This window comes from Podarcis melisellensis (assembly GCF_964234715.1).
Source record: "Podarcis melisellensis genome assembly, chromosome: 9".
Lineage (NCBI taxonomy): Eukaryota > Metazoa > Chordata > Lepidosauria > Squamata > Lacertidae > Podarcis > Podarcis melisellensis.
This window is the reverse complement of record NC_138541.1, coordinates 24,384,662-24,528,840: the sequence shown is the minus strand read 5'-3', so window position 1 is coordinate 24,528,840 and position 144,179 is coordinate 24,384,662. Positions and strand designations below refer to the sequence as shown.

At 43.1% G+C, this 144,179-nt stretch overlaps 1 protein-coding gene across 1 annotated transcript; it reads left to right on the top strand.

Annotated features, from left to right (window-relative positions):
* Window positions 1-65,306: 65,306 nt before the first annotated feature.
* ELOVL6 (ELOVL fatty acid elongase 6) lies at window positions 65,307-143,399 on the top strand. The gene is made up of 4 exons (XM_081925416.1): window positions 65,307-65,646; window positions 125,870-126,001; window positions 130,663-130,814; window positions 138,920-143,399. Exons 1-4 carry the CDS (start codon window positions 65,558-65,560, stop codon window positions 139,342-139,344), a joined length of 798 nt encoding a protein of 265 aa, XP_081781542.1. The 5' UTR covers window positions 65,307-65,557; the 3' UTR covers window positions 139,345-143,399.
* The last annotated feature ends 780 nt before the right edge of the window (window positions 143,400-144,179 follow it).

The following is a 144,179-nucleotide window of genomic DNA, read 5'->3' as shown; positions in this document are numbered from 1 at the left end:
GAGTCGAGAAGGAGATAACAAATTTGTCAAAAGATTTAAGTGTTGCAGGAAACGTGTGCAGTTCAGCTCTCTTAAGCTCTGCTTGTTTGCACCCTCTTTTAACTTGTGTTTAGCCTCTTTTTCACTTTCTGTTTTGAGACTATATTTATAATGCTGTATAATCAAGAGGTGCAGTTTATACAAGGAGCAATGGACCAAATATAGAAACCAAAACACAAGCCACTCAGGCAGACAACCCAAGTTATCAGTATGTACAGTGGCGGGTGGCAGGGTGGGGCAGAACCATGGAGACAGCCTTCCTTCATCATAGCTGTCAACTTTCCCCTTTTTTAAAGGGAAATTCCCTTATTTCGAATAGGATTCTTCTCAAGAAAAGGGAAAAGTTGACAGCTATGTCCTACATTGGTGTCATTGCAGCTTGCCTGGATGATGCAGGGAAGGGTCATGACAAAGTCAGGGCTACGTGGATATACAGGTGGAGCATCCACATAGCCCTGACCTCACCTCCATCCTGCCCCACTGCTTCATTCAGGTAAGCTGCAGTCAGGCCAATGACAGGTTGTCACAGCATACCTGCTATGGAGTTCATAGCTACAGGAAAACAGAGGTAAATGACACTGGAGAAACCACATCCATCAGAAAGATACAACGCAAGTGCAGAAAACACACTGCCACTGCCGCCACCACCAATGAACTGAAACAACTGGTCCACTCAGGGTCTTCCTTCCATCAGTAGAAGGGAACCAGCATTACATGCTAGCCAAATACACAGACAGTGAGAGCATGAATGCTGCACGCATGAGAGCAGGGCTAGCCCACACGGCCCCACAAGCTCTGCATTCATTTCTATCAATACATTGGGGATCATTTTTAACCCTTTAAGTTTGTGTGGATGGGAGTGAATCTTTGTGAAGTTTGCTTCTGTATTGTTATGAGTTTTTGGGGTGCTGGGCCCCCCTTCTAATTTCTAGATGTTAGAATTTATTCAGTGCTTGGAGTATTGAAGTGAACTGCTAAGCGCTGGATTTAGTGAAGTGCTAAAATACAGGCCAAACCAGCTTGGGAGAAGACCATCAAGGAGAACAAAAGAAATGTAATGGCCAAGTCGTTAAGCAAACAAAGACAGGGATCTGCACCATTAGCCAAGGCTCTGTACCAGATGGCAGAGAGGTGGGCCCTCTCCTTCAGCAGAGCTGAGTTTCAGCAATGCAGTTCAGCTTTATGGAAGCAGGAGGAAAAGTTAGTTTTCAAGTGGCATCTAGCTGGAGAAGAAGGTATCAGAGCAATGGGGGCTAGCAGTCTAAATCCAAGGTGGCAGCTGTGGGAGAAGCTGGACCTTCTTGGAGTGTAGTGCTGGAATCCCCTCCATCATAGGCTCAGGTTGTATATATGTGGAAACAAACCATATATCATAAAGACACTACAGTCTCTACTTTGCCTCATTTACAAAGGAAACACAAGCGCTGGGTAAGCTCCTGGACCCCTGGAATCCTGCACCGCACAGCAGAGATTGGGGTGGTGCGTGACAATATTTTACTTTTAACAACTGGATGTTGTTCATCGTAATATTTTTCGCGGGGGGGAAACTACTTCTCAGTACACACCTGTACCCCTACTCAGTTACAGGGTTTTTTTGAAACAAAAAAAATTCCTTCCAGTAGCACCTTAAAGACCAACTAAGTTAGTTCTTGGTATGAGCTTGGTATGTGCATGCACACGAAAGCTCATACCAAGAACTAACTTAGTTGGTCTTTAAGGTGCTACTGGAAGGATTTTATTTTTTTTTTTTGACTATGGCAGACCAACAGGGTTTTTTTGGTGGCAGCGACATGAATTGGAACATGGTGGTTTTGCACAGGTTTTCTATTTTCAAGTCAAATGCTGATGGCGATGACTAACATCTCCTGTAATGTTTGCTTTTTTTGCATTTGCAAACATTAGTTGCCACAAAATGAGCTAGTTTCCAACACTGGGAATTGAACAGGGAAAGTTTGTACTAGGAACAGCAGAAATATAAGAGGTGTGTGCTTTTGTGTGTGTGCTTTTAAATAGCTTGAATTTAACCAAAGTCAGTGAGTTCCATTGTGTGGTGCAGATTTTCACATCTGCAAATCTATGACACTGTCATGGGCACAGACCACAAACCCATTTCACAGAGGCAAAATGGGAAAAGCTCAAATGAAAACCTACTCCCCCACCAAATATAAAACAGATAAAAAAGAGACAATCTCACCTTCTTCACAAAAAAATAAGCATGTGTCAGGGAACTGCCATCGGAGAGTCAGGTGGTGGAAGGGCTCAAGGAGGCTAGGAGACCTTCGGATGCGGAGGAAGGAACCAGTAGGGGGAGAGGGAGAGTTCCTGCAGAAACTCAGTCGGAGGAAGGGCTCCAAGATGTTTCCAGTGAGAACAGCGGGGAGGGCTCAGGACCTCCGCTAGGGACACCCACCCCGCGCAGGAAACTGTCACACAGAGAATCCAGAAGAAGAGTTTCCGTCAAGGAACTCTTATGTTGGCGTAAATTCCAGAAGCGCCCACTGACGGATTCTGCCAACGATTGAGGTAGCCATGCACCCATGGCTCCACGGACTGGGAGAGTTTAGGAACTGATGGTAAAGCTTGGAGGGCTTAAACGCTTACTCACGAGCAGCCCCCTTTTCCCATTACAGCATGCAACTGAACACTCCCCTAAAACTAGTTTAAAACATGGGAGAAGCAAAGAACTTTGGCAGGTGTTTTGAAGATGCTGTGATACCCATGGATGTCATGGATGTCCAGGGCTAGTCAGAAATGGAAGTTTTGAACCCAGTGTCTCCTATTTTCACATCAGTTAGTGAGATTTGAGTGATATCTGAGCAGACTTTACAAGGGCAGAGACTCACAGCAGGTACAAGGTGGTCTTTCCTCCATTCACATTCAGCTTCTACCGAGTATGGATTTGGCCACAGGCCCTGTTGTCTTTTTCTACTTGGCAACCCACAAATAATTCAATGTTATGCCTCAAACAGGATCCAAATTGGCAGATGGCGCTGCGGCCTCATTTTAGCAAACAGACAAGTTCTTGGTACAGTCGGCCGATCATTTGGCTCCCAGCCACTGCCACCTTCCGCAGGGTGTCTGTCTCCAAACTGGGCCAACTCTCATTCTGTAGCACAGCAGTCAAAATTAGGAGGCATACCATGTGCATCAGGCAGCAAAATGCTCTTTTGAAACACTCTGGAAAAAGCTCTAAGCTCAAGGAAACTGATGATGCCGCAGTTCATCTGGATGACCCACAGGTCATTTAATAGGTGCATTATCTTCTGTCATGCTGCTCTAGTACTTACGTTATCAGATTAGAATTATGTGCCGTGTGCAGGGAAGGACTGTGATAGCTAGATGTTTTTTAACAGCAGGAAAGGAAACGTTGCAATGGATCAGAAATCCATAACAAGTGTTAGCGTCTTACTTTTTGGAAGAGCTCCCATCCCTAGGCATAAATATTAGTCTTTGAGAATATTTTATTTGAGTCAGCTGTTCAGGGTCTTGTTAGACCAGTGGTTTGCAAACCTTTTATTAGGGACCCTTCTATAAATATTGTTACAAGCACCCAAATCTCCACGCAGTGAAACATTTCAAGCATGCCAGCACATTCCTTGTGTTTGGTATCCTTAGAAAGAGGGTCAAAGGAGATGGCAATGTCTTTGTGATATATGGTTTTATTTATGCATATATTTAGGCTGAGCGTAGGGTGGAAGGGCTCACAGCTCATATTTAGGCTGAGCGTAGGGTGGAAGGGCTCATAGAACAAGATCTGTTCCAGCAGATCTTGTTGCCCTATTAAGTTTCTAGGAGGATCCGAAAAACCATAGCTTTGAATTCCAAACAGAGAGCAAGGAAACCTCTATGTCTCTTCCCAACCCAGGTCTGTTTTTACACTCACTGATGACAGTCAGTAGACAAGGGAAGGCCTCACTCCAGCCAGTAGACCAGGGAAGGCCTGTCCCCTTTAGTCCCTGGAAGCATCTCCAGCTAGTTTCCAACCCGTTAGTCCACACTTTCGTCATGCAAAATATACTTTACAGACTTGCTAGAGTCATGAACTTAACCAAGACACTGTTTTGACCACTTGAGCCACCCCTCTTTCTACAGAATCCCACCTCAGAAATATAAAACTGCAGACTTGGAGGAGACCCAAATACAACACTAGGTATTGTCACCTCAGAGCTCTTGGTTCCTCTTCTTGATCTCACGGACCATAAAATGGCAGCACTGACATGGTTATGTATTAAACTAAATGAAAGGCCACCCTAGGCTCTTTGGGGGGAAAGGCGGGATCTCAATTTGATAAATAAACAATGTCAGGCATTTCATACAATCATGCAGTGCATCATTAAACTCTGAACTTCGCTCCCACGCGAGGCAGTGATGGCCACCAATCTAAAAAGGTAAAGGGACCCCTGACCATTAGGTCCAGTCGTGGCCGACTCTGGGGTTGCGGCGCTCATCTCGTTTTATTGGCCAAGGGAGCCGGCGTACAGCTTCCGGGTCATGTGGCCAACATGACTAAGCTGCTTCTGGCAAACCAGAGCAGCGCACGGAAACATCGTTTGCCTTCCCACTGGAGCAGTACCTATCTATCTACTTGCACTTTGACGTGCTTTCAAACTGCTAGGTTGGCTGGAGCAAGGGACCGAACAACGGGAGCTCACCCCGTTGCAGGGATTCGAACCACTGACCTTCTGATCGGCAAGTCCTAGGCTCTGTTTAACCCACTGCGCCACCCGCGTCCCAGACCACCATGCTAGATGGCTTTAAAAGCGGATTGAGCAAATTCATGGGTGATAAGGTTATTGATGACTACTAGCCATGATGCCTGTGCTCTGCCTCCAAAGTTGAAGGCAGCAATGCTTCTGAACACCAGCTCTCCCCAAGAAGGGAGAGTGCTGTTGTGCTTGAATCCCACTTGTGGGTTTCCCACAGGCATCTGGTTGGCCACTGTGAGAATAGGATGCTGGACTATATGGGCCACTGGCCTGATCCATCAGGCTATTATTATGCTCCTATGTCTCATTATAAGGCAGCTTCCCATGTTCTCTCCCCCAACCCCCACCGCATGTGCCCTGCACATTTGTTCTAGGGGTTCCCCTAGCCCTCTGGAGCAGATTTGTTGAGGGTGCAGGGAATATGCAGGGGAAGGAGAAAGGGACAAGTCCCCTTGCCCAAGCAGAAATCCTTACATTGACAGGATACATTAACTGGATACCACCCCTAGGAAGATAAATCTCCATCAAACTATCTTCAGCTTCCAACAATGATAACGAAAGCTCAAACCAATGTCTGTCCCTGGCACCCCCCTGACATAGTACCATGTCTGTCTGTAAGCCATGGTTACTGGTTTCCTGTGAATGCTCCCACTTGATGTATCTCTGCTAGTGAGCAAAAGCAACAAACCAAAGCTATCTTATACTGAGTCTGGCCACTGGTCCACCTACAGTAGCTCAGTATTGTCTACACTGCCTGGCAGTGGCTGTCCTGGGTTTCAGACATGGGTCTGTCTTAGCCGTAACTGAAGATGCTGAGTCTCTGCATGCAACAGAGATGCTCTAATACTGAGCCTTGACCATTCCCCAAGAAGCTAGCCCACCCAGCTCTCATATGTGTTTGCCAGCGTTTCATGCACCAAAGAGTGTTTATGGTCCAACCCTGCAGTCAAATGGCCTCTTACATTCTTTTTTTTTTTTACTCAAGTGCCTTCATATTGTGACATTTTAAAAGTAATACTCAATGATAGCATTAATCAGTACATGAACTAGCAGGCGTGAATGGACTTGGACCTGACACTGAAGTTGTACTTAGTATCCCTAAAAAGATAACAAATGCCATCAAAGTCCCCAAAGATTTAATCTCTTCTGCAATTCACAGTGGGACATAAACTCTGATAAAGAGGGTGAGGTTTATTGCTCCGTATAAAGTCTTGATCGTGCACACTGTTTAATTGATGAGATGATAAGATAGCTGAAAATCTTGAAATTGCTCCGAATTGAAACTGCTTCAAGGAAGAGACAGTCAAGAAAGATAGTCCTGAGTTTCGATGAAGATTTTTTTTGTGAGCACCATGCTCATCAGAAATTTAGGATTCTGAGAATCTCAGCATTCATTGAAAACATTTAGCTAGAGACACACAAAGAGGACTGAAAGAGGTCTACTAGAGCTTTTTCTTTGTATATGCTGTCATAGATCTGGAATACCAGAGTCTGTTAGAGAATGGTAGAAATTAATAAACAGTAGTATTAGATAATATTTGGGATATGAAGGGGAAATACAAGCTTCAGAAATGAGCCAGACAAGAAATTCCTGGACTAGTAGTTTATGCAAACCAGTCTGGCCAGGCTAGCTAAGCCCAGAACTGTTGAGAAACAATGAGGAGCACGGCAGTGGGATACTAAGAGCCATTTGCAATGCAAAAAGCTATCCTTCCTCCCTGCTCGGAGGAGTGGACAGAGACAGGATATTTGGGAGATTGTGATGGTGACAGGGATGTGATGCTACAGGAAAATGTGTTGGTCTAACCACATCTGGAGGGCCATGGATTCTTCATCCATGCTATACAGAGCAGAAGTCCCCCCTAGTGAGGGCACCTCAAGTTATCTGGTTATCTGGGATTCTGTGAAGCACATTGAAGACAAATGTGCAGAGCTCTGATCATCGACATCTTCAGGTCACATTGGAGTTACATCCTATAGACCGTAAGCCTCTTAGGCCAGAGTTCCTGGTAAGGGTTGCTAACTCCTGCCCTGGAATAGAAAAAAGGATTCCAGTGTAGCAATATTGCTATTGATTGGGTTGGTGTTGAGAAGAGGAATGAGCCTGGTGGGGCTAAGGGAAACAGTGGCCACAGGAGAACAGGGTACCCAAGGATATAAGAGCAGGTTGTGGGGAAGTGAAAGTTAGGATGCAGGGGCAATGAGCAAAGACATCAAGAAGACCAGAAACATAAGAGGACAACAGTTGATAAGATACATAGGATGTTCCAGAATTTGTTGGCTGGGCTGGCATTAGTATCTGCTATCCCTGACAGATGCTTAGACCATAACATGCTGGTAGGGCCCACTGCCAATAACTGTGCTGGGAACCTCTTTTTTTAAATCGGACAGTCAGTCGAAGCAGTGCCATGTTGCTGCGTCTAGTCAGTATTCTGATTTCTCACGATGCCCAAGACTGATGCTACATTGTGGGAAATTAAAGTGGCAAATCGACCCAGGAACATGGCACTGCTTAGGGTGTGCAGATTCCGCCCACTGCCACCAGGTAAGAAAACAAAAACATATGAAGAGCTCTGATGGATGAGACTAAAAGCTCATTTAATCTAGCATACATACAACACAGCTAGGGCCAATGAATTGAATAGTCTTGCTGCATGATTCAGATTCCAATTTCAATCTTCATCTATCCACCCTACCCTAAGGTTCTGTCTGGAGTGGGGCCCCATCTGAGCTCATGTAGATAAGTGCCTTATACCAAGTCAGCCTAATGAACCCTTTAAAATAGATTACACACACATGCACACATACCCTTTTATATATTTCTTTAACTTTAAGTACCTTTTCATTGCTTCAGCTTGAAATAAGAAACAGCTTGATACTTTAATCAGAAAAGTAAGCAGATCTTCCAAAAGGAATGGAACCGTATGTTCCCCGACAATAGTGCCAACACCTGAAAATCAGTGATGGAAATGCCTGTCCTTTGAGACGGGATTTGCTGCAGAGGTGCAGAATGGCAGTTTTATTTCCTTGCAAAAGTGCAGATTGCTCTGAACAGGCAGAATGAAAGCATAAAGCAATTGATTATAATGGGGCCACGGCAATTTCTGGATCTCCAGTTGTTTAGAAAATGAGCTACCAAAGAAGAGCTTTAGGCAGGAAGTGCTGAGTCACTAAAGGATAGTGATGGTTAAAAAATTTTATAAAAGCACAATGCCATGAATCGTCAAAAGAAAAAATGTAGTTAGCGAAACTCAAGGAAGTCAATGAGAAATGCATAGGCAAGACTAGCCCACTATGAGCAGCGCAGGATGCACACCTATAGTACCAATTCAGTGAGGCCTTTTCTGGGTGCACAATGCATGGAACATCAGGCAGGCAGGCAAGAAGGAAGGAAGGGAGGGGAGTTTCAAAAAGAAATTGATTCTCACAATACGCATTTACATATGATATGAGATATTGAAATAAAAAAAGGAAGCAATACTTATTTCATTACCAGGGTCATTAACTTCTGCCTAGCAACAGCTCCTCATTTCCCAAACTGTGATGTGGCTCAAGTTAGTACTGTCAGAAAAAAACAATTCCAACTAAAGGTGGCCCTTTGTGCAGTTGGGTCCATCTACATGTCATGTTTTATAAGCCTTTTCCTGAGCAACCTTAACGACTAGGGATCTTCCAGCTCCGCAGTCAACTTTGCAGTCCACCCTTGGTGTCCCAGCAATAGCTCTACTACATTCAAAGCTTGGGAAGGAGGCAGAACAATGTAAGGTGTTGTGAGAGGGGGCAATCTTAATTTTATCATGCTCCTTCATAGTAGAGACAATGGGAAGGGACCAGCTTAAGCCAGGTCCTGCCCTGACATGGAATGGGGGATTATGATCCAGTGCGGTTGTGTTCCTCCTTGGAAAGGGCTATAGCTCTGTGGTACAGCATCTGTTTGTGGGCAGCCTTGGCATCTGGGAGAGATCCTTGCCTGAAAACTTTGAAAACTGCTGCCAACACGGAGCAAGATGTACCAATGAGACAGACTCAGTATAAGATAGCTTCCTATGTCCATATTTCCGAGGTCTTGTAGGTGAAGAAAAGCAATGCAGGGAAATGTTTTAGTTCAGTAATAAGAACACTACTCGTATTAGCCTCATTTGCACATCACAGAAGGCCATGGTTTATTGTGAATATGTGGGTTGCTCCCACTTGGTTCCTCTCTGCCAGGGAGGAAGAGCAACAAGCTAGATGGGCCAATGAAACTGATTCAGTATAATAGGATTGACCTATTTTCAAAAGTGAAAATGCGGACACAAAAGTTTCTGAGCAAAATCTTCACAACAAATGAAGCTTTTGAGCTATTTCAGATGCATACCTTTTTTCAATGCATTCTCTATTTTCAATGGAACTGCAGCAGATATGTACTTCAGTTTACCGTAACAACCCTCAGCCACTTCCTTAATGTTATTTCATCTCTCTCTCCCCCCCACCCAGTCTCTTGCAGGTTTCTGTTATCTTTGCAGCAGGCCACATTCTGTCCACTCCATTTGGAAAATCAGCATCTATGGGCAAATCCCTGTGACGTCTCCATGACCTTGGCAGTAGGACGATAACCATTTACAGCCTTCCAAATTATAGTCATAATACTGGGTTGCTATAGCAATGAAGGATGAGTTAGAAGGAGTGTTGAATCACTTTGCTCCGAGACTGTAGCTGTCTTGATCAGGATTGCTTATATTCCCTTTGTTAAGGCCATTGAACTTCTCGGTGCCCCAAGATTATTATTTTTAATTTCAACTAGACAGCTTGACAGTTGCACTGCTGAACGTTTTCAAACCCACAACTAATGTAATAGGGGGGTGGTCCTCATCCTTATGGGGGACACAGGTGGCGCTGTGGGTTAAAGCCTCAGAGCCTAGGACTTGCTGATCGAAAGGTCGGCGGTTCGAATCCCTGCTGCGGGGTGCGCTCCCACTGCTCGGTCCCAGCGCCTGCCAACCTAGCAGTTCGAAAGCACCTCCGGGTGCAAGTAGATAAATAGGGACCGCTTACCAGCGGGAAGGTAAACGGCGTTTCCGTGTGCAGCTCTGGCTCACCAGAGCAGCGATGTCACGCTGGCCACGTGACCTGGAAGTGTCTCCGGACAGCGCTGGCCCCTGGCCTCTTGAGTGAGATGGGCGCACAACCCCAGAGTCTGTCAAGACTGGCCCGTATGGGCAGGGGTACCTTTACCTTTACCTTTACTTCATCCTTATAGAAGCCAGAATCTCTGCAAGTGCAGCTGGAGCTATCAACAACTCACACCTAACATAAGAAACCATCCTATACCAAATCAGAGCATTGGCTCACCTGGTTCAGTGCTGTCTATACCACAAGTGGGGAATCTTTTGCAATTCAAGGGTCCCCATTCTCTTGTGGGTGGTAGTTGGAGTAAGAGATAAAAAGTGGATGGAGCAACAGACACAACACTTGCTTTTGTACAACAGACATTCCAACCACGCAAAAGTCAGAGCTTTCTGCATCCCCACAAACATCCATTCATAGAATCACAGACTCATTCATTATAATAGTTCAAGGATGCTTTCCAGCCAGGCAGAAGCGCTCAAGGAGCAGGGAGAGCAGCAGGGCCAGTGAGAGGTAGATTTTTGGGGAGGATTAATAGTCTAGAGCAAGCATCCCCAACCTGTGGCCCTCCAGATGTTTTGGCCTACAACTCCCATGATCCCTAGCTAACAGGACCAGTGGTCAGGGATGATGGGAATTGTAGTCCAAAACATCTGGAGGGCTGAAGGTTAGGGATGCCTGGTCTAGAGCAGGCCTGGGGGAAGCTTGGCCCTTTGGATATTGATGAACTACAACTCCCATCATCTGTTTTTGTTGGCCAAGATGTCTGGGATTGGTGGTAGCAGGAGTCCAACAGCATTTGGACGGCCAAAGGTTCCCCAGCCCTGGTCAAGAGAGGCCTGGACATCTGCATCCATCCCTTCACCTGAAGTTCCCCACTTCTGATATGCATTGACTGAGTACAGCTCTCCTGGGTTTCAGGCATGGGTCCTTCTCAGCCCAGGAAATGAACTTGGAACCTTGGTGCTGGCAAAACAATTTCTAGCACAGAGCAGAGCCTGTGACCCACCAAGTCAAATGCAGGCCACCATGGCTTGATAGATGGCTGATACGTTCTCCACCATCATGTTTCTGCAGCCCCAAGTAAGCAGCAAAATGAGGAGCTTTAGAAGTCCCTGTGAGATCATCCTTCATGGTTACTGTACAGTACGGGCAGATTTAGAAGAATGTGACTGGTGTGATCACACTGGGTGCTGAGCAAGCGCCACAGGGGATGCAGCAACACAGTCCACCAATGGTGCTTGGGTTTCTGGGCTCACAAATTCTGCAGACTATTCCCTTACATGTAAATTTAGCACAGATAGTGGGGAACAGTAAGAATATCAACCCACTTTTGCCACATATACATAGCAATCTATAGCCCTCTTCAGGTATCCACCAGCAACTGGGGCAGGTGCATACTAGCCCTGCTGTCAGCATCCCTGTCCTTGCTGGCTTTCGCCTCAGGGCTTGACACTTTGGGCAGGAAGGTCTGAAAGGAGGATCTTTCCTTGTCCAGCTGAAAACGCTTACAATCTTCCACACAGGAAGGAACTTGTATGAACTTGATTCTTGCTCATTTGAGAGATTCTAAGCATGTTCAGCAGAACAGACCATCCCCTTCAGTGTGTGAGGGTTGAGGGAAGGAACTGGCAGAAACATGAATATTAATCACCGGGCTAAATGAATGCCACCCTGCTTTTCCTCCACACGTATTGAAAATGTACAGTTCTAACACCTGAACAGAGTTTCTGTTCCAGCTGCAATAAACCGGATCAGTGATTCCCAAAGTGGACAGTACCGCCCCCTGGTGAGCAGTGGGTGTACCTTGCAGTGGTGCTAAGAGGCAAGGAGGTGCTGGAGGTGGGGCCTTTGGAGGGTGATGATTGCTTATTTATAACTGACTAGGCTAGAGCCTAGAGTGAAACTCCTTTCTCACTTGGTGTTTAAAGTTTTACTGTTCTTATCACTTTCAAAGCTATTGCGTTTGGACATTGTAGTGCCAATTCTGAGTTGTCACAAGATAGCCAAGTACTGATTTTCTTAAGAATTAGTTATCATGAATGTTTGGTAAGACCGCTCACCTTCCCTAGGGGCAGTCAGAGTTGCAGGAGGGCACCTAGGACCTCCCTGTGATCTGGCTGTGGGTGGAGGGATGCTGCCCACGTCACTGGGACGCCCCAGCCAACCAATCAGGTTAGCCGGGGGGGGGGGTAGCTGCTTGCCATTTAAACTGCAACGTGGCTGGGGGAGGCCTCCATTCACCTCCTTGTTGGATCTCCCAGCCCACCCGCCCTCTTTTTATGCGTTGCTTGACTTTGGCCTTGCTATGGACTAACGTCGGCCATCTTATTGTTGGGGCCAGGTAGGAATTTTTTCCACTTGGCAAATTGGCACCAGCCATTTGGTTTTCGCCTACCTTGTAGGCAACTTTGTAAGGTTAGGCATTGGGTAAGCCTTGTCATGGGTGGGGAGGTTGTTGTCTCTGCCTGTCCCTCCTTGCTAGGGGTATCCTGTTAAAGGGATCCAGGGGTGTGGATCCTGTCCAAAGCCTGGGCTAGGGCCATGCCATGACCTCATCGGGGACCCTGGGGGTATATCATAGGGCACCCCCTACCAGTGTTTGACCCTTAAGAGTCTTCCTGCGGACGTGCAGGAGTCAGGATATAGTCTGGTTTCACCCAATGCCTAAGCCAAACCGCTCAAATCTGGAACCAATAAAGTTGTAGCCTAATTTATCCCATTAACCCAAAATATTGGTGTCTGTGTGTTTACTATCTAAGTGGGGCCCAGGGGCTGGGGCCTCGCCACGGCGGAGCCCGTTGTAGCTTTAAGCAATATGGTTTATCCATCTATTTACACTTTCAGACTGGATGGAGGGAGTCCAGATCCTACAGCATGGTCATATCGAGAGGGGCTTGTTGCCCACAGCAGGGCAGTCATGGAGTCCAAGGCATCTTTCCCAGGCAGCCTGTCCTAGATGGATCCCACTCTTTCGTCTTCCTTCTTCTTCCCAGAACACCCTGCTAAAAATTCTCTTTTCCTGTCACCTCACACCCAGTTACACTGGGAACCATCCAAATCCCCAGTCTCTGTTCACACCTCAGGGCAAGGAGGGGAGGCCAGTTCTCTTGCATTGCCAATGGCTCTCAATGGCCCTGCATTGCTTCTTAATGGTCCTAGCTTGGCCAGGTTCTTTTTGCATAGGCTAGTTCAGGAACTCCTCTGCAGCTTGAATTTCTTCCTTCATATCCCAAATAATCAAAATCCTCCCATTTATTAATTTCTAGGGTTTAGGGGTTGCACCCCCAAATCTTTAACAATACTTTTCGCTATAAATTTCCTTCACCCCTACATTTTCATTGGTAAAAATGTATGGGAACCTCAGGCCCAGTGGTCAGTGATTGCGGCCTTCCGTCTCTAGCCACACCCTTTCTCCTCAGGCCACCCACCTCACCAGTTGTTATGTACTGAGTTGAATAGGATCCAAATTGCAGCAGTCTGATTGGTCCTAGAACAATAGGAATCAGAATGCAGCAGTCTGATTGGTCATAGAACAATGGGATTCAGAATTCAGCAGTCTGATTGGTCCTAGAACAATAGCATGCAGGATGCAGCAGTCTGATTGGTCCACAGGAGCCACCCAATCCAACTCCAGGTGGAAGTGAATCCGCAACCTGATTGGCCTACAGGAGAATCTCGGATTTAGCCAATCACATGGGGCCCATTGTGTAAATAATGTATATAAAGCAGACATTTCGGGGGGAACTTGCATTCCTCACTACTTTGAGCTGAATGAAGAGCATGAAATCCACACTCGACTCCGTGTATATTTCACCAGTCATCTTCCATGGCCTTCCCAAGTGTTTTTGTTTGGCTGGAACACATGCTCTTGAGCAGCAATAATGCATCTTGCTTGCCTGCGTGTATGGAGGATGGAGGATGTGTGCAAACCTGTCATGTTTGTGTAGCTGGAATGTAGCCTTCTGAACAAACGTAAGAGTACCATCCGTTGCTCTAGTCTTTGCCTCTGCCCCTCACCATCACATGGCCCTTGAAAGGGTGCAAATGAGGGTATGTAGCCCCTAAGCTGAAAAAGTTTCTGCATCCCTGGCTGGAAGGTTTATAGCTAAAAATAAAAAGCACAATGTTTTTCCCTACCCAACAACCATGTTGTTCCCTCCCCTTTGCTGAGCAAGGTCATCATTGGTATTTTGTGGTTTGTCTACCTCTGATGTTAGAGCTCTGGGTGCTATAATTAAACATAAGTATTCTCTCATGAATATTAAAGAAACTGACTTCCTTCAGTGTTTCCTGGCATTTGCATAATTATAATCTCTGCAATGCCTGTCAGATTTGAGCTGTCAAGTCTGTTTACACTGCAGTGGGAAACTATTTACTGGGACGTACAAATGTAACATTTGCATTTGTAACAGCTTGAACTCTATTATGGTAAAAAGATTCATTTCCTGGGTGTCGTTTTTTGAAGTCAGATGTATTCAGATTTGGCCTTTTCCACATCCCATCAACAAACAGACATCTGTATTTCCTCCTGGTCTTTCATTCGGTTGCCGACTCTTTGGGGAAGGGCTGCAGCTCAACAGTAGAGTGCACAGTTTGGAGGCAGAAGGTCCCAGGTTTGATCCTTGGTCTCTCCTGGTAGGGCTGGGAATGTCCTTTGTCTGAAAGCCTGGAGAACCACTACCAGTCAACACTGGCAATACAGACTCACTATCATGTAGCTTCTTATGTTCTTGTTATCAAGATCAACCTTGCCCAGCATGTTGCTTTCCAGATGATCACACTCTAATCATCAGGGCCAGTGGCCATGCTGTCTGCGATGGATGGAAGTTGTAGTCCCAAACATCTGCAGAGCACCATGTTGTGGGAAGGCTGTTCCAGCAAATATTTTACTCTCGGCATAATTTATGTAAATTGTTAAAGGAAGCCCCAGGCCACCAACAGCCATGCTCACCACAAAACACGTAGGAAGGCTCCCATACACAAAGTCATAACCTTGGTCCATCTAGCTCATTTTTGTCAGCACTGACAAGTAGCTGCTCTCCAGGGTTTTAGGCATGGGTCCTTCCAGCCCTAAATGGGGATGCTGAGGACTGAATGCATGTGCTCTACTACTAATCTGCATCCCTCCAAGCTGGCAAAGTTACAAGTAGCATTCTTTAAGAAGAGAAATGTTTTTGGGACTCAAATTTCTGTACTATTTTGTGCATGATAGAAAATGAAGCATTTTTATTTTTCCTTAAGACCTACGTTTTGATGTTTTTACAATCCTTGTTATTTTTTTAAGCAGGGGCAGGAAAAGATCAACAATTTTAAAAAATGAATCAGGTGGATCCAGGAAAACATGGGTCAGAAGGAGAATGCAGAATAATAACCACACTTTTCAAGGTATAATACCCTTTCTGCTTATAATGTCATTTTTTCACTTTGACTACCAGGGAAGGCCCCTTAAATCTGTTGTAGTTTATATCTCTCCCTCTTGCACAACTCTCATTCATGTCAGTGGCTCTTTGAAGATGAAGCAGCAGCAGCAGTTATTGATAGATCATGTGCTGATAACTCTTTGAGAGGCTTGTTATGTTTTGGAGGGTGAGAGGTTTGTGTAAGATGGTGGGGCTTCAGCCAGAGGTAGACTGCAGGCAGTTGTGGGTGAGGCAGCTAGCACAGAATAGGACCATCATACAGTAAATAATTAAACTACTTTCTGATTGTAAAATCAATGAAACATTATACTGATGAAATCTGCTGTCTGTCTTTACTGGTGCAACTGAGGGAACACCACAGACCATGCTTGTGTATGGGCATGTTCTTTGTGGGTAGAAAAACAGCTGCCATTCAAGCAAGTTCCATCACGCTCGGCAGAACACCAGGTTCAAATAGCACCCTTCAGCATCCTTCCGTACCTTCTGTACTCAAGAAGGCTGTACCCATGCCAGAGCTTAATTTAAGACAGGGATCATCAGAGCTGAGCCATGGACTTATGAACTGAGCCCTGGAACCTGTTTTTACTGTGCCAACTTGTAACGCGTGAAGTAAGAAGAAGAGGTTGCGTCTGAACAGGTGCATATATACCTCCCCAATAAGTAACCACAGTGCATCCCAATTCGCACAGCTGGCTCTAAAGGATGGACCTGTTGAAGCTTGATCTGCCACCCACAGGGAAAAGAAGGAATTAGGCAGAGGTATCCTAGCAGTTCGAAAGCACATCAAAGTGCAAGTAGATAAATAGGTACCACTCCGGCGGGAAGGCAAACGGCATATCCGTGCGCTGCTCTGGTTCACCAGAAGGAGCTTAGTCATGCTGGCCACATGACCTGGAAGCTGTAGGCCGGCTCCCTCGGTCAATAAAGCAAGATGAGCACCACAACCCCAGAGTTGGTCACGACTGGATCTAATGGTCAGGGGTCCCTTTACCTTTATGGTGCTTTCAAACAACCTGTTTGTTAAGCGTTCATTGGATTTACTTGCGAGGAGAGCAGACAACATTCTCTGATTTGTTCTCATTTGTTTGTGGGGAGGTTAGATGGTGTTGCATCGAAGCAAACATTGTCCCAGCCTTTCCAGTGCATTTTCCTTATCACAAAAAAGTCCCATTTTGGGGGGAGCAGGTCTGTTGTGCAGGACCTCTCAATCCACTAGCATTGCACAACCTGATTTTCCCACTATGTGACTGAATCCAACGCAGGAACAGCGACAGTCTGCAACTGCCCTGGAGAGATTAAAATAACTAGGCATTTTTGTTTGGTTCATAATGATATTTGCTTTTGTAGAAACACCAAATTCATTATGTAAACTCTCTCATTAAAATCTCGTTCAGTTCCCCGTGCGTTTGATGAAGATACACCCCATTTGTTACTCATATTCACATCTGTTTCAGTTTGTTGTTCTATTTGTTTTAAAAGTTAAATAAATGGAGCACTGGCTTTGATTTCTGTTCCTGGCAGCCTCCATTTTTTCTCCAGCCCAGATAACCTGGACATCATAATTGTTCTGGGGCACTGAGGGGAAGGGAGAATGGTGCACACACCAGACACACAGCAGCTGTAATTTGTGTGTGTGTGGTTGATAACCCACCTCCATCTAAAAGTCCCAGCATAGCATGATTTCTGGGCACCTGCAGAGTGGTGGGGGTGGACAGAAACCGAAGCATTCTCTGAAGTTGGCTCTCCTGCTGCCTCGGCTTTTACCAGGAAAGTAAATCCCCTTGCATCCTGAATGGTGTGAATGAATAAAGGGAGTCTTGACTGGGAGTCCCATTCATTCCTATTCATACTTCTGTGCATTCATCTCAGTAGGAATGAAAATAAGACCAAATGGTCCTCTCGTCCATTCATGCACAGCCCTATAAAGAATCTCTCCCCTTCCATCTATATGATGTCTCTTCAATGAAAATGGCTAGTTGTGAAGCAGATTGGGGACAGTAACTGGAATGGCTCATTTCTCTCAAAATAAATAAATGGTTTCTCATAAGCTGCGACAAACTGATGGATCCAAAAGGGATTTCGCCCATATTCAGTTAATAATACGAGAAAACTTTCTTTAGACCTTTTGATGATTTGAGGTTTATCATTTTACATTTGTTTAATATCGTACTTTGCTTCAGAGATTGTCAAAAAGTGACTCAGAAATTCCTGAAAAACAGAAACAAATGGATAATATCCACATAGGATCGATCTCTTACAAAAATGTTTGACTGCATTTTCTGTTTTAGTTAGTTTAGTTAGTTAATTGTTTATATAGCTTCAAATTTCTACAAAAAGCTCTAGGTGATTTATAATTCTAAAAGAAAATGATTTTTAAAGCCAATTCCTTATATGTTAAGTTTCTTGTTTCAGTATTTTTTAAAAAAATCTTGTTAACTCAGTAAGTATCCCAACTGTGAAGTCCTGCATCAAAGATACACCTAACCAGAACATCCAACTGGTAGGACACATGTTTTCTTTTATGAAATGTAATGGCATTCCCTCTACTACCCACCACACTAACTAACTAACTAACTAACTAACTAACTAACTAACTAAATAAATAAATAAATAAATAAAATAAAAATGTGCCTTTTTTATATCATGCCTTATACCCCCCTTTTGTTAACAATGCGTTGCCCAGTCCCAACAAGGCTTACTTATACAGTGGTACCTCGGTTTACGAACTTTATCCGTTCCAGAAGTTTATTCTTGAACCGAAACTGTTCCTAAACTGAGGCGCGCTTTCCCTAATGAGGCCTCCCGCCGCCAGTGCCCTTCCACCATTCGGCTTCCGTTCTTAGACCGAGGTAAAGTTCTCAAACTGGGACAGTATTTCCAGTTTTGCGGAGTTTGTAAACCGAATCATCCTTAAACAGGACTGTTCTTAAACTGAGGTACCACTGCAATCATTACCATCTATTTTACAATGTGTTTAAGGATTGCAGTGGTTTTCTTCAGAGCATAAGGCTATATAAATCTGGCCACGAGGGGGCAGATTCATCCAAAAAAGAAAGAAAGAAAAAGAACACTGTCCATCATATGGGAGAAACTTAGGAAACAACAAACTAGTGATGTTGTGCGTAACATGAATAATCTCATTTTTATCATCGTGTCTGAAAAGCTTAACTATTCATTGTGTGCAGTTTTTAAAAATTATCTTCAGAAGCCATGCAATTCCCCCTCTCTAGCACTAGGGTGTTTATTTCGTAGATTGCTATTATGAGGGGATGGAGATCTGGCGTCTTATTCTTTGATGATGGACCAGGAGCATCACAAGAACACAAATATAGGTAAAGGTTTATCATTTTATATTTGTTTTACAAAGCATTTCAAAGAACTCCATGGTGTACACACACACACACACAGAGAGAGAGAGAGAGAGAGAGAGAGAGAGAGAGAGAGAGAGAGAGAGAGATTTTCTCCACCCATCCAAGTTAGAACCATTTCAAGTTATTACATGCAGTACTGTGCATGTCTAGCCCACAGAGCCTAGGGCTTGCCAATCACAAGGTCGGCGGTTTGAATCCCCGCGACGGGGTGAGCTCCCGTTGCTTGGTCCCTGCTCTGCCAATAGTTCGAAAGCACGTCAAAGTGCAAGTAGATAAATTGGTACCACTCCGGCGGGAAGGTAAATGGCATTTCCGTGCACTGCTCTGGTTCGCAAGAAGCGGCATAGTCATGCTGGCCACATGACCCGGAAGCTGTACGCAGGCTCCTTCGGCCAATAAAGTGAGATGAGCACCGCAACCCCAGAGTCTTCTGCAACTAGACCTGATGATCAGGGGTCCCTTTACCTTTACCTTTACTGTCATTTTACAGCTGGGGGGAACGGACAAATTTGTTAATGCACACCAGCTGCAATGTAATTTTGCCAGTGTCTAGTGGTTGTGTCAAACTAAGTTGTACTCAGAGTAGACCAACTGAAATCAATAGACTCAAGTTAATCATGTTCCTTAATTTTAATGGGTCTACTCTGAGGCTGCACACACACACCATACATTTAAAGCTGGCATAGCCAAACTCAGCCCTCCAGATGTTTTGGGACTACAACTCCCATCATCCATGACCACTGGTCCTGTTAGCTAGAGATGATGGGAGTTGTAGTCCCAAAACATCTGGAGGGCCGAGTTTGCCTATGCCTGATTTAAAGTGTATTTCCCCTTCCCAAAGAATTCTGGGATCTGTAGTTTCTTTAGGGAACTGTAGCTCTGGAAGGAGTAAAGTACAGTTCTTGCTTTTGGGGGGAATTTGCTTTAAATTTGTGGTATATACACAGCCCAAGACTAACTTAGGAGACAACCTTAAGAGATGGCAATGATGATCATGTTGCAGAATGACGTCAGAGGAACTCTTTGCAACTAGAAACCTACCTTTAAGAAAGTAGCTACATAACATATATGTAACACAGCAGTAGCCCCCTGGTGGAGCTAAAAAGCACAGAACAGAAAATCCTCCGTTGTCATTTCTGTGGCTTAGTTCTCTTTCTTTTGTTATCTCCCAAGTAATGTGCTTCTTGTTGGGCCACAAATGTTGCAAATGTAGCACAAGCTCGAAACAATCACCTTACAAGAAATACAATCTTTGCTTTTTGTTTCTCAAATAATGGTCATAATTCTACTGAGTGGACTGAAGATCTTGTACATACCATGCAGGGCAGAAAAGCTGTCACTGCAACAATTACAGCGCAAGAGAACATATTGTCCTATAGGAAAATTAAGAAATGTCACTGATGAAAAATGTAGCTCCTAAAGAAAAAGTCCTTCTTTTAAGGAGAGGTGAAAAAAAGCAAAAATAGAATTCCAGAGCACAGCAAGATTTCCAGTTTTTCTGTGATGTTCATCAAACTTGAAACAGCTCACGCATTAATTAATTTAACCTCACATCACCCCTGAGAAATAGGGTGTATCAAGAGCGTGTTGCACTTGTAGCAATGAAACCTTACCCCAGGCAGAAGAGAGGGTGAGGCTGTGTTGTGCACAGCTGGAGACTAGAGAGCCAGTGTGGTGTAGTGGTTAAGAGCGGTGGACTCGTAATCTGGGGAACCGGGTTCGCTTCCCCGCTCCTCCACATGCCGCTACTGGGTGACCGTGGGCTAGTCACACTTCTCTGAAGTCTCTCAGTCCCACTCACCTCAGAGTGTTTGTTGTGGGGGAGGAAGGGAAAGGAGAATGTTAGCCACTTTGAGACTCCTTCGGGTAGTGATAAAGTGGGATATCAAATCCAAACTACTACTACTACTATTCTTCTTCTTCTTCTTCTTCTTCTTCTTCTTCTTCTTCTTCTTCTTCTTCTTCTTCTTCTCATACATGCATGATCCACGGATGGAGGAGAAAGCCATTCAGTCTGCATTTTGGGGCAAACCAACCCAATTTTCCAGTCCTAGTCTTGTATGCAAATCAGAACATAACTATTTAATCAAAATGTACACATCTCCAAAATTTTGCAATGCAGTTTCAATCACAAAACTGCAGAAAGCCTGACATTTTATGGAGGTGGAATGTCCACAAAATGCATATTTTAGGGGAATACACACTGAAAAGCAGCTAAAGAGCACCCTTGCAGTCTTCTTCTTCTTTGGCTATCACTCGTAGCAGAGTAAGATTGTCTTCCATGAACACGATCTTAACAATGAGTCCGTAAGTGATGTAGAGGCCAATTCTGGATCCACATGTCCTTCCACAATGGGGACATAGGTTTCTGGGTGGGAGTTGATCACGGTGAGGGTTTGCCAAATGTGTCTTCCTTTTAGCTCATTTTTTTCCCCTTTTTGCCCTGAATTCGTGCTTCTTCAAAGTCCACAACACCTTTGGTAAAGGCTGTTCTCCAGTTGGAGTGTGCACAGGCCTGTGTTTCCCAGTTATGTGCTTCTGTTAACTTTTTTTAGATATGCCTTGAGAGCGTCTTTGAACTTCTTTTGTTGTCCACCAGTATTTTGTTTTCCATTCTTGAGCTGGGAATAGAGTGGTTGCTTTGGAAGGTGGTAATCAGGCATCCAAACAACATGACCAGTCCAACGAAGTTGATGTTGAAGAATCATTGCCTTGACAACCCATGGCAAGGGTGACCAGGTACTTTTTCTGTACTTGAACTGATAGCTCAGATTTAAAAGTACTCATGCAAATGTTAATCATCATTATTTTAATGATTTTTTTGTAACAAAAGTAACAGGGGGGAGTGAGAAAAACAGAGAGGGGAAAGGGAGGTGGAAATATCAGCTCATATTAATGCAATAACCACCTATACATCCAGCTTGATCTAAATAACTACGTAAATTAACATAAGCTTACCCAAATGCTCAAGTACATGATACTGAGGTTTAAGAGAAATGTGTTCAAATGTAGGAGCAGTGAGGTCCTCAGACTATTGTGTGATAGATGGTGGGTGTTTATGCTTCCAGGATTTACATATAAATTTATTGGGTACCATATGGGCTCATAAAATCCAATGTGATGGGTTCTTTGGTCTGAGTCTTGGACAGATTTCATTTCTCATAAGAGCATAGAGAACTGCCTTATACTGAGACAGACCATTGGTCCATCAAGCTCAGTATTGTCTACACTGATTGGCCAGTGGCTCTCCATGTTTTCAGAAGGAGACTCTCCTAGTCCTACCAGATGTTGAGGTTTGGACCTGGGAACTTCTGCATGCAAAGCAGTTGCTCTGTCCGGGTCTCCTCTGACTCAGAAGACTGGACCATGTCACTTTTGAATTCCTATTTTATAAGGCTGTATTACTGTTTTCATAATACTGATTTATTACTTTTGTATCCTACTTAGAGCTTTCAGAATAGTAAGCCAAGCCCAGAAATGCTTTAAAATAAATAAATAAGGCCAGAGTTATGTTGTTATTATTAGCATTATTAACGTCATCGTGGTCGTCATCCTCATTTAATGGTAACTAGTAATCTTTGTAAAAATAGCCCCTAAACTGGAACATCTTATGCAAGAGTTTGCATCATCCTTGTTATCTTTCTTATTAATTGGAACTGACAAGCCCATATTGTTCAGTGAGGTGTTCAGAATGCAGGCATCTTGCCAGTCTTAGTATCCTACCAGAGAACCATAAGAAGACCAGCCAGGAAAACAGGGAGGCGGGAGGCGGGGAGCAGGCAGAAGATGTGCTCTTTCATTTACTGCTCTCAGGTCAGGTCATTCAATTCAGTACAACTTTGCAGCCGTCACTCATGAAGCAAAGCAGCCATCTCCTATTGATATGCCCCAGATTGCCCTGGAAACAATTTCTGAGATGGTGCAAATGGGCCACTTGTAACAGAGCAAGCTCACAGTTGCAGGAAAAAAGGGGGATTTTCCAAAATGCTATAGCCATTTGTAGCAGCCTGAGCCTGCAACGATAAAAGAAAAAAGTCTCTTCAAGATGTATGATGATGATGATGATGATGACTATGGTGACTATTATTATTATTCTAGCTAAATAGATCTATTAGTGCTGGACTTTTGGCTTCACAAGAACCTCACTTCCCTCTCCCTGTGTGTGCCTGGGCACCTTTTCCCAAACTTGTTCTGGAGGTTCCTCAACTCTCCCCCCCCCCAAGCAGATATGGGAAGGGAATGGGGAAAGAGCAGGTGAAGGAAAGGAAGGGAAAATTGCATTGCACAAGAGAAAATCCTTGCGCTACTGGATCTGCTTAGTTGGATCCTGTCCATTATTATTTATTTCATTTATGAATTACTTCCCACAAGGCATTTTTCAATACTTTATAATAAAGCATATATAAAACAGGAACATATATAAAAACAGTTAAAACAATTAGAAAACATTTTTTTTTAAACACACACACATTTTTATTTATAAAAAGAGTTTAAAACTCAGCACATACATAAAATTTATTTATTGGCCCTCTTCCATTCCATTACCAAATCCAGCCACTGGTTCAGCACTTGTTCAGAGATGCAATGAATTATCAGCACTTGTTAAGCCTCACCTGTCTGAGGTAGCAAAGATGGTGCTCAGACTTTAAAACCAGACTTGGAGCAGGCAGCCTTTCAGATAGAGCATTCCTTCAAATAAAGGACTGTCCTTTGACAGCCCTTCAAGCAGAGAGTTGTTCTCTAGAAAATCAGGCAACAAAGAAGCCTTGTCTCCTGCTGCTTCCCAAACTCCCCCTACTGTGATACTACGTAGAAAGAAGAAATATGAATTTAGACGTTGCACCTTTCACATAGTGAACAATATCCCCATTGCTAATCTGCCCAATGACCATGGCTTTGCCATCCATGTGTTTGGCTGGCATGTGAATTAACTCTAGGAGCATATCAATGAACACATGCAGGACTTGCCGATCAGAAGGTCGCAGTTCGAATCCCCGCGACAGGGTGAGCTCCCGTTGCTCGGTCCCTGCTCCTGCCAACCTAGCAGTTCGAAAGCACGTCAAAGTGCAAGTAGATAAATAGGTACCACTCTGGCAGGAAGGTAAACAGCGTTTCCGCGCGCTGCTCTGGTTCGCCAGAAGCGGCTTAGTCATGCTGGCCACATGACCCGGAAGCTGTACGCTGGCTTCCTCAGCAAATAAAGCGAGATGAGCACCGCAACCCCAGAGTCAGCCATGAACGGACCTAATGGCCAGGGGTCCCTTTACCTATGACATGGTGTTTATGACATTGTTTTTTGTTTTTATTGTTAAGTCACTTTGAGATGTTTTATAGGATGTGATTGGAAGGAAATAAAATAAAATAAAATGTATGAACAAGAGGCCTACATCTGTGTGACCAGGTGAAATATGGGAGGTTGTCAGCTGTGGCAACATGATCCACTTTTTGTTCAATAGAATATTGTCATGCTGCCAACTTTCCTCTAATAGCACTTGTGTGCATTGCAAAGAAGGATTGATTCTTGATGGGAAAGGACAGTTTTCCCTTGCTCTTTTAGAAAATCAGTTTCCTTGACATTCAGCATAGACCAGCAGCCAGCAAGGGAGAAAGTTGTCATCTGCAGCAAGTCTTGTGAAATGGGCAGTTACCCAACGGAACAGTTATTATCACCTCCAATTTTGCACAGGCCACTAAGCAGCCAAAGGAAGTCACTAGGGATGATTTCTTCATGTACTCTGCTTTGGATAATACCCATGGATCTGTCACGTAGCTTAATGCTCTGCCCAGCCAAAATAAACTTCGTGGCAACTACCGCTTGGAATGCTTCTCACCACATAAGAGAAAGGAAGCAAACTTTCCAGCTGAAGAATTCCGCAGTAGTTTATATGCTCACTATGTAAAAAACAACATTGTTGTATTCCTGGTGGGATTGATTGCATTTAAATTCAAACCTCGATCCTATAATTCGGGTCCTTTTCCATTTTTGCCTGCCATCTGGGGAATAGAGAGAGGGCCACCGTGAGGATGCTGAATTAAATGGGGCACTACTTACATTCTTATGAACTAGGCCTGTGTCCATAGAGGAAAATCTGGAGGCTCAGTTGAGAACATTAAAATTTCAAAGAGTTCATAGCCAGTGAGCTAGCAGATCCAATTCAAGGTGTTTGTACTAACGTATAAAGCCTTAAATGGCTTGAGACCCAAGTTCCTAAAAGACTGCCTTTCCCAGTATCACATTGAACTCTACAAGTGACAGGTGAAGCCTTGTTGGTGGCGCCTCCACAGGAAGCTATATGCCAACCCATGACAGGACCGTTTTAGTGGTGGTTCCTCAGTTGTAGAAATGCCCTCCCTAGTGAGGTGAACCTACTGACTTTCAGGAGTGATTTGAAAACATTTACCCTGACATTTGGTGACTGAAACATACTGTTCCTGGCAACCACAAGATCACCAGATGGAATAATGCTTTTAACTGAAATTGCTTTTAGAATGTTTTGACTGTTTTAAAATGTATCTGTTTTGTTTCTGTTTTAAATTGCACATCCATTTGCCACCCTGGACTATTTTGGTGGAGGTGGGATATAAAATAAATAAATAAATTGCAAATTACCAATTCATTTGCAGGTGGGATTTGTTGTGCTCAGAGACCAGATCCACACATAATGCTAAGCTATACCATGGCTTAGTCCTGGATAGTGTTACAGTAGTAGAACTGGGCCATGGACTTCTCTGGGAACATGAAACATTTGCTCATTTCCACTAAACCATGGTTTGGCTTAGCGTTCTGTGGAAACTGAACCAGAGTAAATTGCAGGCTTCAGAATATTGGAACAGGAGACTGGACCAGATTTCAAAGAAGTGATTTTGAATGTTATTGACTACTTAATCAGGGGGAGATATAAGTACATGAGAAGAGCCCTGCTGGATCCTGAATTTGTCAAATCCTCTTTTAATGCAGTTCAAAACTATCCCCTTTTAAAACAAGGCAAGCTCTGTTTCAGATATACGCTGGTCTTTATGAACAGAAACAAAGGAGAAAATATTTGGATTTCCAACTGAACAAGCACAGTTTAGTTTGTAGAATGGACACAGTTGGAGGCAGGTGAGGAGGAGAAGCCACATAGATAAGGACAGATCTCCCAGAACATTCTGTCTCCAGGAATTGAATCGCATCGTGATCAAAGGGCTAGGTTTGAATAATTTGCTTCTCATGCACTTTCCAGAACAAAGACCATCTCTGTCTGAATATTTAACCTTTGGCAGTTACAAGCTCGGCATTTTCTATATACAGAAACAGCTATGTTTCCTCCCCTCCATAAACATCATACAGGGCAAAGAGGCATTGGGTGAGATAATGGGATCAGTGTGGCATGTCCCCAAATTCAATGCCCAATGAGGCCTCTAGAAGATCATAGCTGTCAACTTTTCCCTTTTCTTGCGAGGAATCCTATTCGGAATAAGGGAATTTCCCTTAAAAAATGGACAACGTTGACAGCTATGCTCTAGATTGAAAAGAACATGTTCAGGGGCTGCCACTGTGAGGCATCTATAACATATGAAAGCTACACCAATAAGATGAACAACAACTGGTTTTATTTCTTGGCTTCTGTTGTGCAGTTTTTAGTCTGGCATCCATCTTGGAACCACAGAATTCGAGCTTGCAGAATTCCACCTTTACTCAAGAAACACTGCTGCCTTTTGGTCACTAGGTGGCAGCCACACAAACACATCTGCAGACGCCTGCACTACAATGGAGGAGGTACAGTCCATTGTCAGACACCAGCACTGTGGCCCCTGCTATTCTTTTAATTCTTCACCTTTCCTAGCCAAGCAGGTGAGCAGTGACAAAAGCAAGGAAAGAGCATAAGAGCTCAAGGAGGAGACCTGTTCAGCCAAAAGCCCAACACACTCAGCAGGGCGGCACCAAAAGACGGGCCTCCCAATTTTCATCAGGGGATTGTTGGAGGGGCACAGGTGACGCTGTGGGTTAAACCACAGAGCCTAGGTTTTGCCGATCAGAAGGTCGGTGGTTCGAATCCCCACGACGGGGTGAGCTCCCGTTGCTCGGTCCCTGCTCCTGCCAACCTAGCAGTTCCAAAGCACGTCAAAGTGCAAGTAGATAAATAGGTACCATTCCGGCAGGAAGGTAAACGGCGCTTCCATGCGCTGCTCTGGTTCGCCAGAAGTGGCTTAGTCATGCTGGCCACATGACCTGGAAGCTGTACGCCGGCTCCCTCGGCCAATAAAGCAAGATGAGCGCCGCAACCCCAGAGTCGGCCATGACTGGACCTAATGGCCAGGGGTCCCTTTACCTTTACCTTTACCTTTTACCTTTACCTTTACCAGAGAGCATTCTTGATCAAGGGCCCTCCACAATCTGGACACGGGGACATGTTGTCATCTAACAACAACAACAAGCAGAGCAATAAGCCTGCATGAAATTTCTCTGCACCCAAATAACAGTGACAGCAAAATTGGGAGAGCACCTGTAGCCACCAGTTTCAATGCCAGATTAAGAGAGAGCAAAGGAGGACATGTGCCCCTAGCAGCAGATTGGGAGACAGTGGGCAGCAAGCAGCACCCCGCTCTGACCTTTGTGGGTGACAAAGTGGTAGTCCAGCAAAGCAAATTCTCTGCCTCTGAGTGTAGACCTTTCTCACCAATCCTAAGTCAAGTCTTCTATATCCTGTGCCTCCCTCCCCAAGGCATACTGCTAGGGACTGTAGATTTCACCCTAAGCCTGAGTCACCTTCCCACTTCCCCATCTATCATTATGGGCTGGGCCCATTGCAATTCCTTTTAGCATCAGTTCAATAGACGATGTATGAAGCTTCCCCACTCTGCAGCAGCAGCAGCACCTTTTGCCCTGTTGTCGACTTGAAAGTACTAGCCTCCCTGTAGGAGAAATACGAAAACAAAAACTGAAAAACCCCTGATGACATGAACAACTCACATCTGTGTCAATTTGTAGAAGCATAAAATCCTTCAGAATAAATCAAGAGTGGAATACTCTTAGCTGACAGCTCAGTCAAGCTTGCTAGATGGGTAGTTATATTGATTCCCCAGCAGTTACAAATAATGCTGTTTAAAGATCTCCGAAGTGCATCTGTCAAGTCTGAAAGAAAATCACAGATATATTTCAATTGAAGGGTCTTACACCTGAGCATGCATCCCCCCCCTACTTTTCAGTCTCCTTAAAAGGTAAAGGTAAAGGACCCCTGACAGTTAAGTCCAGTCGTGAACGACTCTGGGGTTGTGGCGCTCATCTCGCTTTACTGGCCGAGGGAGCAGACGTTTGTCTACAGACAGTTTTTCCGGGTCATGTGGCCAGCATGATTAAGCTGCTTCTGGTGAACCAGAGCAGCGCACGGAAACACCTTTTACCTTCCCCCCGGAGCAGTACCTATTTATCTACCTGTACTTTGACATGCTTTCAAACTGCTCAGTTGGCAAGAGCTGGGACCGAGCAATGGGAGCTCACTCTGTCGTGGGGATTCAAACCACCAACCTTCTGATGAGCAAGCCGTAGGCTCAGTGGTTTAGACCATAGCGCCACCCGCATCCCTTTCAGTCTCCTTAGCTCTTTGCAATTCTGAATCCACTCAACAGCTTTTGTACCAACAAAAACAATCTTCTTTAATATAAATATATGTATAAAATCAAGGAGAGAGAGAAAAAAATAAATTTGTTTAGACATTGTCAGGAAAAGTGCCCATTGGAGTGAAAAGTTGTTTTATTAGGCTTTCTTGACTGTGTGTAATTATGGAGTACTAGAAAATGAATAAAGATGAAAATGTGGGACGAATAAATCACACTGTGTGTATTTTGGGCCTGTAATGAGTTATTAAATTTCTTGAAGGTTCTAAAGCCAAGGCAGAGGCTACATCCAGACATTCCCATGCCCTGCTGCCTTCTCCCAGGAAACCTCAATCTTTACTGCTGGATTGGAACAAACATCAATCAAGTTTTCCCCAGATTATCATTTGCTCCAATTTAATACTAAAGAGCAGGTTTTCCTGGGGAAAGCATGGGGCAAGAGAAAAACCAATCAGACCCATGCTTTGTAGGCATGGGACAAGCAGAAGTCTGTGATTTGCAGACATTTAACTTTGTCTACAAGCTGGGGATAGTCACATGTTACTCAACAAATGTATAGTCTCTGTACACAATAGAAGAGCTGCACAAATGAACAAGCATACGCTTTCACACAGTGTGCAGAGACCATTTGACAAGAATACATTGCCTAGTAAATTATGACCTTGTAAGAATTCCCATGCTGTGTCAAACCAAAGTCTTGTTTAGTTCATCAGTCTGCTTCCATTTTTCTTTTCTTTTTAAAAGTTGCATCCCTCTGAAACACTGCAGACCTGCCTCCCGCAAATTGGTGCCTTCCAGATGGCTTGGACTACAACTCTTCATCTGATGGGATTTGTATTCTAAAAGATCTGGATGGACCAACTTGGAGGAGAGCCTGATGTAGACATACAGGGCTGAATCCAGAGGAAGTTATGGGCCAATCCTAAAAGGGAGAGAGAGTTAGGAAGCCGATCATTCACCAGTTCCAAAGCCTTCTTGGTTTGTTGTGACCAGGAACTCAGTGCAATCATGGTTCCTGATCACAGCAAGACTGGTAAGTATGTTCAGGGCTCGCTGCTGAAACATGGCATGATTGGTGATGGAGTAAGTGGGTTCTGCCTCCCATATATTTGCACGTTAATGGTACCTGAAGGGACTTTAGCCACCTGTAGATCCTCTTGTTGACATTTTTTTCTTCTGCTTGATGCCTTTGATCCTCACAGAACTGACTCTGAAAGCTCCATTTTTCAGACCATTGACCCGGCAAAGGCTTGGAAGAGTCAACAATTCCCTGATCTGTGAAAGTATTCATACTTCGGGCCACCCATGCATGGCATTATGCAAGGGCTTGGTGGTTTCCAAGTGATAAGAGAAGGGTGGCATGTTACAGGGTGGAGGAGGGGAAGCGCAAGGAGATGAATAGAAGAATTGTCATCTGTGTGAACACAGAAGAGCATTTGTCCTCTAGCTGTTAAGGACACCCCCAATCAAAATTCGGATATAACAAACGACTGCTTTATCTCATCACTTAAACGCTTTCTTTGGGTCATGGCAAGGCCAAACCTCATTTGCTTTAAAAAAAGGAAAAGGAAAAAGAATCCTAGAAACCTTCAATTTGCTCAAATTGTTTTATTTTTCACTATCTTTTAGCCGCTGTTGGTTTAAAAATCAGAAAGGGGCAATGAGCAGCGCCATGTTAAGATCACAATAAAACCAACATCTATACCATGATTTAAAGTAAATTCAGAGCATACAAATTAAGAATAAGCCTGTATTGATCACCAGTGAAGGCTTGGAAGAATAAATGAGTTGAGACAATAGGGAACCTTCCCCGGATCCCAGCCAGAGTTTGAAATGGTCGCCGTTGTCAGTGGTAACAAAGACAATGAACACAGCCTTGGAACAAAGGGGTGGTAAGAGGAACAATCAGCTTACCACCATGATGTAGGAAAATTCACTGATCCACGATTTAAGGAAGTTGCACAAGGAAATGGAAAGCTCTCTTTGCTTTTATTATTAATATTTTGTTTTTGTTTTTGTTGTTGCTTTAATAGGAATACAGTCGTATCTCGGAAGTCGAATGGAATCCGTTCTGGAAGTCCGTTTGACTTCCAAAATGTTCGAAAACCAAGGCACGGCTTCTGATTGGGAACCCGCAGAACCCACATTGGACATTTGGGTTCCAAAGAACGTTTGCAAACCAGAACACTCACTTCCAAGTTTGTGGTGTTTGGGAGCCAAAACGTTCGAGTCACAAGGCGTTTGACTTCCGAGTTACGACTGCCCTCCTGGCCAATGAAAGATAGGTCTAGAAAAATAATGAATAAGTAAATAATAATTACTCCCCGCCTCTAGTTTTCCAATAATTGTATGCACTTTTAAGGTGTGTGGAGATTCGCAACACAGTGTCGATATAAGATCACAGTGCCTTGAGCTGCATTTCAAGTTTTACAGAACTTGTTCTCTAAACTGAAAGAGAAAAGAGAATAAAAGGGAGGACAGGAAAATATATTGCTAATGGCATGCTTACCAGTGCCAGCTCCAGGTTTCAGGAGTTGAGTGTCCCTCATCCCTGCGTAGGTTCCCCGCTTCCTCTAGGGATGTGGAGGAATTTGTTACATTCACGTTTTAAAGTGAACTCCCCCAATTTGCATTTCTCAGACTAGGAGAAAATTGGTTCCGTTCACCTACCTAATTCACTCTTCTCAAAACAAGGCACTAACCAAAACGGCCCTATCCTTTAAAAACCACACTTCTTGGCATTTTGTGATGCAGTTCTCCAGCCATAAATGTGTACAAAGATACATCTATTAGGGGAAATGTGCACTGAAATGCAAATATGGGTGAAAATAGCATACAAAAATGCATTATGTTAAGGAACATTCATTGCATGCACATATGTATATGTATGTGTATGTGGCAAAATCATGCATAAACATGTTCACAAAAATACTAGTGAATTTTCTTGAGGACTTTAAAAACAAACAAACCACCAACTGGTGCATACTTGGAGTGAACTGAATTTTAAGGCTGGGAAAATGAGAAACTGAATTTGATGAATCCATCCATCTCTACCCCAGACCTAGAGATTTGCAAATGGCTTCTAATGTCTCATCAGAGAAGATGCTCCCTGTGCCAATCCCATTAGTGTCAGCAGATACACAACTTCAGATGAAATATGGGGAAATCAAGCCCAATTTCTTTTTTTGGTTTTATTTCTCTTTTCTGACTCACCGTTAACAAGGGACTTTTGAAGTTTTGGCATGGAAGGAAATAGTCCCATTAACTAAAACTGACAAAAGGAGCGGGTGTGCATTCACTTGGGGGTATGACTCAACCTTCTGCCTTCTTAACAGCTGCTGTAATATGATTTGAGAAGTGGAGATGATCAGAAACATACAGAAAATTGTGTTCTTTTTTTTTCCCCTAGTGAAGATTAAATACAGGAAAATATTGCAGCTGCATACAGTCTGTTCAGTTCTAAAAGAAATAACCCAGAACAAATAAGAGGCAAACAATGTGGAAATGCTAATCCAACCAGTCTTCTTGGACTTGCTCCTTTTGATCAGATTTCCCCCCCTAGACTCCATATGAAAATATAAGAAGGGCCTGCTGAATCGACACATCTAGACTGAATTTACATGGCAGTTTATTCTATTTTCATGACTTTCCCCTAAAGTTCCACATAATATTTGAGCTTTCACATGATGCAAAAAGCCACTTCTGGAACTACAGTGAAATCTATTTGTTTCTTTATTGTTGCATTTGCAGCCCATTATTTTTTCCAGGAGCTCAAGGAGGCACACATGGTTCCCCTCTAATTCCCACAACAACCCTTTGAGGTAGGATAGGCTGAGAGGCAGTGACTCCGCCTCCCTCTTACCTTGGAAGGTCTTCCTCCCTTCTAATTTTAACCCAGAGAATTTCTAAAACTGACTTCCAGTTGGCACAAGTGGAACCTGCCACACTTGTAAGTTTCCATCTTATTTCTTACAAACGAGCATTAGTGGGTGTGTACGTTAATGAACAACACAGCCCCTTGGTGCCTTTTTTTACACTGCGATTGAATCAGCATACAGACTGGTGTACAATGCTAAACTGTAAGGAGATATAAAAAGGAACACATTGAAAATCCTTAGTAAAGTGCACACATGGTGTTCTGGATGGGCAGAATTTTGTGCACATTCATACTCAATATCCAGTCTAACTGATAGGTGTGATTTGCCTCCCAGAATAAGCTTTTAGACAAATGGCAGCTTTCATTGCTCTAAGGAGGGAGCCACTTTGAATAACAGGGAATAACTGGGTTCTCAGCTACAGTAGTGCAGACTGGAGAAACTTCCCCCACAATTAAAGGGCTGAGCTGTCATCATTCAGAAGGAAGACGTTCCTGTAGAAACTCTTAGATTCTTGCTGTAATTTTAGCACCTTTGCTGTCAAAGCGAGATTTCCACTTAACAGCTTTTCTCCCTCTCAATGGATATAATGAATTGTTCAACTCCGATTCTGTGAGCTAACAATTTTTCTCTTGATATTCAGCTGTGATGTGCATTTTTCTCCAGCTTTGGATGGCTTATGCAGGGGGATCTAGGTTATTATCTGGTCTACAGTTTAGGTATTTATAGACTGTGTCCATCTCTTTTTCTACTTCTAGATGGAAGAGTTCTACAACTGAATATTATGTAAGTTCCCTTAAAATTCTGGTTGTTGTATATGAGCAAAGCCAAAGAAACCCACATCTTTCCCCGGTGAGACTTATTACTGCCTTCTACTTCTGACTTTCTGCTTAATATTAGCTGATCTTTTGTGTCTCTTTTGTAACCTCATTATACACAGCTTAAAAGCTATGTTGTTAAGCGGTATATATAAACTGTTGAAATAAAATAGAGCTTTAGGAAAAGTAGGGGAAAGGTAAAAGTCTTAGAAGTGTAAATACGGGTACTTAAATGCCTACAATCTAGATATGCTAAAATCTGACTCATTCAACAACTGCTGTCCACACCCAACTTATGTGATGCTTGCTTAGATTTCTCGTGCATTCTGATTCTTGGTTTTTCTCTCGGGTACTCCCAGGAATTTCCACGGCTCTCATTGGTTCCCACAGATGTCCTGAAGGACTCATAGAGGGATTATAGGAAAGAAACCGCTGTACCTGCTACATATTATAATGCACTTTATATGTGTAGCCATTTGAACAGGTGTTCTGTGCATAATATTCTCCATCTTTCCCACTAGGTGGCCTTGCAGAATCATTCAGCACCTCAGTAGCTCATCTACTGTATACTGTACCAGGCATTTCCAACTCCCAAGAGTCTGCGATTTACTCCCAGTATTTAAAAAATTGTCATTGGAGGGAGAAGGAGTGTGCATGGGGTGGCTGGATTGCCCAGAGTTATTGAGCTCTTCAGGGAAGGATTGCACAGAGGGTTTTTTGCTTTCCCCCATAACTTTTCGTACACAATAAGGATCCCGCGATCTACCAGGATCAGCCAGGGATCTACTGGTAGATTGCAATCTACTGGTTGGACATCCCTGCTGTATACAATAGACCTTGACCACATACAAACATAAGAATAGCCTGTTGGATCAGGCCAACGGCCCATCTAGTAACCTCACCTCAAAAAGGATATTGTTTCCGTACACCCATCTACAGCCCATGTCTTTAGCGCCTGCATGGGCTGGGTGTCGGGTGCACCTTCTCTGACTTTCAGATCACAGGAACGTAGGAACAGCAACACAGCATTCCCGATGAATAGGTCCTGGTGCAGTGGACTCACATTTGCTCATGTGAGCACCTCAAATGCAGCAGAGCAATGGAAGCAAAGCTGTGGAGGTTTTGTTGCATACCTAATTTATTTCTTCTAATTAACCAAATAAAAGAACATAACTGTGGCGTTCGTATGGAGCCCCCAGTCGTCTCACAGACTATTGACCTGTGCACCACTAATCCGCTGCCACCAACCAGATCCTCCCCAGTAAATCACTTCGTCTCAGTCAGGTTCTCAAGTTAACCAAGAAGAGTGTAGTTTATTTCAGACACAAACAAACTTTAACTGCATTCCAAACGTTGTTACTCCTTACCTTCTTAATCTTATTTTATCCTGTCTCTATCTCTTCTACCGCCCCTCACACAAGAACAAACTGTACTAACTGCCTCTCTATTTCCAACTGCCTGCCAACTGCTTTCCCAACCAACCAACCAACCCACTAAAACCAACCAACTACCCACCAACAACTAACTCAAACCTCGGGCTAAGCCCTTTTATAAACAGGTGGGCTCTACCTCCGGCTTTCCTACTGGTCTACATTTTTAACCCTTTCTCGTTCCCTGTAAACGAATGGGCAACTGCCACAATAACAAACATGTACAAGAGAAACAGCTCTCTCATACTGCCATCTTGTCTCTAGACAGATCAAAGGAAAAGCCACACAGTACTAGAGACGGTTAAGTCCAGTCAAAGGCAACTATGGGGTGTGGCACTCATCTCACTTTTCAGGCCAAGGGAGCCGGTGTTTGTCCACAGACAGCTTTCTGGGTCATGTGGCCAGCATAGCTAAACTGGTTCCAGCGCAAGGGAACACCGTGACAGAACCAGAGCACACGGGCTATCAATGGCTACTAGCCGTGATGGCTATGCTCTGTCTCCACAGCTGGAGGCAGCAATCCTTCTGAATACCAGTTGCTGGAAAGCATGGGAGGGGAGAATGCTCCTGTGCTCATCTTTCTGCTCCCTGGTTTCTCACAGCCATCTCACCAGCCACTGTGAGAACAGGATGCTGGACTAGATGGGCCATCAGGTATTACTCTGCTTGGAGCATTGCATGATATAATGAAACAAAAGGGTTAAAGATTAAAGAAAAGTAGGGAGAAGATAAAAGTCCTAGAAGTAGAAAAGATGATTGTTTTAAAAAATGGAAAACGGACCTAACAAAGTTTATATGGCAAGGCAAAAAGCCACGGATGAAACATAAATTATTAACCAACATAAAAGAGCAGGGAGGTTTTGGACTCCCAGACCTGGGACTATATTACGATGCAGCATGCTTTACTTGGATCAAGGATTGGATCAAATTGGATAACAGTGACATTTTGGATTTGGAGGGATGGAACAACAGATATGGTTGGCATGCCTATCTAATTTATAACAAAGTGGCAGTCCATAAAGAATTTCTAAGCCACGTAATTAGAAATGCACTATACAAGGTCTGGATGAGACATAGAAGGTTGTTAGAACCAAAAACCCCATGGTGGGTCTCACCGCTAGAAGTAATATCGATTAAAAAGAAAAATACTATAGGAAGAATGGCAACTTACCAGCAGCTCCTAAAGGAAGAACAGGGCCAATTAAAACTAAGACCATACGATGAGGTGACCCAATACTGTACCACATGGTTACAATATCACCAAATTGCACAAATATTCAACCAGGATAAAGTAATAGGATTTGAAAAAGAAGAATCAAAATTACAAAAAGTATTATTACAAAACTCAAAAAAATATATATCCAAAATGTATAATTTATTATTAGAATGGGAATTAAAGGATGAAGAAGTAAAAGAAGTTATGATTAAATGGGCATGTGATATAGGATATGTAATTCGGCTGGACCAATGCGAGAAATTATGGAAATATGATATTAAATTCACGGCATGTTATACAATAAGAGAAAATTTTATGAAAACGGTGTACCAGTGGTACTTAACTCCGGTAAAATTGGCTAAAATTTACAAATTAAAATCGAATACCTGTTGGAGATGTAAAAAAGAAATAGAAACAATGTTTCACATGTGGTGGGAATGCCGACCTATTAAACAATTCTGGAATGAAATCTATGAAGAACTCAAAAAGATGTTTAAAATATCTTTTAGTAAAAAACCGGAGGCATTCCTTTTAGGTTTAATTACAAATGATATCCCTGAAAATCAAAGGAAAGTATTCCTTTATGCAAAAACAGCTGCCAGGATGCTTATAGCTAAAAACTGGAAAGGCAGAAAAATTCCATCAGTGAAAGATTGGCAAATTAAATTTTGTGAATACATAAATCTGGCAAGACTCACAGCTTACATAAGGGGACAATCGGACCAGAAATTATTAAAAGAATGGGGTTGTGCTAAAGAGTATATGAAAAAACATTGTTCTGGAGTTAGTATATTGGTATGTAATGAATGATGCTTTACAGGGTTAAAGAATAAGAAAAATGGTGTAAAAAAGCACAAAGATGGAAGTAATCTAATTAGACACAACAATACAGTAAGAGTAAATTTTTTTGAGGTCTTAGAACAAAGGAAGGAAGTCAATTTGTGTTTATGTATGTAATGATATGGTTTTGTTCTGTAGGTGTGTGCTTTTTTGTTTTTGTTTAGTTTAGTTTTGTTTCCTTTGCTTTTTTTTCCTTTTCCTTTTCTGCTTTTTTTTTTCTATATGTTCCCGGGATTTTTGTCTGTATAGTATTATTTTGGATTCAATGTTTGTAATTTTTGTTATGATTCTGCATTGAAAATAAAAAAATTCAATAAAAAATAATAAAAAATAAAAGTCCTGGAAGTAGAAATATGATGTGCTAAATCTAGATATTTAATCTAGATATGCTAAAATCTGACTCATTAACTCTTCACTAACTGCTGTCCACACCCAACGTATGTGATGCTTGCTTAGATTTCTCCGTCATTTTGGTTCTTGGCTTTTCTCCCAGGAGTACTATACTCCAAATATGGTTGCACCAAAGATTTGTATTACAGCATTATGATATTGGCAGTTTTATTTTCAGTTCATTTTCTAATGATCCCTAGCATGGAATTTGCCTTTTTCACAGCTGCCACACTGGGTCAACATGCTCATTGAGCTACCGTATTTTTACGTGTATAACATGCCCCCCCTTGTATAAGACGCCCCATATTTTGGGGGACTCAAAATTAATAAAATGGAGGGAGATTACCCACAGATGTTGAGCTTGGGAGGGGTTAACAAAAATTGCTCACGCACATCACATAGGCCTTAAATCATCTGCCCGCTCTCAGCCAGCAGCCGCCAATCACCAGCCCAATTGCCAAAGCACCAGCCAATCAACAGCAGCCCTTGTCACTGCCACCAATCAACTGCACAATCATCGCTGAAAATCTCCTGCTCACAGCAACAATCACCCATCCCCACTCTGCACTACTCATGTATAAGACGACCCCCAATTTTAGAGATTATTTTATCAGAAATTAACATAGTCTTATACACAGAAAAGTACGGTATCTACTATGACCCCAAGGTCTCTCTTCTGGTCTGTCAGTTGAGCCCGGTCTTGGCCGGGGAGGACGGGGTATAAATACAATTACACTTTACACTTGCTTACATTGAATTGCATTTGCCATTTGCTTACATTGAATTGCATTTGCCATTTTACTACCCATTCACTCAGTTTGGAGAGGTCTTTTTGAAGCTCTCTGCAATCTCTATTTGTTTTTAACAACCCTGAACAATTTAGTGTCATCAGCAAACCTGGCCACTTCACTGCTCAGTCCTGACTCTAGATCATTTATCAACAAGTTAAAGAGCACAGGTCCGAATATCAATCCTTGTGGGACTCCATTTTCTACTTCTGTCCATGGAGCATTTTGATCAGGGGACAATAGCACGTCCCCAGTACTAACTTACTATTGGGGCCCTGTATCGCTACTCACAATGATTCTGTGGAGGAGTCAGCCCCTTGTGAGATTTCTAGCTTGCTGAACTCATTACTGTCTTTGACGTACAGAATGACACCATCTTGGGTACATCCTTCTTTGTCCTTTCTATAGCATTTATATCCTAAGATAACCATGTCCTGCTGGCTCTCTCTGTCCCATCAGGTTTCCATTATGCTCATTATATCAATAATCCCATCTCGACTCTGATGCTTCTAACATTGGCATATAAAAATTTGTATGCCATTTCTCTGTTCAAGTGCCTTTGGCACTCACATTTTGACTTGCAGTTCTTTGGTCTCTCTGCGTTGCTATCTTGCGCCCCTGTACTTACAATGCCCAGTTCTCTGCAACTTTTGAATGTTTGAATGTTGATTGATTTTATCATCTACATCCTGGGAGTGCATTCATACTGAACCAGAGCCTCCTCAGCTTCTGTTGGCTTTCTCCCCATAGTCAGTTTAAAAGCTGCTCTGCAACCTTTGTGAATTCAAGTGCCAGCAGTTTGGTTCCATCCTAGTTCAATTGGAGTCCATCCCTTACCTGCCCCAGAATGTTCCCCAGTGCCTAACAAATTCAAACCCCTTCTCCCAACACCATCGCCTCATCCACACATTGAGCCCACAAAGCAGCGCCTCTCTTGCTGGCCCTGAGTGTAGAACCAGTAGCATTTCAGAGGAAGTTGTCTCGCGGATCCTGGCTTTTGGCATCCTACCCAGCAGCCTAAATTTGGCATCCAGGACCTCATGACTACATTTCCCCATGTCATTGGTGCCACCATGTACCACAACCACTGACACCTCCCCAGCATTATCTACCAGCCTACCGAGGCAACAGCCACAATCCTCATGCCAGGCAGGCAGTTCATCCTGTGGTCTGTATGCCTATCACACACCCACAATTTAATTGCCCACTACTATGATCCCACTGCCCACTAGAAAGGTATCCTCAGCATGTGAGGATACACTATCAACCGCCAATGAATGGGTACCTTCTAAGGGAATAGAAGGTGATGCTATCCTTTCTCAAGACCTTCATTCTCCCTGTCATTGTGGGAAAGATATCCAGCTATCACAACCACCACTGACTTTTCCTCTCTAACACTTCCAGTTCTGCCAGGAGCTCGTTGCACTTCTGACATGCTCACAACTTCTGCCCCAAGGAGAGACATATGGCAGAGGGAGCTGGGAGTGTTTTCCTAGTAGTGTAAGACCAATGACATCCTTATTTTGATCCCCTAATTTGCTAAGTAGTAACAAACTCTAATTTCACGTATTTGCAATATGTTGTTGCTGGTTATTAAGAAACATTACCACATACAGATTACAACAGACCTCTCAAGTGTTCGGACAGGGAGCATCTAAGCTTTAAAGCCAATCAAAAATCCCTTTGCATTGCCTCCCTTCCATGAGGGTGGTTGCTACAGTAGCCTTCTCTGATTGCCAAGTGATATTTTAAAAATGTTGGATGGACATCTTAACACAAATGGGACAAATTGGTCCCTCCCTTTGATGCAGGAGCTTTTCTCTAGGCAGGATGGAAGACTGGCAGATGTTGGGGAACTATTGGGAGAAGTATTTAGGACATTATCTGTTAATCACAGTAACTTATATATTTGGATCCAGAGCCAGCTTGTGTGAAGTTCTGTTTGTGCACTCTCCTTTATAGTTATAAAAGCAGCAGTGTAAAGTCTACCCAGTGTAAAGTCTATGGATTAAGAGATATAGAATAAAATATATCATACGTTAATTGTTGGAAAATTATTATTTCTACTACTAATAAATTATTATCACTATGTTAATTATTAGGAAAGAAGAAAGGAGGCACATTGTTTCAATTGGCTCTGGAGACTGTAGAAATGTGGCTGAACAGTGTTGCTCTAAGAGCAGTTGGAGGGAGGGAGGAGATTCAGTTAGACCACTTATAAACTGAGGATTTAAGGAAACGTGGGAAATCCTTGGAATATGATGAAAGGACTAGTCCATTTATAAATTGCAAGAAGGTCCGTGTCTTAAAGGGAAAGTAACAAGGGCATTAGCTATTGTAAGGCAGCATTTTGTCCTGTTTTATATAATCTGCTTGGTTTGGTCAATTTTCTGCAGAATGCTATTAAGCTGTTGCTCTTATTTAAAATACATTATTGCTCAACAACCAGCAGTGCAAGGTGAAAATTGTTGATCATCCCCATAACTACAATGTGGGAAAAGAATTGGCCATGCCACACTGAATAAGCAATGATGTATTTTAAATACATCACCCTTTGGCTGCTATAACTGTGAGCATGGCAGGATGTTTAAAAGAAGTAACTTAAAGCATGAGTAGGCAACTTCTTCAACCTCAAAAGATTTCATAGAATCATAGAGTTTGGTTTCATCTGCAAATTTGATGAGCATCCCCGCAATTCCTTCATCCAAGTCATTTATAAATACAGTGGTACCTCGGGTTACATACGCTTCAGGTTACAGACTTCTCTAAGAAATAGTGCTTCATGTTAAGAACTTTGCTTCAGGATGAGAACAGAAATCGTGCTCCGGCGGTGCAGCAGCAGCAGCGGGAGGAGGCCCCATTAGCTAAAGTGGTGCTTCAGGTTAAGAACAGTTTCACGCTAAGTATGAACCTCCGGAACAAATTAAGTACTTAGCTCGAGGTACCACTGTATGTTAAACAACAACGGGCCCAGCACAGAACCCTGTGGCACCCCACTTGTCTCTTTTTTCCAGGATGATGAGGAACTCTTTGGGTTTGATCAGTCAACCAGCTACAAATCTACCTAACAGTTACCTCGTTCAACCCACATTTTACCAGTTTCCATGAGAGAATATCATGGGGGACTCCGCCAAAACCCTTACTGAAATCAAGATACACTATGTCCACAGCATTTCCCTGATCCACCAAGTTTGTTTTTGAATGTTTGCTCTAGAAAGGCATCATCAAAGTCTTCAGTCTGGCTTCAGTCTATAGCAGACCCTCACAGTAAGGTCACTGTTCCCTTGTCCTACAATTTTTACCCATATGGTCTCTTCACCAGTCTATATCTCTGTCTATAGCATTATTATTATTATTATTATTATTATTATTATTATTATTATTATTATTATTATTATTATTATTTCTATACAGTTCTTCATCTGAGGATCACAGGACAGTTTACAGTATAAAAACACAAAAATATATAACATAGTAACAAACATGGATATAGCCAAGGGGTGGCAGGGGCAGCAGCTGCTCCCCCAAATCAATAAAATTCAATATAAATTTATAGCAAACTGAGGTTCTAACCCCCCCCCCCAACAAAAGGCCTGCCCCTGTAACAAAAATCCTGGCTATGCCCACGGTAACAAACAAATACAACAGCCCCCTCAATAATCTATCTGACGACATCTGCAAGCTGATCTATGCTATGCTTTAGAACATAAAAATGTCAAAGAGTTCAAAGTTTCTAGGGCAAAAATGTGCAAGCTGATGGAAAAATGTGATTCATTTCTGCTCCAGTTAGAATTTGCTTGTGCTAATTGTTGAAGCGATGCATCTCTATAATGTGAACAATGGATTTAGGTAATTGCCTTGTTAGTTCTATTTCCTTCCTCCCCAGCCTGGAACTATGGGGATAGAAAACCTAGCATTAGCTGTGGAAATGTATGCAGCTGGATTTGTTACTAAATAAGTACCTTTGAAGCTCAGAAGGGCTGCTGTCCACATGGCGTAAAACTAGTGATTCAAGCTACCACTGTTTGCTTGGTAAAGGTGGGCCCATTAGGGCTACTGGTGCACAGCCCTCCCAGTGAAAATTACAAGCATTCTTTTTAATACCCTCAAAATCTCAAAACCACTCACTCTTTCCTGTCCCCGTTTTATACTTCTATTCGAACTCACAGAAGCTCTGCAAACATTTCTGTCAATCTGTTGTTCTCTGGCCAATCAGCAATCTTTACCACTCAGCTGATCCTAATTCAAAAGTACAGCTATGGCAAAAAAGGTCCCTCCTATATGGTTCTAAGCAGAAAAAACATGTGACTGATCAGACGACCTGAAATCTATCCCCTCATGGAATGAATGCTCTGTCTCTTGTTATGAGGCCTGTCCAGCAAAGCCACTATTGCATATATTTCAGGATTGCCTCAACCAACAGCATATGTGCCACACCAGCCAAGGTTTTACTCTTCCTGTTAAGTTGTGGGCGAACATGTCAGATGACACAGCGATTCTTTAAACAGCTCTTCTTTATTCAGATGCCAGAACAGAACTAGGCTGAGGAGCTCAGTCAGCCTGCTTATTATAGAGCTCCAGAACAATGCAACTGTTGCCATTTTCTACAGTATCCCCCTGCTGGCCCAGGGTGAGAACTTCAGTACATAACACCCCTCCCCACCAAGATAAGGCGTTAGTTACAATTGTAATGGTTTCCTTATATACAGCACGACGCGTAATGGTTCAATTAGGCACAAAAGCATATCGGTTACATTTCTCATACTTAGACTAACAGTGATCCATGTCCAACAACATAGTCCTTTAAATAAGTTGGGCGCTTGGAAACTCTGTCAGACCGCCGGGGACTGATAGCCAAGTCCGGGGGGCCACACAATTCTTGCTGAGGCTGTGGTGCGACCCTAGGTGGCATTGAAACCAAATCCCCTGGATCTGCTGCTGTGGGTGGAGCCTCCACAAGTGGAGTGATCTGAGCCTGTGGTAAGTCTAGCAGACCCTCTGAAGTGGCTTGGTTCAGCTCCACGCTGGCAGTTTGCGAGGGAGGTGTAGGTGGAGCCTCGCTATCTGTAAGTGTCTCTTCCGGAGCCACGAGCGCATTTGGGGGCACCACGGTAGTGTCCATCGATCCCATCCTCGTTGCCAGTGTTAAGTTGTGGGCAAACATGTCAGATGACACAGCGATTCTTTAAACAGCTCTTCTTTATTCCGATGCCAGAACAGAACTAGGCTGAGGAGCTCAGTCAGCCTGCTTATATAGGGCTCCAGAACAATGCAACTGTTGCCATTTTCTAAAACTATCCAATCACTGAACATCACTTTTCGATCCTTCATTTGCATAACTATCTACAGTATCCCCCTGCTGGCCCAGGATGAGAACTTCAGTACACAACACTTCCCATAGCCACAGCTTTGGATTTAAGCAGAAACCAAGCGTGGCTCTATCTCTTTAGCTTTTGTTTGCTTCTAGCTTGTAACTCACACAAAACTCTGCTCTGGTTTTTGTCCTTCTAACTACCAGCCAAGCGAGGGAGAGAAAGAGGTCTCCATTTATTTGCCCTCTGGGGATAACTTTTATCTTCTTTATCTGAAAATGCAAAAATTATTAAACTTGCTTTGGCGCTTCTTTTGAATGTGTGTTAAGCAGTCTCTGGTACTTTTAAAACAGTCACTTCAAGGACTTTATGGATGACACAGTAGTTTATAAATATAAATAAAAGTAAGGCTAAACCAAACTACCTTTAATAAACCTCGCATCATGCAGGATTGCTAGATGACCACTTTAGCTATGTAATTCTTATTTCTGAGATCCTGTATAAAAGGGGTCATACTTTCACTTTCTGAGAGATAGTAAAGGTATCACCCCCTTTATACAGGATTTTAGGAATTTTGCTACCATTAACAACGGCCTCAAACCTTAAAGGAGAATGGAATGTGGCTGCTTTTAGTTTATACCATTATAACTGAGATCAGGATCTGCCTATCATTCTTCATTCGCCATTACACTCCCCATTAATATTTTTTATTGGGTGATTAATCATGTGGCGTCATGAGGTGCAGAAAGTTATCAAGCTCTAAACTGCAAATTAAATTTTTCATAAGCGGATTTTACTTAGTCCACAATCATAGATGGATTTCATAATAAAACCCAAAAGTTCTTGCATAAATTGACATGAAAGGACGGCGAGATAGATGGTTTTTCTGCATCAGTGGTCTATCGTGCACTAATGCTTGTTTCATATGAGTTTAGCACATCTCTCACTTGCAGCATTTACCCTATGCCCAGACAGAAATTTGTACAAACTAGGCATTTTGGCCCTCATCCAGCTCCAGTTATGGGCACCTAGTCATGCAGAACAACTATAAGCCCCAGATGGAAACACAAATTCCCAGCTACATCAAATTCCCAGCTAGTTCAAAGGACTCTAGATAAATGCTGTGCTGTGTATGAGTGCTGGATGTGCTGCTGAAAACATGCCAGTTCTGTATACAGAAACTTTCTTCTGCTTGCACATTTCCCTTGCTAGATTGGGGCACTTGTTTCCGAAAAGAATGGTGTAGCACAATGAAGGTGTTCCTGCTATAGGATTCAGGACAATGAAATGTAGAGAATATTTCCAGGACTTGGTTTATTGTAGCAGAGTCATTGAGGTGGATCTCTTTTTACCTTCTTTGATCCTTATATTCTTTTCTAGGTACTAGCAGCCAGTGGGAGTCTTTCTGTTTTTATTTTAGAAAATGGGAGTTAGGGGAGATGATCAAAAATGCTTAAGAAATAGGGGCACAGAATATACATAGGGTTTATGGTTGTGTACACACCTTACATTTAAAGCACATGTGTACACACCTTACATTTAAAGGACATTTAAAGCATATTTTCTCCTCCTAGAGAATCCTGGGAACTGCAGTATGTCAAGGTTACTGGGAATTGTAGCTCCATAAAGGCTAAACTACAGTTTCCATGAATCTTTGGGAGAGAGAAATGTGTGTTAAATGCATGGTGTGTACACAGCCTAAGGATTTATGAGAAGTATCCAGAGTTCCCAAGAGTCACTCATGGGACATTGTTGAGGTTGGGAGGCAGTTTTTTTGCCAGTCCCTCTTTTCCCTGAGGCCCTCTGTGCCAATTGAAAAGCCAGTTTGGAAGGTTTGGGGGACACTCTGTAATGATGTGGGAGGAGATATGAGGAGTGGCATAGAAACTTACCGGTACCTCTTTCTGCTTCCACAAGCAGAAACTTCTGCTGGATCTCAGTGCCTTCCAAAAACTGAAGGCGTGTTTTCACTCTCAGAAGAGACACTCTGGATGTAACCCAATATATTGTGTTAGTTATGTAAATAAGATTAATGATATTAAAATTAATGAGGACTGTAAGGGAAATATACTGTTGGCCGGGGTTAAGTCAATATTGACACTGAACAAAGCAGGAAGATTATTGCTATCCTATTTTACCAATACAAGAATTTTCAAAATACTGCTATCTCTCATGACATTGCCTAATCCACCGTTAAAGCCATCTAAAGCCCTCTCAGTTTAGTGCTTAGAGTTCTGGACTAGGATCTGGGAAACTAGGGTTCAAATCACCACTCACCCATGAAGCTCACTGGGTGACCTTGGGCCAGTCACAGTCTCTCTCAGCCTAACCTACCTCACAGGTTGTTGTGAAGATAAAAAATGGGGAAAGAAGGGAACGATGTACACCACCTTCCTGGCAGGAAAGGCAAGATATAAACATAACAATAAATAACATAAATAACATTTGCCTGAAGGCATGAGGGTAAATGTCAAGGCTCTGTCAAGGCTTTGGGAAAGCTATTCCTCCCCTGGTTGCAGCAAGAGCAGAGAAAACAAGGTAGAGTCCTTTTTTAATGAGTTTTACTGAATCCTAATAGCAAGAGACAAAAGAATGCAACCAGCCTCAACAATGACGTTGCTCCAAACTGGGCTCCTCCTTCCTAGCAACAGCATCTTCCCCTACGGTGGCCACTCATGGTCAAATGTCTTTGAGTCCTTTGTTCCTGTGCTCTTAACGAACGCCGCATTCTGGGAGAAGGGGGATCAGAAATACTTTCCAGTGACAATGTGTCATCTAGCTGCCCTGCTGCAGTCCACCCCCCTTTTTCTAACACTTCCCAACTCTTCTGTTTGTCTCTCTCTGAGCTGTGACTTTCCTTAAACCCCTCAACCCCTGTTGTAAATCAAAGATGTCTCCTTGCAGCATCAGGAGAAGGGAAGGGGATGATCTCCACCATCCCTCCTCCTCCACCTCACCCTCTTGAGTTCAGTCCCTGATATTTGCAGAGAATCATGGTGTGCATACAAGCCCCATCCCATGGCTCCCATCTGCTCAGACCTTCTTGCTCCGATCAATGTTTCTAAAGAGGGTTTCTAATTGCATTCAATCTGGATCTAGTTAGGAACCTCGGTGCAACCAGAAGCCCTGCAGTATCAAGGAGGCTCATTACCACATTCAGACCTTTCTTTGAGTGCCTCATGTTCAGGGAAGGAGATGCATCCAAAGTTCATGGGAGGTTGAGATAGTACACTTAAGCTCAGCCACCTATACACATTTGGAGTTCAAGTACGGTAATCAGGTGAAGGGTTGAAGTCTGTGACCATAACCCCATCCTACTGAGGCTTCCAAGTAACAGTGACGGATTTAGGGTGGTGCAAGCAATTTCCACAAGCAAGGTGCCAATTTTTGTCCTTGCTCAAGGTTCCATATTACAAAAGTCTGCCCCTGCCAAATAGCTGTTAAGATAATAATTGTTCGCACAGAGCATATGATAGCCTCATAGTTACAAAGGAATTATGATGAAAGGTTTAAGTCAGACTAGCTCTAATCCAAAGGGTTGCAGATATCTCAGCATATGAAACTTGGTGAAAGAGAACCATGGGCCACTACTGTATACCCAGCCAGATGGGCAAGGTATAAATAATGAAGTTATCATCATCATCATCATCAGTGAGAATCTAGGCACAGCAGTGGATCACAGAGCACTTCATAGCTGTGCAATGAATTATTGGCCTTAAAAACAAATCTGTGATGTTCCCCACAAGTAAAATTGTGTGGTTTTCATTCTTCTGCCAAACCATGCATACATAGTGGGCTAAGTTGATAATAGCACTGACTGACCCAGCACAATGATCTACTCTTCCTGGATCCACACATATCATCTCCATGACAAGCTCCTATTCACTTGGGTGATCCTAGCTTTGATATTTGGCCTGAATGCTCTGAGGTATTTTCACAGGAGTGAAGAATGTGATTCATAGAACTAGCCAGAACTGCTGTTGACATTCAGATTCCTGTTGGTTTGAAATGAACAAATATGGTACTTTGATAGGTCAGGTAGTGATAATGTGTTATATGACTGTCCATAAATAATGACCACAAGGAAACATAACAGTGACATCTTGAATTAAATGGCTGCAATCCTGCAAACACACTGAATTAAATGGCTGCAAACACACTAAGGAGAAGGCCCAGTGATCAGTGCATCTTGAGAGAGCATCAGCACATATCGAGGAAGTATTTTCTTCTGTTTCTAATCTATATGTAATGATTTCTGATAGAAATGCACTTGCTTGGCAGAATATCACTCACCTAAATAGAGGTAGTTTTCTCCCCACATGGTGGACCTACATGGTAAATAAAGCACAATTCTGTTTAAACGGGAATGGCAGATTACATCAATAAATTGAAAACAAAACAGCATAATTTTAAATTTTCACAGCACTCGGGAAATATAAAATGTTCCATCTCTAGCTCAGTTTCTGTCAATACCCTTGTGAATCTTTTTGCACATCTTAGTAAATGGTATTGTTTGAAAGCCGAAGGAATATTTCACCCAAAGTACTTAGGCAGAATTGTTGCAGTCCATGCACACTTATCTGGGAGAAAGCCCCATTGAATATGGCAGGGTAAACGTCTGGTGTTACTGCCAGCACTATATAAAAAACATGATGGAATACTAGAACGTTGGAACACCATTGTTAGCAGATAAAATAGCTGTGTTGCATGAAATACAGGCATGGAAGAATCTGTCCATTTTGGCAGGGATGGTAGAAGAGCAGAGCAGTACTCCTCATTTCACCTCAACCAACAAAATGGGACACACCACCCCTGCTACCCTGAATCTGTTGGTCTATAACACTGTCCAGCTGCAAATACTGTTTTCCTTGCAGATATTGATAATATGGATTCATTCCAATCTGGATTCAGGCCTAGTTTCAGAATTGAATGGGTCACAGTGATCCTTCATTAACAGACAATGTAAGTGCAGCAACCACCCATGGCACCTCCATCTAATCCATATTTATCTTCAATTTGTTTGCCTACACCCAGTCCATACACCTCCAGACATCAATTCAAGAACTTTCCTTCTGACACTAATGAAACAGGAAAACAGAGCTGGGTGTCATCAGTACATTGTTAGAATTTGACCCCAAATCACCTGATGACTGTTCCCAGTATTGGCAACAAAACATTACCAAATTGAGCCCATTAGGCAGAATTGCATAGAAACTGGGGCACATTTATTATTTCTTAGCATTCTTTATTAAATTCCTATACCACCCTTCAACCGAAGATCACGGGGCAGTTTACAATATAAAAACACAAAAATACAGAGCATAACAACAAACAAAAACAATACTCACATGCAGTTTAAAAGGCCATAGATTGATTAATTAGCCAAAGGCCTGGGAGAAGAGGAATGTTTTTGCCTCACACTAAACTGTCGAGACAGTTGCAAATGTGTTGCAGACATGTGGCAATCAAAACTGAATAAAAAGAGAAAGTGAGAGGAGCCAAAATTGGCAGATCCTTCTGAAGAGGGCTAGGGTCACATGCATCGAAAAGTCAAAGCTCTGGGTTTTTGCTCTCCCGGCACTAAATTGTATAGATTTATTCGAAATGTAGAAAGCAGTACCTGACCAGAATTTCCTTTTATGTTCCACTCTCTACAGCTTCCAGATGGTGCAGCAGAACTAATGAATCTGTGCTTCAGCACTGCCTAGTGCCAAAGCAGGTGCCTCAAAGTGGAGGAACAGCTTTTTGCCTGCTATTCATCACTTTCTCCAGAATTAGTACAGTGCATGAACCAAGAGAACAGCAACAAAAAACTTTTGTCCTCATACCTTTCTCCTCACTTCCCTCCATTCCTCTCTTAAGGAGGGACAGCCAGCCCATTGCTCATTTCAGCAATGTGTTTACATTTGCACTTCTCTTCCACGTTCCTCTCATTCATTGCTCACTCACCCTTGAAAGGGCAAGTGAACAGGCAGCAGCGGCAAGGAGGACAAGCAGCAGTGCATGGGCTCCCTGTTGGGAACTTGGCGTGTGCCCAGCAATGCTGGGGTCTGGCGCGGACACTGTGTCCATCAGACGCAGATTCAAGGGCTGCTGGGTTGTGTGCAGGAATGGGCAGATCTGTCTGTTTCTGTTTCTTTCAGTTTCTCCTTTTTCCTTCTTGAGGTCAGTTATCCAGGTTTATACATTAGTTTGCTTTAAAAAGCAAACTGCAAGATCTCATGAAAATACATCAGCATTTTAGTACAATTTTCTCCTAAGATACACCTCTATCTACGCAATATCCCCCCCATATACATATATTTGCAAATAATGTTTCCAACTAAAATGCATTTATTTTCACTAATATATGCATTTTTATGGACACTTTGCACCAGTATATGCATTTTTACAGACATTACCTGGCTGGAGCACTGCATTGCAAGTGCATATTTTGTTTCAGAAAGTGCAGATTAGGTAACTTTGCCTTTAAACCAGTGTGATGTAGTGGTTAGTGTCAGACTAGGCCCTGAGAGAAACCAGGGTTGTAGTCCTCACTCGACTATGAAGCTCACAGTCTATCAGTCACCCTCAGCCTGCCCTACCACACAAGGTTGTTGTGAGGATAAAATACTTTATAATAACAAAACATATAATTGTTAATTTTAAAAAAATCCATGTGTGACCCTCAATAAAGTAGCAGCAACAGCTCAATAAAAGTCAACATCATCATAGTCTATCAAATGCCTGGGGAAAGAGTAAAGGTTTTAGCAGATGTTTGTGATGGCTCCAGTTGGAGCTCACTGGGGAGACCATTCCATAAACAGGGAGCCACAACTGAAAAGGCCCTGGTGAGCACTGGTGAGTTATGAGTTCCTGAAGGGCCCTTGTGGAACTACCAGGTGCACCGAGTGCTTCTTTTCCACCAGGCTTATGAAGATCAGCCTTGAGTTATAATACTTGTGACAGATGGAGAAGCAGACGGAGAAGCATATGGAGTGTACTGCAGTCATGGAAAAACTTACTTGTCATCAGCATGTGCTGCAGGGAACCACAGAGCTTGAGGATTGTGTGGATGTTGGGTGGACCTTTACGACGTATCTTAAGAGTCGCCCCTATCTCAATATAGTCCCTGCAAAGTATGAATTCCTTTGGCAGTACCTTTAACTAGTATTTCCCCCCATTTATCTTCCTCACCCATTATTTACCTAGTCTGTCTATTTTTTCAAATATTCTTTTCCTTATAATTAGATGTCAATGCTCTTTGAATTATACACACACAGAGAGAGACAGAGAGAAAGAGGGAGGGAGGGGGAGAGAGAGAGAGAGAGAGAGAGAGAGAGAGAGAGAGAGAGAGAGAGAGAGAGAGAGTATTATAAAATGAGAGAGTGGGGTCCTGCCCCTGCCCCACCACATAAGATAATGCAGAGGATGGATATTGATAAGTGTTAGTGGAACTTCCATGATGTTGGTGACGCCGTGGTCTAAACCACTGAACCTCTTGGGCTTCCTGATCAGAAGGTTGGCGGTTCGAATCCCCATGATGGGGTGAGCTCCCGTTGTTAGGTCCCAGCCTAGAAGTCTGAAAGCAGGTCAGTGCAAGTAGATAAACAGGTACTGCTGTGGTAGGAAGGTAAACGGCATTTCCGTGTGCTCTGGTTTCACGGTGTTCCGTTGTGCCAGAAGTGGTTTAGTCATGCTGGCCACATGACCTGGAAAGCTGTCTGCAGACAAACGCCAGCTCCCTCGACCTGAAAACAAGATGAATGCCGCACCCCATAGTTGCCTTTAACTGGACTTAACCATCCATGGGTCCTTTACCTTTATCTTTAGTTTTTGTTGTTGTTGTTTAGTCGTGTCTGACTCTTCATGACCCCATGGACCAGAGCACGCCAGGCACTCCTGTCGTCCACTGCCTCCCACAGTTTGGTCAAATTCATATTAGTAGCTTTGAGAACACTGTTCAACCATCTCGTCCTCTGTCGTCCCCTTCTCCTTGTGCCCTCCATCTTTCCCAACATCAGGGTCTTTTCCAGGGAGTCTTCTCTTCTCATGAGGTGGCCAAAGTATTGGAGCCTCAGCTTCACAATCTGTCCTTCCAGTGAGCACTCAGGGCTGATTTCCTTAAGAATGGATAGGTTTGATCTTCTTGCAGTCCATGGGACTCTAGTAGAACTTCCTTTTCCCTACCATAGGGGGAGTGAATATGTGTGTAGTACAAAAGAGGTGCAGTGTGCAGCCTTTGGGTGGGGATTCCTAACCTTGATGTGTACTGCTGTGTGTGCCTTCCCTTTTCTAGGTCTTTAAGAAGCCAACTAATACGGGTACCCCAAGACCTAATCACATGGAGGACTGAGTGGAAAGGATGTGCACATATTCTGGAGGACCCAGATCTGCTGAATAAACATGAGGGACACCCCAATGGTTTATATCAACAAAGCATAGCCATTGTATGCTTGCTCTTTTCTCGCCCTTTGTGACTTGGCCTATGTGAGGTCACTTTTCCAGGCAAAATAGAGACACTTACCTAAGAGGATTATAAACAGGGAGTTACGAATAAAGATGTGGTTTGTTACTAATCATACAGAGGTTAATGCTGGCCACATTACTCCTACTGTATTATAGTGATGATGAACACTGTTGTTACTACCAATTATAATTGTTAAGTATTGAGAGCACTAGGCACTGCAAAAACCTTTAAAGAATGAAACAGACCATGCCTGCAGGCTTACATTGCAGTTTAGGCTTGGATCTACTACTGCTACTATTTATTAATTAAATTTATATAGCACCCTTCATCCAAATATCTCCAGGCAGTTCACAAGGTAAAATACAATATAAAGGCACAAAATAAACAAATACTTCAATCTCTGTATGTTCCATCTAACCTTAGACTTTGGTTTAAGAATGAACGGCGGTGGGTGGCAACCCAAAGTCATACTGGACTATTTCTCAATAAGTCATACACAGAATAGACCTTAGCTGGAATCAATGGCCTTGGAGTTAGACCCAGGTCTACTCTGAGCAGGACTTAGTCAAGTATAACACCCTCTGGGGAGATGTAATACAAAATATATGCATTGAAATGCTGCCATTTTTGGGAATTCAGGTAGTATTTACAAAATTTCCATGAACTCTGAATGTTGACTATTGAATGACCTATGTGAATCAAAAGAGATTAACCAACAGTGCTAATTCTATATCTTTATATCACATTTATTTAATAACAATATTTATAAGTCCCATTAACAAAACGTTCTCTGGGTATAAGTAATACAGATTTGAGAAATGGTAAGAAAGGAGGGTCCTTCTTGCAGGTCCTTCAGGTCCTTTCTATCTTCATCTGTGAGATCAGTGAGATCAGTATGCTGGACAGCATGAGCCACTGGCCTGATCCAGCAAGGCTCTTATGCTCATAAAGCTCAAAAATAAAGCATAAATATGAAATCTAAAACCAACTAGAAAAAGAAAAAGAGTTTGGATTTGATATCCCGCTTTATCACTACCCAAAGGAGTCTCAAAGCGGCTAACATTCTCCTTTCCCTTCTTCCCCAACAACAAACACTCTGTGAGGTGAGTGGGGCTGAGAGACTTCAGAGAAGTGTGAGTAGCCCAAGGTCACCCAGCAGCTGCATGTGGAGGAACGGAGACGCGAACCCGGTTCCCCAGATTACGAGTCTACCGCTCTTAACCACTACACCACACTGGCTCTCAGAAACAGCAGAAGTTCTCAGTATGGAGTTATCCGACCCCCAAGCCATCTGAAGGTAGCCCAGTATAGGAATTTTTTTTTAATGTTTAATGTTTTAATATGTTTTTATATATGTTGGAAGCTGCCCCAAGTGGCTGGAACAACCCAGTTAGATGGGTGGGGTATGCATAGTAAAATTATTATGATTATGATTACTACTACTATTGAATAGGAGGTACCTATTTTCATTGGAGAAATGTTGGAGGGTGTGTACTACTTGAAAAGCAAACATGCTGAAGAGTCTGGGGAAAACATCTTCACCCAGTGCCAGAAAGGACCACCATGCAGATGCTAGCCAAGGTACCACTGTAATCTCAAAACAAACAGTAATAATCACAACATTAATTGGGGGAAGCAACACCCAAAACATTCTAATCCACTTGAATGGTGAAACTTCTACTTTAATCTTCAAGTGAATTAGGAAAGCTGATTCACTGTTGATGAGAACCTAGTTTGACTGCATAGTGAACGTAGTGAAACCAGCATGGGACAGGAGAGAATGACACTTTAACTCTGTGTGGGCATCCAAGCTTTGTATCTTGAGCAGCTCACCCAGTGTTTGGAGAGAGAGAAAAGACGCTGAGAATGCTCAAAGGCCCAGTTCTCATTATTATTGGTCTGATATTCCTTAACTACTTGTTTAGGCATGCAGGTAAGAGTCTAGAGACACATGTAAAACTGGAGATGCTAAGCTCTGGAAATTGCACTTGCCATATTGTCATCATTGATGTAAATGACGCCTGAAAATTTTGCTTAAGGGGAAGCAGGTTCTACCAGTTCAAAGCATGCCTTATGCACAGATCAGATGTGTTGGTTGCCTGGAACATCACAAAAACAGTCTAGATTTGCCTTATAGCAAATCAAATTATATTTTTATTTTTATTATTATTTTATTATTATTATTATTATTATTATTATCATCATCATCATTATTAAAATTTCAATACCAACCTTCATCCAAAAATCACGGAGTGGTTTGCAAGATAAAAAAAAACAAAAATACATATCATAATAACAACAAAAACAATTTGGCCATCTTGCCCACTCATTTCTGATTGCTCAGATTGGCAGGGAACATCCAGGTTCTCAAGGACAGATTTTCCCCAGCACCTTCTATCTCAGAAGAGGCTGGTAGGATTACCTAGTGGGGCACTAAGAGGCAAGGGGGCACTGAAGGTGAAAATGACAAGAGATCACTGGATGAAGTTCCTCAATTTTGCTGAAGTAGTTAAACTATTTAGTCTTAATGGGATTTTGAATAAATATGCAATTAATTGCAACTATTTTGAATTTCATTATGTTATTATCTTCCTTAGTGGGTTGTGCAAACCACTATTCTGAATATAGTAATGCTTTTTATAGGGTAGAGCATACTGTGGATGAGTTTATAGAACCAAGGAGATGATGGCCTGGAAAAGTTTGGGAACCCCTGTTCTGATTCTTCTAAGACGAGATGTCAAGGATTAAACCTTGGTCTTTCTGCAAAGAGCTCTAAGCTGTTGTTGCTGTCTCATACAAACAGCAGTTCAAGAGGACTAAAAAGAGAGTTTTGTTAACCCATCGGAATAGATGGGAAGCAGCAAAACTGGAAAGGAAATCTGCACTCACTGAATAGGCAGAAATACGTGCCATTTGAAGAGCAAAGGCCTGAGGGAATCTGGAAGACCCTCATGCAAGCTCCTCTTCAATTTGTATCTGTTCTGTGCACACTGTAAACACCTCTTGGGTAGATATATTTGATGAAGGGATGGGGGAACCTTCAAGCCTAGATAATTCCTGATGTGTGTATGTGTGAGGTTTTGCAGGGGGTTCTGCATCTGTTAGAAACAAGACAGTGAGTGTCTAAGAAACAGCGAAGAAATCTGATTCAGAAAAGAAAGCCTGCATTTATTACAGAGCAAATGTTTTGGAATACAGTACGTAGACAGTAATCACACATACCACTCCGTTGAGAATGTATGACTCTGCATGTTCTTTTATTTTATTTTTGGTTCCATTTCAAATAAAGCTGAATTTCAAAAGCTATATATTTTATTCATTGTTGTATCACAATCCTATACATTAGAAGAGTTGTTGTTTTGTGATACACCCTACATTTTGCATGTAGAATATCCCAAGTCCAGTGCCCTGTATCCCAGGTCCACCTCTCTTACCTCTCCCAGGTAAGGTTGGCAGAGACCACAGTCTGAAATCCTGGACAGCCACAGCCAGTCGGTGTAAACAATACTGAGCTGGGTGGACCAATAGCATCACTCCTTGTAAGGCAGCTTCCTGTTTCATTTGAAGTTCACTGCTTTGAGTGGGATTTACTAGCTAGTGTATCTAGTATTGCAGTCTACATTTGCTTACTAAGAATTCCAATAAATCTGTGGGATTTCTCTTTAAAAAGGGCCTTCTCGGTGGTTGTTCCCAGGCCCTGGAATGTCCTCCCTGGAGAACATAGACTGGTTTCCACCTTGTTGTCCTTCAACTGGCAGGTGTGAAGACCTTCTTGTTCCTACAGATTTTTTGGGGGGGAAATGACTGCTTTTAATTAAAGTGCTGTTGCTGTGCTGTTTATATTGTAATTACTGGTATGTTTTAAACAGATTATATATATGTCTGTAGTTTTAGTTCTATCAGTGTTTAGTTTTTTTTAATGATTGGGTTTTTTTCTGTGGTTTTTTTTTAGCGATTCTAGTTTTTAACAGTAAGCCACCATGAGTCCTATGAGGGGAAAAGGCAGTATACTGTATAAATAAACTAATAATGCTAACACTAATACTACTAATAATAATGTTTTGGGCCAGGCCGTTATTGTGACAAAGAAAGCTTGAAGTGACGGAAATGCAACAGTAAACTACATTTAACATACTAGTTAAACTGGAATGATAGGATCTACAGTGGTTCAGCTGCATTTAGGAAACTGGCTTAAAGCCAAGCAATCTTGTTCAACTGGTTTGAGGATTTGCAACCTTAGCCTATGGAAGCTGCACACTTGTAATGAGAAAGTAATATACTGTTGCATGCCACCCCAATCTCAAAGCAGTGTGAGATTCCAGAGCTTCCAGGCGCTTAGCCTTCAGCGTGAGGGACAACGGAGACTGTGGTGTCTTTATGGTATATAGTCAATTTACACATACAGTGGTACCTCGGGTTACATACGCTTCAGGTTACAGACTCCGCTAACCCAGAAATAGTACCTCGGGTTAAGAACTTTGCTTCAGGATGAGAACAGAAATCATGCTCCGGCGGCACAGCAGCAGCAGGAGGCCCCATTAGCTAAAGTGGTGCTTCAGGTTAAGAATAGTTTCAGGTTAAGAACGGACCTCCGGAACGAATTAAGTACTTAACCTGAGGTATCACTGTATATACAACCTGAGCCTATGATGGATTGGCTCACAACACCAACACCCAAGAGGGTCTTGCTTCTCCCTAGGCCACAGCCTTGGATTCCAACAGAAATCGGGCATAGCTGTGTCTCCCAGCAGCCCAGCCTGCACGCTTCCAGCTTCTAGCTCACATAACTCCACTCTGTCCTTTGTCTTTCTAACTACGTACCAGCAAGGTGAGAGGGAGACATCCTTTGTTATCTGCCACAGAGCCACTTCCTTTGTTACCTTAATGGCCGGTACACAGAGGGCCATTACCTCACCAAGAAAATAGCCTGGATATTCCATGTATTGAATCCAACCTGAAGGGGGCTCAAGCATATATCCTACCCCACAAAAAAAAACCACACAATACTAACATTAGCTAATCACCAAAGTGAGATGAAACATCTTGCCCATGATAGGGCGAGATAGGGCTGGCTATTGGCCAGAAAAGAAACCTAGCCAGCCAGGTCTGTGCTCTTTCTACTTTGATATGGATTTGCTATGCATATATCAACATGTGAAGCTCTGCATGTCATGAAGGGAAAGCGCCATCGCCTTTGGCAGAAGTACGATGTACATGTGTCAGCTTTCTTTAAAGCGATTTTCCTCGGGGGTGTATGGGTGGGTAGTAAGGATGAGTAGTTAAAGCTGCAAGACTAAAATGCAAACGCCTTTGGAAATCTATCCCACTGGAATGCTGCTGTTGTTGTTCAGCTGGTGGCGATCTGGCGCTGGTAGTCTCACCTGCAAAAAAGATATTTATTTACTTAAGCCGCCGCACATCGGATGATTGGCCAAGGACACGCCTACAGCCCGTGGGCCGGCATAATGGCGAAGCGCCCCCCCCCCCCCCAGCCGCGCAGCTCTCCCTCTTGCTCCGCGCTCTGCCTCTTTCGCGGGCATTCGGCTGGGCGTGACGTCATTTCATTCATACCGCCAGTTTGCAGAACAATCTAGACCCTGGGCTCGTTCGAAGTGAGACAAAGGTGAGGGGGAAGCTGGACCGCCCAACTTCTCTCGCCGGTTTATAAATGCCTCGAAACCGGTTGCTTGAGTTCGGCGCGCGCCCCTGAGCTAAGTCGGTCCCCCTGCAGCGGATTATTTTTTAAAAAATAAAAATAAAAAATCGCTTCCACTTACTCATGTTTCGGCACTGTGGATTCAGTGCATCGCATATATTTCATATAGAAATGTTTAAAAAGTCTCTATCCACACACCCCTTGCCAGCTCTCGGTGGTGCAGTCCATTGTGACATTCCGCTAGGAAACCTGTCGGCTTCGCCAACTGCAGACCACGAGAGCGCTCCTGGGTCTTAAAGCACGCGAAGTGTAGTTTGCTAAGATTTCGTCTTATCTAGGGAAGGAAAGTGCGTTCCTCGAACCTAACAGTGAAAGCTTTCCTCAGTTGCCTCTGAGGAAGATATTGGAACGGTAAACTTGGTTGCTTCGCTGAATTGCTGAGAGACAGTATGGTGTAGTGGTTAGAGTGTCAGATTAGGACCTGGGGGAGAGCAGGATTCTAGTGCCAACTTGGCCACGAAGCTCACTCCGTGACTTTGAGCCAGGCAGTCACTCAGCCAAACCTACCTCACAGGGTTGTTGCCAGGATAAAATGTCACTATGGGGTGGGGGGAGAACTATAAACACCACCTTAAGCTTCTTTGATGAAAAATAGGGTGTAAAAGAATTAAGTGACTAAGCTGCAATTTGAATCCATTAGCTGGGAGTAAACATATATCTTAGTATTCTGCATAGCTATTCAAAGGCAAATTCCACTGAGGTCAATTGGGCTTACTCCTAGGAAGTTGGGCATGTGATTGCTCTTTCGCTCTCCCATTCACATCAATTAAAATACCTAACTTTTGAAAGAGGGAAGGCCAAAAGGAGGGCAAACTGTGTAGATGGACATGTAAAAAATAAATCACTGTCCATTGTTATTTATTTAAGGCATTTATACTGCATAATCATTAGCATTTCTAAGCAGTGTATATAAAAATAAACCATACAGAGAAGAAAACAATAAATGTTCAGCATAAAACCAAACATAAGCTGGAGCATTACCTTAAAATGTCTGTGCCATGTGCCTGAAGTTCAGCAAGCAGAGTGCCTGTCTGATCTCAGGAGGGAATTCCACAGACATGTTCCCATAACACTGAATACATGTCTTCTAGTTGTTACAAGATGTGCATGGGGGACCCACATACAGAGAGCAAGGTGCTTAAGAGGTTGGTGGCAGTCCAGCTTCAGGAATGCTTGGAAGAGACTGAATATATCTAAATCCATTTCAGTCTGGCTTCAGGCCTGGTCATGGCACTGGAACTGCCTTGGTTGCCCTGGTTGATGACATTTACTGGGAGAGAGATGGGGGCAGTTAAGCCCCACTCTTTCTTCTTGACCTCTTTCAATACATTAACCATTATCCTTCTGGTGCAGCTCAAGGAGTTGTAGGTACCTCACTTCAGTGTTTCCTCTTAGCTCCACGGCCATTTCCATAAAGTTGGTATGGGAAATCACTCACTGTTCAGTGCCACAAGAGCTTGCCATCTTCTCCCACATGCTATTTAACTTGTATATGAAGCCTCTGGGAAGTCATCAGGAACGTCACCAATATGCAGATGACACCCAGCTCTATCTGTCCCTCTGGCTTACAGGTGTTTGGTGGCAGTGATGGGCTGGATGTGGACCAGGAAATTGAAATTGAATCCTAATAGACAGAGGAGTTATGTGTTCCAAGTTCTCAAATCCAGGAGGTGAGAAGATGGCCTGTTGTAGACAGGGTTGCACTCCCCTGGAAGGGGCAGGTTTATCATTTGGGGGTATTCCTGGATCCAGTATTGTCACTTGAGATCCAGGTTCATGGTCCTTTCTGTATCCCAGCACAGAACCTTCAATCAGTCAACCAAGGTTATCTGTGTCCCAAAACCAAATCAAAAGTGACAGAAAAGGATCAAAATATCCTCCTCCAAGAATCTCTGGAGCTGGCTTGCCACAATATGCTCCAATATATTCCTCAAGTAGACCATTTGTCTAAAGTTAATAGGGTTAGCCAAATCATATGTGGGCTTTTTAAAGAGAAACAATGTCATCTAACCACAATCCTCTTCAGGTTTATGGGAACCACCTTCTCCATTGTGTAGGCATTTACTACCCTCCTGGTCCAGTTGCTTAGTCTTCTTGTAGCAAATATAATCCAGGAATAGGTAAAGATCAAGAGTGCTAGTTGTGGCTCTCACCCCTTCAAGAGTCTTGTCCATGTCCTCTGATTGCAGAAACTGGAAGGCAGAACAGAACACGAAAAGAACAAATGGAACCAGGACAAGTGGATTAGAGCCTTTCTCAATTAGGTGTAATCCAGATGTTTTGAATGACATCAGCCCCAGCCCACACATATGATTTAATACGTATTTAAGCTATGCCCAATAATCTGATTATCATTTGCGATAAACACAAATCAGAAGGTGTATCACATTAAGAGTCAAATCAGGATGAGCTGGACATGCCTAAAGAAATATTAAGAAAACACCAATATTTATGCATGGAACAGTGCTATTCAGCCATCAAATGCCTGACTAAACAGGATGTTTTCAAAGTTATCCTGATAATAATGATGGAGACAGGTGCACCTCACTAGGGAGCACATTACACAACCAGGGATCCACCACTGGGGCCTTCTCAACTCAGGCCCTGCCAACTGTGCAGTCCCTTGTAGCAGCAGCACAAACGAGGCCTCACTTGCTGAACACAGGGCCCAAAGTGGTTGGGAAAGGTGTTCTTTTGGGTATTTGGGTCCTAAGCCTTTTAGGGTTTTATTTTTTTTTTTATTAAATGTTTATTAGCATTTTCAATAATAAAACAAAAACAAAAACAAACAAAAAATAACAAACATACAAAAATAAAAACACATAAAATTTCAATTTCTTGTTTTCTTTTACCTTATTTCTCAGACCTCCTCACACCTCCCCTTCTTGTATTCCAATTTAAATTGTTAGCTCAGCAAATCCTTATAGCCTTTTAGGGTTTTATATGCTAGTACTAGCACCTTGATTTGGGCCCAGTAGTTCACTGGAAGACAGGACATTGCTCTCAGGACTGGTGTCACAGGGTTGCCCACACACAGCAGCCTCCAGACAATCTTCAAGGGCAGCCCCACGTAGGCTACATAGCAGTAGTCCAAGTGGAAGGTCACTAGAGCATGAACAACTGAAGCCAGGCTATCCCTGACCCAGAATGGCCATAACTGGCAAACCAGCCTAAGCACTCCTACCCACAAAAGTCATTTGAGACTCCAGTGACAAGTTGGAATCCAGGAGTACTCCCAGATTATGTACCTGATCCTTCAGTTGGAGTGTAGCATCCCTCAAAACAGGATATACATCTAACTTCCAAAATATAAGGTACACATGGGAACCACCCACACACTGTCTTAGCCCTCATTGTTGGAAGAAGAACTCAAACGCCTCGTTTGGTTTCTGCTGAAGTCTGTAATCCACAAATCTGATGGGTGCATAGGCAAGGGACAGGTTACAAGACTCAGCAGGTGCATAAAGATCAAGATACATGTTGCTGTTGTTGGCATCCATTTGTCTTAAGAGACAATGGTCAAACGGCTGTGCTGGCAGCACCATGGTGACTTCCCTGGGTAGCAGCTGGGGCAGCGCGTATGGAGGTCCTGGGCTGCCCAGACGACAAGAACCTCCTCTCAGCCTCACTGTTGTGGTCCAAAGGAAGCAGAACAATACATTTGGCACCAGCTTGGCTACAGGAGTTGCCAGAAGGAGGTGTACGAGATGCCATGCCAACCGCCTTAGGGACTCCACCCTTGTGAAGGGTTTACTCCTTAGCCTTTTCTTCTCCCAGAGATATCCTGCAAAGCAGCAGAGGTTATGGGTCAGATTTTTCCTTCTCCTAGATGGACTACGTTCCCAGGTTGATAAGCCCCACCTGCCCTTCACTCCCCCCTACAGCATGCACATAAACCACCTTCTTGACAACTGGGCCCACTATTGGTCTCATGCACTCAATCCCCCAGAGCCTGTTTTCACATGCTGGGCAAATCCCTAACTCAAGCTAAGATATTTCTCCAACAAGCAACATAACCCCTGCACCTTCCTTTTTGAAGGACAGGGCAGGCAGAGAGCACTTAGTGTGGCAAGCAGGTAGTGTCCTGGGACTGGGCAAGCAGATGGACACTCCTTCAAATGAGTTGAGCTTACAAAGTTTGTTTGCGCTGGTGCTGGGGTCCCCATGACCTTGGAGACAGAGGTGGGACATCCAATTTCCTCTCCTCACTGGCAGGAGGCACTGAGGAGCAGCTCCACAACAGGAGGTATCTGAGGTATCTAAGATGGGGTGTCTGGTTCCACAGGGGCAGTACACTCCTCTGCCAACCTGCTTGGTCCCTCCCCTAGATCCAGCTCTCTATTCCCTGCACCCTCCCTGAGCTCAGACACTTCTTGGGGTCCCAATTACATCTCCCCCCATGCTAGGATCCTCCCTGGGGTTATTCAGATCCAACTCTTTATTTCACACAGTTAAGGTAACTGAAATGGAATCCCACGCACAGATTTTCTTTAGATTAGCATTTGTGAAGTTGAAACAATGTTTCTAATCCACCTTTTTTTGTTTGTAGTCACGGGCGGACTGATTGGAACTGGAGAACCAATTAACAGATTCCTGATAAGTGCTATAAGCATGCTCTGAAAAAAATGGCTAACAGAACATTGCTTAAAATGTTCTAGAGGTTGGCTAACCTAGCTACTACAGTGTCTGCAGACTGGCGATTCTCACCTAGTACTGATGACCGAAACAAACTAACAAGACACAATCTATTTCTAGATAGGAAAGGATACAATTGTAGGCACTTGGTGCAGCTTGGAAACTGAGCATGATTCCTTAGATGCAAACCTGAGTTCAGTGGTTCCCCAGTAAAATGTGCAGCTACCTAGTTAAACAAGGCAAAATTAGGCAAATTTGTGGAGCCTAAGGCTACCAGCATCTACTAGGCATGCTGTCTATCTATGTATCCTCTACTTTCAGAGGCATTACATCCGTGAACGCCAGTTGCTAAGAATCAAAGGTGAGCAGAGTGGCATCTGGTTGGCCACTCTGAGAACAGGATGCTGGACTAGATGTGCCACTGGCCTGATCCAGCAGCGATCTACTTATGTAGCTCCCTAGACACTATTTGCTGTGAATGCAGTGCTGAACATATGGCAGAAATAAGGGGAAACTGTGGGTATTTTTTTGTTCATTCTGGATATTTCCCCTTCATCCTTTCGCCCATAACAGAGTAGGCTTGGCCCAAGCTGTATGATGACATCATTTTTTAAAAAAGAAAAGACAAGACAAAATAAAGAGTCACTACTGCATTTGTATAGGGCAGTGAGGAAGAATACAAAGGACAATAATTTTATTTATTTTTCACAAAATTTAGATACTGATTGGTTGTTAAAAAACAACAACAACCCTCAAAGTGGTTAACAAAAAGAATAAAACAATGAAATTATCAGTAAAACACAGTTAAAAGCAACAATTAAAAACCTTAAAAAAGAATGTGGTTTGTTGTTGTTGGTTTTGCTAAAAACGAGATTAAAATACATGTCAGCATAACCACATGTCTGGATAGACTTGCCTAAAGAGAATTTTTTTGTAGCAGTCACCAGAATGTACCTGCCTGATGTGAATAAGCAGGGTGCTCCAAAGTATGGGTGCCTCCACGTCAAAATATTTTCTTTACGAATGCCATGAGCAGGGCCAGCACAAGACATTTTGACACATGAGGCAAACCACAAAATGGCACCACCTCACCAGGGAAGGAGGGTTGAGTAAAGATCTACACAACAAGATCAAGCTGGAGATAAAGATCTACACTGGGAACAAGGAATGCTGTGATCACCAATAGTCAGCATGGATTTCTGAAAAATAAGTCATGTCAGACTAACCTGATCTCGTTTTTTGACAGAATTACAACCCTGGTAGATGAAGGGAACGCAGTGGATGTAGCCTACCTTGATTTCAGCAAGGCATTTGACAAGGTGCCCCATGATATTCTTGTAAAGAAGCTGGTAAAATGTGGTCTTGACTATGCTACCACTCAGTAGATTTGTAACTGGCTGACTGACCGGACCCAAAGGGTGCTCATCAATGGTTCCTCTTCATCCTGGAGAAGAGTGACTAGTGGGGTGCCACAGGGTTCTGTCTTGGGCCCGATCTTATTCAACATCTTTATCAACGACTTGGATGATGGACTCAAGGGCATCCTGATCAAATTTGCAGATGACACCAAACTGGGAGGGGTGGCTAACACCCCAGAGGACAGGATCACACTTCAAAATGACCTTGACAGATTAGAGAACTGGGCCAAAACAAACAAGATGAACTTTAACAGGGAGAAATGTAAAGTATTGCACTTGGGCAAAAAAAAAAAAAAATGAGAGTCACAAATACAAGATGGGTGACCCCTGGCTTGAGAGCAGTACATGTGAAAAGGATCTAGGAGTCTTGGTTGACCACAAACTTGACATGAGCCAACAGTGTGACGTGGCAGCTAAAAAAGCCAATGCAATTCTGGGCTGCATCAATAGGAGTATAGCATCTAGATCAAGGGAAGTAATAGTGCCACTGTATTCTGCTCTGGTCAGACCTCACCTGGAGGACTGTGTCCAGTTCTGGGCACCACAGTTCAAGAAGGACACTGACAAACTGGAACGTGTCCAGAGGAGGGCAACCAAAATGGTCAAAGGCCTGGAAACGATGCCTTATGAGGAACGGCTAAGGGAGCTGGGCATGTTTAGCCTGGAGAAGGGGAGGTTAAGGGGTGATATGATAGCCATGTTCAAATATATAAAAGGATGTCACATAGAGGAGGGAGAAAGGTTGTTTTCTGCTGCTCCAGAGAAGCGGACACGGAGCAATGGATCCAAACTACAAGAAAGAAGATTCCACCTAAACATTAGGAAGAACTTCCTGACAGTAAGAGCTATTCAACGGTGGAATTTGCTGCCAAGGAGTGTGGTGGAGTCTCCTTCTTTGGAAGCCTTTAAGCAGAGGCTTGACAACCATATGTCAGGAGTGCTCTGATGGTGTTTCCTGCTTGGCAGGGGGTTGGACTCGATGGCCCTTGTGGTCTCTTCCAACTCTATGATTCTATGATTCTGGGGGGGGGGGATAAAATGTACCCCAGCTGATGGTTGAAGGAATGGGAGGGGAAAAGGTGGATGCAGAATACAGGAGACCCCTAAGGGTGGGAGGAGACCAGAAATACCTCCCATTGGCTGAGAGGCCCCTATAGAGGGGGGCCTGCTGAGAAGGGGGCAGATCCGGCCTCTGAGGAGCGTGTCGCTGCTGTCACTGCCACTGCAGTAGCAGCTGTGGGCAAAACATTACCTGGAGGCGGGATCTGCTGCCGATGTGGATCCTGCCGCCTGAGGCAGTTGCCTCACCTTGCCTCAAGAGTGGGCCTGCCCTGGCCAGGAGCATTATATGGCACCCGTAACAATGCCAGTGACACCAAAGGAAGATATTCCGCAGAGACTCTTACTCAAATCTATTCCCCAAATAGATCTTACTCAATTGGTTCTTCCTAGCACTGGTGCATTCTTACTTGTTGGCATCCGCCCATCTCAAGAAACAGTGGAGTGCACCTCCAGGGGTGAAGATGAACTGCTGTGTTAGCAGCACTGAAATGACCTCCCTGGGGTGCAAGCCTGAGCAGTGTGCGTGGAGGACCTGGGCTGCCCAGACAACAAGACTCCCCTCTCAAGCCTCACTGATGTGGTCCAAAGGATAGAAGAGTAATATGTTTGTCACCAGCTTGGCTGCAGGAGTTGCTGGAAGGAGGGCAAACAAGGTGCCATCCAATTGTCTTAGGGACTTAGGGTTTACTCCTTAGCCTTTTTTTCTCCTGAAGGTGTCCCACAATCAACATTTTAATCAAGTTATGGGAATGATAGGAATCAAGGAAGGCTTGGAAAGGAAAGACAAGTTTAAAACACATCCCTAAAAAGTATGTTGCTGCCAAGGTTTGAAGGCCAGGTTGAAGGTGTTATCTGGTGTGCAAACTGAGCAGAAAAGGTCCTTCACGGTATGGAAGCGTGCGAATCGCCTGCATGTGTCACTCAGCATGGTTAGGAAAGCAAAACCTTCGCACTGCTGCAAGCCCCGCCTCACCGCCCCTCCACCCGTTTCTTTTCTACCCACACTTGGAAGCTTGCCTAGTTAGGGAAGCCAACAGGAATGAATGGACTTGGGGAGGCTCTGAACGAGGGTTGGGCACTAAGACCGCCGCGGCTCCCTTTCCGCCCAGGGTGGATTGCAGAAGCGGAGAGGAGGAGAGATCTCCAGACACGAGAGGAGGTTATAGGAAGAGGATAAAAGCAATGCTACAACAAGGATATAGCTGAGAGAGAGAAAGAGGGGCGAAGAAGAAAAGGAGAAGGTGGTGGATGAGGCCGTGTGGTGGGGATACCTGACGAGACGCTGAGCGGGGGGGAAAGGGGGGCCTTTCGCAGACCTTGTATTGTCAGCCAGGCGTAAGGAAGCTTCCCCTCCAAGATCGTTCCAATGAACATGTCAGTGTTGACTCTGCAAGAATACGAATTCGAGAAGCAGTTCAACGAGAATGAAGCGATTCAATGGATGCAAGAGAACTGGTGAGTGATGATGGTGGTGGTGGCGGCGGCGGCAGCTCCGGGCGAGCCGGTGCTCTCTGGCTGGGAGCAAAGCGTGTGCGTCTCCGGGTGATGCTCTCGCTCCCTCCCTCCTGCCTTGGCAAGGATTACAAGCGAAGGAGGGAGGGAGCGGGGCGAGCGGTGGCGGAGGGGAGAGAATGCAGATCGCCCAATGTGCCCAAGACGCCTCTGTGCGTCCGGGGCGCGCGCGCGCGCGTGTGCGCCACAGAGTGCATTATTGGCGTGTGGGTCGGCGCGCATCGCGTGTAGGTAACGCTTTCCGTGAATGGGTCTAGTGTTGGGAACCCTCCCAGGCTGGAACAAGAACACCACTGTCTTCTGGGGAAGACAGTGTTCCTGTTGTTTATTTGGATGCCTATACTGTATATAGATATATTATATAATAGAGCACATCTCCCACATTGTTCCTCGTCCTTAGAAACCATCTGCTTCTTCAGCACCACCGTTTTGCATTAGGCCCTCGCTCTCTTTCACCCATTGCGCCCCATGCGTCTTTAATTCGCACCCTCTCTTCTGTTGTGACTCCTAATTTTACTCGAGGTCCTTCACCTCCCCCCACCCCTCACCATGCATGTTTCCTCTCCCCCACCCCCACCCCCTTTTGTATGTGTGTAGGAGGTGAATACTGGCTTGTTTCGATCCATGCAAAAATAAAAAAAAGCCTCCTCGCTTCGTTGCTGATAAAGAAGCCTCCGCTCCCAGCATCTCTCGGTGGGGCTGGGATCACTTTTGCCTTCGCGTTATAGCCGTGAATCTAAGCGCGGGGTAGATTTCTGTGGATGGCTTTGGAGAGGATGATGAGAGGAGGGGTTCCTCTTCCTGCCGCCGGTTGCCTGGAAGGCAGGGAGGGGCTGGGAACTTGGGAGCCGAGAAGTAGTAAGGCTGGTCACATTCAGCATTCAGGTAAAGCAATAGTAAGAAGGTGAGAGGAGCAAATGTAAAATTATACGCATTTGCCGCTGACGAAGTGGCCTGCATCTTCTCTGACTCTGGCGTAGGAGGGAGTTTCTGCTCACAGCTAGACTTTAGGCTAGACTCGTCAGGTGCTTTTTTATTTTATGGCGGTTTCTCCCTCCCTGCTGCCGCGATCCCAAATCTGATCTCCATCGAGGTCTCTTGCTACAATAAAAGTCTCGGATACAATGTCCTTGGCTTAAAAGTGCCTTTGATCCTGACAACCTTCTCTAAGTAAACTTTGACGTGCCACCCCAAGAGGACTGAAAAATGCATCCTTTTTTTTCCATTTTGAGGATGACGGTCCGCATCGGAGGGAGGAAAATGGAGGGGGGAAGCTTTCCAGACAGAGGCTCATAGCACCCCCCGGATCTAGCCTGAGCCGACCAGCGAGACTGTGTGTGTATGCGCGCGCGCCTTTCCTCAAGCAAGCACATGCCGTTGTGGGCGAATCAGTGGGGAGACGGAGAGGGGAAATGAGGTGACGCCATGGGAGCCGCTGCGCGGGCAGGGCTTAATTTTGAACCCGGGCTCGGTCCCTGAACCTATTTTTGAAACGCCGGGACCATGCAAATCAAGTCGGAGAGTGGCCAGTTCCTCCGCGCATGAGCAGAGCGCGCTCCCACGGAGTGACCCAGGCCGCCGGCACACCGTGGGAGGGGAGGGGCCGGGTTAGGTTGAGCCCTGGCATCTGTTGTCTTAGAAATTTCGCGTTGGAAGGAGATGGGTGGAGAAGGCAACCCCTTTTCCCTGCATGGAGGGAGAAGGATGGAGCTGATCGTGTGTGTGTGTGTGTGTGTGTGTGTGTCTCCTCTTGTCCTCCTGGCCTGCTTCTGCCGCTGCGACCTGCGGGGAGCCGCCATCCTTCCAGACACAAACACGTGCCTGCCCCTAGCCAGTTCACGCTCTCTCAGGTTTAAATCTGCCATCCCGCTCCGCCCCTTCTTCCTCCCTTAAGGAGGCCGGGCCTGCTGCTTTGGCAAGCCTGCAGCTGGCGAGCGGCGAGCGCGCTTGCCAGGTAGCAGATTCGCCCTGGCGCGCCCCGCGTGCAAAATCTCTCCACCCCTCTCTCTTTTTCTCGGTCGTCACGCAGCATTCGCCTGTCCTCACCTGAACTGCAGCAGCTACATGAGGGAGGTCAGCAGATCGGTGGGGTGAAGTGTCTGGGCCCTCCAAGAGCCAACGAGGCCACCGTTGCACAACGGTGCCACGAGGTAGTCATCCCTGCTGTAGTGAGGTGACCAGTCTGTGTGCTGATCAGGTTGGCATGCAGGCAAGTGCGCGGCTCGCTACGATGCTCCTTTCCACACCTGGCACAGATCTGCTAGACGATCGATTTGGAACTCTTCTCAGACGAGGTTGCCAAATGTCTAGATTTGTCTGTTTGCATGTTTCATTCTTGGCCCCATTTCACGGTGGTTTGACCTGCAACAGTCATCAGGTGAGACTTGGGGGCGGGGGGATAGAGCCAGACGTGATCACCTGATGATTGCTGCAGATCAAACCGCTGTCAAAGGGGACATGCCAAAAAAAGAGAGATACTCTTTGTCTGGCAGCTTAAATATTCTCCCTGTCTCTCCCCCTGTCCTCATCTACTCTGTGCAAACTTTTGATTTTTAGTCAACTTTTGTACTTCTTTTAGCCAGCAAACATTTGTTGCATGAGCTGTGGTGCTCTCACTTTCAAGTAGTGTGGCAGCCTTTGCCAACCTGGTGCCCTCCATATGTTTTGGACTACAGCTCCCATCAGTCCCACGCCAAATTCATAGAATCCATAGAGTTGGAAGGGACCCTGAGGATCATGTAGTCCAACCCCCCCCCCCCTGCAATGCAGGAATATGCAGCTGTCCCTGACAGGGACTGAACCTGCAACCTTGGTGTTATCAGCACCCTGCTCTGAGCTATGCATACATTTAAAGTGCTATAAGGTAAAGGCAAAGGGACCCCTGACCATTAGGTCCAGTTGTGGCAGACTCTAGGGTTGCAGCGCTCATCTCGCTTTATTGGCTGAGGGAGCTTCCGGGTACAGCTTCCAGGTCATGTGGCCAGCATGACTAAGCCGCTTCTGGTGTATCAGAGCAGTGCACGGAAATGCTGTTTGCCTTCCCACCGGAGCGGTACCTATTTATCTACTTGCACTTTGATGTGCTTTCTAACTGCTAGGTTGGCAGGAGCAGGGACCGAGTAATGGGAGCTCACCCCGTCGCGGGGATTCGAACCCCTGACCTCCTGATCAGCAAGTCCTAGGCTCTGTGGTTAACCCACAGCACCACCTGGGTCTATAATACTGTGCTAAAAAAGCACGGGTCCCCCCCAAGTATTCTGGGAGCTGTAGTTTGTCAACAGTACTCAGTTCTTAGGAGATGTCTTCTCCCCTCACAAAACTGCCTTCTCCTCTCACAAGGAGTTCCCAGTGCTCATGTGAAGATTGACTTATTGTAAAAACCACTCTGGGAACCAGCTGTGGGAGGCGAATATGGGTCTCCAAACATCTCTGTAGTTAAGAAACTACAGCTCCAAGAATTCTTTGGGGAAAGCCTTAAAATACTTTAAATGTTATCATAGTGCTTAAAATGCATGGCATGAATGTGGCTTCAACATGATGGGAGTTGTAGTCTGTCTGGAGGGCACTAGGATGGCAAATGTTGGTGTGAGGCTTGGCCCTTCTATACGTTCTCTTCTCACCCCCAACCCTGCAAAAACCCCTGGTTCTTAGATTTCTTTGCTCCATTACTTTTCTTCAGCAGTGCTGCTCACTTAAAAAAAAAGGTGAGAAAGGGGGATGCATCTCCTTTCCCACTGTCTATTGCTAGAGGGTTCTTCCTCAATAAATTTATTCATTAAATTTATATCACACATCTTCAACACACTCAAAAGTTCCCAGGGCAGCAAACAATATGAAAGCGATAATAACAAAAGTACAAGCATAAAAAATCTTGCAAAAAATAAGGAAAAGCCATCTATCAAAACCAGTACAAGCAGCTCTTCTCGGCAGTTTGAAAGGATAGAAAATCTAGAAAGTAATTCATTGACCATAAGAATGCTCTTTTAACAGTAAACTGGTGGGGGCACATCATATTGCAAGCTCTTTCTTGATGGCTGTACTGAAGACTGTGACAGTATTATACTGAGCAATCTAAATTTTAATGTATTTAGAACATTCATACCCCTCCTTTAATTTTTTTGAAAAAGGAATTCTCATATCCGTCTCCCCAAAAGTTTCCCTGGTGGGGGTGATACTGGTTTCACATCCTGAGCTCCCCTCATCTGTAGCAGCTCAGAATTTCATGCCCTCCTTGACCACCATGGGCCTGTCTCAGTTGATCATGTGATGTCACACATGTTTGATGTGGTCCATTTGGGATAGGATGGTGGTGATCTGGGGATGACAATTACACTTAATTGTAATTAATTATCCTTAACTGGTAGCATCTAGGCTTCCTGAGATGCCTAACCTCTGCAGGTGTGAAGGGCCAATTTAAATGGTCTGTCTGCAGACACTGATGGATTCCTGACTGCTCTGGAGGATGAAGTTATGGCTGGGGCTTCATTCCTGATACCTCAAGCACCCTCTCCTGTCTGCAAGTGCTCCTGCTCTTTGGTTTACTGAAATGACTGAAGATGGCGTAGGGTGATGGTAGTTTGATTTGTATTCCAGGTAACCTTTGGGATTGTGCTGGTATGACATTGATTTTTGCCTATGCTGCCTTGTGTACTTTTGTAGAAAGGCAGGACATAAATACATAATAATAATAATAATAATAATAAATTGGATGAAGATTGGATGAAGATTTTTGATACATCAAACACAAGCTTTAGATCATTTTAGAGACTACTCTATAGTTATGATGGCAGCAAAGAAATCTGAATTCTCTGCTACCATCGCATCAGTTCAGTGCCAGCCAGCAGAGCTTTTCCCAGTGGTTAGGACCTTATTTCATCTGGAGCTAACGAACTTTTGAAAACCCGCTTTGAGCAATTATTTTTAAAAACCCAACACTTTGCTGATCAAGTTGCCCATATCCGCTCCAACTTCACTCTGCATTTAAATCATGAGCAATGTATGTGCCCTTGATACCAGCTTGACATATTCTGTTGGCCACATTTCAGTTTCTTCAACCTGTGGATGTGGACAAGTTGCTTGGAGCTTTGAGACCAAACCTGATACGGTTGACCTTGTCCATCCTGGCTGGTGAAAGCCACTAGTGGAGCAAGATGGCAAGATTGGTTAAATCTTACCTTTTGCAGAAGGTACAGCACCATCTACTTTAAAGCAAGCGGTAGTAAGACCTCAGTGGACCTTGCCACTTTAGACAATTCTAAGCCAGTCTCTCATTTTTTCATTTCATAGCAAATTACTCCAATGAGTGGCAATGACTCATCTCCAGGCTTCCTTGGTCAAAACTGATTATTGGGATCATTTGTAATCTGAGTTGAGGACTGATTTTGGAACTGAAACTGCCTTGGTCACCTTGGTGGGTGACCTTCACTGGGAAATGACTTGGTGGGTGACCTTCACTGGGAAATGACTTGGTGGGTGACCTTCACTGGGAATTGACTAGGGCAGGGGTGGGGAACCTGTGATTCTCCAGATGTGGCTGGATTGCAACTCCTATAATCTCTGACCATTGACCATGCTGGCTGGGGCTGATGAGAAATGAAGTCCAACAACATCTGGAGGAGCACAGGTTCCCCCACCCTCTGCTTAGGGGGAGTGTAGTCCTGGTTTTTGATACTATCAGTCAAAACATCTTTCTGGTCAATAGGAGAGCTGAACTGGGACTTGGGATATAGAGTATATCCTGTTCTAGATGGAATAGTATACCCCTTGAAAGACTCAAGTCCATAGCTGGTGCAGAGAAGGCATGTTTTGTACATTCATAAAGACTTGACCAGCTTGGAGACAGGAAGGAAAAAAGTTTCACCATATAGTGGTACCTTGGGTTAAGTACTTAATTCGTTCCGGAGGTCCGTTCTTAACCTGAAACTGTTCTTAACCTGAAGCACCACTTTAGCTAATGGGGCCTCCTGCTGCTGCTGCGCCTCCAGAGCATGATTTCTGTTCTCACCCTGAAGCAAAGTTCTTAACCTGAAGCACTATTTCTGGGTTAGCGGAGTCTGTAACCTGAAGCGTATGTAACCCGAGGTACCACTGTATACAAATCTATGTGCCAGGGCACATCACTTTCCAAAAATGGGCCTCACATTAGGAACTCTAAGCTGAATTAAAAATCTGGTTCTTCTACTGACACTGAAAGCCTAACTGAAGAAAAAAATGGTGTGATCAAATCGTCAAATAGATTTGAGGCACTTCTCTTTCAACAGAAACACCTTTATAGAAATGGCATCAATGTACCACCTTACTGTTAGCTACTGAAAACAGATGGAATTTAGCTCAGTTTATGCTCTCAGGCCCTTCTCCACAACTTCATCCACATCCTTTCCCTCTCTTTTCTGGATGCCACTGTGTCACCTCCCACTTTTGTCACCCACTACCTTTTACTTCTTCAGCTTGTGTCTGTTGGCAGCTTCATACATGTTCCCCAGGTAGCGTGCCACCTTGCAGTCTGTTGCTTATCTTCTGTACCCCACATATCATCATTGCTAGCACACCTATGCTCCAGTCTGTATCTTATTTTCGACATCTGCTTTGTATCTCACTCTTTCAAGTAGTCATCACTGGACTAGATGACCCTCAGGGTCCCTTCCAACACTACATTTCTATGATTCTATGTATTCTAGTTTACGGCCTCTCTATAGTCTTCTATAGTACTTTGCCTCATTGTTTGCAATGAGCTATCCTGTTCAACCCATCTCTGCTTTTTTATCTGTTGCACCATCAAGCTCTCTAATTGTTTTATCCATTTGGGAGGGAAGGGAAGGGATAAATTATTACCCCCATCATTGATTTACACACAAAATTTTGTCCAGATGTCTTTCTCCTATATCTATAGTAAGCATTTTATCCACTTCTCACTAACAGTAGCAGAATGGCTGAGAGCTGGACAAGTATCAATACCCAACTCTCATTTTTTACTCACTGTGCCAAACAAACCTGTACTCTGTTGGGTGAATCTTCAGAATTTTCTGTGTGACCTTTGAAATTTATTGGAAAGTAACACAAAAGAAGTCATGTGTGGATGCTTCTTCTGTCTCCTATGAGGAAGAGTAGCCTTGAGAGGTTGAAAATTGTCTGGTTTTGAAAAAGATAGTTTCTGTTGCCTCTGGTAAGTTTCTTGGAGCTTTGTACGGCTGGGAGCAATATATGTTGAGCTTCACACTGCTCACTAAAGGGGGAAATGAAACATTTCAAACTTGTGCAATAATTATATATGATACTGATGCTTATTGTCAGATGATACTTGCTGCTAATCTTTAGTGATTGTTTACATTGTAATCAGCTTGTGCTTTAGCTTCCCAGACATTTCCTTAGGGGTACTAGTCAAACTCAAGGTGTGTGCAGGTTCAGTTAAAGAATTACACCAGGTATCTTTCAACTACTTACGGTATGTGTTTCATAGTAAATATTATTGATATTGATTTGCAACATGGTACTTACTTCTAATCAGAGGCATACCTAAGGATTGGGAAAACCAGCTGCCCGAAATGTGTGTTTAATTACCTGTGTAAGGTGGTAAGTTTAGGCAAGAGCTGAGAGCTGAGTGGTAGGAGAAATGGCAAGGCAGTGTCTTCATCTTCTATATGTTGTCTTCTTCTTCTTTGCCAAGTCAGGTTGTCTTCCATAAACACAGTTTTAACAGTGAGTCCACTTGGGATGGGTTTTGGGAAGACGTCTGTGCGTGAATTTGTTTTATTTGTGTAGATCAGTGCATGCTGACCAACGCACGGTCTTCGCAGTAAGGCTCTATTCCAATGGCATAAGTATCACGACGACCGGTAGATTCTTTTCTGCTGCAGCCTTCATCTGCCTTCACAGCCGTTGTAACATACCTCTTGTTATCATCCGCCTGTTCTTCCATTGAGGACTTCTTGGGTCATTCTTTATCTAGCTTCTCCCCTTTGACCTTACCGTCTTGGGTGACCCTGCTGGGAGTACGAGACTCCCAGCGGCTTCACTCACAAGGGTCATAGGAACGTTCAAGCTCACTCACCACAACAAGGTGATGATCTAGCGAGTGAGAGTGTGAAGGTAGACTGTGGGATACTATGGAGTGTGAAATATACCGTATGTGTGCGGCATCGAGGTGAGATAAAATGTAGGAGAAGCTTCCTTTCCTTCTTGCACTGTAGCACAAATGCATGCTTCCCCTCCCTCCTCCTCCTCACTTTGTCCTTACCCTGGACTCTTCAAGTACTTGGGTTCTGTAACATGTAGCAATTTCTGGTGTGGCTGTTGTGGTTGATTTTTTGGGGGGGGGAGGGACTCTGATACAGTTCCTTGCCAAGGCACCCTAGGTATGCCTCTGGTTCTAATATTAAGCAATTATTTTTAATAGCTAGGTCACACTATTAAAAAAAAATCAACTACCAAATATTTGTTAAGCTAAATGAAATAGATTACTTTCGAGTATTACAATGATTGGGCAATACATGTTGCATTCCAAGATTATTAATGTAGAACTATTATTCAGTACAAAAGTGACTCAGCAGGTAAACTCTTTTTGTAAGTAGCTTTGAGGTTATTTTTACAATAAAGTGGTGTGCAGTATCAGTTTTATAAAATAAATAAGTCAACTACAGGGACACTTTGATTTACAGTGGTATCTTGGTTGTCGAATTTAATCTGTTCTGGGAGTCCATTTGATTCCCGAAATGGTTTGAAAACCAAAGCGTGGCTTCCGATTGACTGCAGGAGCTACCTGCACTCAAGTTGAAGCCGCGTCAGATGTTCAGCTTCCAAAAAACGTTTGCAAACCGGAACACTTACTTCCAGATTTGCAGCGTTCAGGAGCCAATTTGTTCGGGAGCCAAACCGTTCGAGAACCAAGGTACCGTTGTATAAATCTGTATTTTAGGCTAGGCTCTGATGTGCATCTTTTTTGAGTGACCTTGTAGGGATCATACAACTGCCTCTGTTTCTCCAGCTGTAACATGAGAATAACGCTTACCTCGAAGAGGATTAATTTCTTATTGTTTCTGGAGCTCTCTGCGAACAGGGAAAATGCAGAATGTGGTGTTGTGTATTAATAAAGAAGAAACCACAACCCTCATTATGAAATCCCTTGGGTATCTTAATTCACTGCAGAAGTTTACCTGCTGGGATCTCAGTAATAGCAAGCTCTCACTGTTTTGCCTCATGGGGGAACTTAGTGCTTTTACACTGATTCCTTCCAGTTTCAGGTATTAGATCAGCCGCAAGTCTATATCAAATGTGTGACTTTGCGTACTGTGTTAAAGGGCCCCAGTGAAGCAAACCCTTAAGCTTCATTTCATAATGCTTTAGGATGGGGTAGAAAATGGAATGGAACCGAGACTCGGGAGATGTTTACTAAATTCTTTGAAAATACTGGAAAGATTGAGGAGGGTGCGCAGGAAACTGGTCCATCTACCTCAGTGGTGTTTACACTTAGTACTGCAGAAAGGTTTCGCCCAGGTTTTGGATGGGTCTTTTCCAGCCCTACCTGGAGATTCCAGGGATCGAATCCAGAACTTTCTGCATGCAAATGTTTCCTACATTTCTAGGGACTGCTTATTTTCAAGACATCCAGTTTCCACTTCCACCACCACCCCGCAGTAAAGAAGAAAGATTGCATTATTAGCAAGAGGTTGGGATTCTAGGCATGTTTGCTGGGAGATGAGCACTATTGAAATTAATGGAATTTATGTATGCAAGGTGAGAGGTAGGATTGTACAGGAAAGCTATTATTGCCATCCATGCATCATGGGGGGGGGGGCTCTCAAAGATGAGGTTGCTCTAGGCATTTAGCCTCTCCCCATGGTGTGAAAAGCTGATTGTGCTGGGTTCAAAATCCATAGCATGTAGAGCATGCTTCCCTCTTCTAACTCCCAAAGCAAGTGTGGGAGGGGGCAGAGCTGATGAGGCCTGGATGGCAGGACCAGTTTTACATGAGCCTTAATGCCCTTGCAATATTCTTTTGCCTTCTTCCTCCTCCTTGCAGCCCAATGCCCACAGATCCCTGGCACTAGACACCCGTTTCTTGCAAATCCTCATGCAGTGCAAAGATATTCCAGTCTATGGGACCTTTGCAAGAATTGCCTTTCCCCAAACCAAACTTACAGCAGCTGATCCACATTTCATCATGACTTTACTCCAAGGAGCGCAGGGTAGTATGTACAATTCTCCCTGGACAAACACTTTGAGCTCACAACAACCCAGTTAGGCAGAGAAATAATGACTGATCCATGGTCACCCATTCATAGCTGAGAGAGATTTAACAGGATCACTACCCTGCTCTAATAATCAGACACTTCATATTTTAAATTCTCTTGCCTTGCGGCCTGGCTAGTTAGTTTTAACACTGAACATTTCCCTTTTGCCATTTCCTGTTTAGAGTGAGGGGGGACCAATTCTTTCCCCTTTCCTCAGCTACCTCTATAGAGTTTAATTCCAAAACACAAAGTTCTTTCCCACCATGGCGTATATTATTTTTAGTTTTTTCAGTACTTTGTCAAGGTCATGGGTCGGCAAACTAAGGGCCGCAGGCTGAATCAGGCCCAATTGCCTTCTACCATAGATCTGGCCCGCGGACGGTCCAGGAATTGCCGCGTGGATCGCCACTGCGCGCGTTCTTTCCCTCTCCCTCTCCCTCCCTCTCCCTCACATGGTGGCACTTTTCTCCTCAGGGATGGAGCAATCTTGTGCCACGCCGGGTGCTGTCAATGGCAGGAGTTGGCTCACCTGCCTGCCCGCCTCAGCAGGGCGACACAGTGAAGGGGGCGTGTGACACCAGCTGCTGGCTGCTGAGGCATTTTCCTCCTGCTGCTCCTCCCTCTCCCTCAGTCTGCCCTTCCTTCCTTCTATGCACCCCTTTTCTGCGCTGCTTCCTCACACACTTTCTTCGTCACCTCCTTTCTTCATTCCTCCCATGGCGTTCAGGCAGGTCGTTGCGTTAGCCATAGCTGCTGCTTGCTGGTTGGGGGGCAGCTCTGTCATCTTCTCCGTGGTGCCTCTCAGCAGCAGGTGGTGGGTAAAAGCTCTGGCGACGCCCCGGTTCCCCGACCTCCATCCACGGCTCCTCTGCCAGGGCTTCAGCTTCTGTCTTCGCCGGCCAACGCAACCTCCTGCCCTGCCATGGTGTCTGGCTGGCTGGGAAGCCCAACTGCAGCTATTGGGATGATAACTGGGACAGGTAAAGCGAAGCATCTTCAGGCCTCTTTACAGGTGGGCGAAAATCATTCATTTTATTTCTCTTCAAAATATAGTCTCCCCCCCCCCGGTCAGAGGGACAGTGGACCAACCCCCTGCTGAAAAAGTTTGCTGACCCCTGGTCAAGGTCATAGACTCAGTAGAGGAAGACTATTTTTCAAACCTAATCCCTCCCCCTCTCCCACATTGCTCACAAATATAAATTTTTAACAGTTATATGTTCAAATCTTTGCATCCATTCACATCAAAATAATTATAAAATCCAACATAGTAATATTAAATAGATTTGAATTGCTAAAAACTTTCCTTTCCACAATCATAAGTCTTCTTCTTTGGCGATCACTCGTAGCCGAGTAAGATTGTCTTCCATAAATACGGTTTTAACAATGAGTCCATAAGTGACTATGGATGACAAGATGATGATGCAGCGAGTGGGACAACCATAAGTTGAAGGTTTAAGACAGTGGTGTTGGGGCTCTCTGATGTTCCCTTTTCTGTCTCTCAACACTGCGCAGTAGCTGCTTTTAAAGTCTCCTGCTTTTAACAATCAGTGAAGAGTATCTACTATAGTAAATCAATGTTATTAAATTAAATTTATTTTAGTCAGTGTTCACAGTGAATAATCTTGTCCTCTTCTTTTGATCTTGATTTTTAGCCAGCAAATGCCTTTTAAGTACATAGTTGTAAATCTGTTAATTTTGACATCATCAGAGTAAATCCCAAAGTACTTTACCAGAAGTAAAATAGTTTCTAGAGAGTCAATCTGTGGGCCATCAGTGAGTCTGTAGAACCCTGAGACACCCCAATGTTCCTCTTGTGTTTTTTGGGGGGAGGCATGTCACCCTCTTGCTCTTCCCCTCCCTCTACGGAGCCAAATCTTATAGAGCCATCAGATTCCCAGTCCAATCACCATGTTGCGAAGTCCTCTCCATTGTCATTCATTGTCAAAATAATAACCAGCTGTCAGTCTTGTCAGCATCTGCATGGGGATTTGTGGGCGAGGAACAGGGAAGGGAACTATCTTGCAATTTCAGGCTCCCTCCCTGGCTATTCGGCAACAAATGGAAGCTACTTTAAAGCCACAGTGGATTGCATACTACCATTGTACAATCAACACAAGTATGTTAGCATACCATTAATCCTGTTTAAGTAGATGTTCAATAAGATCAATCAAACAATTTATGGACTAATTTCAAAAGATGACCTCAATAAGGTCAGTAGCATGTTACAAAATGTTTGATGGAGTCAAACATTCCATAACACGCTATTGATCTTATTGAGGTGAAGTTTTGAAATTAATTCAAAGTTTCAGGTAGACTTCATAAGAGCATAAGAAGAGCCTGTTGGATCAGGCCAATGGCCCTTGTCATCTAACATCTTGTTCTCACAGTGGACAACCCATTGCCTGAGGGAAACCAGCAAGCAGGACCCGAGCACAAGAACATGGTCCTCTCCCATCATTTCCAGCAACTGGGGTTCAGAAGCATTGCTGTCTCCAACTGTGACAGCAGAGCATAGCTATTGTATCCAGTGGCCATTGATATCCCAGTCCTATGAATTTGTCTGATCCTATATCAAAGTTACCCACATTATTGGCCATCACTGCCTCCCATGGGAAGGAAGGCTATACCTGTTTTATAATTGTAATGGTGTTATCTGTTTTCACAATTGAATTTTCTGTTGCAATCCACCCTGGGATGAAGGTAAGAATTGTTTTCCCCCAACATACATACAGTGGTACCTCAGGTTACATAAGCTTCAGGTTACACACTCCGCTAACCCTGAAATAGTACCTAGGGTTAAGAACTTTGCTTCAGGATGAGAACAAAAATTGTGCTCTGGCGGCGCGGTGGCAGTGGGAGGCCCCATTAGCTAAAGTGGTGCTTCAGGTTAATAACAGTTTCAGGTTAAGAACGGACCTCCGGATCGAATTAAGTACTTAACCTGAGGTATCACTGTAGATACATAAAAAATACTAATCTTATTTTACCAATTGGAAGTAGCTCCTATTGATGATGTTCAGTGGAGTCAGAGGATAGAAATGAGCTCAAACACACAGCCTTTTCAAAAATGTGGAACATTCCCAAATGCGTTTTGAAAAACAACAGCACCAGAACATAATCCTATTTACCAGTATTTTGTTTATAGGCTCCCTTCTGAAAATGACATGCCTGTGATCCCAGTGAGGTTTATACACATGAGACCTGAGACAAAGCTTTGCAGTGTGGAGTGCTCCTGTTTAGGGTTCCATGTCCTCTTCCAGAATATTCCAATTCTTCCCCTCCCCACGCCTGGTTTTCTACCTATGCAAAATGGAATTGTGTGCAATAGTGTGATTATGCTTTAAAAAATGGGCAGCATCTGCAGGGCTGTCCCTACCATTAGGCAGAGTGAGGCAATTGGTTGCCTCAGGTGGAAGCTGGAGTGTGTTACCAGGAGTCATTCATCATGCCATGCATATTAAGCTAGCCGAGTCTTATTTTCCTCTTTTGGATCTGCGATCCCTGCGGCTTCTCCACACCTACTGACACCTTCCTCTGTCTTGTCTATGGGTAGTGTTGTTTTCGCCTCCATAAAGATAAATAGATAGATAAATAGATAGTTGGGTGGATAGATTCCAAACTGCTGCCATTGCCTTGTGGTCAAAGCTTTAGGACCTGAGTGGAGCAAATCAAACTGTTTTCTTGGGGTGGGGTGGGGATTTTTAATGTACAGTGGACCCTTTAGTTACATACCACTCTGGATACGTAACTTTCGGGTTATGAACGCGGCAAACCTGGAAGTGTATACTTCCAGGTTTTGCCATGCGTGCCTGTGCAGAAGCGCTCTGTGCACCGTGCACATGCACAGAAATGGCACCTCTGCCTACGGACTTTACGGGTTGTGGACAGATCCCTGGTATGAATATTAATTCGTATCCGGAGGGTCCACTGTATTATCTATGGAACATGCTCCCCCAGGAGGCAGTGATGGCCACCAACGTGGATGGCTTTAGAAGAGGACTAGACAAATTCATGGAGGAGAGGGCTTTCAATGGCTACTAGCCGTGATGGCTATGCTCTGCCTCCACAGCTGGAGGCAGCAATGCTTCTGAATACCAGATGCTGGAAAGCATAGAAGGGGAGAATGCTCTTGTGCTCATCTTTCTGCTCCCTGGTTTCCCACAGCCATCTTAGCAGCCACTGTGAGAAAAGGATGCTGGACTAGATAGGCCATTGTCCTGATCCAGCAGGAATGCCAGCGCCTGTTGCTATCAATTCAGAAAGGTGGAATGGCGCTGGTTGTGAGAAGGGGAAAGGAGCACCTGCCCACCTGCGGAGGCTCGTATTCAGTGCTATCTCATGGTCTGTCCTTTTCCCCACTTGTCGCAGCTCCTCCTTTCTCAGATTCCAAACCTGCAGCCAATGAGCTTATCTACTTTTTCTTTTCACAACACCTGGTTGCTGCACAGACATAATTGGCTAGTATTGCAGAGTGAGTATTGAGAAATGGGCGAGTAATTGGCTGACAAAGTAAATCCAGCAACTTGTCAATACTGCACTAGCTCACACTTGCTACTCCATTACAGATAGGTAGCTGTGTTGGTCTGCCATAGTCAAAACAAAATAAAAAAAATTCCTTCCAGTAGCACCTTAAAGACCAACTAAGTTAGTTCTTGGTATGAGCTTTCGTGTGCATGCACACGAAACAGATACAGATGTGTATCTGAAGAAGTGTGCATGCACACGAAAGCTCATACCAAGAACAAACTTAGTTGGTCTTTAAGGTGCTACTGGAAGGAATTTTCCTACTCCATGTTTTTGACACTCTTTAGTTGACCTGGTATAAGGTCATAAACATAAGCACCACCATCGCCATGATGATCACCATTATCATATATTTATACCCCACCTTTTCCCCTAATAGGATTCAAGGTGGCTTACAGATAAAAACAAGAACGGCCAAAAACATAGAAAAAACAACCCTTCAATATTCATAGAATTAAAACTATATACTTATATAAAATCTCTTAAAACCAGACAAACAATTACAATAATGCAACACAGCACCAGCCTTTCCATTAAAAGCAGTCAGTTCCCAAAATCTTGTTGAGAAGAGACCTGTGCATCCATACTCAGGGCTGAGTGCAGAAGCACACCCAATCTGTGTTTTCAGAGGGAGGCCGAATCTCTATTCCCTGTTGCGCCTTCTGACTGACCTGGGTTGTCTGGATTAAGTTTCAGCTTGTTCACCCTCATCCAGGCCATTACTGATGATAGACACCAGTTTAGAACTGAGACAGCTTCCTTGGATTTAGGTGGAAAGGAGAAAAGGAGCATGCAGAACCTTGAAACTCTGGATAGCCTTTCCCAGCAGTTTCATGTAAACTGTAAATAGCATGGGGGATGGAACAGAACCCCCTGTCCAGTTCCTGGCTTAGGTCAACCACCAAGATGATCAAAGCCATCTCTGTCCCATAAACAGGCCTGAAACCAGATTGAAATTGATCTAGATCAGGGTTTCCCAAACTTGGGTCCCCAGCTGTTTTTGGACTACAATTCCCATCATCTCTATCTGGCAGAAGCAGTGGTCAGGGATGATGGAATTGTAGTACAAAAACAGCTGAAGACCCAAGTTTGCGAAACGCTGATCTAGATAATCCATCTGCTCCAGAAACTCTTGGAGCTGAGATGCCACCACACGCTCCCGTACCTTGCCCAAAAATGGGATGTTGGAGATGGTCTGATAGCTATCCAGCATGGTGGGATTCAAGAAGGGCTTCTTCAATGGAGGTCCTTTAGGCACACTTGGAATTATGTTTTGGGGTTGCTAGCACAAGTATACAGGACACCTCAGATTTTTCCTTTGCAGTCTTTAATTAAACATTCAGCAGAGCAAACTCCTGTGCAGAACTGTCTTCTCTAAGGAGGCATATAATTATACCCAAAAGTTCAGCCATGCAGTTGATCCGATTGCACTTCTTGCAAAAGATGAAACAAAAAAAAATCCTTCCAGTAGCACCTTAAAGACCAACTAAGTTAGTTCTTGGTATGAGCTTTCGTGTGCATGCACACTTCTTCAGATACACACGAAAGCTCATACCAAGAACTAACTTAGTTGGTCTTTAAGGTGCTACTGGAAGGAATTTTTTTTGTTTTGACTATGGCAGACCAACACGGCTACCTATCTGTAATTGCAAAAGATGAGTTACACAGAGTTTGCACACAATAAACTTAACACCATCCTAGTTGAAAGGGTCTGTAAAATAGATTTGGAAGCTGCTATTCAGACAAAACAGCTACAGAAGTATCAAAAATTGGTCGGTGACTGTAGAATTAGTTTGTTTTCTTTCTTTTTTTAAAAAAGGAAACCAAGCAAACCACTGAGCAAGCAACAACACCCCACTTTTTCTTTCATTTGTACAGACTGTCAGCTTTAGGCTATCAGCAGTAAATGACAGTTACCTCCCTTGTAATGGTCCATCCAGTAATATTTGTCTTCTGATGTCTGCTGATGCAGGGCACACCAATAGGAACTCAGGAAGTCTGTGCTGACCGCTCAGAGAGAATTGAGTGAGGTTATGTCATCAGAAGGGGAGGGGGTTGGTTTGAAATGCCATCAAAACTTGACTCTTCTCTTCTCAGAACATCCATGAAGCATTCAGTGTAGTTTTGCCCTGTAAAGCTGTATTTTTAAAGACTCATTTGGATTTGGATTGGTATATTTGTTACAGCTCTGAAACTGGCTGCAGTTTTCTTCTCTCTCTCTCTCTCTCTCTCTCTCTCTCACACACACACACACACACACACACACTTAACATAAGATCAGAGTTATTGTGACGAACAATTCTCTATACAAAGTGATGTGGAAACTTGCTTTAAATAAGTGTACCACAAATGTGTTTTCTAGGAAAGCTTGTTCCACAACAACAGCCAATATATTAAATAATAAAAAAACACATTTGATTCAAAAGCCTAGGCTACGTTTATAGTGCTCTTTATAAACAGGCATGCAAGCTTTCCCCCTGTAGCAGTTTGTAAACCAAGTATTCCTAGCAAGAAAAAAAATCTAGCTTTAAAAAATTGAGTATTACTACTTGGAATATTAGGGTAACAGAAAAGTGGTGCATGAAAAAGAAATAGAAATATTAAAAAGGAATGTTCTTGTTTTTATGTGCGCAGGTGGAAAAAATACGAAACTAAAGAGATATTTGAATAGATATATAAAAAAAAATATTTGCATTTATTTTTCTCTGTACAACACAGCAATCTCTCTAATGCCCTTTTCCTCTGCTTTCTAGATCAATAGCAGAAATGTCAAAACTTTCCAACTCTCCACACACACAGAGTTGCAACAATTTATGCTGTTAAGTGAAAAAGCCATTTTTACTTTGATTGTGTAGCTGGTGACAGCCAATCTTGGATACAAATTAGGGCAGCTTCCAGAGGGCTCTAATTTAGATCATTATAAGCCAAATCCAAGCCAAAGCTCTTCCAGGATGAGAAAATTTGGATTCGATGGATCTTGAACTCAGCCAGGGCTATGTTAGTGTAATTTCCTCACCCTGGCTCAGCCAGGCTTCAGCCAGTGGAACTACTGTTGAAGTTAGTCCCCAAAAGAGGTGTTCTGGAGGTGTGGCAAAGGCGAAAGGAGGCAAGAAGAGACACCTATTCCAAATCCTATTCAGCTCAGCAATGTGATCCAGGGCCTGATCCTCAACAATTGGGCCCACACTCACCTGCATGCTCAGTCAACAGTAGCTCCTCCCAAATGCTCCTGAATGGAGTTTGGGTAACTTAGGTCAGCCTAAGTTACACCATCTTTTCTTGCTCTTCCCCAAAGGTCCCAGGGAAGTAATAAATATATAATTAAAACAATAATTAAATATCTATAAAAAAATGTCACCATCTGCTGCCACCCTGCCCCAGAGTGAAGAGCACTGCAAGATGAGCCACACGCAACATTCAATTAACTTGCCTTCTGTAACTCGCCAATTTTATGGCAATAACTGATGACAGTCTTTTGTAATAGCAACTCAGTTCTCAGGACCGGAAGACTTACTACTGCTTCCAGAGTAGAATTATTGTAACATACAGGGTGGACAAGAATAGAGATAGGCAGGGAACAGGACACCTACAGAACTGGTCAGGGATGATGGGAATTGTAGTTCAAAAACAGCTGGAGGCCCAAGGTTGGGAAACACTGCTGTACTGTATCCAGCACCAAAATAAATAGCAAGGCCCAGAATTGACAAGTAAAAGCTCCAGCCTATAAACTCACTCATGTCAAAGGTTGTGAACAGAGGCTTGACAACCATATGTCAGGAGTGCTCTGATGGTGTTTCCTGCTTGGTAGGAGGTTGGACTCGATGGCCCTTGTGGTCTCTTCCAACTCTATGATTCTGTGATTCTAAGTACTTAGGACAGAACATTGTTACAACATCTCATTGCACTATAGGACATTTTGTTGTCATTAAAGGGTTGTATTGTTGGTTTCAGGCACACCCACCACTATGCTTTTTTTTTTACTTGGTGTATCCATAGCTTATCTGGTTATACACTGCTTGTATTTACATAAGAGGAGCAAACCTATATCAGTGAAACTCCCACAGGGAAAAAGTCCATTGTTTTCAGAGTTTTAAGATTGTGTAAATACAGAGTTTGATTGTTGCTTCCATTTCCCCACCTCCTTTCTTTTTTATTCCTGGATTCCTGTGCCTTTCACCAGCTGTGTTTTCAAGCTGAATTTTTTCGGGATTTTCTCACGAAGGTGCAGTGATAGGCAAAGCATCACCTGTTGCCCTTGTGTTTGTCAGCTAGTTTATGAAAGCTCAGGAGTCTTCCTAGAAAAACTGGGACATCCTAAGATAGAGAATGATCAAAATGATGCATTTGTATGCCATTCCTAATAGAGCTGGGCGATATATTGTTTAATTATCTGAGACTGGTGTGATGTTCAGATCATGATACCGGTTTCATACATTTTGAGTTGGCAACATATTGTGCCAGCTCAAACTGCCGGCAGATGGTGTTGTAAACAAAAATTACCCTTTTCCCTTATGGGGTATCCAAGAGCCCATATAGAGTCCTTACATAGGTTCCCTATTGGTAGGAGAGAATAACAAGAGGCCAACCAGAGAATATTGAGAAGCAAAGTAGCTAGTAAGCTTGATCTTTATTGATCTGTTGCAACAGGGTGCTCCCCTCACCCGTAGGAGAGGAGGAGGGACCTAGAAAAATGGCATGCAAGGCCTTATAAAGACTTTTGAAATTCCCATCCTGTAGATCAAGACCACCCCCAGAAACATCATACATACATCACAGAAGGGGTGTAACCTAAGACCACCCCTCAGATACATCACACCTGCATCACAGAAAAGGCGGTCTAAAACAGAAATTTGAATATTGTTTTTCTCCTGTTGTTGTTTATCTCCTGTCTGGCAGGTTACTTGATTGGATTGCCTGGGGAGCCCAGCCATTCTTTTGTAGTGATAAATACTTAGTTCCTGGGCCAGGTCACAGGCTCACACCCTATTCATATCTTAAATGTGTCCTTAAAACAGGATTTGCGAGGAAAGAGACAATGGGGAGGTTTCCCACTTTGACCTTGCAGAGAAAACATTTGGTCAGTTTAGGAATCAAAATGGTTCCAGCTTGGCCTTCCTGTGCTGATCTATGTATGTGCTTGGTACGTACACTTATGAACATTACCATATATCTAAGACCATAAAATTCCTATCACAATGGCAAAGGTGCAGACAGGCAAATAATTAGCCTCAGTTTCCCCATCATGGCAATGTACTCCTACATATGCATTCTTAGACTGCTGTTGCAAATCTTTTAATGGAGCCATCTCCCATGGCCTCTGTTTCCCAATGCTTGCAGTTGGCAAATGGTTACCAGAAGTTCCACACAGCTCCCTTTCCCATCCCAGAAGCTACATGCACTCCATAAATTTACAGCTGCAACCATGCTCTGTTGAAACGGCATCTAGATTTTGCTCTTGCCTCAGAGATTGCAAAGAAAACTGCAGTTCAGCCTTACTTAAAGTATTATTGAAACAAATAGATCCTGCTGCAGAAGAGGAGGTCTTAATAGGGAGGCTGATGTATTGTCTCATTCAGCAGAGCCGGATGGAAGTCTGATTGCACACATTGATCTTAATAGTCAGAAATGCTTGTCAATCGAACAGATTAAGGCAATCTGCTGAGTCACGGTTGCACTGCTCCCCCACCTCTGGCATAATTTGCTGTTACCTTTACTTGTGTGGTGGTGCTCGGCAGCTGTAATCTAACTACTGCCTCTGCTACTATTTTAAAATGCAATTAGCTCTGACAGTGCACTAGGCATTGAATCCCAGGATGCTCTTTTTTGTTCTGCATGCACACTCTGGTAAGAGTTGTCAATATGCCCATTAAAATGCTTTGTGTGTTCCTTGAAGCTAGACTCCAATGGCCTCAAATATTAAAGTTTCTCACCTTTAATATTAAAGGGCTAATAATAAACACTACCATCCCCGAATGCTAGGAAGGATTTTGTCTACTTATTGTTACTATACTTGCCATATAAATGCTCCTGACAAATGTGTATATTAATTGCAAATATCACATTTTAAATAATGAGTTGCACGGAAACTACCTAACCTAGACAGTAGGGTTAAGTGTGTGTTTATGTGGAACAAAGGAAGCTACCTTATTCAGATCATTGAACCATTTAGATCAGTATTGGCTACACCGGCCTTCAAAAAACCTGTTGCTTTCCAGATATTTTGGTCTATATTTCCCATCAGCCCCAGCCCAGTGTTCGAAACTTCCATTGTTCTAGGTGCATTCTGCAACATTAGCACAAGCAGTTTCTGAGCTCTGGGTACTGTACTGCACCTAAGATTTCAGATTAATACAGTGGAGTGGAAGGAAAGGAAGACCTTATACTGCTTCCCCACTTCCAGCTACTCTCTGAAGACTGTAGAAGAGACCGTCTTAAGAATATTAGGGGGGTGGGCAGGGGAAGGACCAGACCATGTATAAAATGAACATAATATTTTAGCTGCAGTTCATTCATTTGCAGCTTTGTCATATATAAAAAAGCATGCCTAGACATTCCATTGTTGTGCCCATAACCTAGGTTTAAGGTGCCATCTAGCTCCTAGCTTTCATATCTCCGTTTCTAACACTGCCTCCGCCACCATGGCCAATGATCAAGGATTATGGAATCTGTAGTCTGAAACATCTGGAGAACTTCAGGTAAGGGACGGCTGGTCCATGCAGGTCAGCAGTGGTTCTCCAGGGTTTCCATGAGGGCTCAATCCCCTTCCCAGCTAGAGATAACAGGGATTCAAAGCATGTGCTCTAACTCTGGCTCTTGACACTTCCCCTATGGAGAAGACTAAAGATTACATCACCAATACCAAAGTTCTGGGGCTTTTGTTTTCATCTTTACAGTACACATCTGTGCGATCCAAACCTCTGGCCATGCCTTGTGGGCGGCTGGGTTTTTGTAATCCCAGAAATGGGCAAAACCAGGAGTATTTTTTGGCTCTGGCATAGGGATTCCAAAGTGTTAATCTGTCTTCGTTTACTGGAATAGAAAGCTTAAGGGCATAATAGGAAAAACAAGGCAGGGCGAACTTTTGCTGTTAAGTCTGCATTGATCTCAGTTCAGCAGATCAGTCCAGTGTTTCGATGCCTGTTAATGGTTCAGTGTTGGTGTCTGTAATTTTTCTGAGGGTCTCAGCTACAAAATGGCCCTATGGGCATTAAGCTCTTTTCTGGTGGGTGTGTAGGAAGCACACCTCACAGTCCCCATGGCGAGCCTTTGAGCAACTGGGTTGAAGCATTCTGACTATGGCCCCTTGAGCTTAAGTTACATTCTGCTAATTTGTTCTTCCATTTTTAGAGAACTGCAGTTTTGCTTGTCAGTGCCATTCTTCAGGCAATCACGTTGCAATGCATTGAGGAGATGGCTGTGAAAGGCGTCCTCAAGCCCACACCTCCTCTGAAGACTCTTCTGTAGAAATGCACAGTGTAGGCTTTGATATGTAAAAGAACGGAGCCTTATTCATTTTCATCTTTCTTACACCAGGCTGTGAGACAGAGATGTGAGCACACAGCTGTTCTTCCTTGCCTCACCCAACCAGGTGAAACTGATTTCATTTACATTAGCAAGATGCAATAGAGTTGCAGATATAAGGTGTTCTCTGTGAGTTGCCTGAGGATATTGGCTAACAGGGTACAAGAGAGATGGGAGACTTAGAGCACTGCTATTTGTTTATTTTTAAATTTCTAGCCTGTCTTTTCTCTCAAAGTAGCCCAGAGCAGAAAGCAACACAACAGCAAAACAATACAATTTTTAAAGTGCTTAAAAACAGTGACAGCTAATAATTTCAAGTGCCGTTTATTTCAGATGGCAAATGCCAGGGAGAATTGGAATGTTTAAAAATTCTTCCTGAATGTTAATTATGAAGGAGGGAGACACCTCAGGCTGGAGGGAATTCCATAAATGGGGAATCACTATCAAGATCTTTGCTACACACACTACTGTCCCAAGAAGTTCAGGGTTGTGCAACAGGTGAAGAACATGAGATCCCTGATGGACCAGACTAAGACCCATTTAGTCCAGTATTCTGTTCCTTCCATAGTCAGCCAGAGACCTATCAGAAGCCCACAAGCAAGACATTAGTGCAGTATTTGAGCATATCCTGGTCTGACTGCACTGGCTGTCAGTTAGCTTCCAGGCTCAATTCAAAGTGCAGTTTCTGACCTATAAAGCCTTAAACAGCTCAGGACCACAATACAGTACCTCAAAGAATGCCTCTACCCATATAAACTGTCCCAGCCTCTGCATTTATCATCTGATGCCCTTCTTCATGTGCCTCCTCTACCTCCACATGAGGGTGACAACATGAAAACGGGCCTTCTCTGTAGTTGCTTCTTGTTTGTGGAACGCTCTCCCCAGGGAGGTTAGCCTTACACCTTCATTATATATATTTTAGGCACCAGTCAAGAACATTGCTTTTCAATCAGGCTTTTGGTTGATTAATATTCTACAGCCTTTCAAATATGTGTCTGTAGGAAGATGGGGCTATTGTTTTGCTTAATTATTTACTTGTTTCAATCCCATATTTTAGTCTGTGAACTGCCCTGAGACTTTATGATGAAGGGTGGCAAACAAATCAAATAAATGATAATAATATTTCTGTAACTTTTATTTGGGTAAGAGAGCTCTTGAGATTAATGGCACATGTGTAATGTTTAATTACAATGTGCAGTGTTTAATTACAAATATGGGAGAGCACCTTCGTAACCAAATAACTCCTACCATAAGGAACTTGCATCACTGTCCCTGAATGAACAGCATACCGCTAATCCTGCCAGAGCTCCTCTACCAGTCCAGCTACTCCTACAAACTATTATCTCTTTCCATCTGTCTGTGACCAAATCCAAGCTTGAAGCAACTGCTTCACTGCCCCTCCTTTGGTGGGAAGAGTAGAACCTTCTAAAGGCTGGAGAAAGGTTGTAAAACATGGTTATACAATGACATTAAGCTTTTTGTGTGATCCCTGACTGGGTAGGATTACAGCTGGATGATGCCTGCCTGGAACTGAAGTACTGTAATAGATCAGCTGTGAATAGGAAGCAGATAAGGAGTGAAAAGTGCAATGACACTTTTAGCTCCTCCTAACACACACACAGATTTTAGGGAACAGAAGATTGGCACAACCAGTGTAGACTTTTTTCCATTTAAATTACAACGAAGTCTTGTTTCACTCCTTGAGCTGCTCCAGACTGTGCATTGTTGTTGTTTTGCAGGTGTTTTGTGACATGGCATTGATGCAATAGTAAAGGATTGGTGGTAGATTTATAACAGATCATCCACACATTACTCTGCTTTATTAGTTGTTCTGCAATACTTTCCCAATGCTGCTCCATTATTGCCATCAGGAAGGGCACTATAACCTGCACTGTAGGTTAGCAAAAGCAGGACAACGCAACATTTGTCTATCCTGGCCGGCAGCTCACAGTTTAGATCTTCCATATCACCTGATATTGAAATTAGGACCTTTTGCAATTGAAGGCATGGGCTCCCTGAGTTATGATCCCTTCTGATATGGGAAGCAGTCATGCTTCTCACTTTGGCACTGTTTCTGAGCAGCACCTGGTTTGTGTGGGCACTTCCCTGGAAGTTCTTGTACACTCTTCTAAATTCCAACCATCCTACACATTTGCCCTGGCTTCAGATGTAAAGCATGGTGTGCAATTAGCCATGGAAAGGGCGAATGAAGAAAGATAGTTTCTTGCAAGAAAATAGACCTGCCCCATTTTCTGGATTTCTATTTCTGTTGTGAGAAAAACATATTCCATGCCACCTATTTTAAGGCAGGGAGAACATCAATCGACATCACTTCCATTTCTTTTGTACATCAGATGTCATCCAGAAACTGAAAGGGGGGAGAACTTAAATTGTTCTAGGAACTGTAAACTGGACAAGAGCACATTTTTGCGTCCTGGTTCTGTCATAAAAAAAGCAAAACAAATGTTTTGGGTATATACCTGGCACCGTGCCATCAGGTAAAATGAAACTTTGAGTTCTTAGGCAAATGAGCTCCCCTTTTCCCTACACTCTGTGACACCCACACTTGTATTTTGCTTATATAGGCTTTGCTGCTGTGGCAGAATGAATTATTCAGAATGTAGCTGTCTAGCACAGTGCAAAGGAAAGGAATCTCTCATAAGCAGGTGCCGAACAGCACTCACTTGCATTAGTCAGGATCCATTCCCTTCTTCTGTGTGCCCAAGAATACAATTGGTAAGGCTGGAGGACATAGGCAAGATGTTTAGTTTGGTCATCGTGACCACTTGCTCTTAGGACCCTTGGCCGTCTTGGCTAATGAAAAGTAGAAGGTAGTTGACAGCTGGCTGGGCCATGGAGGTGAATAGTGCCTCATTGTGAGAGGGGCTGGTCCCTGTCTGCTTGAAGGAGGCAGTGCTAAAACTACTCCTAAAGAAATCCTCCGTGGATTCAGAAAATCATAAGTACCGTAATTCCTGGCGAGTTGCCAGTCTCCCCTTATTGGGCAGCAGTGGCATAGCGTGGGGGTGCAGGGGGGGCCAGGCGCACCGGGCGCAACATCTGGGGGTTAGGGTTAGGGTTCGCAAATCCACGGGTTAGGGGGTGCAAATTACTTGCCTTGCCCCGGGTGCTGACAACCCACGCTACGCCACTATTGGGCAGTGTTCTTGAGAGGGTGGTTGCATATAAAAACATTAAGGCCTTGCAAGTCTTTTAAAACTTCCCCCGGGGTGAGAGGCAGGAACGCGTTGTCTGACTCCTTTGGCATCCCATGATGAGTGATCAAAGAACTACATTAGCACGCTATGGTGTGGAAGGGTTACATGAGATTTCTCAGTACTATAATGTCCTACTGGCACAAAGATGAAAGGGGTAGCCAGAGAGAGGGCTGCACCAAGACAGGGTTTTTGCAGCTGTATTTCACCACAGATACTGATAAGGAATAATGATTTGAGGGGCAGTGCTTCCTACAACTAACTGCTATCATTTGCCCCACTACATAATGGAACATTTGAGGAATATGTATATACTTTGCAATTTGAGAATTAAATTAGAAACTAATTGATGTAAAAAATAAAAATTACTGCACCCAAACAAGGCAACTTTATTTGGTTTGCCTGACCAGAATGAGTTGCAATTTTCTGTTTGCTTTTTGCTGGGATAGCAGAGTTTAGCCTGAGGTTACAGCATTTATATAAAATAGTTTGAAAATTTGTGATGCTGAAGAAGCATTCAAGGATGCTGTGGTGTCAGTTTTGAACTGTGTGATTGGCCAAGAGACCTGAAAGATGTGTTTTGTGGCATCCCTAGGGAGAAATATATTGCTTCTTGTATTGTGTGATGAATTGTCTGCATCAAGGCATCCTCTTCCAAACAGGACCTCAATAATAATTTATTTGGACTTTCTATTGTTTGTTGCAAAACAACAGCAACAACCCCACTTTGAATATGATCCTTCCCTACTCTGGGACTCACACAATTTGATTGTGCTAGAAGGAGAGAGCTAGAGGAGTATTTCTTATTTCCAAAAAATGCCTTACTACAGTGGCTACACACCTTTCCAAGTGTAGCCAACTGAGCAGGGCAGCTAGAAATGGTTGAGTTTGTAGGGATCTCTCCGCACATGTGCTCTTGTATCCACAGGAGGAAATAAGTATCACACGCATGCTAGAAGAATTGTAGATGTTAATGCATGTTAAGACTTCCTGATCTACATTTGTTCCAGCGCAAGATTGAGTAAATGTAATTACAGTGGTACCTCGGGTTAAGTACTTAATTCATTCCGGAGGTCCGTTCTTAACCTGAAGCACCACTTTAGCTAATGGGGTGTCCCGCTGCACCGCCGGAGCACGATTTTTGTTCTTATCCTGAAGCAAAGTTCTTAACCTGAAGCACTATTTCTGGGATAGCGGAGTGTGTAACATGAAGCGTATGTAACCTGAGGTACCACTGTACTGAAATCACAGCAGAGTCATCAGTAATTAATGTCTTTACTGAATAACAGAATTCATATAGCAATTAATAACATTACTTACTGCATCATCAGTTCTTGGAATCCAGCTCAGCAGCATTATACTAGGAATTATTTTGTCCTAGTCCTGTCCATGTGTACTTCATAGAATCATAGAATTATAGAATCATAGAGTTGGAAGAGACCACAAAGGCCATCGAGTCCAACCCCCTGCCAAGCAGGAAACACCATCAGAGCACTCCTGACATATGGTTGTCAAGCCTCTGCTTAAAGACCTCCAAAGAAGGAGACTCCACCACACTCCTTGGCAGCAAATTCCACTGTCGAACAGCTCTTACTGTCAGGAAGTTCTTCCTAATGTTTAGGTGGAATCTTCTTTCTTTGGAATTTGGATCCATTGCTCCGTGTCCGCTTCTCTGGAGCAGCAGAAAACAACCTTTCTCCCTCCTCTATGTGACATCTTTTTATATATTTGAACATGTCTATCATATCACCCCTTAACCTCCCCTTCTCCAAGCTAAACATGCCCAGCTCCCTTAGCCGTTCCTCATAAGGCATCGTTTCCAGGCCTTTGACCATTTTGGTTGCCCTCCTCTGGACACGTTCCAGTTTGTCAGTGTCCTTCTTGAACTGTGGTGCCCAGAACTGGACACAGTCCTCCAGGTGAGGTCTAACCAGAGCAGAATACAGTGGCACTATTACTTCCCTTGATCTAGATGCTATACTCCTATTGATGCAGCCCAGAATTGCATTGGCTTTTTTAGCTGCCACGTCACACTGTTGGCTCATGTCAAGTTTGTGGTCAACCAAGACTCCTAGATCCTTCTCACATATACTGCTCTCAAGCCAGGTGTCACCCATCTTGTATTTGTGCTCTCATTTTTTTTGCCCAAGTGCAATACTTTACACTTCTCCCTGTTAAAATTCATCTTATTTGTTTTGGCCCAGTTCTCTAATCTGTCAAGGTCGTTTTGAAGTGTGATCCTGTCCTCTGGGGTGTTAGCCACCCCTCCCAGTTTGGTGTCATCTGCAAATTTGATCAGGATGCCCTTGAGTCCATCATCCAAGTCATTGATAAAGATGTTGAATAAGATCGGGCCCAAGACAGAACCCCGTGGCACCCCACTAGTCACTCTTCTCCAGGATGAAGAGGAACCATTGATGAGCACCCTTTGGGTTCGGTCAGTCAGCCAGTTACAAATCCACTGAGTGGTAGCATAGTCAAGACCGCATTTTACCAGCTTCTTTACAAGAATATCATGGGGCACCTTGTCAAATGCCTTGCTGAAATCAAGGTAGGCTACACCCACTGTGTTCCCTTCATCTACCAGGCTTGTAATTCTGTCAAAAAACGAGATCAGGTTAGTCTGACATGACTTATTTTTCAGAAATCCATGCTGACTATTGGTGATCACAGCATTCCTTTCTAGGTGCTCACAGACTGTTTGCTTAATGATCTGCTCCAGAATCTTCCCTGGTATTGATGTCAGACTGACTGGGCGGTAATTATTTGGGTCCTCTCTTTCCCCCTTTTTGAAAATAGGGACATTTGCCTTCCTCCAGTCTGCCGGGACTTCGCCTGTTCTCCAGGAATTCTCAAAGATGACTGCCAGTGGTTCTGAGATCACATCTGCCAGTTCTTTTAATACTCTTGGATGCAGTTCATCTGGCCCTGGAGACATGAATACATCTAGACTAGCCAAGTATTCTTGTACTATCTCCTTAGTTATTCTGGGCTGTGTTTCCTCTGCTGAATCATTTGCTCCAAATTCTTCAGGTCGGGCATTGTTTTCTTTATCGGAGAAGACTGAGGCAAAGAAGGCATTTAAATTTTCAATGTACACAACAAAATCCCACGGAAACGTTATATGAACAACACTATCTGAACTTTTCAAAACTGGGTAGTTCAAACACAGAGGACTCACCACTTACATAGGAGTCTGGTGCCCTGCACACATAAGTGAAAAATCGCGTAATGTGTGTGGGGGTACTCTCTAAACACCTTTTAAATGCCCTCTTTCTTCAATCCATACCAAAAATACTGTATCAAAAAATATCCACAGCTAGAACTGAAGTTCTGGAGCTGGTGGGAGGCTGGAGGATACACAGCAAAGCACAGCTGCTGCTGCTGCTGCTGCTGCTGCTGCTGCTGCTGCTGCACTACCCTGCACATCAGCTGTTAGGTGGGGAGGCTGAGCAGCATAAACAAAGCTCTGCTGCACCTCTAGACTCTTTGGGGCTTCCTCCATCCTCTTCAGGCTCTGGGGAGGGTCTCCTCATGAGCCACAAAGACTCTCCAGCTTGCTCCTGCCATTTCCAGGTATGAATCAAATTGTTAATTTATTTTCCGGCACCGCACATATATGTGGCCACATGCAAGTTGATCACTCGCAAATGGGGGGGACGACTGTAGTCACAAACAAGGTGCTAGGCCTTTAATGGGGCTATAGCATTTCAGGCTTCGTGTTTTGTAGATGAAAGTCACACTTGGTTGAAAATTTAGCCCTACTCACAGAAACTTGTCTGCTCAGAATGGAGACAGAAGACCATTAAAAAGCTTAGCAGAAATGAGAAGGAACACCTCATTCCACCTGCCAACTTGTTGCATAGGAAGAAGGGGAAGTCAACTGCAGGAATGGTTGCCAGTTCCACCCTGTGGTGTTTCAAGGGCAGCTCACCGGGCTGTATAATTGTTGTTACAAACTAGTGAATAATAGCTATTGCTCAATATGTATACCTAAGGTACAGATACTGGCATGAGTAGAGGAAAGCATATTGGACCTTGAACAGCAAGATCAGATATATAAGCTAGGTGCCAAATGGCTCCTTTAACCAGACTTATAGTCACCAAAATGGAATGTCTAGTTGCCATTTGCGGGCCAGACAGTTCAAATATTGTATTTTTCAATACAATGTTTTGGTTCCTGAAATGCGTTCTGATTGTGCAGATCAAATTGAATTCTCCAGGATATGTCAAGTGCGCCAAGTTGGGCCCAACATTGGGGGGGGGAGCTATTGCACATGCATGACATCACATGTGCAACATCCCACCCCTCATTGGGCCACATCTATCAGGACATACGGGCACCTACCAGGATGCTCTGGCAACTGTGGTGGGAAACAGAGGGCAAAAAGTGCCCTCCAACCCTCCCACCCCTGCCTGGTGCATGCCCGAGAGCGGCAGGGGATGGTGGCCCCCTCAATTGGGGTGGGGGGCTTAGCCCCCTGCCTCAAAATATTGTGGGGGCTGAAGCCCCTTCTGCCCCCTATAGCCAGCACCCGTGGTTTGTGTTACTAGTGTGTGAAAACAGTCAAGATCCAAGGATTTTAATGTATTTTTAATCTTTGTTGGAAGCCACCCAAAGTGGCTGGGGAAACCCAGCCAGATGGGCAGGGTACAAATAAATTATTATTATTATTATTATTATTATCCCCAGGCATGCACCTCCAGATGGTGAAGATATCAGGCACTATCCTGGCACCTGGGCATCTTCTCTTTGTGGCACATGGCCGGTATCCAGGTCTCTCTACACCCCCACAACCCTCTTTAACCTTCATCCAGGCAAGCAAGTGGTTTGAGGTCCCGCACCCTTCTGTAACTGGTGCCTCTGGTGAAATGTGCCACACGGAGAGACCTGCCATGGGGAAAGCAATAAAAACAGCCTTCCTGTGGCAGCTTCTCCATTGGAACTGGTTGTTACTTTTCTTGACTTAAGTTAAAAAGGTAAACAAAGGGAGAGAAGATGGCAGGTGGTAAAAACAAATAAAAGAAGAAAAGGAAATGCACAAATAACGCACCGCATTCCGATTGCACAGGAGCGCCTAGGGCTGCCTTGCACAAGCACGCAGACAGGAATGTAACCAACTGCTTTATGCAGAGTCAGGGACCGCTGGCCCATCAAGATCAATGATTTTAACCCTGGCTGACAGCAGCTCTCTAGCATTTCTGAGCCCTACCTGGAGATACAGGGAATTAAAGCCAGAATCTTCTGCATACAGCACATGTGTACTGCTGAGCTATATAGCATGCCTGGATCTGCCTTGGATGGGGAAGGGCTGGGAGTTTTCCGTTTGCAGGTGGTGATAGTCAACAACATAGCTGATAAATATGGAAATTGTTGGCACTGCAGCCTGCACAGTTGAGAGCTGTGTGACTCATAAGGTTGTGGATTTTTTAAAAAACGTATTGACTGCATGACACATACATTGATCAAAATGAAACACCAATGGCCACCACATCTGATGGCAGGGCAGCAAGTTAAGGTAGGAGGTGCAGGGCGGATCATGTGGCACCTGCCACTCAGTCTTCCGAATACCCCGTCACCGCTCCCCAACCTCCAATATCTGCTGCCTGAGACTACTGCCTCCCTTTGCTTACTGGTTGGGCTGGCCCTGGGTTTATTCATGCCTCATCCTTCTGATTATGGTCCACATATTGGGGTGGAAAACCTTCCCCCGCTTGCCATAATCTGCAAAGGGGAGCATTGGCTGGCTTCACGGTTTCCCCCATGAAGTGATGTGTGTAAGTAAGCTTCATATGCGCTAAAACTTGCTGTATCGTCAACCTGTGCATGCACACGAAAGCGTATACCCAAAACAAACTTAGCTGGTCTCTTAAGGTGCTACTGGACATTTTTAAAAAATTTTTTACTTATTTTGACTGCGTCAGACCAACACAGCTCCCTGCCTGAATCTATGCAACCAAAGGATGCTCTTTAGATAAAGGTCAATGTTGTTTTCACATTCATGCCAGTGCCTAAAAGAATGGCTGAAGAAAAAGCAGGCTGAACAGTAATCTATACCAGGGGAGGAAAGGCCAAATAATGCCTAGAGCTCTGCACATATTTGCAATCTCAATTTTAGTTGATTGGACATTGGATTGTCTTTTTGTGGAAGGGGTGGGGAATCCATTGGGCCAGCAGCTATGCAAAAGCATGTTGACTGTAGCTGCTAAGCTCCCTTCTTGTTCGCAACTGTGGAGGAATTACTGCAACCAGTTAGTGGAGCAGGGAAGAGCAATGGTACTGGTGACAAGCACAGGTAATGCCAGCGAGTCTGAGTGTGAGCACAGCCTCAAATGCTAGCTTGGTTCAGGGGGAACACTGATTCAGGCTAGTAATTTGAGCAAAAGAAGTGAAGGCAAGTGCCATCTCATGGCATCCAGTGTTTGGACTATGTGATCCATTGCTTTTAAAACTGCTGCTTTTTAATTTTTTACTGCTGCTTGTTTTGTGTGTTTAGTTTGTTCTGTTTTCAGGTTTCTTTTAGCGCCATGTTGGTTTTGTGTAAGCCTCTATATGCACTTTTGGATAAAGGTATGGCATACATTTATAAGCAGTCACAATAACAACTTTGCACACATATACAGCTGTCCACATGCAGATGTAAATTAAAGAAACTGGATCTCTGATGCACTGGTCCCGAGTTAATATGTGAGTTTCATCTCTCTCCACTCATTTGTGACTATGCTTTTAAAAAAAACACACCACAGAAATTTAATTAAATGCATGGCTTGCAGAACTGTGTTTGTTTACACAGCCCCACTATTTGGTAGAGCATGAGACTCTTAATCTCAGGTTCATGGGTTTGATCCGCATGTTGGGTCACAGATTCCTGCATTTCAGGGGTTGGACTAGATGCCCTTTGTGGCCCCTTCCAACTCTGCTATGCTATGATCCTAAAATCAGATTGTGCATATTTACATAGCTACCAAACTCTTTCCCCAAGGCATCATCTTTTGTGTCTAGAAGATAATCTGACACTTATTTTGGTGAACGAGTGAAGCAAAACAAATCCTGTCAAATATACTTTTTATTTTTATTCATGATCCCCAGCATAATATATAGCATTGATAAAACATGTCAGTACGGTAATTCCTCGAGGTAGGCAGGGTCCCATGCAGCTCTGTGAGAATGAACAAACACACAAAATACTGTGGGTGAAAAGGGTAGGTAGAATTTAAAACAAATGACACTCCTAGTTATTCAAACTTCTGGTAATGACCTGTATACTTTGCATCTCTCCCAAGCTGTTCAGATGAATCAGGTTGTAGTGTGTTGGCAATCTGGGTGTGGATTTCAAGAGCAAAGGGAACTCTTTACATTAGAAATATGGGATACGTATTCACAAGCTCTTCAAAATTGCTTCTGCTGTTCCAGTTCTGTCTCAGCTAACCTCCTCTGCTAACTGCCAGCACACCCCTCTTTTGAAGAATCGGATCATTCCTTCCAGGCAGTTAAGGAAGATCTGTAGCATTTTACTGTGTTGCAGGCCTCAGAGAGCCAGAATCACTGAAATATACACAGCATCTGATCTGCAGGGCTTTGTTTGGTTACAGATGTGTGTATTTTGAGTTTGTGTGTGCGCACACACACACACAACTAGTCCTAAAACAACAGATGTCCTGTTCATGAACTTAACTAGTCCGAATACATAATTTAGCAGGCAATGGGTAGCTAAGCTGGTAATATTATTATTCCTAACAATGTCCAGGGAATCCTTTGTGCAGGAGGATGTCAAAGTGCTGCTGTATTCCAGTCTCCTTTCTAGCTCACCCACATCCAGATTGCTCTGCTCAGCAAAGTGACCTCATGCTCTTTGTAGAAGGGGTGCTTCTCCATTGCAGGCTGATCCTGTGTAAACACAGCAGTGCCAATTGCCTCTTCCTGAAGTGGTGCCAGCCTTCAAGAAGTTGGATGCAGCATCTGTGCTTGATTATTATTCACCGAAAGGCAGGCAAAATACAGAAACAGTTGTAAAAATACTGCCAGCACTGAAACCACCAACACACTTTGCTGTTTCTCAGAATGAAGACTCTCTCTTTGGACGAGAGCGTCAGAGTGGTAATGATTGGCGCATGCCTTGCTGTGATACGAAGGGGCAGAGCAGGTGCATGCTCTTCTTGCGCAGGGAGGATGTGTGTTTGACTGTATTGTCTTGGGAAGAATAGTATATGTTAGCTTGTCATGGAAGGAAAATATTCAGTTAGGTAAGCAGAGATGAGCTAAGCCTTCTTAAGCTGCTTACTTTGTATTAGAGAAGCTGTAGTCAAGAGAAGACTCATTATTCTCTCTCTCCACAGTTATTTCAGGAATGCTATTGGAAGTTATTCTCAATGCTATTGGAAGGTATTCTCAAGTTCTGGCTTCTATTGTGCTTCCTTCTGTGATTTACATCACAGATAAATGATTCATAGATGACATCACCCATGTAAAGAGATAGATGCATTGATTAGCATAGATCTTCGTTCATTCTAGGACAGGGGTCACCAACATTGTGCCCTCTAGATGTTATTTGACTCCATCAGCCCCTGTCAGAATGACCAATATTCAAAGGTGATGGGAGTTGGAGTTCATACAACATCTGAAGGCCATCCATTGGGTATCCCTGTCTTAGGAATGACTGAAACATATCCATCTGTTATAACTAGTGAATGAGAATGTTCCAAGACCTGTGAGAAGTATCAGGAAGCACAGTTGATTTAATGTTTGAAAGAGCAGCTAGCCAAGGGGCGACTGCAATTTTAGATGACAATGGTCATTCAAGTTGGTATAAACTGGTTGCTTTGAGATCACTTTTCAGCCTCCAGTGCAACACTCCCAAACAATATGAATATAGCATTTTAAAAAAGAAGGCCCTTTTATTTTTAAATGAAATGCATATTTCTCAGTTATTAAGTCTGTAATTCTTAGTGCATTTTCTTTGGAAGAAGCTCTGCTAGAGGGACTTTTGTTGTTGTTGTTTAGTCGTTTAGTTGTGTCCGACTCTTCGTGACCCCATGGACCAGAGCACGCCAGGCACTTCTGTCTTCCACTGCCTCCCGCAGTTTGGTCAGACTCATGTTTGTAGCTTCGAAGACACTATCCAACCATCTCGTCCTCTGTCGTCCCCTTCTCCTTGTGCCCTCCATCTTTCCCAACATCAGGGTCTTTTCCAGGGAGTCTTCTCTTCTCATGAGGTGGCCAAAGTATTGGAGCCTCCGCTTCACGATCTGTCCTTCCAGACTTACTCCTGAATAAACATGCACAAGATTGTTCTACACGAGTAGGAATTGTGGGCCAGGTTTCAAAAGTGCAACCATGAACAGTATTTTCCAAGGTACAAAGTTTTGCGGATCAAGTTTTGGCAAAAACAGTATCCCTGAAATGGGATGTCTACACGAATCGTAAAAAAGACTAGAAGGGATAGACATTATATTGAAAGTACCGTTTACTGTAAATTGCTTTAAATTTACTTGCTATGAATTGCTGTGCTTGAATAATTTGTGCATGGTCTGGAGACACACATGATACGGCCATCTTGCTGAAGCTTAGCAGGTTTGGGTCTGGTCAGCAAATGAATGGGAGAGCCCTGTTAGCTGCCACAACAAAATGTTAAACAAAATAATAAAGTGTGCAGTAGACTTGGCATGGCATCTTTAGAGGAGGACATTGATTTGGTCAAGATTGTGATGCTTGGAGTGCTGACAACAATAGCTGAATTGCACAGCTTAAATATCCTTCAGGCAAAAGTGACCCATGGTCACTGTAGACAGTGGACAGATTTGAACTAATGAACCAGAGGTAAATGGATCTAGATCCCATTACAAAGCCACTGTTCAGTCCCCCTCATTAACATTTGAGTGGCAGAAGCTCAAATGATTTATTTCATTAATAGTCATGAAACTAATTACACTGAAGTGCATCTGTTAGTAGCAGAAGAGGCTGATTTTGTCCTGCAAAATAAATTCTCTCTCATTAGGTAAATGTTACCTTTTTAAAAAGCAAAGAGCGACTAATTTCAAAAACAAAAGCTCATTGTAGTTCATGAAAGAGACAAGACTCATTTAAACATTGATCTGGAAGTGTGTTTTAAATATAGAGTGCCAGGTTTGAATTGCTTTTAATGCAATCATTTAAATAAATCATCAGAAATGCGTATGCAGATATAACGCAGCTAGATCTTGCTTCATTTCATCCCCCGTTAGCATTTGCAACATATTACAGAGTCCGTATCACATTATCCTTACTGCTGTTCACAACAAAGGGCATTTTCAGATGTTCTATAGATGCAGGAGAGAAAGCACAAATTACATTTATGTCATATTGTCTGTGGAACATATAAAATGAGAGAATGTGTGTTTTCCACACAGTAAGATGCATGGACTGTATTATGCATTTCTGAAACTTTCCTATCTTTCTCCTGGGCAGCTCTGCAAGTCCCTCCATCAACACTGGAGACTCAAACATAAGGCCAAATTGCTTCTGCTTCCCTTTGCACCAATTCATTATAACATCTGAAGCTGCATAGCATTATTCTAGATCTGTCAATATTTCTTGCAAGCCTTAAGCAGAACTGAATCAGAAATGTGATGGACAGGAAGCAGATGCTGATTCCAAGACTACCCAGATACCCCATCCAAGACCACTCAGACTCCCCACCCTTGCAAGGTGGTAGAGGAGTCTAGCTCTCCCATGTGTTCAGCACTCCTTCCAGTTGGTGTCATGATCTGAAACTTCCTCCTTTTTAAAAAAGCACCCTGGAAAATTGGAAGCACCATGATTCAGTAATAACACCAGGGTGGCCCACACAAAATCAACTCATTTTGCTGGACACTTTGCTGAAATGTAATAGGGAGCAGCTTCTGGTCCAAAGTCACAATAAAAAAATAACATTTATAATTTACTCAGAGACATAGCATAAAAACAGATGAGCTTTGGCCTTACAGCTTAATTTAAAGAAAGAGTGAGAGAGGGGAAGGTTAATCATGAGGGCATGAGAAAGTGTAGTAGGTCAATGCTTGATGGTGTGGGTATACGTTTTATACAGGACAGCCTGATTTTAACTTTTTCCAGTAAATTGGAGGAGGAAGGTTGGCTGGCTTTGATTGAAGTTGTATTTTGAAATATTTGGAGGGCACCAGGTTGGCAAGGGTTAATGCAGACTGATGCGCACACTGACTGTGTTGTGTCTCGCTTGCCTTTTACTAATAGCAGAGCTGCTGTTCACTGAGAGAGCAAATTTAATTTAGGTAGGATGGGAAATGACACTGTTGCAAATGGGATAACTGTATCAGAAACAGGGGAGCAGTAACATTACATCCTGGTCAGTTTGCTACTGTAGCCATAAAAAGATACGTTCTGTCTTGTTTGACACCATTTGGTCCCTCAGAAAGCTAAGGGTGGGGGGAAAGTAGTTACTGTAACCAAATATTTGCAGCCAAGGCTGTTCATGGATCCCCTATCCATCCTATGACCCCCAACCAATTATACTGATTCGCCCTGTACTGCCTGGGGGCCAAGGCCCACTTAACCCCTCCTGGATCTGTTCCTGAAGCAGCTTGTGGGTAGGGGTCAGGGTGAGGGTTTCCAAAGCTTCTCCAGATTCAGAGGTTATGGAGAAATAGAGCTGAGTATCTCCAGCATACTGGTGGCATCTTGCCCCAAAATGCCTCATGACAGCAAACAGCATTGGAGATGAGAAATAAACACCTATAATTAAAACAGTAAAAACCCATTTTAAAAAATAAAATACAAATACCCATAATTAAAATATGGGGGAAAGTCCAATTAAGTCACACAGCAATTAAAACAGGAGACTTGAGTCAAGAGATTTTTCATCATTTGCACTTCCTCAGATGAAATCTATGCCAGTGCTGATGATCCATAATGATAATGTATCCCTCTGTGAATCACTCTTGGGCTGGATTTGGAGGACACAGTAAGCCAGAGGTAGCCAATGTGGGTGTTGTTAGACTCCAACTCTCATCATCGCTGTTCTTTGGCAAAGCTGGTTGAGGCTGGTTGGAGTTGTTGTCCATCAATATCTGAAGGGTACCATGTTTGCTACCCATCTGGTAAGCCATAAACCATGGCTTGCCATGAATAAGCAGTGTGCTAGTGTGTGTTCATTCCTGCTTACTGAGATGTCTGAACCCTGACTGATGGTTTGTGTCCCTGAACAAACCAGAAACTATAAGCTCTGATTTGATTGCCCTGATGAGCCAGGGTTTGTGGTGTGCTGCTTCTGCTCATGTTAGAAGAGGAGGGCAGCAGGAGTGAATCATCAGTATGCACTGGGCATGCTGCTCCTTCGCAGCAAACCATAGTTTGTGGCTTACCATATCATCTGAATGCAGATTCTGTCCAATATATGACTTGGGTGATCCAGTTCTGATATAGGATATCTAGCCTGAAAAATCAAACCACTGGAACACTGAAGCAGTTATGACGGTGCAAACATTTTATAACCTCGCAATCTCAAAAGATGCATGAATGTGAAAAACAGGGGTAATCCCTCAATTGGATTGGTCCCTTTTGGAGACTGTTTAGAGAGAAACTGAATAGTATCTCTTTTACAGCTAGACACATCCCTGGCACTTGGCCTACACAGGTAATAGGAGCTGAGTCGCTGTGATTTCCAATGAACACAATGAGCATCAGTCTCCCCTGAGAACACAGTCAATAATTTGGAGATATCCCTTAACACTGTTTGGCTAGCACTGTTTTACTTGTTGCATAGTTTAAGTAGATCACAATTGGAAATGCAGGGTTCCCCTGTCTGTAACATTATATTCTTTCATATAGTGGTATATAAACTACAACATGCCCTGTTAAATTTTCATGGAACTTTGTGTGGTCTTTGGGAAGGGGCTCTGAAAAAACAAAACATCCTCAGAGATGGGAGAAGTTATGATTTTTTTTTGCAACAGTTTTACCTGAAAAGCTGCTGTTTCTGTTTTTTTAAAATAACATATTTTTTTAATTCAATCAATCTTTGTTGTTACAATCACAGATCAGCCACTAAACGACAATCAAACAAACACCGTTTTAAAGTGCATAAGAGAGCAAAAGACAATTTGGAATTACCGGTAACTGCACGGCAAAGAGCTAGGATATGTGTGTGTGGTGTCATACATTCACATTCACACTAGAATGAGGCTGTTGAGTGCTAGGTAGCAGCACTCCACCAGAACAACAACCATGCCTTCTATGAACCCCCTTCTATGGGGGTTATGTTCTGGACCCCCGCGTGCGTCAGCGGGGCCCACATAAAGCATTCCTCCATTTTAACAACATTTTAGTGATTTTTTTGGTCACTTCCAGGTTCAGCACATGCACAATCACACATCAGACATGTGTAAATCAGTTGCTGCCTATAACACGCAACTCAAACACATTTAGCTTGTGTGCATTCAAATTTACGTGCTTGGCAAAAATAAATGGAAAAGGGGTGGGCGTCCGGGGGAAAAGGTTTTGGCAACCCCACCTGCCATTGCACCCAATATGTTTTGTCTTTATGCAATTTCGGCTTTATGCACTATCCCTGGAATGTAGCCCCCACATCAGTTGAGAGTCACCTGTAGGATCATTTCTGGGTGGCTTGTTGAAGGGGGAAATGGTCACAGGGGAAGGTGGTTGGACAGACAGATAATGAGAAGAAACTGCCATCACTGTTTTTGGCTCCTATTATATCTACAAACATGTGCATATAGGAAGCTGCCTCATACCAAATAAGACTCTCAGTCCATCCAGCTCAGTATTGTCTACATTGAGTAGCAGTAGCTTTGCAGAGTTTCAGGCAGGGGTCTCACCCAGCCCTACCTGGAGATGCCAGGGACTGGAACCGAAATCTTCTTTATGCAAAGCAAATACTCCACCACTGCTCTACAGCCCTCTGCAAAATGTGTTTGAGAAATTCAAGGCCACCTTGGCAGCAGCCAGCCCCATTGTGTATGCGTAAGAGGGGAAGGAGAAGAACTTCTCAGCAAGCAGTGGAACCACCCCAGTTTTCTTGGCTGGATCCTGCAAGCACCTTGAAGTGGCCCAAGTGATGCTAAGGAGATCGGAAGTGTTAATAGTAAGCTAAGTCAGGATAGGGCAGAACTGAGCATGACACAGCTCTGCTGTGGAATGAAGAGATCATTGATGCGATAACTCCAAAAACTCCTACATAGCCTGCGGGGCTGACAACTAATTGTTCAGTCATCCAAGTTTCTGTGTTCCTGCAGCAACCCTCTAGGTTTGGACTGTTAACTTGCACATTTTCCACCTCACCTCGATGCGTGTAAATACACAAGCATACAGAAAAAGCTCTGTGAGGTTAGGTTGCAGCTAAATATATTTGTAAATGATGTGAACTGTATATGTAAAGCCATGTGTATGTACTTGTAGTCATGACCTAGAGTGACCTGACCTAAGGGTGAATGAATAGTTCCTTTAATTTTTCTTTCTGTAGTCTTTTGTGATTACTGAACGGTACATTGCCCAGAGACTTCCCTGCTACATTCAGATAGAATATTATACCTTACTAGAGGACACATTTTTATGATAGTTCATACTAAGAGCAGCTGGGGACATCAGATGAGAGAAATTACATAGCCAGCCTCCAAACCTTCCAGCCTGTAGTTCACTCCCAAGTCTTGAAATAACTTGTGCAAACCTAACCCATTGCCATGGGAAAAAAATTGGGAGATATTCAAAATAAAGCAAACATGAACATCATGAACTGAACAAATATGTGGCCGGGTCATATACTTTATCCACTGCAGCCCATTTGAGCATACAGTTAGGGTTCTTCATGCTCAGCTAAACAAGTTATCTAGATAATTCACTTACAGGTGGTATTCAAGCTTCTTTGTAAAACACATTGCCGACAACCTTTTCATCATGAGCTTGAGGCTGCCAGGAGGAACCAGGTGCACCAACCTTCTCTCAGCCTTGAGACCAAGGGCAATAATGCCCTTAAAGATGGTAGATCTGCACCAGAGAAATGCCCAGCCACTGCAGCCCAGTGCCACCAGAGTTGCCACTATAAGGGCCACCACTCTCATCTAACAGCACTCTTGCCCTCAGTTGAAAAGAATGGTCTGTGAACTGAGTTACATAATAATAAATCAAACAGCTTTATATTTTGTACCTTAATTGCACCTCTGCTACAATCTCTGCATAGCCAAAAACATTTGGGCGGTCTTCTTTAAAGAGTATAGGGTATAAATTGCAGTCTGCTTTAAAGAGTGACAATTTTCTGCTTTTTTATAATGGAACTTAAATATCACCTTAGTGTTGTGTGTCTTGGGCTTTTACCTTTCTTCATATAGGCACCAAGGACATGTTAAACCTTCACAGCTGTGGGAACATGACTTACAGAACTTTCTGTTGCTGGGAAGAAATTGTTAAGTGGGATGAGGGAAGCAATGAGTTGCATCACCGCTTCACCCTGAAGGATGAGCCACACCTAACTGTTAGGGCAAGAACATTTATGTCATTCTTATTTATGTTTGAAATATCTGGAGAGCACCAGGTTGCAGAAGTGGGAGTAGTTCTTGTACTTAAACTTGCTCTTCAAATACAGTTGAATACTTATTTTGGAGTGGAAACTAAAATGTATAGGTGTGTGTCATATTTGGATGAATCCTGTGTCAAGACCTTGGAAGGATTTTGGACTTGTCAGAGGTGAAACACGTTCAGTACAAGTCTGCATGAGTCAAAACAGAGGTCTTTGCAGGGCTTTGTAGTGCCTCAATGATCCAGGCATCTTAAAAAATGCTGTGGACAACACTCTGCTAAATGCAAAAGTGATGTCTCTAAGCTTACTATACAAGGAATGATGTTGGAGTAGAGTGTTAGGGGAGGGGAGAACAAACACCAACGTGGGAAGAGGGAAAGCTCTGTTCTGATTGACAGGTAAAGTTTTATTTAAGGGGAGTGGTTTTATTCAGAAAAAAAAATCCCCTTTGGTTCTTCCCTTCAAAAATCAGCTTCAAATGTGGCATGGCTTTTTGTCTGTGACTTGGCTGGTTCCTTACCCAGCACACCTCTCTCGTGTCTACAATTTTCAGAGCAACTGCCAACTAAACACTGAGGGAAATTAAGTGATACATTTCTTATTTACCCCCAAACTGAATTGACCACCCTTGCAGAAAAGCCCCTACAGCTATCCTTCTCAAAGACAGCAAGATACATGACCTCAGAAGAGTGACCTTGCCAGCAAATTTTATCCAATTCTGTCCCTTTCCTCAAAAAACAATTATTTCCTCAAAATGGGTATAGGGCTGTCCCTTTCTCCCCTCCCAAAAACCCAAACTTTAAGGGGCCAACCACAAAAGAGCCAGGACCTATTTGCCTGTAGATTGGAGGGACTACTATGCCTTCAAATTTCATCAATTTCTGTAAAAAGAAAATTAAACCATTTTTTTGATCTCCCAATAGCTCAGGGCATGAAGCAGACTCAGATTGGGCCAAATTGGGCGGCCTACAAAGCCTCTCAGGCTGGGGCAGATTAGGGTATGAACAGTTTCTTGTGGTCAGTGCACAACCCCACATTGTTCCTGCCTGACCATCACACTTTCCCTTTTTTCACCTATTTTATTTGTGTCTGCATACATGTTTGGCATCTACAAGTATATCCAGCTCCAGGAGAGCAGCAAATGAAGTTGCAGCTTTAATTTTCTTTACTGAAGTTGATACATATGGCAATTTGCCTTTGCTCACCAGAAGCTCTCTGAAAGAAGCAGCAGCAGATATATTAGGTGCAATTGCAATTTTACTTGCTTAAAGGTACAGAATGCCAGCAGGGAAAAATGTTAATCACTTGTACAAACTACTGAGGCAAACTGCCTAGGCATGGAAACAGCAAGCATGCAGTGCCAATCATTTGTGTGAATGGGGGAAGTGATGGAGGATTTTCATCACTCCTTTGGGTCTGGTGAACGTTCCTCTTATGAGACCTATAGCCAAGGTTTTCCATGAGCATTATGGGCCTCTCAGCTTCCTGCACAGTGATGTAGCAGTGAATTTTGAAAAGCAGGAGCTCCCCATCACCCTAGCCAGACTCCCAATAAGACTTCAGAAATGCAAGCTGCTGTGTTTATCTGTCTCTCACACACATGCATCTCAAATAGTAGTAGTACATAGCACAATGCCAAAAATGTTAGTATCACTATGACTACAATCCTATACAGTGGTACCTCAGGTTACAGACGCTTCAGGTTACAGATTCCGCTAACCCAGAAATAGTACCTCTGGTTAAGAACGTTGCTTCAGTATGAGAACAGAAATTGTGCAGCGGCAGCATGGCAGCAGCGGGAGGCCCCATTAGCTAAAGTGGTACCTCAGGTTAAGAACAGTTTCAGGTTAAGAACGGACCTCCAGAACGAATTAAGTACTTAACCGGAGGTACCACTGTACACGGTCACCTGGGGAAAGATCTCAGTGGTGATTATTTCTGAATATGTGGGTGCAATTTGTCAAACACAGAGAACTTTAACAAAGTATCTACTGCTAGTTGAAATGCAACCAACTTCCTCTATGTTAGGTCCCATCTGCACTATGCATTTAAAGCAGTATCATATCACTTCAAAGAGTCATGGCTTCACTTATCTGTAGGTTTGTTGAGAAGACTATCCCCATCACTTAAAAAAAAAAACCTTTGCCATCACAAACACACACATACAGAGAGAGAGAGGAGAGAGAGAGAGAGAGAGAGAGAGAGAGAGAGAGAGAGAGAGAGACTGACTGACTTGATTCAATAGTGTCAAGTAATATGGACAGGCTAGGCTGGTAGTTTAGGGACATAGAAAGCTTCCTTATAACAAACCAGATCATTGGTCCATCTGAGTACTTGGAAGATAAGGCTATCAATGCTCTGCCTTCATGTTTGAAGGCAGTAATGCATACCAGTTGCTGGACGCCACAGGAGAGTGCTCTTGTGCTCAGGTCCAGCTTGAGAATTCCCCACGGGCATCTGGGTGGTCACTATGAAAAGAGGATGTTAGACTAGATGCACCATTGGCGTAACAACAACAACAACAACTCTGGGCGGCTTCCAACAAAATATTAAAACACAGTGGTTTGTTAAACATTAAAAGCTTCCCTAAACAGGGCTGCCTTCAGATGTCTTCTAAAAGTCTGGCAGTTGTTCTTCTCTTTGACATCTGGTGGGAGGGCATTCCACAGGACTGGTGCCACTACCGAGAAGGCCATCTGCCTGGTTCCCTATAACTTGGCTTCTCGCAGTGAGGGAACCGCCAGAAGGCCCTCGGAGCTGGACCTCAGTGTCTGGGCAGAACGATGGGGGTGGAGAAGACACTCCTTCTCCTCCTTCTGCTTTTACGTCTACAGTGGCTGGCTGCCCTGCCCCTATGTGGAGAAGCTGGAGATTAAGCCAAAGATATTTTGCCTGCCACATATATGCTTGGGATTTTCATAAACCCAAAAAGCTTCTCTTGTCTTTATAGTTTCATTTGCTTGTTTTCTTGGCTTAATGCTGTTTAAAAGAGTTAACATGGAGTCCTGATTTTATCCTCCAGTTGTGGCTCATTTCAAGGTGATTTGGGGACTTGTAATAACTGTACATAACAACATACCTGTGCTGGTCTGTTTCTTCAGAAACAACAGAGAGCCTTGTGGCACCTGAAAGACTAATGATTTTACCATGACACAAGCTTTCATAGCCCTTCCTAGACATGCCCTTCCTGGACTTTGCAGCATAGGATGTAATTAAGGAGGTCATTTGTGCTACAGTATGTAGTTGTACAGGGTTTTCCCCTATTATATATTCTCATTGCTGCAGGGTTCAAGGAAGTGCTTGACTTTTCCCCCCACGTGGGTAAATGTTTACATAGTAAGCTGCCTTGCACTGAATCATACCATTGCCCTACATAGCTCATTACAGTGGTATCTTGGTTCTCAAATGCCTTGGTACTCAAACAACTAGGAACCCAAACACTGCAAACCTGGAAGTAAGTGTTCCGGTTTGTGAACTTTTTCCGGAAGCCAAACATGCTCTGCTTTGAGTGTTACACTTCCAATTTGAGTACCACACTTCCGTTTTGAGTGTTACGCCGAGGTCTGTCTGTTTCTGCTATTTATTTTTCATTTTTGTTTTTGCGGCTTTTTTGTTTTGTTTTTGTGACTGTGTGGAACCCAGTTCAGCTACTGATTGATTGATTAATTGATTGATTGATTGATTGATTGATTGTGTGACTGCAGTAATTGTTTATTGCTTTCATTTTATGGATCAATAGTCTTGTTAGATAGTAAAATTCATGTTACATTGCTGTTTTAGGAATTGTTTTTAAAAGTCTGGAATGGATTGATCCATTTTGCATTACTTTCTATGGGAAAGCGTGCCTTCGTTTTGGAACGCTTTGGTTTTGGAATGGACTTCTGGAATGGATTAAGTTTGAGAACCAAGGTACCACTGTACTACTGGCAGCAGTACTCTGGAGTTTGAAATGGGGTTATTCTCAGCCCTACATGGGAGTTGCTGAAGTTTGTACCTGGAACCTTTTGTATGTTAACAACGCGTTCTGTCTTTGAACTGACCCTTTGAAATGACCCTGACGCCACTTCCTTCCATCTTTTAGAAGCATGCCAAAATGTTGGTGTCTATATTATGAACCTGAATGAATTGTCTTTCTGCCATCTGAAGCTGGTTTTTTCTTTTCTGACAAATCTTAGTGCGTAGGATTGTTGCCACATTCCATGTTGCTACAGCACCTTTCTTATTGCAGCCTTTCTTTTCTTTTTTCCATTTAGGTCACTCTGCCTCAGCCTAGTGCCCTCCAGATGTTTTGGACTTCAATTCCATTAGCCAGTGCTGGAGGAGCTGGTGGGAGTTGTATTCCAAAACAGCTGGAGGGCACCAGCTTGGGGAAGGTGCACCACAAACATAATCAGAAAAGTTCAAGTTAGCCTAATGCGTCAGCAGCCAACGTCATGCCCTACAGATGTTGTTGGATGAGCAAGGGATGATGGCAGTTGTAGGTCAACAACATCTGGAGGGCATACCTTGACTCACCTTCCCTAGTTTTGGATAATTCCCCTTTTTCGTTCCTTTCATTCCAAATGAGAGGTGGATTTTGACAGGGCAGAAAGCAAGTTTAGATTTTATATGCAACAAATAATATAGCAAGCAACAACCAATCACTGCCTTCTCCTATTAGTGCAAATGTGCTCGTTGTTTTTCAGTTCCCATGACTCAAATTGCCTATTGGCTCAGACTGTCTCCAGCTATCCCAGTGGGCTTAACTCTGCCCCAGATGGGCCCACTCTGTGTTGTTTCTGCTGTTTCAACAGTGTCCTGGAACCCTGGTGGCTACTCCAGTTCTGTAGAACTGTGTTGCTGTCTGTAAGCCAATTACAGTAACCACAGCCTCTTTTAGGTTCAGCTGAACTGACTAGGTCAAGAGTTCACGAATTAATCAGTTTGTTTAAGCACATTAGCATAACGCATTTAGCAATAAGAGGCTAATAAAAGCACATACAAAGCAAACTATACCTCTCATGTAGATCATTGTCTCTCTGGGTAAGGCAGATTGTCTGGATTTTTTTACTCCAGGAGCAGAGAACATTGATGGATCAGGTCTTCTCAGACATCCAAGGTCCTCTTTGCTCTTCATGTTCACAGTGGTGGAGACAGCAGAGCAGAGCCATCTTTGCTTCTTCTTTTATAACGATGGCTCCTCTGTGTCTCTTTGGCTCTCTGTCCTGGGCTCCAGGCTTGGTGAGTTCCTGTAGATAACCAAAGAAAAATCTCATATAGTCCAATGTAAACGTGTACAAAAATCAACAGTGATTTCCCCTTGCAATAGGTTTCACAGTTGAGACTGAGCAGTGACTGGGTAGCGTTTGCCATCCTGGTTGTCCAAGACATGCGCCTTGGCACATTTCTTTGTACTTTCCATATGTACTTTTCAACTACAGGCATTTATTCATGCATTAGCTAAAGCATCCAAGTTAACTCAGGTTTTTCCTGCAGAGGGGTGCTATGAGAATGGACCTTGCACCTTTGATAGTTTAACCACAAATTTAACTTAACTTAACTTGCTACAGCATCATACCTGCAGTCCAGCATGCAGAAAGCAGGCCATCATACCTCAGAGGATTTTCCCAACCCCAGAGTTCTACATGGTCATTTATGTGGGTTCCAGAATCATTGCACCCCTTTCCAATTTTTCTTGAAATAAATTAAACATGCTTTTTAAAAATAGTTTTTAGGAGGCAGTTCCACTCATCACAAGCTTTCTGAGTGTGAAGGAGCACATGCTGCAGCCTTCACCAAGGGTTACTCTGACATTTTATGCTGTTTGAAGCTTGTGGGCCAATGGTTGCACACACTATCCAAGCATTGTTCTTCTGGTTGTCTGCCACACTCATTGTTCTTGGTCGTCATGTCATTTGGCAGCTCCTTGGGCATTTTTTAAAGGCTAGTAATTAGAACTGGTAACTGACAAGGTACAGTGGTACCTCTAGTTATGAACTTAATTTGTTCCAAAGGTCCGTTCTTAACCTGAAACAGTTCTTAACTAGAGGCGTGCTTTTGCTAATGGTGCCCCTTGCTGCCGTTGTGCTGCTGGCACACGATTTCCATTCTCATCCTGAGGCAAAGTTCTCAACTCGAGGTAACTCTTCCAGGTTAGTGGAGTTTGTAACTTGAAGTGTTTGTAACCTGAGGCGTTTGTAACTTGAGGTACCACTGTATTCACATTTTGCCACTGGTTTTGAAATAGAGCTAATGAGTACAAGCAAGGTTGTAGACAGGGACGTAGCTATCTGCTCCAGCACCCAGAGCAGTGGGTTGGAGCGATCCGCCCTGGGGGGTGGTGCGGCAAGCTGCCCATGGAGTCTGTCTGGTGGACGCAAGCCCCATGCTGCTGTTTCGGGTACCATGGGGCCCTGAGCTACCACGTCACTCCCAGGAGAGAAGTGTGGCTTGGGCACACTTCAGGCCAGGCCCTGCAGTAAGTGCTGCCCCCTGCGGTGTGCCATTTTGTCACACACACACCCCAAAGATGGCACCGGGGTGGGCCGCAACCCCACCCCACCCCTTCCTATGTCCCTGGTTATATATCTCTCTGGGAGACTTGATAAGTAAAGGGTTCACCCCCCCCCCCACTTCAGACTTTCACCCTAAAAACTTGTGGAGAACTGTAAATGGTGTGAAAGTGATGGGTAGGAGCATGGCAGTGTGCCTCAGATCCCCCTCATGTTTTTGTTTACACGTGGAGAGATTTGGGTTTACACTCAAAAAGAATGAAAGAATAATGTGGTGTATGAATTTACTTCATTCCCTCCTAACTTCACAACAGCCACACTAGAAATGACATTGTTTTAGTATTGCTGTATTTATACACAAAATGTAAACGGTAGCATGGCTTGCCCATGAGGAAAATTCCGGAATCCATATTTGAACAATACCTTAATAAGATTAACCAAAATGTCACCAGGCTTGATGGTAAAGGGATAGGACTGGGGGCCGGGGTGGGGGGGTGTTGGTTAAATGTTGGAGCCATGACAACTGCATTTGTTCATTTATAAGAGTTGCATTCCAAGATGGAATATGGGAGGAGCTAGCAAACATTCAAATGAGGCTCTTTCTGTGCCTCCCTTACTCTGTTCATCTAGACCAGGTGTGGACAATCTGTGGTCCTCCAGATATTGAGCTACAACTCCCATCAGCCCAAGTAAGTGTAGTCAGTGCCCAGGGATGATGGCAGATATACAGCAACATTTGAAGAGCCCAAGGTTCCTCACAACTGATTTAACCTGATGAAGAATTTTGGAGAATTCAAAAGTTTATGCACCATCTTATGACATTTTTGGTCATTGCCATTTCCAGGATAGCTACAAATAAATAAAAACAATTTAAAAAATCTAACAACACTTTAAAGGTAAATGAATTGTTTTTAAACAATCATTGCAGCTGGGAATCATGCAATAATGGCATCTTGTCACGATGCCAATGAAATTACATGCCTAAGTAAAATGTACAGATTCATCAATGTCTTCCTTTTTAAGGCACATTATGAGATACAATTATTACAGCAGGAGCATTTGACCTCACAAGCTCTTATTTAAAGCTATTAACTAGTTATATGCTTACTTTTCCTTAAAAAACCAGTATTGATTGAACAATAAAAATCAATAAAAATGAACTGTTAATTCAGTCAGTCATTTATTTGCTTAAAACCAAAGGTTAGCACTAAAATGCACAAGGCCCAGTTCCCAGTATAAAATATTAATGTTATTCATTCATTGGACGAGAACCAGAAAATGCAAAATTTGCAAAAATACATTCAAACACTGTACACAACATTCTATTAAAGAAATAAATAGAAGTCCACCATTAACAAAATATAGTATTGCCAATGCAAGTGGCTTGTTCTGTGAGTAGAAAGCCAATTCCATACAAGTTGGGTTTTCCCCAACCCCAAATCTACATTTTCTTCACCTGTTTCAGCCCCGGCATACCATTCTGTTTTTTTTTTTTTTAAAAAAAAATATATTTATTGAAGTTTTTAAGTTACAGTATAGCAAACAGACAAAATTATAACATAACATAACATATTTTCTCGTCTTCTTGTGACCTCCTCACATCCCCCGCTCCTACCTTCCATGTTAGGAAATTAATCCAGCAAATTATCACCTTACTTCCATCCTTACTGTCTGATTATCAATTAAATTTAGCCAAATAGTTACCCAAAAGAAAAATTGTTTTTTCTTACATTTTAACTTATCTTCCTGCTTCACTTCGTCTATTTTAATGGTGCCAAATTGTTTATAATCAAGCATCCTGCTTAACATTCATACAGTTTACAATGTTTTTGCAAATAAATCTTAAATTTTTTCCAGTCTTCTTCTACCGTCTCCTCTCCCAGGTCTCGGATTCTGCCGGTCATCTCAGCCAGTTGCATATAGTCTATCAGTTGCATCTGCCATTCTTCCCGTGTGGGTAAATCTTGAGTTTTCCAGTGTTTCGCGAGAAGTATCCTTGCTGCTGTTGTTGCATACATAAAGAATGTTCGATCCTTCTTTACCACCCGTTGGCCGACAATACCCAAAAGGAAGGCCTCTGGTTTCTTAGAGAAGGTATACTTGAATACCTTTTTCAGTTCATTATATATCATTTCCCAGAAAGCCTTCACTTTAGACAGCCCCGGCATACCATTCTGGAGGCCCCTAACCCTGACCGTTAAAAACAGGATTTCAGAAGCCTACAGTTGGAGAAGGGGCAAGGAAGCCTTGTGTGAACAGAACTCCTCTGACAGGGTAATAAGGAGCAGGGCCTAACAAAATGATGAAAACTTTTAATCCAGGGCAGGATAATTATGGACCATTTTGGGTAACATTAAAAAGTAACATTGATGTTATGACATGTCAATACTTTATGAACAGATGGAATTTTGTCACACAATATATCAATAAAGAATTATGAAAATTACGCATCGGAATAAACTATGTGCGATTTTTAAGGAAAGATGAATTAAGTAGTAACTTGGTTACTGTTAAGCCCTCTTTTAGCAGTTATAAATACGTTTTTGACTCTCTTTCTAAATGACTATGCACTTGATATTGATAAATATAAATTTTACAGGTTGTTTAAAGGAAAATATTATGTTTACATCATTTGCATATTCACCAGTTTATATATTTATCTACATACGTACTTAAGATATTTATAATGTAGGCTCATTAATTAAAAAGACACTGACCTGTCTATTTGTTTTTGTCCTGTTTTTCTGCATTGCAGAATGCATTGCATTGCAATCCATTTGCATTGCAAAATTTACAACCAGGGCTTTATTCACACCATACATTTAAAGCACATGACTTCCCCCAAAGAATTCCGGAAACTAATTTGTTAAGGGCGTCGGAAGTTGTAACTTTGTGCAGGATAATTAAAGGTAATTTTTCTCATAACTGCTGCTCCTGAAGCTGGTTGGTTTCTTTTTTCTTTTTTACCATAGTGGTTTTCTTAGATCCAAAATAACACCTTACATTTATGCTCAGGTTTCTGTGCTACACAGCTATTTATTTAATTTTTGTTGCATCTTCCTTTTCTTCTACAGTAGAATTCAATGCAGCTAACAACACAAAAGTATAAACAATTCAAGCAATCACAATTTTTATTATTTGTCTGTCCATCCGACTGTCTGTTTTATTACATTTATAACCTATATTTCCTCCAAGGAGCTCGAGATGGCATACATAGTTCTCCTCCTCCCCATTTTGTCCTCACAAGAACCCTGTGAGGTAGGTTAGGCAGAGAGTCGGTTACTCGCTCAAAATCACCCAGTGAGCTTCATGGCTGAATGGAGATTTGAACCCTGGTCTCTCAGGGCATTATCTGACAAAGAAAAGTTGGGGAAATGATAAAATGCTTCTGAAAATATAATGTATTATTTTCAGTGCCGGAATTCATCTACTTTTCAAGCACAGGCAGTTTTGCACAGGCTACATTGTTTATGTTGGCTATTATGTAAGTTATAGAGACTCTTATTATTTAACTTATAACCTCATGCTCTACCAATTGAACTATGGCTGAGAAGTTATAGGGGTGTTTAGCCCCCTATGGAAGAGTCTTCTACTTCTGTCAGTCTTTCTTAACAAGATAAAGCCATCGTGGTGAAAGTCTCTATTAAGAAGAGTCGAGGAGCAAAGATATTTATTAGTCTTGCCTTAGGCACCTTCACTGACCTCATTCTAGGTGACATTGTCTTCCCCTCCAACATTGCTCTTTTCTGCAGTGTTTTTTTTTTTTGTTTTTTTTTTGGGTAAGTTCCGCCTTAACCGTATTCCCCAGAGGCTTCTGTTTCAAGGCTTGTCTTACAACATTACTGTCTCATTTCTGAAGCAGCATGTAGGCAATTTTGGCTTCCCTTTTGCTCCCTTTTGCCTGGACCTGTGCAACTTGCCACTGAACCAACTGCTGCTCACAAGCAATATCTTCTGGCCTGGCAAAAGGTTTCAGCTAAACCCCAAGGTTTTGGGTTCCCTACATTGGCAGGCAGGAAAAAAGAAGAAGAGAAGAGAAAGAAGTTTTATCAGGTTCTTTGTGGGCCCTAGAAGAAAGATCAGAACTTATCCAGCTTGTTATATAGCCAGCTTGTCCTCATTTGGTATATTTAGGTCTGTGAGGGTGGAACCCTGATTGACTCCAGCTACAAAAGCTGAGACTGCTGAACAGAATATTGGGCTGAGGTATTGTTTAGCGAGTGTTGCTGCTGTTAAATCTTTGGATCTTATGGTGTATGTGGAAAGTGTTCAGTTTGGTTGTGTACTTTTTGATGTTTGGTTTATTGTTTATCACTACTTTTGTTATTTTTGTAGCTGCGTAATTTTTTATATGTTGTAAGCTGCCTTGAGCATGGTTTTATTTTGGAAACATGCCATGCAAATAAAATGATTGATTGTGCGGGTGCAGATGGACATACAAGTGCAGATTACAGTTTAATGCAGGGTTGCCATATTTCAGAAAGTGAAAATCCAGACACAAAAGTGTCTTATGGGTTGCCATACGTCTGAATTTCCCTGGACATTTCAGCTATGTCCAGGAAATTCTGGATGTATGGAGGCCCATAAGTCTATATTTTGGAGAATTTCCTAATGATTAGGAGTTTCAGGGGGTTACCATGGGCAGGGAAACCAAGAAGGTCGTGCACATCAGGTGAATATAACCCCTCTCCAATGTGAACAACCCCATGCAAATGTTGCATGCAATTTATCAGGGGGAGTGACCTTGCTGCATTTTAAGCTTCTAGTGCAGGCATAGGTAAACTCAGCCCTCCAGATGTTTTGGGACTACAACTCCCATCATCCCTAGCTAACAGGACCAGTGGTCAGGAATGATGGGAATTGTAGTCCCAAAACATCTGGAGGGCTGAGTTTGCCTATGCCTGTTCTAGTGTGACTATACCCTTACTTTCTTTTTAAATGAAAGCTGAGAATCTGGAGTTTATGGTTCATCTGGGGCAACTACCCCCTTCCCTTCCCCCATGAAGAGCTATGCTTTCTGTTAAATGAAAATTAATGGTTCCAGGAGCAGGGTACAGTCCACATGACTGTATGGAGGATGTCTTGTTAATTTCTAATTTTATCATTATAGTCTTTGCCCATAATCTTCCCTGGGCAACAAAGTTCAGAAATCCTTATAGACGTAGAAAATTGATTTGCCTTGACAATTGCTGGCTTTAGCACTATGTTTGTACAAAATATGTTATATGTTTCCTAACTAATTCATCTAGGCATGGATTAATGTAGCTCCCTGTTGTACTGAAAGGTATTACATTTATGGAATTACAGTTTTTGACATGTTTGTGGTGTTAGGAGATTGGAGTAGCAACATAACTTAAATGTTTGCTGTATTGCTGGAACAGTGGTAGGCGAGGTAGAAATTCCCATTGAAAATACATTGCTTCTGACGTAGCTACAAAACAACAGCAATGATAAAGTAGGAAATGTGGTACTTTTATACCTTTGGTTTTACTTATGTCTGCAAGAATAATTCAACATTTGGTAATAGCTGCTGGTGGCTGGTGAATTTTGCAGTTGATGAGATTGCAATTAAACAACAAGTATGTTTCTCCTTTCTCCCCAATATCCCCTTCACCCTGTTTAAACACAGTATTAAAATAAATCTGGTCAACTTGAGACCTACCTGGAACATGTACATTATCTGAAGTAGAAGAGGGCAATGAATTTCAGCCAGGAAGTTTGAATCTTTTTGGTTAGGGAAGATGATGAATAGGAAACTCACATTTAAATTCTGTACATCTTTGACCATGGTTAGTAAAATTTTCTGCTGTGGTGAATTTCATCTTGCATTTTATCTTCTCCCAGAACCATAGGAAGCATTGAATCATCCTATCTGAGGACAAAAAGAGAGTTCACATCACACACAGAGAGAGATAGTGTTCAGTGCTCTAGAGACAGACACTGTCTCTTTGCCAAACCTATCTTACAGGGGTGTTGTGAAGTTAAATGGGGAGAGAGGAAACCATGTACATCACTTGATGTCAGGGAGCCGACAAGGAGAGCAGGGCGTTCGCAGATCACAGAAAGACAAAGGAACACGGGCTAACTTACAGTTAGTTTCTTTATTCAGAAAGCAGAACAGAGAACACACAGACTGCTTGTGTGTGCTCAGACTGCTTGTAACTGCCCCTTCACTTCCTATTCCTCTGTGTCAGGCCCGTCCTTCTGCCTATGGCGAGCCCCAAGAGACCCTCCCTGTTTCTGCCTGGCTCTCTGCTCTTTAACATGCAAAAGACCCCTTGTTCTGCGAGGGGGGGGGCGCTTGCAGACTGTCAGCAGAGAAGCTGTCAGGGTGGCTCTGTGGTAGAACGGCCAAGTCTGATTCCCTTTGCTGGGGCACCTGCCTGTTTCCTCCTCTTCATCATCCTTCAAACTCCCAGTCTCCAGTACTTCCCAGCTCTCCCCCTCCTCTGGGGTGTGGCTGGTTTCCCACCACCAGGATTCAGGATCCAAAGCCTCCCCTTCTGTGCTTGCCCTGGGGGGTCTCTTGGTCAAGCAACTTCCACAACTCCTCATCCAGCCAATCCCTGACACTTGAGTTCCTTGGAGGAAAGGAGGGGACATAAATGTAATAAATCCATAGTAGGAATTTTCAGCAGCCCTCTGGATAGTGAAATACTTTGTGCTCCAAATGTGGACTTCGCTAGCAGGGCATCTGCCTTCAACACCTCCTCCAGATCTGGAATTCCTGTTTTTCTTATTCCTCTGCTGCCTCTTTTCAATTCTCTTTTTTCTTCTTCCCTCTCTCTCTCTCCTTGGGTGGGGTCAGGGCTTTCATAGCCAGCTTACTGGGCCCCGCTCAAGATCCTCCAACTCCCTTTCCCTCTTTAATCTTTTCCTGTCTTCCTGGGAGCCTTCCCTCAATGTTTGTTGTGTTGGACCATAGGCGCCCTCCTTCTGGCTCTGCAGTCCTTTTCTGTAGGTGCCCACCTCTCAAGGACCACAGAACCAAAATATACAAGGTCCCATTTTGACCACAGAAAATATGCACAGCTGGATTTTCCCCTGTTACAGAGAAGACAGGTCTTTGATCCAAGACTACTGGAGCACAGCCAGCTCCAAGCATTTGTCTGATGTTGTCCAGCTCACTATGAGCTAATCAATCTGTGGATGGAGCAGGGAGGTAAATGAGATGGCTTTGCTGTCTGTTACAATCCGTTGCTGTGTTGTCAGTCCACTGTGGAGAAAGGCACAGAAGGGATTTCAAAGGGAAGCCATCACAATGGATGTTATGTGGTTTCTAATATATACAGCTCAGATGGGCTGAGCCTGGAATTCCCTTACTTGAGTTCAATGGATCTCCATCACATCAACTACCGGTATTAGATGCTTATATTTGAAGCAACCCACAATCTTCCAAATATAATGTAAAAATATTTCTATGTATCTGTTATGCAGCTGGGACCATCTGTTCATTCAAACAAAATATACTTGAGTAGAAAATATAAACCAATGTTGGTAGTCCACAGAAACACATTATTTAGCATGTGGTAGCCAAATATTTTATTTCAGAGAAAATGAGAGAGAAATGGTACATCTCTGGCACATTCCCATAAATGTTGACACATTTCCATACATTTTTGCTTTCCATTCATTTGCTCTTTAAGGTCAGTATCAGCGATGAACCTGGCTTCTTAAACTAATCAGATTTTGTTATAAACTGCAATCCCTGCTCTGGATAACAGAAGAAACCAAGATTCAGAGAAAATGGAAATAAATATCTTTGAAGGCCTCATCCTGGCTTCAGGGCAGGAGGAGAAGAGAGGAGAGGAGGAGCACATGGCTCACTCATACTTGTATATGTAATGCTAAACAATGGTTTAGCATGATACTGACCACAGCCAGTGCCTGGTCTAGTGTTTTTGGTACCAGTGCTATATGTTATGACATCCTTCTCCAACCTGATGGCCTCTAGATAATAGCTGGACTACAACTCCCATCATCCCTTACCATTGACCATATTGTTTGGGGCTGATGGGAGCTAGAATCCAGCATCAACTGGTGGGGTTTTGGAGAAGACTGTTTTATGAGATCAGTAGGGTGGTGGGTCCATAAATTTTCTCAGTATTTTACTAAGAATATAAATGAGACATTACTGCAGTATCCCCTCCCTTCCATCTGTTGTTTCGCTTGTGTCACATGTTAGTTTGTAAGAGGGCAGGGATCTGTGATTTTGTACTCCATGAACACACACTGATGGCACAGCATAAAGACCTTACCTTTATCTGTACTGTAGCATCACCTTTTTTTCTTTTTTCTCTTTTCTTTTTTCATGCTTTCAGTTCCCCTCTTTCATTTTAGGCCATTCTTTTTCCTCTTGCTTTTTTACTTTTCTGTGGTTCACTCAGGTTCATGACTCAGAAAAAGCAGCCTTTCTGGTGGATTGGTTTTTTACCACAATTTCCTGTTGCTCTTCAACTCTACTTGGGTGTTCCGTTTGCCCGTAATCCTTACACACAACCAGGTTGAGTGGAGACAAGCGGGGATATCCCCTGTAGGGAGTAAGAAGTCTCCTCTACTCATAGAAGTTCCCTGCATGATTTAATGCCCTGCATAATTGGGGTTCTAAATCATACAATGCAGGAATATGCAGTTGTCTCATAGAGGGATCAAACCTATAACCTTTCAGATATCAGAACCATGCTCTAACCAGCTGAGCTATCCAGGTATGTGGGAGCATCTGCTAGCTCCCACTGCCCATTGAGGATGATGCCAGGGTAGAGTTTTGCATGCTTCTGCCAGCCTGTCCAACTCACGCACAGGGTTTACACCTGAACCAAATGGAATTTCAGGGTCTGCTACCCCATGTATTATTATTCTATTGGTTCTTGTCTTTTCCTGCTCTCCTCTCCTGTGAATGACAGTATGGATGACTGGATTACCAACCACTAGACACCCACACTTTGATGTGGTCTTCTGTATTCACCATAACTCTTTGTGTTTCTTTTGCTCCTTTGAACGCCATCACTCCTTTGTTCCATAATGTCATTTCCCCACAGATTTTAGGCCTCAATGGCCCATTTGTAGGGCCTGCTGTTTTAAATATCTTGCCAGGGAAGCAAAACATTCATTTTACTGATCCCCAGCAATAACGCCTTCTGTAGATAATGTAGACAGGCAGATAATGTAGAATGTATGACCTTTAAAAGTCAGAAATAAGGAGCTAATTAAAAAGTTGTGAAGTGACCTAAGATATAATTATAGATGCTGACCTACTTAATACAGCTTGAACACAAAGTAATAGGGGTAATTTGGGTGCCATTTTCTGTTAAATAACTACATTGTGCCTATAAAAAAATCAAAGAACTGGGAGAGAGGTCAGGTTTCTCCAGTCTATTATCTTGCACTGATGTAAGTTCTATTGCAAGAGGGTATAAATGGTTTCGTAATTTTATTCTGCTTGATATACATTCACAACAGAGGTAAAGAGCTGTTTAGCTACATGAAAGAATTTGAGTCTGTCCTGTAGTTTTAGATTTTAAATATGAGCTGTAGGTAGTTTTACTCTGCCCATGGGCCCAGAGGATGCCATTGATTGGCTATAAACAAATCTGACTGCTTTTAATTGGCTTCCCTGGGGAAATGTAAGCATCGGCTAAACCTCAGTGTTGTGGCACCCACCAACAGCCTACCATCTTGCAAAGGCAGACACAAGAGATACCTCATGGGGCTAAGAGAAAACAGACCAGGAGCGCCAACTGTGTGGGAAGCAATCCTTCAAGGGTGCAGTCAAAAGAGTAAGGCAGCAGCCTGAAATGTCAGACTCCATCCCATCTTGTTGCTTCACGCCAACCCCCCAATTCTTTGCTTTGAGTTTGAACTACAAATTAGCCCTTGGCCATGGCCTTACCATATGTCTGAAGCACCCTTATAGCACTTAGATAGCCCCGGTTTCCCCCAAGGAATTCTGGGAACTGTAGTTTGTCAAGGGTGCCAAAAGTTATTAGGAGACCCCTATTCCTCTTGCAGAGCCACAGCTCCTAGAGTGGCTTTTTAAATGGTGACACTACAGTATTCATTAAGAAATTTGGAATTGGTGTGTGGCAAAGATTCCAGCAAGGTGATTTTGTTTATTTATTCAGTGGTTCAACCGGAATGGTGAGGGAGAATGAACTGCAGGTTAAGAGGCCTCCCCAACTCTGCACCCCGTCCCCCAACCCCAGCTCCTAGAGTGGCTTAACTATCAATCCTTCTTCCCAGGGCACTCTGGGAAATGCAGCTCTGTGAGGGGCTAATTAGGACTATGCTGGACGAGATGGTGTTTTTTCTCAGATGTGGAGGGAAAAATATGGGGGGGACTCATACCTCCCACATCCCACTGATGGATAAGCAGCAGGGGAGGGATGGTAGCTCAATGATAAAGCATTTGAACACAGGAAGCTGTGTCATATTGAGCCAGACTGTTGGCCCATCTTAATCAGTATTATCCATACTAGAGGAGGAGAATCTCAGGGCTGGTGGCCAGTGTGGCCCTTCACTCCTGTCTATCTGGCCCTTGAGGCATTCTCCAGGCCACCCTCCCTCTTTAGGCACATCTGCTGCTCTGCTTCATGCCCTCCTTGAGAGTTTTTGCCTGGCTAGAATGTGTCCTTGCTCGCCTGGAGGGAGGATAGAGAGGGGTGTTTGTGCAGAAACTAGTCTGCTATAGAAAGGTAAAATCAACATTCATTGTTTCACCTACTTTTGCTCTGGTTCTGCACATCACTGGTATGTGGTCCCTAGAAGACTGACCCTTGGGCTGAAAAGGGGTATTTATCCCTAGCCTACACTGACTAGCAGTAGCTTTCCAGGGTTTCAGGCAGAAGTTACCCCTCTTCCTCCAGCCCTAGTTATTACAGTGGTACCTCTGGATGTGAACAGGATCCGTTCCTGAGCCCCGTTCGCATCCTGGAGTGAATGTAACACGTGACTGCACATCTGCGCCTGTCGTGCTTTGCCACTTCTGCGCATGTGCGTGACATCATTTTGAGCGTCTGCGCATGCGTGAGCGGCAAAACCCGGAAGTAATGCATTCCATTACTTCAGGGTTGCCGCGGAGTGCAACCCAAAAACGCTCAACCTGAAGCGTATTCATCCTGAGGTATGACTGTATTATTATTAATTGAATTTATATACCTCTCTATACCTGGAGGTCTCAGGGCGGTTCACAAAACACTGTGTCTAGCTGTGTTCAGGTTACAAACCAGTTTTCCTGGAGGGTAAAAGCTGGGCTTGGCTTTTCTTCCTGAATCTGCATGATATATGCTGCTTTAGAAACATGTGACAGGAGCTTTTGAGATGTCACTCTGCTAGCTGCAGTGCCCTGAGGGGGAAGGCAGGAGTGAAGAAGAGCAGGGCAGGGAACTAATAGCCACCAGCTCCTGAAGCTTGGGAGGGAATATATTTTGTTTATTCTAATGTATTTTAAATTGTAAAAGGCCTTGGGTTGACTTGGCAGGAGGGTGGCATATAAATGCAATATATAAATAAACTTAAATCCATTGGGTTGTGCGTTGGCCTTTGTGTTAGTGAATTGCTCTCACTAGATTTTGGTTCAGGCTGTGTATGATGACTGCAAGTCTTTGATGGAAAATAACTCAGCAGAGCAGATTTGGACAACATATGGCCTGTTGGTTACATGCAGCTCCTGAGGCACACTTGTACAGCCTGTGTGATCTGGATCATTTTTTTTATTAAAAAAAGAAAATAAAAACCCTCCTGCAACTAAAACAGGCAGATTTATCTGCATGTGATTTATCAAGTCATGATGTATTTCCATTGTGCATGAGAAACATTGGTCAGGTTCAGATGTAGAGATCTCTGTTGTATCTTTTTGTGCCCTTATTCAACAGATGGTGATGTGAAGCAGCATATAAATTGTTGAAATATATATATAACTCAGACCAAGAAACTATGGGGTTTGCTTGTTTTTCAAACTGAGAACATTGTGAATGCTTCTTGAGTCTAGACAGGAAATCTGTGGTTAATGCTCTGGTGGCAAACTGGTCAAAGTTTATCAGAATGACCCAGGAATATACCTGCTTTCAGGGACAAAAGAATGTATTGTGTGAAACATCTCTACTAACTTGTTCCAAACCAAATGTGTTTCCCCAACCAACAGGGCAATCCTATGCAGGTCTAATCATTAGTAAGTCCCATTGAGTTTAATAGGTCTTACAGATATAGGGATCTGGGGTTGCAACCTTGATGATCTGTAAATGTGAAGGAGTGTCTCCACCCCCATCGTTCTACCCGGACACTGAGGTCCAGCGCTGAGGGCCTTCTGGCAGTTCCCTAACTGTGAGAAGCCAAGTTACAGGGAATCAGGCAGAGGGCCATCTCGGTAGTGGCACCTGCCCTGTGGAACGCCCTCCCAGCAGATGTCAAAGAGAACAACAACTACCAGACTTTTAGAAGACATCTGAAGGCAGCCCTGTTTAGGGAAGCTTTTAATGTTTGATGCATTATTGTAATTTAATATTTTGTTGGAAGACGCCCAGAGTAGCCGGGGAAGCCCAGCCAGATGGGCAGGGTATAAATAAATTATTATTATTATTATTATTATTATTATTATTATTATTATTATTATGCAGCTAAAAAGCTCACTGAATATCTTTTGGTGATTGTGGGTTTTGTGTTTTTTCCCCCAGGAAAAAATCTTTCCTGTTTTCAGCTCTTTATGCTGCCTTTATATTTGGTGGTCGACATCTAATGAACAAACGAGCAAAATTTGAACTGAGGAAACCACTAGTGCTCTGGTCTCTGTGCCTGGCAGTCTTCAGGTAAGTTGAGGAATATGACAAGAATGCCCCTTAATCAATATCCTGTAATGCAGCCTACTCCAAACTGATATCCTCCATATGTTTTAGCCAACCACTCCCCTCAGTCCTGGACACCATGGCCAATGGTCAGTGATGGTGAGACATGCAGTTTAACTACATTATTATTATTTATTAAATTTATATACAGTCATACCTCAGGTTGAAGTAGCTTTGGGATGAATATTTTTGGGTTGCGCTCCGTGGCGACCCAGAAGTAACAGAGCATGTTACTTCCAGGTTTTGCCGCTTGCGAATGCGCAGGTGCTCAAAATGACGTCACGTGCATGCACGGAAGCGGCAAAACACGACACGCACTGACGCGCAGTTACGTGTTACATTCGCTTCAGGATGCGAACAGGGCTCCGGAACGGATCCCGTTCGCATCCAGAGGTACCACTGTACCACCCTATGCCCACAGGTCTCAAGGCGGTTCACAGGATAAAAGATACCAGGTTGAGGCCAGAGCAGTCTTTGGTCGCATGGCACCTTGACCAAGGATAAAATCCCCCCCATTTTCCCTTTCTTTCATGCCTTCCTGTGACTTGGACCCAGGTCACAGACCCACTTGACACGAGTTCAGTCGTGATGCTCCCACCACTTGACCTCTGCTCTGTTAGTCCTTAGTAGCAGGCAACACAAACCAGCTACTATGATAGCTCTAGAAGCTGTCAGTTCTTAGAAAAGCTAATTCTGTAACCTAGCAGCCTCTGTGGTTGGGAATTTTCACATCAAAAGTACAGACAGGAGGGAGGAGGTCCAAGCAGTGAGCTCACTCCCTCTCGCCTTCCATTCTGCGCCCCCTCAGTTCAGCGGCCTGTGTGAAGGAGCCACCTTAACAGCCCTAAATCTGGCCTTGGTGGGGGAAGGCTGCTTTAATTACTGCCGGTTTCTTAACCGCTTTCTCCAGCACGCTACAAGCATTGCGACAGGAAGGAAGACAACAACCACAAGGCTAGGCAAAGTGTATGAGCGAGAAAATTGCACTGTGCTACTGCCAGCTGCCCTAACATTGCAAACTTCAGCATTCAGTTGGTACCTGCACCAGGAACAGGCGTTGAAAAGGCTGGATGGAAATAAATGAAAGGCATGCAAACATGTTTCCCACATGGTGAAAGCACCCCCATGTGGCAAGAGTCTAGATTTCACATCCTGAAAAAGTGTGCTTTCTGCATGGAGCCTAATGGCTGTTGCAATAAGGTATGATTTAAAAGAACAGTGTAACTTTCAATCAGGCCTGACATCAGCATGCAGCCATTTTTGTTACCACCGCTGATGCCTGATCTAGCCCCCCACCTTTAATATAAGCTAAAGCATTCCTCTATAGCCAGGTTGTTGGCCTTTAAATATCTGTGGCCTTTTAGAAGTGGGTGGGATGTTTTTCATGTATTTCTCTTTCCTCTTGGTTTTAAAGTATCTATGTGGGATTTGCTTGGTTGTAAGTTGCTTTGGGTTGCCTTGTGCAAGATAAAGCAACTGACAAATTAATAATAATAATAATAATAATAATAATAATAATAATAATAATAGTCTGGGAACTGCCATTTTAATTTTCCACAGTGCCCTGGTGTGCCAGTTAGCTGTAGGCTAAATTCAGGGTGATGGCACTGGTATGCAAAACCCTACATATCTTAGGACCAGAATACTAAAAAAATCATATATAACATATATACCCAATGGATTGCTATGCTGTGCAGGGGAGCGCCTCCTGCAGATGCTGTTCCATGTGTTTGGTATAAGAATCAGAGATTTAATGTGGTGGCACTTTGAAATTCCCTCCCTTTATTTATTTATTTATTTAGCCACAATTTGAAATACAAAATTAAAAAAAAACAGTTTAAAAAACAGCTTAGAACCACCTTTTGAAAATCTTTTCTTTTCACCAATTTATTATAATTGTATTAGAACTCAGCTTTTCCTTCCAGCCATCTGAAACTTTCCTTACCATTTATAATCTGCTTAAACTATTTTATAGTTTAGGCTCATTTGAGTTCATTTATTTGCCTCACGGCTTTCTTACTTTTTTCATTGTTTGCTCAGGATAATTTTCAACAGGCACATAGATACATACTTTTCAGGGCTAAGTATTCTAGTTGCTATAACAACTGGATACCTTTGATCTTGTAAGAACCTTAAAGGGTATCCTCTAGAAACAGGTATTCTGCCTTTTCGGATTACTGTTCAAATCTCCAGATTACTGCAGTATTTTCAGATTCTGTTTGGAGCCTAGCCCTCTCCCGCCAACCCCAGTAACTTCACAGGGCTACATCCCTGAAGTATTCATTAAGGATTATGTCAGTGTTATACCATGCTTATGAATCCCTCCTGTGCCATCCTAAAGATTATTAAGTGGCTTCCTTAATTCCAATGAGATCTCTTGCCAAACAGAGTTTTAGCTAAAAAGTGAGTATTGCCTTTGCATATAAAATCCAGAAGCTGTCCAGTCTTGTTAACTGTGAATGTGGTGGAACTAAGATATTTCCTTAATTAAAAAAAATATGGTTATGCCCCAGTCTCCACAAGGCCTTCGCCAGACTTTGGCATAATTATAGAAGCTTTGATATATTTATTTGTAAATGCTGAATTTACCCACAAATGTATTTGAGCGGATGAGTAATTTCAAAATAAAGGAATCTTACAAAAGCAAGGACACTCTGTCTTCTGTAGCAATGAAATTCAGTATTGATTAATTCTAGGGGGTTACTTGGAAACTAGATGTGAAATGCTATGGAGAGGATATGGTGCTGCATATTTATTTCAAGAGTTCTGTTGCTCTAAAGCAGGGATAGGAAGCCTATGGACAGCCAGATGTTGTTAGACTCCAACTTCCATCATCTTGGACCACTGGCCTTTGTTGAGTGGCACTGATGGGAGTTAAGAGTCCAGCAACAACTGGAAGGCCCCTGCGCTAAACTGTATTGCCTCGCCAATCATCCTCACAACTAGAAGCCATGTCTCCCACACAGGAGACATGGAGGAAGTGTCCACTGTCTGTAAAGGGTAGCCTTGAACTCCCACATAGATTGTCACAAGGGTCATCTAGTCCAACCGCCTGCAATGCAGGAATCTTTCACCCAGGACCCTGAGATTAAGAGTCCCATGCTCTACCAGCTGAGCTATCTGTATGATAAGCTCTAAGTTGGGGAATAACCACTGTCCATGCTGGCTGGGACTGATGGAAGTTGGAGTCCAACAAAATCAAAGGAACATGTTTCCAATACAGTGGTGCCTCGCAAGACGAAATTAATTCGTTCCGCAAGTTTTTTCTTCTTGCGAGTTTTTCATCTTGCGAAGCACGGTTTCCCATAGGAATGCATTGAAAATCAATTAATGCGTTCCTAGGGAGACCGCCTTCAGACCAGGTCCGGGGACAGTCTGTCCCCGGACCTCCTCTGAAGGCTGACGGGGGGGAGAAGGACTTTTCTCCCCACCGCCAGCCTTCAGAACAGCCTTCTGAAGGCTGGCGGTGGGAAGAAAAGCCCTTCTCCCGCCGCCAGCCTTCAGAAGAGTTCCCGCAGGGCTGCCTAGGCTGCGGATAGCAGCCTGCTGCCCGGCGCGCGGGGCGTTCTGAAGCAGAGTGCCCCTCGCGCGGGGCAGACATCTGCAGCTTGGGGAGCCCTGCAGGACTTCCCCGCAGGGCTCTCCAAGCTGCGGATAGCAGCCTGCTGCCCCACATGAGGGGCGCTCTTCTTCAGAGTGCCCCTCACACGGGGCAGACATTCGCAGCTTGGGGAGCCCTGCAGGACTTCCCCGCAGGGCTCTCCAAGCTGTGGATAGGGGCAGCAGGCTGCTATCCGCAGCTTGGAGAGCCCTGCGGGGAACTCTTCTGAAGGCTGGCGGGGGAGAAGGGCTTTTCTTCCCACCGCCAGCCTTCAGAACAGCCTTCTGAATGTTGGCGGTGGGGAGGAAAACCTTCCTCCCACCGCAAGTCTTCAAGACAGGTCCGGGAACAGAGGAGAAGCGCTGCGCGCCTTCCCCTCTGTTCCCAGACCTGTCCTGAAGGCTTGCGGTGGGAGGAGGGCTTTCCTCCCCACCGCCAACATTCAGAAGGCTGTTCTGAAGGTTGGCGGTGGGGAGGAAAAACCCTCCTCCCACCGCAAACCCCGGGAACAGAGGAGAAGCGCTGCGCGCCTTCTCCTCTGTTCCTGGACCTCCCACCGTAAGCCTTCAGGACAGGTCCGGGAACAGAGGAGAAGGCACGCTGCGCTTCCCCGCTGTCCCCGGAGATTTCCCTATGGGCTTTCGTCTTGTGAAGCAAGCCCATAGGGAAATTCGTCTTGCGAAGCCGCTAAAAATCGGAAAACCCTTTCGTCTTGCGGGTTTTTCGTTTAGCGAAGCATTCGTCTTGCGGGGCACCTTAACTAAATTCTTCTGTGGGAACATTTTATTCAAGTATTCAGAAAGGGTGCAGTTTTCCCATGAGCATCTGGTTGGCTGCTATAAGAACAAGTTGCTGGACTAGATGGGCCTTTGACCAGATCCAGCGTCTCATGTTCTTAAATGGAGGTCAGGATAAGCACAATGAAGGTACTTCCTGCTTCTTGCACTCAGTAACTATATCTATTTTGTCTTCTGCTTTCTGACAATAACCGACTGCTTTTTGTTTTCTCTTTATGGTCATGAAGTATATTTGGTGCTGTTCGAACGGGTGCTTATATGGTGTACATTTTGATGACCAAAGGACTGAAGCAGTCAGTTTGTGACCAGAGTTTTTACAATGGACCTGTCAGCAAATTCTGGGCTTATGCATTTGTGCTAAGCAAAGCACCAGAACTAGGTGAGTGCCTTCTCTCCTTTTTCACTTCATGGGGTACATTTGGAGCAAAAGGACAAAGGTGTGACAGGTTTGTTCCATAGCAGTTCTCTTGTTTTATGGTATATTTGCAAATCGCCTTGATGTGCTTGAAAAAGGTGCTTGTTTGATTGCTTCATAACAGTGCTCGAAAAATGCCTTTAAAATTTTGCATTCAGTCAATATATTAATCAGCGTACAACCACTTGTATTTGTGGTCTCAAATGAGTTTTACTCAGTGGAGCAAAATTGTAATATAGTTAAGTCATTGTGGGTCACATTTGTGAAAAAAATAACAGATACAGATAAGAATAATATGAAGATGAAGAATATGTCGACGACAAACAAAAAGACTCTCAAAATTTCAGATGGAATAGTTGTCCTTAACTCATACTGTTTGGATTATTAAGGCTCATGGGTTCCTCACCATCTTCTAAGAGCAAGAAAGTAGCATTTTAGCAACCACACAAAGTGACCATTCACCAACCCAGTGAATGGCCAATGCAGCCAAAAAGCCTTAACCCATTGGTGGCGCAGAGTCTACCAACACAGATACAGTCATATATTGTTCATTCTGCAGTACTTCTACTCCTATCAAAATATTGTATATAACCAATACAATCTTCTCAAGGGTCAAACTTCTCAAGGGCCAACAGAACAGGAAAAAACAATAATACAGAAATCAGTCATATATATGACTGCCTGTTCATATGCCTGCCAACAGAATGGTCTAACAAATTCCTCACCTTGAAATAATGGCCAGTCCTAGTCTCCCTTCATCACTTAGTTTATGAAGATGTGTCTAAGCAGTTTCCTCACCAGCAGTTTTAAAAAGCTTGTAAGTAGCAAACCCATTTGCACATCTATGTTTGCTTATCCTGAAGCTTCTTAGGCAGATTCTAACTGGAAATAGGAAGCAGTGATTTGGCAGACGTTCCACAGCTTGTTTCTCAGGAAACCTCACAGGGCTTCCGACCCAACAAAACAATGATGACTATTAAGAATATGCTGTTTCAGTGCATTGCTGATTTTCAGCATCAGCCAGGAGATATTGTGTATCCTGCCTTACTCTCCTCTTGGGGCCCAAGGGAACCTGTGTTTCCCAAGTGCACTGACCAGAGCCAGACCTGATTCACATCATTTAGAATGGTACCACTTTGTACCCTTCAGACTGCTGGTGAGAATGTCCAGTGCCTTTTTCTAAAAAAAACCCACACGTTTAGGGGTACTCTCATTTTCCTACTCATATTGAAATACTGCCCCGAATTTGGCCAAACTTAGATTCACAAAATGTTTAGGGGTATGCATACCCCTGTGTCCCCCCAGAAAAAAAAAGCACTGGGAATGTATGAAAACCTATTGTGAGTTACCTACCGGTATATTAGTCCTGCAGTTGCTTATGGAAATGGGGCAGTGTTAGAAACTCATGTATATATAAGCTAGGCACCAAATGTTTCCTTAAACCAGCATTACAGTTGCCAAAATGGAATCTCTAGTTGCCATTTGGGGGCCAAACTGATCAAAAGTTGTATTTTTTCAATACGACTTTTTGGTTCCTGAAATTCATTCTGATTGTGCAGATAAAATATAACAGATATAATTCCACAGGCTGTCCTATTAGTGTGTGAAAACAGTCAAGATCCAAGGATCCCCAGGGATGCACCTCCAGATGGTGGAGATGTCAGGTGCCATCCTGGTGACCAGGCATCTTCACTTGGTCACAAAATGACCTGGCGAAATATGAACACTGATTTACTAATCAGCTTTACTGCTGATTTAGGTTACCATCCTAAGCACCACCATTTCACCCCCTTCCTCTTTGCAAGTAAACATGTAAGGGGTTGGGTTACAGGAACGAAGACACTGGTTCATATCCCTTACTAGTATTCTTTCGTTTGAGTTTTGAAGCAGGGGCAGCTGCAGGGCAGGGCAGCGATGTTACTGGCCTCCTGGAACCAGTGTCTCTGCAGCTTACCAGAGGGGTGAGGCAGTGGGAACGTTGGCACATTGCACACACATTGGTGGGGGTGCCAGTTTGGCTCTGCTGGGGCATTAGTACCACACCAACCTCCCTCACAATATACAAAATGATCTTAGAAAGAATCATGGAATAACTAAGTTTGATAGGGCATTGTTTACTTGCAATCTTTTCCTCTCTAAACGTATCTAAAGAGATATGTTTAGATATTGATAGAGTTTCCCCATAGAGGCAATTTCAATAAGAACATCCCAACTGGAGCCTGTGATGTTTCAGTCTACGAGAGAGCTGTGCCATTTTAGCTGGGGAGCGTCTTTTCAAGTAGATCTATTTTTTTTTTATAAAAATTTTTATTAAGATTTTTTACAGATACATATTTAACAAACAAAATAGGTTTCATAACATCTTTTCATTCTATTGCGGACTCCCTCACGTCTCCCGCTTCCACTCTCATCATTAAAAACGAATTTTTCCAAGCAAATTATCATCTTGTTTATACTCTTAAGTGCAATGTTTAGGTTAAACTCAAATAAAAAATTATAATTTTAATGGTAGACAGTTATTTCTGCTCTGGCTTCCTTGTTAGGATTCAACCAAATTACAATACTTTTGTAAATAAATCTTAAATTTCTTCCAGTCTTCTTCAACCCTCTCCTCTCCCAGGTCGCGGATTCTGCCAGTCATCTCGGCCAGTTGCATATAGTCCATCAGCTGCATCTGCCATTCTTCCAGTGTTGGTAGATCTTGGGTTTTCCAGCTCTTAGCAATAAGTATCCTTGCCGCCGTTGTAGCGTACATAAAAAATGTTCTATCCTTCTTTAACACGTTCTGGCCGACCATGCCCAGAAGGAAGGCCTCTGGTTTCTTGGTGAAGGTATACTTAAATACCTTTTTTAACTCATTATATATCATTTCCCAAAAGGCCTTCACTTTAGGGCAGGTCCACCAGAGGTGAAAGAATGTTCCTTCATTTTCCTTACATTTCCAACATTTGTTATCAGACGAATGGTGTATTTTAGCCAATTTCACTGGGGTCATGTACCATCTATATATCATTTTCATTACATTTTCCTTCAGAGCATTACATGCTGTGAAGTTCAGCCCGGTAGTCCATAACCTTTCCCAGTCTTCAAACATAATGTTGTGCCCAATATCCTGGGCCCACTTTATCATAGCCGATTTAACCAATTCGTCTTGTGTGTTCCATTTCAGCAGCAAGTTATACATTTTTGAAAGTACCTTGGTCTTAGGTTCTAGCAGTTCTGTCTCCAGTTTCGATTTCTCCACCTGGAATCCTAACTTTTTATCAATCTTAAACACTTCCTTAATCTGAGCATAGTGTAACCAGTCTCGCACTTTATCTTTCATTTTCTCTAAACTCTGCAGTTTCCAATTGTCTCCATCCCTTTCTAGTATTTCCCAATATTTTGGCCAATTGGCCTCCATATTGGGTCTTTTTCGGGCCTTGGCCTCCAAAGGTGACAGCCACCTCGGTGTTTTGTTTTCTAATAAGTCTTTGTATCTTGTCCAGACATTAAATATTGCTTTTCTGACAATATGGTTCTTAAAGACCTTGTTGATCTTAACCTTGTCATACCATAAATATGCATGCCATCCAAATGCATTGTTAAAACCTTCCAAATCCAGCACATCCGTGTCCTCCAGAAGTAGCCAGTCTTTTAGCCAGCAGAAAGCTGCGGCTTCATAGTACAACTTTAAGTCTGGCAGGGCAAAGCCCCCTCTTTCTTTTGCGTCCGTTAATATCTTAAACTTAATTCTGGGCTTTTTGCCCTGCCAGACAAATTTGGAGATATCTTTCTGCCACTTCCGGAAGCACTCCGTTTTATCTACAATCTGCAATGTCTGAAACAAAAATAACATTTTTGGCAATACATTCATCTTAATAGCAGCTATTCGACCTAACAATGAAAGTTTCAGTTTTGACCAGCTATCCAAGTCTCTCTTAATTTCAGACCAACATTTTTCATAATTATCTTTAAACAGACTCAAATTCTTTGCTGTTATGTTTACCCCTAGGTATTTAACTTTCTTAACCACAGTTAACTCTGTCTCTCTCTGAAACCGTTCCGACTCAATATCTGTCAAGTTTTTTCCCAACACCTTGGTTTTTTGCTTATTTAGTTTAAATCCCGCCACCCGACCAAAATCCTGGATTAGTTGTAGTACTCTTTTCGTACTAGATTCTGGCTCCTGTAATGTCAGAACTAAGTCATCTGCAAACGCTTTAAGTTTGTATTGTTTCGCTCCGACCTGTATCCCTTCCACCAACCTGTCCCCTCTAATCGTGTTCAAGAGCACCTCCAGGACCGAGATAAATAGTAACGGGGAAATCGGACAGCCTTGTCGTGTTCCTTTTTCAATTTTAAACTCTTCTGTAACCACATTGTTAACTATCAGTTTAGCCTTTTGTTCTGAATATATTGCATCAATCCCATTCTCAAACCCCCGGCCCACTCCCGTTTCTTTTAGATTCCCTTTCATAAACTTCCAGGATATGTTATCAAAGGCCTTCTCCGCGTCTATAAAAATTAAAACAGCTTTAGTATTTATGTCTGTTTGTAAAAGCTCCAATATATCTATAATGTTCCTTGTATTGGCAGACATGTGTCTACCTGGGAGAAAGCCTGCCTGGTCTTTATGGATTACTTTGTTTAAAACCCTCTTGAATCTACTTGCCAAAACGTCTGCGAATATTTTGTAATCCACATTTAAAAGGGAGATGGGACGGTAGTTCTTAAGCTGTGTCTTTTCAGTTTCCGATTTTGGTATCAATGTGATGAAAGCTTCTTTCCACGATTCTGGCGCCTTCTTCCCCTCTAGAATTTCATTGCTGACCTCCATCAGTGGTTGTATCAAATAGTCTTTCAATGTCTTATAATACTTGGAGGTCAGCCCATCTGGTCCTGGTGATTTGCCCTGTTTCATATTTTGGATGGCCTGCTCAATCTCTTGTCGTGTTATTTTGCCATTCAGAATTGATCTATTTTCTTCTGACAACTTTGCCAGTCCATTTGTCTTTAGAAATTGTTTAATCGCTGCTTCATCTTGTGGCCCTTGAGTGTATAATTTTTTGAAATATCTCTGGAAACACTTTCTAATCTCTCCGGGGTTCTGGATACATCTTCCTTCAATCTCTAAGTTTGTCACTGTGTTTAACTTTTGTCTCCTCTTCAACTGCCAAGCTAGCAGCTTTCCACATTTATTAGCCGACTCAAAAGTTTTTTGTTTCATTAGTTTGATTTTCCATTCTATTTCCTGATTTATCAGTTTACAATACTGTGCTTGGTAAAGTTTGATTTCTCTCAGAATCGGCTGGGACTTCGGATTAAGTCTTAACTTCTTCTCCAACTCCTTGATTTTTTCCAAAATTTTATCTTTCCTTTCGTTTTGTTTCCTTTTCTTTACTGTGTTCTGTTGTATCAGGAACCCCCTCATCACGGCCTTACTTGCGTCCCAGATAGTTCTTTTTTCCACTGTGGTGTTCATATTGATCTCAAAATAATCCTTTAGGGCTTTTTGGGCCTTCTTAGTGATCTCCTGATCTCTAAACAGGCCATCATTCATCTTCCATCTGAAGGAACCGGTTGGAATCAATGTCATGTCCATTCTCAGTGCGTTATGGTCGGAGCATGTCTTTGGGCAGATTTCCACCTTTCTGATCTTAGGTGCCAGACCTCTAGTTATCCATATCTGGTCGATTCTTGTCCAAGTCAGTTGGGCTTCAGAGAAAAATGTTCCTTCCCTTCCCAAGGGGTTTCTCACTCTCCAAATGTCAATCCAGTCCATATTGTCTGTCATTTCAAAGAAGGTCTTTGGTAGTCTCCCATCTTTAGAAATTTTTTGGCTCTGTGACTTATCCATATTGGTTGATACAACTCCATTCATATCTCCCATCATAATGATGTTGTTGTAGTCCAGATAGTCCAGCATGGTCTCATGCAACTTCTTATAGAATTCCGATTTTCCTTCATTTGGAGCATAAATTCCTAATATCAGTATTTTTTCCCCTTGATGTTGTATTTCTATCGCCAAAATTCTTCCATGCTCATCTTTAAACAGAAATTTAGGTGAAAGGCTCTCTTTTGCATAAATTACCACACCTCTCTTTTTAACTGTATCCGAAGATATAAATTCCTGACCAAGTCTTTTATTTATTAACACTTTTCTGTGGAGCCTGGTCACATGTGTTTCCTGTAAGCAAATAATGTCCAAATGTTCCTTTTTTAAAATGTGAAAGATTTTTCTCCTTTTTCCTGGAATGTTACAGCCATTTATGTTCCAGCTCAAAAGTTGCAGAGACATCCTGAATATATCTGGTTATTCTTGCTGTGGGGGTACCTTATTGTCAGATTTTTGGGGGTCCGAGGGTGCAGGAACCCCCGGAGGTTCAGGCCCTGGGGGTAATCCAAGTCCCTTATGAAGATCTTCTCCGTGTGCCACCAAAAACTTGTCTCTATCCTCCGGCGTTCTAATTTTAATCTTCCTCCCTCTGAAAGTAAACGACAACCCTTGGGGAAACTCCCACCTGAAGATGCTTTTCAAGTAGATCTAATCTTCTAAGTAGTGTATTAAGAACTGAGTTGTGGGGAGATTTTCTGTCTTACGCTCTTTCTAAAGTCGTACATTGTTCAGAAAGCAATTTGTATCTCTATACGTAAAATTCAGGGATTTGATTCCAGTTGCACAATATTTTTCATTTGCACAGTACTTTTCTTCTCCCTAAATGTAAAGTTAATTTGTGTTGGAACCTATTGACATGACTAAATGTAATGACTTCAGAGACCATACTATAATTAGGGCTTGGATTGATATGCATTTTCTTCATCTATATTTAACTTTCATTTTCCTCAGGCTAATACAAGATAAATAGCCATTATCCATGCTTAGAAAGATAATAGGTTATTTCAAAAATGTATTTTAGTTTTTTCTCAGTAATATCTTATGTCAAATGTCTACCTTTGCTTAAATTCCGTGAAAACCCAGTCATAAGTTGACTTTTGATTCTATCACTGCAATCCTATACATGTCAACTGAAAAGTCCCATTTGAGTTCGATGGGACTGACTCCCAGGTCAGTGGGAGTAGGATTGCAGCATCAATCTCATTGAAAAATTGATCTTTGCAACTAAATTGGACAAAAAATTCCTAAACGACCTTACATAGGTTTTGACAGTATAATCAACTGCAAATGTTCTTGGGTGACACGGATGATCTACAATAGAACCACTTCAGACTGGTTTTAGGCCAGGTTATGGGACAGAATTGACTTTCTCACCCCACTGGATGACCTGAATCAGGAGAGGTAGTGGGGGATTGCAACCCTGCCATGCTTACTTAATCTCTCAGCATCTTTTGTACCATTCACCATGGTGTCATCCTGGATCAACTGAATAGGAGAGGTATCAGAGATACTGTATCACGTTAGTTCCATTCCTACCCAAGAAAATAACATTGGGCAAGTACTCTTGTGCTATGGGGTTCTGCAGGGCACCCTTTGGTCTCAAATGTTGCTTAACATCTGAAGCTACTAGAAGTGGCCATTAGAATTTTTGGAGCACGGCGCCATTAGCATGCTGGCGACACACAGCTCAATTTCTCTATAACAGGGATGTCCAACAGGTTGATTGCAATCTACCGGTCAATCACAGGGCATCCCTGGTCTATCCTGGTTGATCGTCAAGAAAGCTCAACAACTTTGGTCAATACAATGGGTAGATCACTGCCAGGTTTTTTTTAGTGGGAGTAGATCACAGTCTCTTGGAAGTTGGACATCCCTGCTCTATAACATCTGAATCAGAAGCGGCTGTGCAAATTCTGGACCAGGGCCTTAATGGACTGGGTAAGGGCCAATAAACTGAGTGTGAACCCTGGGGAGATTGAAGTTTTGTGGTTTCCATGTCTGGAAGATAAGTAAGTTGCCTGTGTTCGATGGGCAGGTAAATGTCTAAATGGGCAGGTACATAGTTTGGGGGTAGTCCTGATTGCATCTTTGTTATTAGAGGGCCAGGTGACTTCTGTGACTAGGAGTGCCACCTAATTCACAAGTACGCTTCAGGGTTCTAACATTTTTCTTATTTTTTTCCTCCCCCCAGGAGATACAATATTTATTGTTCTTAGGAAACAGAAGCTTATCTTCCTCCATTGGTACCACCATATTACTGTACTGCTTTACTCTTGGTACTCATACAAGGACATGGTAGCTGGTGGTGGCTGGTTTATGACCATGAACTATGGAGTGCATGCACTCATGTACACTTACTACGCCTTGCGGGCTGCTGGCTTCAGAGTGTCCCGGAAGTTTGCCATGTTTATCACACTATCACAGATCACACAGATGTTCGTGGGCTGCATCATCAACTACCTGGTCTTCGCCTGGATGCAACAAGGCCAGTGTCACTCACACATTTCCAACGTCATCTGGTGTTCTCTTATGTACCTCAGCTACTTTGTGCTCTTCTGCCATTTCTTCTTTGACGCATATGTTAGCAACACCAGAAAAACAAGGAAGGCCGAGTAAAGCTAGAAAGGAGAGAGAGAAAGAAGCAGCTGCTCAGGTCATCCACAAAATGGCAAACACAAAGAGGGGGAGAGAGAAAGAGAGGAGGGGGGGACAGAAATGGCACAAGAAGGAAACATTTATATATGGTGCAACTAAAACTCAGCAGCTGAGGGACAGCTAAGTTTGTTCAAAACCAGTAAGTTTATGATCCTGTCATGGTGAGGACTCACTGAATGATCTTGCATCTCAAAAGGCTGCTGTAAGACATCTTCCTTCTTAGACATCTTACTGCTCTTAAAAAAAACAACCACACTTTTTTTTTAAGAAGGGGGGGAAAGCAAAAGAAAATAATGATTTTGCAAAATAAAATGTTAAAATAAATGGTTTCCCTGAGCATAGATGACTTTTATTTTTAAAAAGCAAACTAATTATTTATATATACTTTCTAACGTGCTGTTTTTAAAATACAAAACTTGAACAAGATTTGAGCAGAGGAAACACACAATCTGTGTCATATGAACATAGGACTTTGACCTGTCAGAGCTGCATCTAGCCCCATAGAGTCTCCTCTGACTGGCAGCTGCTTTGCAAGGTCTCAGGCAGATGTTCTGCAACCTAACAGCCATTAAGAAATAGAAATAAAAACTCAAAGAGTCCCAGGATCAAACCTGCCATTTTCTGCATGCAAAGTACCTTCTCTCCCACTGAGCTCTGACCCCCAACAATACCAGATTTTTGCAAAGTTAAAAGTTATCTCCTTGAAAGAGTTGAACCCTAAAAGCTTCAATGTGAAAATGAAAGGTTAATCTTGAGTGCCTGCTATAGACAGCCGTTTAAGCTCAATTGAAGTAATAAATGGAGAGGAATTGGTTGGGTTTCTGTTTTGTTTTTAGTACTGTGTATTATGCTGTGAGAAGACCTGGTATGAGATATTGATTTGAGAATTAAATACTGTTGAGATGCAGTATCAGAGAGAATGTGTTCCAGTGCATCGTCTGGTCAAAAGCAATGTGTATAGAAGAGCAGTTTAATATACAGCCAGTTATAATTAAATATGCTTGGGGCTAGTAATAAAGGAGAGCAAGGAAAATGAATCAAGGAGCTAAGAAAAGGCAGAGTAGGCCAGTCCTCAACGTGCCCTACAAAATACTGGTGAGAAGCATTTGAGAGTCATAGTACAGTATATAATTTATTTTTCTGAAGTCTAATTCTCGCACAGGATGGCTCTGAGTGTGATTGCTGTGGGTGCATTTTGTTGGGAATATATCACCAACATCACTTGCCCAAAGTCAATTCCAGGGACTCATCAAGCACAGGTTAAAGAGTAAGAACCATAACAAGGGAAAGAAGGAGTCTTGAGGTTGCCCAACCACAGCCAGCCCTCAGGCAACGGACTGCCTGAGAAGTATTATATTTCTCTTTAAATTTCAGCTATTCTTTCCAAATTGGCATCTATCGTTATAAAAAGAACATGCAAATTTTATGCTAACTGTGCCCTCTTGTTTGTTTTTGGGCAGGGGGCGGGGGGGACGGTGATTTCTTCTTTTTTGGTGCTGTGCAAACGGCCACCCTACAGACAGATTCATTTCATGCAGTCTCTTTCGAGAAGCTGAATAGATTCTGATGTGACGCTTCCCTATGCGCACAGGGCCCATGAGGCGAGGTGAGGCAGTTGCCTCAAGGCAGCAGGCTCTGCAAGCTGGGAGGGGCAGCTGATCCTGCCTCCATGAACCTAACATTGCCTATCCCTCCGCCAACCCAGGACCCTTAACAAATTCCAATTCCTGGGGGTACCATTTTCTGATTCAGCTCAGGCAGCAGAGTATATTGAGCTGGCCCTGTGTGCACACATCCACCACAGGAATTGTTTCAAAAGCCATCTTGCGAATGCAAAACATTATGGTGGGACTGGTCTTTGGAACAGGAAATGGTACTTTAAAATATCCTGATCGTGGCAGCTTCCATTTTGATTCTAGCGCTGCCCATGATGGTTCCCACCACATGATCTGCAAAGTCATTTTCATGAAAGACAAAAATGTGATTTTTAATATTATTATTATTTTTGAGGAGACGCATGCAAAATGTCCAGTTCTGCTCCTAGCACATAAATCCAAAATCCCAAGAACCATGAGCAAGCAAGGAGCCATCATGGGCAGACGAGAACAGCAGCTGCTATAAACACAGAACAGCCCTGAAGTTACAGCAGTCAGTAAATGCAATTGGAGTGACAGGTGCAAAGACAAATGGGAAAACTAAATATCTTTAGAGAGGGTGTTTTTAGTGTTGGATGAAAACTTCAGGAAAAAACAACCCTGTGGTATGGTACATATTTTATATTTTTATGAACTTTGAAGAATAGATATCTGCAACCTTAATAGTGTTCTACAGGATTATATGTGACTTTAGGTAACACTGTGCTTCTGCATTTGGCTCACAAGCAATGCAAAGATGTTTAAAGTGCCCTCATCTGGTCACTTGGAGATACTACAGTAAAAGGCATACGCTTGGCGTCATCACACTGAGGGTTTTAAATGGGAAGGGATTGAAAGCCTAAATGCAGTAATTGTGCTGCAACAAATTAACTCTAATGTCCAGAGAGAACTATTCTTAATTTTTTTAAAAAAATGAATTCTGTAGAAAAATATACTGTAGCATCTTTGGTCGCTTAAAAAGACACCTGGTTCTTCAGTCAGCTGCAGATAAAAGGACAACCTCAGAGAAATAGCTGAAAAGAGCCATATTTTCTACAAGGAAAAGTAGATTGTATTATCTGTAAGATTTCAGTCCTTACAAAGCCAAATAAAATGTGTAAACGTTCCTAGTACTTCAAAGAAACAAGTGTGTAAACTTGATGTTATAACTGTGTTAACATAGTATTCTCAATCGTATCAGTTTGGTAGTTTTAACTAAACAATTAGAAGAACTAGCAGAACCAATTAAGAACTGCTGTTCTACATAGAAAAATCATACATGCCTATAACTACAACCATAACACATATGTGAGCTGTCCAAAAATAAAAAATAAAAACCTGGGTGGGGGCAAAATCTCCACCCTCCCCAGCTAATGCAAAATATTCTCAACTTCCCTGCTTTGAGACTGTACAATACCAAGTAATATTTTCCCTTATTTTTGCTTCAACTGTGCTGTCCACCATTCATGACGAAAAGCTGATGTAATATTCTGTTAGACATAACAAGGGCTTTTAGTGTTTCACCTTGTGTAGAAAAACTGCTGCATTCTATATTATATGAACAGTGTTTTAAGAAAAGGAAATTGGAAAGCTCTCTGGAGTTTAATCATAACTGTGAAAAATGGTGAGGGAAGTTTCTGTCTGTGTCATTTAAGTTATTAATGTTCTGACATTGTTATATGGTACAAACCCCCCTCCCTAAGCAAATTGTTATGTTCAGTGAAACATATGACATGATCTTAAATTATAGACTCCTGTATAAATGGAAATATCAATTAAAATGTATAAAAAATTAATAATGTTACTTTACAGTTTTGGGAGTAGATTCTATTCCACAATGAGCCTTTTCTGCCTAAGTATTTCTCCCCAGTTTCTAATATTTGAAGTAAACCAAAACCAGTTATTATAGAATAACAAAATTATTGGGCAGCAGTAGTGAGTAACTTTCAATGGTGCCATTCATTTTTGTGACTCTTGTTCCTCCTGTTGTGCTGACTGATCTGGTGAATCAACACTTCCACAGATCTTATCTTGAAATAAATGAAAAGGTATTTCATAAGGGAAGCCAATACTGCATTATAGTTTCTTTTCTCTATAAATCAAAGGAACAAACAACAGTAATCACAGCATACATAAGAAGCTAAAATCCTGGACATGTTCACCTGGGAGTAAGTCCTATTGAAATGAATGGGGCTTACTTCTGAGTGGGCAGACATTGGATTGCTCTGCAAATTTCAAAATGTGTTTTTCTTCCACTTACACTCTTGCATTAACGGCAATGATACTTTAGACTCTCAAAGTTTAGAGGTAAAGAAAGGTATTCTTAATATCACTTGTGAAAAATGCTTCAATTCTTCTACCATGATTAAACAGTGATTACTATTCTTGTTGTTGCTATTGCATTTAGTTATTCAGACTTTTTGTGTTCAAACACCCAAATAAACATCACAAGAAACAAGCAAGCTATTGACAAAAAAAAGTATAGGATGTTTACAGAGGTAATAATTCTAAGAAATGTGTTCTCACTTATTTGGATGTAAGTGCCATTTAATTTAACGGTGCTTGCTTCTGAGTAGATGTGTATATTGTACTGTTATGTCCCATTAGGACTGCACTGTTATATCCCATTATTTGAAATGTGAAAATGTAAACATAAGCTAACTTTCCCATTGAAACCAATGGTTCTTAAAAATGCTTAATTTTAACTTGATTGTGCCCATTTTCTTATGCTGATATGTGTAGTATTTTGAGACAAATGGACATTTTACACCTCCTTTAGTTTTCTTCTCAAAATCTATAAAAACAATTAATAGCTCCATCCTGTCCACCACTTTTGGGTCAGTATCACACTGAATTCAGAAGGATTACTCATTCATGAGTTTGAATTATGAGACTCAAAGTAATTCAGAAAAGCCCTTCAGAAACCAATGGTACCTCAATCTTTGAATCTCGATAAGGGGAAAGGGTCTTTGCTATCCAACTAAGAAATGCTCAGAGAAGACCCACTGAAAAATGGACTTTTTCGTTGATTTTAATTGGTATACTCTAGCACAGGGGTCAGCAACCTTTTTCAGCCGTGGGCCAGTCCACTATCCCTCAGATCATGTGGTGGGCCAGACTATTTTTTTTGGGGGGTGAACGAATTCCTATGCCCCACAAATA

What these genes read in the sequence shown, in the direction of transcription:
- ELOVL6 (XM_081925416.1), top strand. Translation starts at nt 65,558, where the DNA reads ATGAACATGTCAGTGTTGACTCTGCAAGAATACGAATTCGAGAAGCAG. An exon ending in CAATGGATGCAAGAGAACTG is followed by an intron (nt 65,647 to 125,869) that starts GTGAGTGATGAT and finishes TTTTTCCCCCAG; the next exon opens with GAAAAAATCTTTCCTGTTTT. An exon ending in AAGCAAAGCACCAGAACTAG is followed by an intron (nt 130,815 to 138,919) that starts GTGAGTGCCTTC and finishes TCCTCCCCCCAG; the next exon opens with GAGATACAATATTTATTGTT.